Genomic DNA, 121896 nt, shown 5'->3' with positions numbered 1-121896 from the left:
GGCTGAAATCCCTTCTGGTGCATCCCAGCATGTTCTTCCCAATTTGGTTCCACCCACCAGATTAACTCACCCCAGCTGCTCAGCAGCACTTGCCCACTTGCTGTTATTCCCAAATCCATAGAAAGTCAGGGGGGCTGCAAAGAAGCTTGGGAGCTGGGCTGGAAAGGTGGGATGTGAGAAAAGACAGAAGGAGAATCACAGAATTCTCAGGGTTGGAAGGGACCTTTAAGATCATTTAGTTCCAACCCCCCTGCCATGGGCAGGGACACCTCCCACCAGATCAGGTTGCTCAGAGCCCTGTCCAGCCTGGCCTTAAAAACTTCCAGGGATGGAGTTTCCATCACCTCCCTGGGCAACCTGTGCCAGGGTCTCACCACCCTCATGGGATAGAACTTCTTCCTGATGTCTAATCTGAATCTACCTAACTCTGGTTTAAACCCATTCCCCCTAGTCCTACCACTACCCAAGATCCTAAAAAATGCTTCACCAGCTTTCTTGAAGGCCCTTTTAAAATACTGGAAGACCACAATAAAGTCTCTTTGAAGTCTTCTCTTAAAAGGGTTGGAGGGTTGGAGGTGAGTGTGCAGGGGTACAGTCAGGGTGATAAGGGGATGGGGTGAAGGGCTGTAGGTTTTCGGGGGGGTGATGCTGGAGAGGACAAGAAGGGGGTTCTTGGTCTCTGTTGATTGAGGCTGTCATGCCTCTATGGTCTGTGCCAGAAGGATTTATTTGCTTTGATTTCCAAATACACAGGAGATGTAAGCCTTTAAATCCTGCTTGGGATTCAGCATTGCAAAAGGCCAATCCTGGATATAACTGCATTGGGAAGAACGTGTTCATGGGACCAGTGATGGAACATTTCATGTGCTCATCTGGTAAGTCATAAGAATTCTGAAAGTCACTCTTTATCCTCAAGGACACTGACAAAGGCTCCACTCACCTCCTTGGGGATACAGGTTATGTGCTGGCAGGTTGAATACACTGGTGGGAAAGTCCTCAGAGGCCACTGAGGTCAGTATCTGGCTCCTGGCTGCAAACTGCAGATGCCAAACCAAACACAACCCATTTGGTCAAAAGCAACATGTGTCACATGGAGGCATCCAGGGTTTTTATTGAGAAAAATTGCTCATATCTAGCTGTAGCTGATATTTAAAAGTCTCTCTGCTATTTTTAAGGAAGAGCAAAGAAAAATATTTAAATATAAACTTTAAATGCAAATAAGAGCATTTAAGACTCCTCACTAGAATTAACCAGCCCATAGCCATGACACCAATTCCACCAGCTCCTCGTGTGCATTGGGGGGGATGTTTATACACAGTCAAACAGAACTGCAGCCTGACCTAGGGCAGATGTCACCATCTTCATCTCTACCTGAGAGGAGGGTGAATTAAACAAATGAATCTAAGGAAAGCCAAGACTTCAATGCAAAATGATCAGGGGAGTGTTTAAGGATCTAGTTCTTTGCAGGGAAAATAAGTTCTGCATAAACACTTTTGCAATATTAAAAAAGAGAAAACTTGGAATTTGGCTGAAAATGTTTCACTGTTTACATTTTTCATGTAACAACAAAATAAAAGATATCCACAGGTATGTTCCACAATTAGGCAAATCATCCAGCACTTACCACTTGTTTGTTTTGAAGCACATTAGATAGTGTTCAACAGCTGCTCCTCTGGTCTGACAGCTCTCAAACCCCTCAGCTTTGAACACGAGCAAATGTTTATTTCTGTTCCCAGCCTTTGGGTTGCATCTGGTTTGCCCAATGTGCAAATAGAGAAACAGACAATCACTGCATGTTCCTGTTATTTTCTAAAACCACTAAAAATGCCCCAAACTACAAGCTAAGATTTTTTTTTAAGTATTATTTCTGTACTTATCAAGATGTGAAACTGTGAGACGAGGCAGCACCATGGATGATCTTGTTGGACTGCATCATTTCATTAAGGCAAAGTGTGTGTGGATCTCAAGGGGAGAGAGAAAAAAAAAAAAAAGTTTCTTTTTGCTGGTACATTCCAGTTTGCAAGTGTCAAGACAATCCCAGTGGCAACAACAGGGAGAACATTATACATGTAGTAACATTTATTTCTGCATTCGGTATCAAGTACATAAGTGCAAATATTCAGAGTCCATAATTAAGTCCATTAGGAACTACAGAGAATGGAATACAAATTGTAATAAATTTAACATGCTGGAACTTTCCAGTTACCATACATGTAAATCAGCCTGTCAATCCCTTACGACAAAAGTACTGGGTTTTGTTTTCTTTTTTTTCTTTTTTTTTCCTTTTTTGAGTTATACAAAACTGATTACTGTAAGTACCGATTACTGTTTATTTTATTTGTGTTGGAAAACACTAAAACATCAGTCTACAATTCTATATAGTTAATAAAGATGAATCCAACCAGCAACCCAGTGACGTAGAAGCAATTTTAACTATTGCATCAGTGCACTAAGCAGGAAAGCCCCTAGCCACATGTAACATTAAAAGTTATAGAAGCAATGCCAATAGAAGAAGGAAAAACACTAAAAAAATAAAATAAAATTAAAAAAAGGTCAATATTATTTAGGCTCTCACCATCATGCACTTTATAAGCAACACAAAAAACCACATCTAGTACACTTTTCTCTTTACTATACTTTAGTGCTTGACACAAGTGATTGCAAATATTCTAAGTGCAGAAGCAGCAGGGGAAAAGCACTGCTTCTGAGTTTTATGTTTCTAAGATTATGGTGTCAAGAAAAAAAAGAACGATAAATTTGCAGTAAAGTGTAAGAACAGAGCTGTTCCACTCCAGATTTCCCCATCATTCATCACTGTAGTCAATGAGTTCTTGATGTCTGCTTTACTCTGCCTTTCTCTTAGCACCTGGGATTTTAGCTTGAATCCTAGAAATAAAGAAAAAAAAATGTTACCCAGTGAGACAACAATTCCATTCCAGCAGATTCCCACCTGGAGTTTTACCCAGGGCAGTCTCTAGCCTGCATTCAGTGTGTTGTTCTCACAGGTGGATTAGAATCTAATAAGAAAAAGGGGTGATTCCCACCTACAGGCCCCTAGTTGTAAACAATCCTTTTTTTGGTGGTTCTTGTAACCATGGGATATGCTCAGTGTATGCCCTCCCCTGCATTATTCTACCATGGTCTGTTGGAAGACAGAAGTTTAAACATTGAATTTTCAGTGTAGACTTTTAGCCCTGCCCAAGGATAAGGGTTTTCAGAATCACTGAAATATTGACTGGAAAGGACCCCTGGGAGCCTTGGAATCAACTTCCAGTGTGAGGCAGGACAATGGTCAATGATATCTTGGGTTGGCCACAGCTTTGTCTTGCTGCATCTTGAAGGAATTATGGTCACAGCTCTGCCTTAGCCTACACTCAGCTGAGAAGCACCACGTTCCTCCAGGGATCTGCCCTCCTACAGGCTCCTGCACGCCAGGAACAGGGGAGGACATCATTCCTAGGGATTGTCCAGGTTGTCCCTGGCACCACCCAGCTCATTGCCACCTTCAGTGCACTGCAACCTGCCAGCAAGATGCTGGGAGTGCTGCTGCTGAACTCACTTTGCCACCACAGTGTTTATGTGGGTCCTCACAAGTCCCAAGTACTGATCAATTTGTGCCTGCAAAGAGCAAAAGGAGACCCAGTCAGTCAGGCACCAGCAAGGCAGAACCCCCCAAACACCCCAACCACAGCAGAACCACCTCATGCAGCCAGCCTTACCTGGTACTTGTCATATACAACAGGGAGAGTGAACATAGACACCACAGCTGAGGAGAAAAAGAGCACCCTGTTACATTCCTGCCAAGCAGATGCCTTCAGAGAACCTACTTGAGACAGCACCAAACAGGTACCATGCCCCCTGCTCAGCTGATCCACCAGGGATCTTTGTATTCAACATCAACTTTGCTCCAACCCAAATTCCCAAATCTGGAATTTCCCATTGCTCTGGGACCGGTGGCTGCAAAACCATAAAACACAAATGAATTCCAGCAGGAGGGACAACAGAATGGGGGTAATGAATATTTACTGGAAAGGGAAATCAAAGTTGATGGTTTAACTGTGGGGAAGGCACCACAAGGATAGGTTGTTCTGTCTACGTAGGAATCACAAGGGAGTTAAAGATAAAAATAGATTTTAAAAAAAGTGTTGATTTTTACCCATTATCAGAAGAGTCAGGCCATTGAAGAGGGCTCCCACGTAAGTCAGCAGCCACATTAGTACTGCAAACTAAATTCAAAACAGATCATTACAACACCTCCAGTGTCAGCACAGGAAGAAATTAGATCACTTAACATAACAACACAGCAGATTTTTTTCAGTGTCTAAGAGGACTTGTTAAGTCAGGAACATTAGGAACTAGATAGGTTTTCTAGGTGTATAGACCCCATTCTCTATTCTACTCTTCAATGTTTCTCACTCTAGAGCCTTCTCATAATATTGAGGACTTGATACATTTAGGACTCTGCACTGAGCATGGCACAGGCAGATTTCTGCATCCAGTTGTTGATGGCAGGGGCCATGCCATTCAGGTTAATCACAGCCCCACAGGGATAATCCCAGTGATGAAAACTCTTGAGACTGGGAGATGGGAACATTTCTCTAAAAATCTTTAGAAATTTAGGAGCCTAACCCATGTCTGCTCTGTTAATGACCTGAAAAACACCTGCTTGGGTGTGAGGGTGAAAACAAATAATTATCTCAGCAGGGAGGGAAAGAAGACCTTCCCCCAAGGTAGGAAATGCCACCATTGGAGGACATCTAGATTATCAGAGGTATTAGAGGGGAGGACACTAATTTTTTGCAAAATCATAGAAAACCTAACACAAAGATGCTTCTAGAACTGCAGTGGAGCTAAGCTGGTCCTGCAGCTTTTGTAACTCCTGTATTACATAGCAATAAATTCAAATGCAGATTGCCAAGCCTCTAAACTGCTGGGAGGAAGTGGTTTGGCAATCAGAAAGGAGAGCAACTTTTATATTTGAGGCTACCCAAAACTAGGTTTTGTGACGAGCCTGTCAACATGGGAAGCAGCACTTTGAAATGTAGATTGATTCTCTGGAGAGGGGTTAAAAATATTTAAAGCACTCCTACTTTTAAAGAATCCACAAGGTCCTGAACGAGAAAGAGTCTCCTCAGCTCTTTGACTGTGCTGTTGACGTATAGCTGGAGGCAGTCTGTGTACTTCTGAACCTGGTCCTGTGAAAGATTCATTTCCATCTCCAAGTAGGTTCTGCCAGAAACACAGGTCCAGTTAGTGATCCAGGCAGGTCCACCTCCTGTTCACACCTGTGCCCATCTACCCTGTCACTCCCTCCTCCCCAGACCTCATTTCCTTGCAGCTGGAGCAAAGTGATCCCCTCCTGTGAGCACAGAGCCACCACCAGCACACATGGGTTCACCTTCCATGACCATCTCCCTGGGCAAGTGCAGGGGGCACCAGGGCTCTTCATCTCCAACCTTTCCCCATCCCATGCAGAGCCTGGTCTTGATGGGACCTCTCTCTCCAGTGCACTCAAAAGGGGATGCAAATCCTAGCTGGGGGCTTTTCCCACAAACTCCTGTGCAGCCCTATAGGGGAAATCTCCTCAGCTGGCAACCTCTAGAGGAACAAAAGCTGCTGAGTGCTCACATGTCACCTTTGGCAGTGACGCTCCCTTCTTTTCTCCTCTGTTCCTCTGCCTGCCCTGCACCCTGCTCTATGCTATGGCCACATTCTGAGTCACATCTCAGACCTGACCCAAGGAAATAGAAGGAGCAGCACCCAGCAGGACTTGTTTTCAGTGAGTGTGTCTGCAAGCCAGAGTGGCTCCATGACCTGGCTCACTGACTTGCTGTACAGCAGAGGAGAAAGGATCACTGCTCTCCTGGAGTGACTGCTCAGACCCTGCAGAGGGTGGGCAGAGCACCAGCACCAACACCACCACCTTGGATGCCTCCTCCAAGGACTTGGATGCCACATCACATCCTAGCAGTGCTGGAGAAAATATAAAAGTTTCCCTTTGTGCCTAACAAAGTGTTCCCAGAAACAACACTCCTCTTATTTCCAGAGATGTTGTATGATTATTAACTTACAATGAAACTTGTTTTCTCCATTTTATTTTATTTTCTAGAGCCTTTAGTTTCCAGAAAAAAAATAATTGCCATGTCTCAGAGGACGATGGCTTTTGTGTTGGCTTTTTTTCCTTTCCAGGATCACAGCCAACACATCCTTACAGCTCCAGAAAAAAAAAATAAAATTGTTCCCCCTGAATTTTATCCAGTATAAAAGCAACCCAAAGAAATATGAACATGAAAGAAACATGAAGGTCCCTGGGAATGGACCTTTCAGAAGGTTCAGAAGGCCAGGCCATGACTGCACAGCACTCACTTGAAGGGGTGACCCTCATCCGTCTTCTGCACAGCCTGTAGGACAGATTTGTAGATTCTGAAGCTGATGGTGGCTGAGAGGCCAGCCAGGGCCAGGTAAGCCACCACACTGACGACACTGAACTGGGTCAGGGAGAAGAGCAGCAAGAGGAGGCTGCCAAACACAATCCCTGTCTGCTTGATGTCACGCCAGTACAACAGGTCAATAGCTGGGGAGAAAAGAGCAACACGTTAAAGGCAGGAACTGGAACGGCATCCAGGACATCCAGCACGGCCACTGGGATGCTCAGAGTCCTTGCAGGAGGGTGGAGGGAGCAGGGATGCTCCAGCTGACAGCAGGATCAACAGGAGCTCCTCCATGGAAGCAGTGAGGTGGCTTCAGGAATGCTCTGAGGACACGTGAGCTACTTGAAATCCTTGTATTGCATCTGTCTGTCTGGGTGAGGGGAGATGGATGGAGACCTCCAGCCACAGCACGCTGCATCTCTTGCAGCAGCAAGACAAATGCAAGCTGGGGTTTGTGGTGTTGTTGGGGCTGTAAGGCAGTTTTCACCCTAGCTTGCATTTACTTATTCTGGAAACTCTGCTTTGTTATGGGGTTTTTTTATGGTCACAAGTCCAAACGCTTGATCAAACTTTTTCAATTTTGAGTTGTCAATAAATGAACGAGAAAGTTTGGGGCTAGCCACAATAAACCACTTTTCCATTCAAAAGTTTGACATTATGATTTTGTTGTTTCCTGAGTTTTGAGGCAGGAAAAGACTCCAGGTTTTACCCCTGCTTAATACTTACACAGGCAGAGACCCATTTTTCAGATGGGACCTTAATTACCAAATGCTTCTTTCCTGTAACTGCAAATCCAACCATCACAGAAATATAAAAAAGAAGCTTGCTGCTTGTTAGATAACTTGCCTTATGTTAATTAGAACAAAGCAAATGCAGAAACCCTTTTCCAAGCAATTTATTTTTATATTTGCAAAGGAGTTATTTTTGAGTGTTCTTCACTCAGTTTTTATGGTTTATTCCAACCCTCCTAGAAAACAATGTCACCATCAGGAACAGTCATTTTCATTTTATGAAAATATTGCTGGATATCCAACCCACAAAGGTGAATTTAATTTCTGTACACTGATAACCTGTTTCTGAGAGGATTCCTCAACCAAAGAACATGCTCATGACCATCTAAACAAAATAGCTTTAATTTCACACACTGCACAAATCCTCATGAACAGCTTGAACACACCATCAGCCAAGCAGATTTCATAGATGCCACTTGTCAAATCATTCTGAACAAAGAGTAAATTAAGGAAAAAGGCAATCTGTCCAAACCCATTTCCCAAATACAAAAAGAAACAAAATTAATCCAGCCTAGTAGTTCTTATCATCAAATCTCCCAAAACTGAGTCACCACAGCATGTTTGCCTTGAGTCAATGAATTATACTACTCATTACTATTACACATATTAGTATTGCTTTCCAAAGTGATGGGCTTGAATGCAAAACCTGCTCCTGTGTCACTGGGCTCTTTTCTCATCATGCAACATTCACATCCTTCTGTATTCTCTATCAATATGCACACTATAGTAGCTTTCACATTTTTAATATTTTCATATTTATATGTGAAATTATATATCTATTTCATATTTATATATGAATATTATTCATATTTAATTATTTTAATATTTTCATAATCACATGGACCTGTGATCATGAGCAGACATGGATGGATCTATGGACTCTCTGGAAGTCAAGGGACAGGGATCCTGGTGGCACATGCTGGGGTCCTGAGTGTTGATTTTACAGATCAGGCACCAGATTACAGTCTTTCCAGGTAAATGCCCAGGTCTCCTTCCTGCAGAAACCCAGGGGCATGGACTAGGGAATGTTCCAAACTGCAGTTACAACAGAGGCAGAGCATACCCCTGTGTCAAGGAGCTGAGCAGCAGAGCCATCTGGATCGATGCAGGCAGCTGGAGCTCCACCAATTGCCTGCAGTGTGGAGGTGCTGGATGGAGTGCAACTTGCAAACCATCCCTACAAAATGGCCTCCAGCACACAACTGTGCACTTTTTACCACTTTTCACGCCCGTTTTTGCAGTCAAGGTGCTGCAAAATCCTGCAGCACAGCAACCGAGATGCTTTCACCAGTGAGCACTTGGACAGGAGGCATTATTCACAGCCCAATCATTTTTGTGCTTAAAAACCCCTCTGTCAGAGGACACTATGGGAAATTTATGCAAATCTCTCTGAGATACTTCAGCTTTCTGACAGATAAAACTTCCACATTAAATGAAATGAGCACAGGATGCTGCAGGTGGAACATCACTTACTGCATGAAGAAGGCCACAGAGCAGAGGAAACCACTGGGACGTGGGCAAGAGACCAGCAAAGAAATGAGCTGAGCCAAGAAATACAAAAGGCCACCACAGAACACCCTGAGTAAACACCAATTGATTAGAAGATCCCAAATGAGCAGCTAAGCAGCCTCTCATTCTTTTGAGGATCTTCTACCTCGTACTCCTGGTGGAATTGGGCTGTATTCTCACACAGAGAGACACCAAACTGCATTTTCTCATTCTCCTCAGCCAGGAAGATGCTGAAACACTCAAAACAGACCTGACCTGGTGTGTGCATATCCTGAAACTTGCCCCTATCTGCCATGAAATGACTGGGATATTTCTGTCTTAGGTAAGGAAAGGTTTGCCACAGCTCAGAGCGTGATGGACAGAGACCAAAATGACAGAGTCCTGGGGATAAGTGCATGGGCAGGAGAGGATGAGAAGGCAGCTGGCCTCTTTCTGCAGCCAAATGAGACCTGGGAGGCAGGGAGGGAGAGAGGGAAGGAGGGGGAGAGGGATCCTGTGTCTTTTAGACCTGAAGCAAATATTCCCATGTGCCTGGGAAAAATGTGTGCCAACTGCTAGGTGGAAAAGCTCAGCACAGAGGGGGACGATAGAAGCTGAATGATTTTTATGTTGCTCTCCCAGTGCCCAGGTCCAGCCTGGGAACACAACCCCCCCCTCACAGCCTGCAGCAGCTCAGTTGGGATTTTCCAGGGCAGGGAGGAAATCTGCCTTCTCCTCATCTTCCTTGCAGGGAGAAGGAGCTGGGGCACTGCTGCCATGTCCAGGTCTCCAGGTGGAATTTGCTACTCCCACAGCCATTCCTCCTCCTCTCCTCTAGGGATGTTGCCAAACCACCTTGGAAAAGGCACTGCAGGATGAGGGTGGAACCTCATGGCTTCCTGGGCAGGGAAGGGGGAGAAGGAGAAGTCAGAGTTTGAAACCAGTGGAGACTTATGGGGTCCATGGGCTTTCCTGTAGCAAGCACTTTTTTTGCCAACAGGTTTCAGGGATTTGAGCTTCATCAGTTCCCCTGAAACTTAAGTACTTCTGAAAACACCTATGTTCAGAACCATGTTTGTTCCTTCAGTCACATCTACTGTCACCTCCAAGGATTTTTACATTTTTTTTTCCCAACGTTTCCTTCCATAAACAAATCTCCTGTAAAAGCACTCAGAGGTGCACTGGGTGCTGAATTCCCCAGCTGCGATCCTTTTCCTGCCTTCTTCAGGGTGACACTACTGTGACCATTTACACCAGAGCAGAAGTCCCTGTCACACTGGTGTCTGCTGCTGTAACTACACACCAGGGGGCAAAATAATGAGAAATCTGCTCCTTCATCATAAGGTGAACCCAGGGCTGGCTGCATCACCCCCCCTCCACACTCTGCTTTTTATTTTGAACAGGAATAGAATTAAAGATGAGGTTGCCTGTGACATTTATGTCTGCTTTGAGTTTCATCTCATATTAATATAAAACTGATTCAGACAGCAAACAACTTCCTCAAACACCAACTGAACCTCATGGGGTCACTGCCCTTCAACAGGTCCCAAAATACCAATGGTGGCCTGAGCCTGGGATGCAGGGTGGCTGCCTGCCCATGCCTGTGCCTCTTCCTTTGCCCCCTCAGAGCAGCCTCCCAGGCACCTGGGGATCAGTGAGGATGAGGAGGACAGGGCTGGGAGCTGAGCTGGAGCACACATCCTCACACACAACCCCTCAGCAGGCTTGGCCAGGCTGGGACAGGATTTGAGCCCAGCTATCAGGCAGGTACAGAATTCCCCAAATGAATTAAAGGAGAGGAGATCCCTCACAGCACGAGTTAATGACATGGTAATTAAGTGCTTTAGGGAAAGAATAAAAGATTCCAAGTGTGGTGAAGGGTCCTGAGGGTGCTGGGTGTGCTGCAGACCCTGCCCAGACCCGACTACAATGACACCAGTCTGAGCAACACAGGCTGAATATGCATGAAGCAGGAGGCTGGTGCCACGTGAGGTTGGGGAGATGTGATGTGCATGCAAGTGGACAGTGGGACAATCTGCATGGGACAATCTGCCTGGCCAGGAAAGATGCAATTCTGAGAGCCCAAGTGCCTTCAAACCACCTAAGGTTTGCTGCTGGGATTTGCCAACAGGGTTTGGAGAACACACTGAAATCAGCCTCAGCTTCACTGAGGTTTGGGTTCCTTCTGCTGTGAAAATCCCAACTATGAAATCCTGATCATGCCCATTAACATGCAGGTGCTGTTCAGCTGCAGCTTTCCATGATCTCCCTTTAGACTTCTGGAAGGAGAGAGGGAGCATTGGTCACTTTGGGCTCTCCCCAGTACAAGACACCAGAGCTCGGGCTCATTTGTAAAGGTATAAAAGGACTCTGGGTTTTGCCAGAACTGCCAAAGGCTCAGAAGTATTTGTAACCATTGAGAAGGACTTTTCAGTTATCTCTAAGACAGCAGCACTGCAAGGCACTGCCTTTGAAGAATTTTTCTGGAGAAACATGTCTGATGAGTTGTTTATCTCTAAGCATCCCCTGCCAATGCTTTTTAACTGACAGCAGAATTTGTAAAATGCTGAAGTAGCCTCCTATTTACAAGAAAAAGTTTTAAAGGGTGCTATATCAGTGTCTCAGCTCTACTTTATGGTATAACTTCATCTCATTAATGTGCATCCTCCATTTGGGGCCAACCCCCAGATTAATGATGCACAAAGGCAAACTCCATGATCCAAGCAACCACTTGTTAATAGAAGTAGCTGGTAAAAACTCATGTTTGTGAAGCTGCTGAAAATACCCTCACAAATATAAGTAACAGCAGCAGCATGCAGTGCTTGTGCCAGTAAGGAACTGCTCCTGAGTATGGAGCCTGAAAGATCTCCCAGCTCTCATCATGGCTTTTAGCAGAAAATGTTTCTGCTTCTCAATATTTGGCATTAAAAAATAATTAAAAAAAAAAAATAAAAAAAAAAAAAAATAAAAAAAGAGCCAAAAGACAGACCTGGGGCTGGAAAGGGCAGAGTTGGGGGCAAGATTGACTTGACACAGCTGAGTTTGGCCAAGTAGCTAAACAGTGATGTTCCTGAACCCATTCTCCTTGGGACCTGGTGGAAACATGAGGACTGGGGTCCAATGGTTTATGTGGTCCCCAGGAGCACTGTGGTGTGGGGCAGCCACATCCCAAGGCTCCTGAGCACAGATCCCAGAGGGAAAACAGAGGATCCAAACCAATTTGTAGATAAAAAATGTCCTCACACCTTCAGACTCCTGCATGGTTATATTTTTGAAAGAGAAGCAGGGTTCTTTCCATTCCATGTCTCAAATAAAGCATTTCAAAATGAAAATCAAGGGAGATCCATTGAGCACAGACTGGACAATCCATATCTTCCACAGCTTCTCTCTCCCTTCTTCTGAAATCCTCTGCTCTCTCCTTACCACTTTGCAAGTTTTCCTTCTAATGCAACAACTGTATGGAAAATGAAGATGCATCAAGCAGCATTTACATTAAATTAGTACAAAATGTGTGAGCAAAATGCTTGTGTCCAGCCTTCAAATGAGGCCCATGGGCCTTGATGATCAAATCAAAGGTTATATGCTCTTCAGCATGCTAATAACACCCTGGGATGTCATCAAGCTGCTCTCCCCACCATGGAGGTCCCATTGGGCCTCCTTAGAAGGTAAAATGAGGGGGTTGTACAGCTTCATTGGCTATGTAATATTAGTATTAATAAGAACTGAGAAAAAACTGCCCACACAGCCTGTAAAATTCTGTATACAGCATCCTATGATGGCTTCATAAATAAAAATGCCTTCATATGTCATTTCTCAGACCTACTAGAAATGAAAAGATCAGGAAACATAATTTAAGAAGGAAAATCTTGGTTATAGCATTGTCACAATATTGGACAACAACTGAAACAAAGCCCCAAGTCTTTGAATAGATGTAAGGATTGCTCACGCTCAAAGAAATTCCAGTTTGCACCCTTAACCACAGGCTGCAGGACCAGGCTTTCCCTCTTCTCTCCAGTGAAGGATCCAGTGTGGCCATTGCTCCACTACCCTCAACAGAACCAATTTAAATGTAACACAGATGGATACACCATTGAATGAGCAGTCTGGTGCCTTCCCAAAAATGTTGTGATAACAGCAGAGCCAGGACAGAAGATCTGTGCTGTTTCATGAGGCATCTCTCCTTATCCTTTATCTCCAGCCTTGAGGCATCTCTTCATACTTCTTCTACCTCTTATACACACCTTGTCCATTAACTTCCTGACCTTAGTACAGCTTTATATCTTTATCATTCACCTGCCCCAAGACTTAACTTGAAAGTTCAGCCCTTCTTGGTCCCCAAACTCTGATGAGAAGAGACCCAGAGTAGGAGCAGGCTCATGGAAAAGAAAATCCTTGGTTTGGATGCCCTCCACGTTCTATCCTACTCCATCTGCGAGATTCGAGCAAAAGAAAGTATGGATTGATTGTGAGGCATTAGGGTGGGCATGGGTAGACAGAAGAGGACTGGCAATAAAAAATCAGCCCTCCAACCATGCCATGTGCAAGTCCAGTGCAGTATCATTTAGCATTATTATTCTTATTATTAATGTCATTATTGTTATTACACTTCAAGTCCAGTATTTAACACAGTGGCAGAAGAAAGCCTCCTGCTCACCACACCATACCACCACCTGCCTCAACCAGTTTCCATGGAAGATGTTACTGCACTCACTTGAAGTGAGCAGAAACCAAGGAGATCAAGCAGAGTCCTTAAAGGCAGTCACTGAATTCACAGAATGCTATGGAAATGTTAAGATTTTCCTAAGATGCCCCTGGACTAAAATAAAAGACCTGGACCCTTTCCTAACTCTATCCAAACATTTGAAAATCTGCAGATTTTCAAAAGGAATGTATCAGACCTATGTTATTTGCAAGAATTAAATAAGACCTCAGGAGATTATCCCTTCTGATATCAAAAAGGCCTCACCAGCACTCACTTCCCAGAGAACCAATGAAAGCCAAAGCAGCCCCCCAGTGCTGCCTTCAGCTATTGCCCCTCCATCACTCTCTTGCTGGAGTTTAAAATGTTCCTCAGGGAACACCTTAAAATAGTTAGTTTTAGGGAATTTTCTCTTTATTCTAGTAATGAAATAATATTGTCTATCTACTCTTAAAAAAAAAAAAAATCCATTCAGATATGGCACAGCAGGTGTGCAGAGCTGATTTTTGCAGGGTTATTGAAATCTCACTGATTTTGTCACACCTCCTAGGTTAAGGTAATTACTGGGATGGTGGCAGTCAGACATTATGAAGCTCATCTAAGAGAATTTGTCCTGTAACTTTAAGCTCTAGGTCTTGTAGTCACATTGCTATTAAAGGAGGAAGCAGCCATACAATTTCTGCAGCAGTGACAAAAAAAGAAAACAAATCTGAAAGTAGAAAAAAAAAACCTTAACAAATTTCATTTAAGTTTCACAGGAAAACAACCCTGAAACTAGGCAGTCAGTTCTCCATAACTAAGTATATTTTTGTGAAACTATTAGCTGAACTTGGTTCCAAGAATTGAGCTCTACCAAGGCCCAACATAAGAATCAACTGCTGGGCCAGATCTTCAGCTGCTGAAAACAAGAAGAGTTCATTTAAGCAAGAAAAGTGGATCCCAGCTGAGACTTCAGCCCACAATGTTTTCAGGAGACAACTGAAGGTGCCAGCTCAAGTTATCTTCTTGTACCAGCTGTAATTAGACAGAATTTGGAACTGTCAGTAAGATTATAGATTAATAGCAAGCATCCACTTTATTGCCATTGAACTTCTTTATCAGTCTTAAAGTGGGGCAGATTGCCATGATTAAGCAGTGCAGCTTCTCAGCACTCTCTAGAAAGCAATTGAGATATCAATCAAGCGAGGAAGACACTTGTCTGGAAACAGCTGCCAAGAAAATGCTGGTCAATAACTCCAGTCCCCATGGGGTTAAGTCAGCTACATGGATCTGATGAAGTCTGCAGTGCTTTTCCACAGTAAGTTACAATGTAGATACAATTTGGGGTCATTTCTATGAATGGTTCACAGGCCTTTTTCTCTGGATCTTTCAGATTTTCTTTATTAATAAGTCTTGCAGGAGGTTGAAGCTGCAGGAGGAAGCATGTCACTTATGACCACCCAAGAGCTGGCATGTGAAGACATTAGTTCAAGAGGAACCAGTGAACTGACACCAAATAGCTCCACCAACCTGGGATGCCAAGGCCTTCCTAATCCAGAGAAACCTTTCCAGCAAGACATGGGGATGAGTCCCAGAATCATGAGTCCCAGAATGTCTGTGGTTGGAAGAGACCTTCAAGATCATCCAACCCAACCTTTGACAATCACTGTAAGCTCACCACTAAACCATGTCCCTAAGGACCTGGTCCACATGCTGTTTAACTACCTCCAGGGACGGTGACTCCATCACTGCCCTGAGCAGGTTATTCCAATGTTTGGCAACCCTTCCAGTGAAAAAACGTTTCCCAAGATCCATCTTAAACCTCCCTTGGCGAATCTTCCATCCATTTCCTCTGGTCCTGCCAAACCCAGCTGAGGAAGGCACTGAGACCTTCTCCACCACCTGAACCTGGAGGAACAGCTCACCCACAGCTGCATGCTGCCATCCCTCCCACTGCTGTCACCAGCTACAGGTTGTCACCCCACCCAGCACACCCAGTCAGAGGTGTTTCTCTGCACACTCATGCATTGTGCATGGCTCCATCCCAGCCTCCTTCATATTCCCCACCTTCCAGTGCCAAAGATGACTTGGGCATGGAAGTCAGCTGCAGTTCCCCAAAACATCTGGGATAAAGCTTATGCCCAGCAGGGGCAAATGACTGTCCTGTCACCCCCAGAGGCTGTGTCAGGATTTTACCATTGCCATGACCATGCCTGGAGGAAGGGCAGGTAAAACACCTTGCAGCATTTCTCAGCGTTTGCAGCAGCAGCAGCTGCGTCACTGCCAGGAAAATAACAGTGGGAAGATGGAGTGGGGCAAACCCAAAGCTTCACCCAGTCTCCCTGCAGCTGCTCAAGATCTGATTTTACACCAGTTATAAGTACTGAAAGGATAAAGTAAGGATACAGCTAGCTGCATGCTTGGCTGCTTATTAATTAAAATTTATGTTAACCTCAAGGTAGTTTTTCCGTAATAGCAGTAAAAATATGCTCCCTATTTACCACGGGTTGTGTCTGCAACTGTACATTCACAGGCATATTCCAGAGTTTTTTCAGGGAGGAACCATAATTCCATTGAAAATGAAGTTATCAAAATTATGCAGCTCCAGGATAAACTGATATTCTGTCTTGAAATAGAGACAATATGAATAATAGATATTAAAAGGATTGATGAATCAATTCTTTAGTCTCCATTCTTCTGAATTTTGAATTCCTTCTATTTTATCTGGGAATGATCAAAGAATTTTGCTCATGAAAATAATATTCTATAACTATTTTATGTTTTCTGCAGGATCATTTTTGAATCAGAAGGCACCACCCAAGGAAAAAAAAAAAAAAAGAAAAAATATTTTCCAAATATGTGGAAGTGAGGCTAGTCATTTATTTTACCTGCATTGATTTTTTACAGATCTGGTTTGATTTTTTTTGTTTTTCAAATCAGCATTGGACATGCTGTGTCATTTAATTTTCAGCAAATCTGTCCCTTGGTTTCAAAAAGGAAAGCAAAGGAGAGAAATACCACTATTATTGTTATTAATTAAAAAATAGCAGCATGCCCTTTGTAATTCCCCTTTTTGATTTTATGAAAAAATACTAATTTTATACTTTTTCTGGTAAAGAGGGAAAACATTTAGTTTGTCACTAAATACAGGTGGTTCAGCAATCTGACTCAGCAAACCAGTGGTTTTGTAAGGGTCAGCAAAATATGGAGCCTTTTTGGAAACAAACCAACCAAGCAACCAAACAAACAAAACCAAACAAAAAAAGCAAACCCCACCTAAGAAGGAAATTTATCTTCAAAGCTCAGATGAAAAGACCCTCAAGTTTGGTTGTGGGTCTTCCATATGGATCAAGAAATCCTGTAGGAAACCCCAGCCCTTGGTAAAGGTTTGGAAAGCCAGAGCTGATGGATGCTGGCATTTAACAGGTGCATCTGTTTACTTTCCAGCTACTCCTCTTCCCTAAAAGAAAACAAAACCAACCCAGCCCTCAGGCTGTAAATAGGATTAGGTGCTGAATTAAGACTGCAAAAATATCAAGCTCCCTAGAGAAAAGCATCCGTCTGAAATATCTCCTCCTGCTCTCCCCTCCCCAAAAAACATTTTAGGAAGGTCTTCTGGCTTCCCTTACATTGAGCTGCGTTTATGAAGCTGTCTGAAAGCATCCTGGACCCTTTCATGAGATGATGCTACAGAGTAGCATCCTTCCCAGGGAGCCTGTTGTGAGCATCGCCACCATGTAGCGTCCATTCCGCGTAAACATGCACCTTAAAATTAAAAAATAGATTCCAACACAGCCTGCCCAAAGCAGAGAGCAGCCTGCCTGGCAGAATCAGCCGCTAGCTTTTCTCCCTCTAATCTGCCCACCGAGCAGCGTCACAGAGACTCTCTTTTTATCAAAACAAAGGCTGGATGCTGGCTGGGAAGTGTGAAGCCGACTAAAAATGGCTGAAAAGCTGTCCGAGGCGGCCGGGAAGGTACCCAGCCCCACCCAGCGCAGACACCGACCCGTTCCAAATCAGCCCCAAATCAGCCCCAAAGGGAGATGCTATTGTTTCCCTCGCCCACTCGGCAGCGAGACAACATCACCACGAGATGTTGCCCCTGCCTGGCTCAGCGGGCTGCTCAAAAGCACAAGGAAGGGATTTGTAGTTTTTAGGGTTTGTTTGTTTGGGTTGGGTTTTTTTTTATTATTTTATTGTTATTCGTTTGTTTGTTTTTAAAGCAACCCTACAGTAAAGTACGAAGTGGGTGGCGATGCTTGTGGCCGCCCTGGTGCTATCGCACTTCTTGCCGAAGCTGCGTTTTCCTTTGTGTCGACGCCAGGCTAAGCCCTCGCTCTGGGTGTGTCCGTGGGCAGGATGCACCCAGGCACCCAACGCAACCACCTCGAACCCTTGCGAGCCCGAGCAGCCACGAACCACCCCCACCCGGCTTCCCTAAAGCCCGCAGGGTATGAAAACATGCCAGAGGCAGCCCGGCGGAGAGAGGCAAGGGATGAGAAATGATGCTGCTAAACAGCAAGGGTGGATGCTTGAGGAATGAGCTGGGAAGGAAGGTCCCGTCACCTGGATGTTCGCAGGGTGAGACAGCTGGAGATGGGAGAAATACATTCAAAGAACATAATCGAGGGGTTGGGTTGTTTGGGTTTTTTTTTATCTTGATTTCCTTAAATTACCCCCTCCCCAAAGTCCCCCCTTAAAATAAAAGCTTCACGGGGAGGCAGAGAAAACAGCATGCAAAGGCCCACAGGTGAACAATGCAAAAATGGATGGATCCTGCCTTTGCCTCCTCTGCCATGCAGTCCTCCTTAGCATGCAACACCGGAACAGAGATAATACCCTGACATTTCCAGTTGCTCCAAAGACAGTCCATCTTGGTGGAGTCGGCACCGGCTTGCATCTCGGCAGAGCTGCGGGGATTGCTCGCCCGGTCCTTTGCTCGGAGGCACCGCGTTAGCAGTCAGGCATTCCCCAGCATGGGTGGGTTAGCGGGTACCGCTCCCGTCTCCCCGCTCGGCTCCGGACTGATGCTGTAAGCAGCACAGGCGGAGGGGGGAGGGCATATTGTACGCGCTGCGGTCTCCACTGCAGCAAATCAGCAGTGTGATGTGGTTGCCCTAGGGAGCAGGCTCCTTTGAAAAGGGGATGCGGTCCCCTTTCAAATCAAAAGCTTGCGCTCGCCGGCTTAAGCCTCCTAAGCCATGGAAATGGTTAAGGCAACCTGACGGCAAAGAAATATAAAACAAATTGGGTGTGGGTGGAAAAGAGGTGGGGGGGGGTGGGAGGTGAGGGGTTGAGCAGTGTTTCCTATGTGGCTGTATGGTTGTGACTGTTCGTGTTCCAGAAATTTCTTGAGAGTGATGAAATCTGGTGTTTTCTTTTTTTTTTTCTTTCATTTTTTTCTTTTCTCTCTTCTCTCTCGCTTTCTTTTTTTTTTGTGAGAAGGCCAGATTTCCCCCTACCCCTCCAGGTTTTGATGCCCCTCTCTCCTCTACCCAGCCAGGTGAGGTCAGACAGCAGGCAAGAGAAAACCAAAGGCAGGATCTGACCCAAACTCCCATTTTGCTGGTTTTCCTCCCACTATTTCTTCCAGGAACAGAAGCAAAAGCAGAGTACTCACACCACCGAGGATCACCCCTCTGTCCCTGCAGGCACAGGACCCACACAGCCTCCAGCCCCTCATCCAAGCCCTGCTGCTCACAGGGGATGGGTGTGCAGGGATTTGAGAGCTGCCTCCTCCTGCTGCTCAAACTGCTGCATAAACCTGCACCTGAGGTGCAAAGAGTGCAGGTAGATGGGACAATTAAAAAAAAAAAACCAAACATGCTCTCACTAGCAACTGTGAGCCCACTAACAGCTCCCAACACTCCTTCCACAGGTAAAACACTGCCCTTGCCTCAGTTTCTCCATCAATAAATGACTCTAAGTAGCCTTGCAGAGATGTCATAACTAAGCAATGGCCACACAGTACTTGGTAAATACTTGGAAGGAAAATGCTTAATATCCACCCCATCTACATCCATGCCTTTTCAGATTTGGGGAGAGTCACAAACTCCCCCAAAATTCACCCCATTGAAGAATGACCCGAGACTTGGGCCAGTCATCACTGACAGAACAATCCCAAGTGTAGACCTCAGCTCTGAGGCTGTATTTAATCTTTTAGACCCTGGCAATTTATGAAATCATTTTACTTTAGCCCTGCTATACTGTTTAGCTTTTCTATATGGAAACAGACACCAGCATGCACACAGTGGGTCAAACACACATCAGCATGGGGAGCAGAGTTTGAAGCTTTCTGCTCTTTTGGCTCCCGAAACAAAGAGCCTCTAATGCCTCAGTTAACAGAATCTCCAACTGGGAGTAGTAGGTAACTCATCTCATAAACAAAAGCCAAAAATTGAGAAGAGATTCACCAGAGTGTGATCTTAACCTTTACTGAGGAAGCCCTGCTGAGATTACAGAGGCCAACAGATATTGTTAATGTTTCAAAACCATCTTTGATATCCCCCAGAAGACTTGGTCTAGGCTTGAATCCACCATCTTCAGTCCCCTAACAAGAAAATAATTAACTAATTGGTGCAGAACTGGCTTCAATTCTCATTGCATACAGAAAGATTAAATAATCTACCACCAATGTTAAAAGTCTTGATTTCATGTTCTGCCTGGCTTTATTTAAAAAAAATAAAAATAAAATAAAAATAAAATAAAAATAAAAAAATAAAAAAAATTAAAAAATAATAAAAAAAATAAATAAAAAAAAAAAGGAAACAGGTTTGCAAGGGATGATTCCTTAGCATGGATTCATTGGTTTAAACCCTTTGCAAGACCTTTTGCATGCATATTTGAAAATACAAGGCTACATTCATTTTGCCTTGGACACTTCAGCTCTGCAATAGGTTTCCCAGCAGCAATCTCTAATAGAAGGTATTTACAAGCAATGTATATGAAGCAGAGCCATCATTCACATGGAAGTCCTAAATCAGGGAGACCCTGACAAAAAAAGCCAAAGAGACCTCAAACTTAGTCCATCAGTGAAACTCAAGGCTGCTGGGCATGTACCACCTGCAACACAGCAGTGAGACGACACCAAATCTCTGCTTAGTCTCACTGCAACCCATATTTCTCAGTAAGGTATAAAAGACAAATTCCCTTTGGACAGAAAAGTGGCCCATGTGCATTTAGCATTCTAGTGTTTTATGGAACAGTGGTGATTTCTCCTTTCCTTCATTTCTTCATTGTTCATTGTAGGGATTTGTCTTGCCACAAACTTCAGGTCTTCATCTCCTTCCCCAGCCTACCAAAATTAACCATATCACCAATTTTCCATCTTAATTTCCTACTTCCTTTGGAAAACTCTTTCTTCTCAGGCCTGACCCACATGACTAGACTTTCCCACTCAACTTCCAGAGGTATTTTAATTAATGGGCACCAGAACCCATCACTTTCCCACACCGATGTGTGTGAACTGGAACTGTGAGATGAACACACTGAGAAAATGTGAATGGGCTAAGAAGGTCTTCAGCATGCACCCACTTATCCCAGGAGCCATTTCAGGTGAGGGAAAGAGGCAATGCCTGGCATTAGTACTGTATTAGTATCTACATAAATATTCATTAAAATGTTTAACAAAATCCCCATCAGCACTGGGTGCACCCAGAACTAAAATGGCAATTGATAAAAAATGCATTTCTACAATGAGAATTTAAATTATGCATTCAGTAAGTAGTGAGCCAGAATTAGGACTGAGCAGCTGGCCATCAAAAGGCTGAGAGTGAGAACTACTTCTCTGCAACAATACCAAACCAGGACTCCCAGCTCAACATTTCCTGAGCAGACTGGAAGGTAAAAATAAGCATTAGCACTACCTGGATCTTAAACAGGTGAAACGTGCACAGGTCAGAGCTCTTGGCATCAAACACAGTGATGGAGGAGGGTTCTCCTGTGGTCATGAATAGAAGCAGGATTAAAAGCAGTAAATGGAGTTTGCTTCCTTTCCTTTGAGAACACTGTCCATGGGAAGCCTCCTGCTGTAAGATGTTACTTAAATGATTAGAGATCTTCAGATCCTTTGCTGAGGTCACCTGAAGCATGCTGAGGGCACAGCCACAAACTAAGTGGGCTCATCAGTATTTGCCTGTTAAGCAGCTCTGCTAATGGGATAATGATCCATGTAGGGTGGATAAGGACTCAGTGAAATAGTTACCTGGTTGTTTTCAGCCCATCCTAACCTCTCATTAATTTGCCCTCTGGCCCAGTTAAGACATCAGTAGAGTATTACTGGTGTCTGCCTCATTTCTTTCCATCACCCTGACCCTAGCAGGGATTGCTGGATGAGCTTAGCAAAGGACAGGGGCACCCTGACATGGTCTGTGGGCCACTAGGGTTGTGCTGCTTACAGGGACACAACAAGCACATCAGGACCAGCTCTCCAGCCATACCTTGCTCCCCTCTAAAGGTCTTCCCACTTCCACGGTGACCCAGCCTGTCTGATGAGCTCTTACGTGGTCAGAGTTAGAAACTTTTAAGGCTTTTTTAGGCAAATATACTTCAATTGATATAATAGTCCCTAAGAGCTCAGAAGAACCCACTTCAACCACAGGAAAGCTTATATATGGCCCTTAACTTCAGGATTGTCCCCTAACTATCCTTCTGGAGGGCAGGGTGGAAACCAGCACTGGTTTCCAAGACTGATGATAAGAAATTCACAGAGTTGAAACCGTTGCCAGCTCTGCTCCAAGTGCAGTGACTTTGAAGACACTTTGGGCTGATGATGTTTTTCAGAAGAGTGCTCTGCATCACTCCTCATCAAGACACCGTGGGACACATTGAGGGCAGTGCCAGATCTGTAACTTAGTGCTGGAAGCTCCTGACATTTAGCACTTTGGGAGAACAATAGCATTAAGGGAGATCACTGGGTGATTCTTCTAAGCTAATTTGTTCTACCCATTAGCAACAAAAATAGAGGGGATGCTATTTTAAAAGTTGCATTAATACCTCTCAAAGCTCAAAAAAGCAATGGAGAATTTTTGCCTGAGTACTCCAAGCCAAGGGCAGCCAGCAATTACATTTTTGTGAGGAGGCTGTCAACAGCAAAGGGATGGGCCAGATCCTGTCTCTGCCCTCACCCTTCGTGCTGTCTTACTCTCATTCTTTCACAGCATGTTTTTCTGGCTGCAGAACTGCTCAGAGGGAGCTCAAGTGAAAGGGCCATGAGCTGGGAGATGCTGACAGCTCTTCCAGGTTCATCACTATTCACAGCCTAGGTGGTACATAGATAGCTCTGTCCTGGTGTCTTATGTCCTTATTGTGTTTTCTCTTAGGACATCAATTACTATTTTTCTCAGGTCTTTAGACCACAAAAGAAATCAATAAACTGGTAAAAATGACCATATGGTCTTACACTGGTGCAGTTTAAGTCTGAAGCCAAATGCTCTAACAAAAGAAACCCCCATGACTCCACATGCCAAATAATGTTTCAGATTCTCTGAGATTTCCTTTAGAAGTCTTGAAATGCCTGGGTTCTGTGTGGTTTTTAAATGATCAGTCAAAATGTTTGGGTAGTTCACAGGACAAGAAGCCTCTTCTTCAGTGTGCTCTTAAGCTCCTACGCTGCTGCTTCTGTTTCCCTTTCTGCTCAGCAGAACTGTTCTTCATGCCCGTTTTTGCTCAAAGTCAGAGATTATCATAAGGTCTTTGGCAAGAACTGTGGCATCAGTCAGATGAGTGGGTGAAAGAAGCAGGTGAGACATATTTTGTACTTGCTTTCCTCCCTGGGAATGAGGTGGCCTCTCTTTGAATCCTAGTAAATGAGCCTTTTGAAAGAAAACCCTTAGATTTGGCTCTACTGGTAAAAGACAATTTTAGGTTTTTGAACCACTGACGTGTGGTCAGCAAACTGGCTCAGCTCCTCTTCACCAGCCATCCCAGAGATGGCTGACACTTCTGCTGTGCCATTTCAGCTCACTGACTACTGCAGGCACCAGCACGTCTTACACGTAAGAATCAATTTTTATTTACTCCTGGCTCTTCAGCACTGGGATAATTTCTCTTGGTTCTTTAATGTTCTTTTTGAACCGTGAGGATCATAGAAATGAAGGCTCTATTCCTGCCATTGACCTAGAAAAGTCTCTTAATTCTTTCCAGTGGGACTACTTTTTTCAATTACTGGGAACCTTAGAATTGGGTGTTTCTCTCCTTTTTGGGGGAGGTAGTTGGTACATCTTAATTCCTCCCTTAAAATATGATCAGGAAAGCTGACGAGACCCTAAAACTCTGGCTGCCCTACTGCTCTCCCCCATCAGAGCAGCCTCTTACAGAGTTTCCAGCCTACCCCCATTTTCAAGCCTGCTGCTTTCAAGCCTGTGCTGCTAAATTTGCCTCCCTCACAGCATTGCTGGTGCTGCAGCTGGCATTATTAATTCCATTTCATTAACTGATCTTCCTAATGGACTGGAAGACAAAAGAGAAGACAGTTCTGAGACCACAATGTGGCAGGGCCTCAGGAGATCTATGTTCAGTCCTCACGTCTGCTTTCTACGTGACCTTGGGAATCATCTCTCTTGGGTCTCTGGGTCTGCTTGGTCTATTTAAATTTGGGGCATCATATGCTTTTTAAGCTTTATTTCTGTAGCACCCAGCACAACATCTGCTGCAAAGCAGCCTCAAGCATTTTTACAGTGCAAGTTGCAGACAGGTGCTCCTGGGTGTTATCCTTGGAGATCACACAAAATCATAAACATGAAATGGTGAAATCCTGCCTGGTGCTGGGTATGGATGCTGGAGCCAGAGGACCCTTTTCTTTGGCCAAGCATGTCCAGAGGAGATGAAGAAGACATTTTTAGCAAATTCTCAAAGCAAGGTCTGGCAACCAGTGTCTGAGCTGGGAAAACAAGGCTTGGATTTTGCTACATGTGTGTTCCACAAGCCACCAAGGACCTTGTCCTTGCCTGGGCAGGATCCTGTGCTGGGGACAGAGGAGGTGGCTCCAGAGCATTTCACCTTAGAGGTGAGATGAGGTGCCGCTGGCACCCTGCAGAGCAGGCACAGCCCTTCTGAGCTGGGAGGAGGAGGCAGTAAGAGGCAGAAGTAAGAGCATGAGCAGGGACCATGCCAGTACCAGCACCCAGTGATGCACAGAGAGAGCTGTGCCCGAGGCAGGTAGCCCTGCTGTGAGCCCAGGCCAAGTGCCACACCAGCACAGCCTCCAGGCAAGATGTGCCCACAGTCATGCCTTGTGTCCATCTCACAGGGGACATCCCATGCTCCTGTCCTTCTGGGATCAGGCCCAAGTTTTATGAATCTCCAGGTGCTGATTCAGGGGCTGGGATGCTCTGTACAAGTTGCAAAATGCAACTACAAATGGTGCAAACAGGGCTGCAAATTAAACCAACAGCCTGCAGGCAGAGTCTCAGGAGGCTTGAGGTTTCATTTGCAGCAGTGCCACAAGCCCTTAATTCAGGTTAGGGTTCTCACAAGCAACCAGGGGTGCTTGCAATGCAGTGTGGTTTGCAGAGGTTCTGCTGTACCCAGCGCTCCCCCTGACAGGGTGGGATAAGGTGTATAATGACTTACCACAGACCAAGCCCTTTTTCCCAGCCCCTGTTCCCCAAAAATGTCATTTTCTTTGGGGAAGGGAGTCACCCAGCAGGTCCTGAGCTGCACATCCCTCAGCTGGAGGGCTGCTTTGAGCATCCCAGCACCTTGGCATCCCCCACCCCAGTGTGCAGTGGGGCCAGGAGGATGAATGCCTCAGTGGTGGAGGTGTGCAGATGCTGTGGCCACACACACACTGGCTCAACAGACACAGAATTGTCATGGCAACCCCAGCTTCCCCCAGAAAACAGCAACAGATCTCTCACACACAGCTGGATGCAAGAGCCACAACCCCCTGCTCCGTGGGTGTGAGATACCTGGGTACCAAAATGCTCCCTGCAAAGGGAAGGATGGCACTTGCCAAGCCACAGCTCTGGGTCATACACAGGCTGGGAAGTCTGTTGTTAATACAGTAAAATCTTGGCTGAGGTTGCAGGGGAAGGGGAGATAAATCAGGCAGGGGCAGGTAAGAAAGCAGCTGTCCTAAGCAAATGAAGCCCTCCAGAGCCTGCAGAGGTGATGGAGGAGGCAGAGAGAGTGGCTGCATATTGCAGCAATGCCAACAGTGCTGCAAAGGGCTGACAGAGAACAGAGAAGCTGTGCCTTGGTGCTGTCCAATTGAAAAAAAAAAAAAAAAAGAGAAATTAAAAACAAAAGGAGAAATGAAGGACACAAAATACCAGTGTGTAAGAAAGGAATGTCAGTGCAAGGCTGTGGGAGAAGGAAAGTAAAGAGAGAATATGAGCAGGGCTTTGGTGAGAGCCAAAATGAACACTGGCTAGAGAAATGCTTTGGACAGTGAAGGAGTACTCTGATTTTTAAATGTTATTATGGGCCTCTAGGGTAATTAGAATAATTAGATCAGGAAGTGTTGTGCCAGAAGCGTTGACTGGAAAGTGGTCAGAGTTGTGTTTGCTGGGGAAATGAGATGGGGAAATGGTTTTGTGGGGCATTTTAGGACATCATCTGGAAGAAGAGCTACACAGAAAAGATCGTTTGAGTACTGGTGGGCTGGCCCATCCCCTCACATGGGGCAGAGGGAAGAGGAATGGATAGATCATATGTACACACCTTATGAAAGATACCATAAGTAAGGTTAAGCAAGCTCCCAGAATCAAATCAACAAAATATGCAATGAAAATCCACCCCCTGGAGCCAGCTCATTAGGAACTTAACATCAGTCATCCCTAAAGCAAGATAACAGATGCAAAATCAGGAAAAGAGATGAAAAAAATGCAGTACCCAGCTAAACCAACCGAATCTGTGGAAATGGGTTTCTCTCTGAAAACCAGATTCCATCTCTGAGTACTTGAATAATGTGTATCTTTAGTCCCCCTCTCTGCACACAGTGAGAAAGTCCTGATTTGGATGCTGACACTGAGTATCAGTGAAAAGTCAATTTCATTTGCCATTCTTAAGGCCAAAGGGTTAAAGATAGATTAGGAAAACTGTTTCACACTTAGAAAATCAAACTAAAAGGCCTAAGGAATTCAGATTTCCCTGATGATACCATTAAACACCATGAGCCAAAATTTCCTTCTGCAAAGAAATGATGGCCCTCAGATATAGAGTAAATTTGAATGTATATATATATGTGAAATGGAATTATTTTGCACCTTTATCAATTAGTAAGCAGCATGGACAAGGGAAAATGTTTTCCTTAGATCACAGTACATTGAAGCACTCTGCTTCAAAGATGAATAGTAAGTGGATATGGGAGAGGCAGCAGTAATTTCAGCATAACAGTATAGATTTGCAGAGATACAGAAATAGCTATCCCAGAGCACTGCACATGACCAGTGTGAGGTGGCAGGAGAGCATACTGCATTTTCTGCATGAAGAGTGAATTCCCTTGCAACAGGTTTGGTTTCTGCAGAAACCAGGGAATTCCAAACAGAATAGTAAAATAGGTCTGGGTGAGCACTGCAAAAGCTCTGCTGGGCTTTCTGAACTGTTTTTACCAAGTGTTTCACTCCTTGCAAACATTTAAGTACCTGGGGTTTTGATGAAACTCCCTGACTGAAATAGGTACCACCAAATACCCCTTTGTACTGCATCAGATGCCTCTTTCTAAATAAAAACATCCAGGGACCAAAAGCATGGTATCCTTGTGTCCCATCTAAGGCTCTTGCACTTCCCATTCCAGATACTTAAAATTCATTTCTTGCAAATGAATCAGAGCTAAAACATAATGGCATGACATGAATTTTAAATTATGATACATTCCAGAAAATTGTAAAATTTATATATGCAAATAAATCTAACCCAACCCCCCAGAGTCCACCTCTATTTTGTTTTGGATGAATTTCATCTTTCACAGGTATGGTGGACATGGACCAGCTGAATGCCAGGTAGGTCCCTGATTCCTGCTGGTCCTCAGCACCTGTGGGTCTGGGCTTTGGAAACCTCTGTCTCTGAGTACCCCCAGCTTGGAGCTGAGAGTCCAGTCCTCTCTGGATCAGGATGTCTAGTTCTGGGGGCCAGAAAAGAACATACTTCATTTTCAAAAGGAGCAGCTCTTCCCTTCTCCAAAACACTTGCTTTTTAATTGTGCTGTTTTTCCTCTTTTCTTTTTTTTTTTTTTCCCCAGGTGGTCTGACACTTACAGTGATCAAAGTCTCCTGTGAATCACAGCTTCTAGGTTTCAGATAAATATAGTCATGCTGCTCTGTACTTGTTTGTTTTCTTCAGGTTGCAAACCTGCAGTCAAGACCTACTTATTTTGGAGCAGGGAGAGCTGCTGCTTGTCACCACGTGCTTCAGCAGCCAGGGGAGAAGCAGAGCCCTGGGATGCAGGGTGCAGCTCTGCACCACTCACAGCACAGGGTCTAATCCTGCTCTGGCAACTTGGAACAACCTAAGCAGCAGCCTCTGTGCTGGCTCGAGAAGCCAGAGCAACCCTGAAGTGAGCAGGAAGAAAAAGGAGGAGTGATGGATGGAGACAGGCTGCTTACAGGGATGCTAAGAGGTGTCTGAGTGTATGTGACATGTCCAGCCCACACTGACACACAGGGGGACATCCCTGAGCCCTTCAAGACACTGTGAAGCTCTGTGAGCTCCAGGACATGGATGAAACCACACTGAAGGGCAGGAAGGTCCTTGTGTCCCCTCCTTCACCCACCCACCTGCCCACACATCCCTACTCAGCCCAGTACTATTTATTTTGGCCTCCCCATGAGCTGGGAAGTAAATATGGCAATTACTTTGCATATCTGAAGTGTCAGAACTCTTGGGCACATCTCCCTGAAGCTAAATAATTAATGAAGGGCTCTGATTAGCATGAATCTTGTGGAACCAGCAGACAGCATGTAGTGACATTTATTTTACCTCTTGAAACCTGAGGCAGGGCTTTGTTAAGAGGCCAAGGATGGATGGGCTTCCTGGGTGCCACAATGGGAGGCTGTCTTGAAGCTCTAAGGGCTTGGCTTGTGATTTGTGTTGGAAAAGAAGGTTTCTGCCCTGCTTTGTGCTTAGGCTGCCATAGACAGGAGGAGCTTCCAAAATCTGAGCACTTTGCAAGTGATGGAGGATAAATCACACTTTTCCATCCAGGAAAGTCATCCTGCCTAAATACCACCCAGCAACCTGTTAGAGGCACCACATCTAAAAAGCTTTTTTTCCCTCTTGCTAACAAACAAGAGTCAGGTAGGAGATCGTGGCTGTGAGGCTGCCAGGTGTCAGGATCCCACTGCAGCAGGATCAGGCTCCGTGGTACCATGCCTGTAGAATCAGCAGGTTTCCAGCTCAGCCTCCAAGAGCAGAAAACACCAGTTTCCCTGCAGGCTCAGAGCTCTTCCAGTGAGAGACAGCAGCACAAGAGCTCCAGGCAGAAAGGTGGCTGTAACCCAAGGTCCATTTTCTCCAAGAAGCTTTTTCTTTCTGAATGATTCCCCATGCAAAACATGCCAGCCACACAAAAAGCTGTCCTGGGCCCTGCCTGTGCTATGTAGGTTTGTGTGAGCCCCTGCCTTCTCCCCAGCCCTCCCTCAAACTGAAATGATGTGTTTTTTACCATGACCCAGGGAGAAAAGGAGCTGCCCAGCAGGCATGTGGATCAATTCCATGAGCACACTGGGTACCTTTGGGGTCCTAAAGTGTAGAGAAGGATAGGATCTTCACCTCTTCAGGGAGGAGATGAAGGTAAAACAAAGGAATTACATTAAAGCTGAACTCTCCTGACCCCAAATGCCACTGTCTTAACAACACCAGCTCCAAACCCCACTGTTCCTGCCCTGCCTCATGCATTTCAGCAAAGGGATGTGTTCATATGCCCAGGGAGGATGATTTCAACCCCCACAGCAACACGAGTCAGGCACCTCAAAAAAGTTGCCTCTCCCTAAAGCAATGTCCTCTTCATCCAGAGTTTTGTACAAACAGGAGGCAAACGACTCCTTGCAAGGGAAAGCAAATATTTTGGAAATCATGTACTTCAAGTCTCTGCCTGCTTTCACCTCATCCAACACATGTTTCCATGGAAGCAGAGGAGGGAGCGGGCAGCCTGTGGCTGCAAATCACAGCTATCTCACTGCCTGCTCCTGAGTCTGAAGAGACAAATGGATCATTAAAAACTAAACAAAACTGAATTTAAAAAATCCCTTTTGATGGTAGATAGTGAATATTTAGTGCTGCTGTGTTGTTTCTAGGGACCAGGCTCCAAGTGCATCACAGCTGAATGAAACTGAACTTGGGCTCATTCTCAGAGGAAACAGAGTATGCACTGAATAAAATGTTTCTTTTCTTTTGTTGATCACATTGGTGTAGTGATTGTGTGAGTAGAGAATGGCAATGCAGCACACAAAGGGAGTTATATAAACGGATTTAAAAGATGTTCTCAGCATGGTTTGGAAGAGAGTATTGCAGAGAGAGACCAAAACAAGGATGGTTTAGGAATTACAGATTTATCTGTTGATCCAAACCTGGTTCTGATCTCAGATTTGAATCTGCAGATATCAGTCTGTCTGTCAGTTAGTCACTCTTACCAACATGTCCTCTGAGCATGTTGATGACTATAGCCACAAAGTTTTCCTGGCCTTTAACCAGCATCTCAAGGCATCAGCACAGTCAAACAAAACACGCAGCACCACACAGCTTGCAAGCATATTGCCAATACATCTTCCTGCTGCTAAGCCAGGCACATTTCACTGGGAGTAATTACCATATATCCCCAGGTAAGAGCTGCCTCTTATCCAAAATGTGCCTCTGGGTGACTTAAAGGCAGCTGCTCCCCACGGCTCCTCTTGAGCAACTGAGCTGGACCTACCCAGTCGCCCTGCTCCATCTCCCAGCAAGCTAACAGGGCTGATCCATCTGCAGCCATTACAGGAGCAAATGCAGAATGTCCTTCCAGCATTTATCCCCCTCAGAAAAATGTATGTCTGCTTCACAGCAGCCTGCCTGCTCCCAAAGGCAGCAGAATTTCTCACCAATAGATTTATTTTTTCTCTTCTTCCTTGACTACTGGGTAACAAAAATTAGGCACATTAACAAAAACTGCCAATTAGAAAATCTAGTTGCAGATTCCAGAGAGTTAAAAAGTCCTGAGTTTTTAGTGTTTGTCAGATTTCTTTCCCACAGCTCTGTGTAATGGTTTGGAGATGCTCTCTACAGTTGTCTGAATTTCTGAATACTGTGATCAATACTGTATGGAACACCAATACCTATGATCTAATGACAGCTCTGTGTGCATCTGGTACTTAAGTGTAGCAGAGAGCTTTCAGGGGGAGAACAGCAAAAACTGAAAGAATGGGTCAAACCAACAACATATCTGAACAGGGACATGTGTGGCATGAAAACAAATCTGCTGGGGAAAATGAAGACATTTAGCCTGAGCCAGGACTGAGCCTATTTCCAGAATCTGCAAAGGTCCCAGACATTTACATGAGCAAACCCCAAGGAGCAAATGACAATATCACCATGGGTATCACTCTTGCTTTTTACAGCCTATGAAATTCATTCCTAAAAGCCAGCAGACCCAGACAGGGCAGAGCCCTGCAAACACCTTTATACCCAGGCTGGAGGCAAACACTGGGGTGCTACCAGGTACCAGCATCCCAGGAGGACCTGCAGGGAGTAGGGAAGCACTGGTTTGGTTTTCACCTCTGGTTAGTGCTTGGTTTCTTTCATCATCTGTTGTCATGTTTAAAGCACATAAAGATGGTTCTCTATGGTGCTTAGGGACATGGTTAGCACCAGGCTCAGTGGAGACAGGTTAATGATTGGACTTGATGATCTAAAAGGCCTTCTCCAACCAAAATGATTCTGTGATTTACGATTCCATCCCATCAGCAGGAATTGCCTGGTGGAATTGCTTGGTACTCACAAACTGTAATAATCCAGGATTTCTTCCTTTTTAAAAAATATGGACATGGAATCACATTTGTGACTTGTTTCTACCTATGCCATTGATGAGCAAGCCAATGAGCATCCACTTGGCCCAATGGCCTGAAAGTGAAAAGCTCTGATATCCCATTCCAGAGGCACTGCAAGCTTTGCATGTGATTCAGCAAAGGAAGCACAGAGCACCTGAATTCATTGACCAAAATAGGAATGAACTGGAAGTGGAAAGCTAGTGCAGATGAGTCTGTAAAATATCAGAAAAAACATTTACTTCCAGACAGTGCAGGATATTGATCTGCAGAGTCACAGAGCAACACACACTGGACAGGAGGCATCTGAAATGCAACGGAAATTGTCTGAGGGAAAGGGAGAAATCTGTCAATAAAATCAAGCAGTGTGGCAGGGAGAGGAGGAAGGAGGTGGCTAGCAGGGTAGCTGGAGCCATGGGTGTTTACCTCGTGCTGTGTATCAGTGACCTTGAGAGGGATGCCATTATCTAATGGTGCCAAATTGTAGGAAGCAGAGAACAAATTAATTACAAATGGAAGATTAGGCTTATGGTCTGATAAGCAGCTCATGGAGTTCAATGAAGAGAAGTTTTAATGAGATTAAGTGACAAAGCTATCACTTAGAAGAAAGCACTAAACAGACTACAGACAAGGAGGAAGAACTGGGGGCGAAGGCAGAGAACTATTAAAACCATCTGTGTTATTAAAAGAAGAGTAAACAAGGCCTGTGCTTCTCAGGGAGAATGGAGATGATAGTAAAGCACGTTGGCACTGCTGGTGGGAACTCTTCTCTTGAACGTACTGGATGTGGTGTCTGAGTCAGGCTTGGGGGGATATCAATGGAGAGGAGAAAGGGAAACTCAGCACACATTCAGGACCAACATGAGGAGCAAAGCACTGACTGGCTTGGTATGAATTACTGCAAGGAAGAGCCCTGAAAGGAGGTCCAGGAGGCCTGAGTTCCTGGGGGATGGCAATGAGTTGGAGGTGGCTTGGGGGAGAAGACCTTGCTGTGGCTCACTTCAGGAGCTCATACAGCAAGGCAGTGGGTGGTAGCTATCAAGGAAATAAACAGGCTAGCAGTTAATATTTCAGGCTAAGAAGGGCAACTCTTAAATAATAATAGTTACTTCTAATAATGAATAATTGAAGCAGACCATTTGGTCCTCCAGCTCTTATGTAGTTCAGTTACTCAAAAGTACAGTAGAAGCATCATTTATAGTATGTGGCAGGAAGAATCTTGTGCTCACACAGCCTGACTGTGCTTCATCTCCTACCAAACCCACTGCATCCTTCTCCATCAGCTGTATTTAAAGCTTACCTGAAATGTAATGGGAACAGAAGCAGCTTCAAACCAGAGTGATGAGAGACCTGGGATGTAAAGGTGGTTCCATCTGACCATGAAGCAAATGTGTACAATGGTAGAGACTGGAGAAAACATCCCTTGCTCCCATTACCTACAAGTAATGGGCCTGAAGAAGAAGGAGAGATTCATCTCATCCTTCAGAGGTGGACAGACTTCTGTGTGTCTCTTTTACAAATCAAATATCAGATATGTTCCTTTGCCTTCCCTCTTTGTGAAGGGACAAGTGCAGTCAGGGTCTGTGGGGTTGGATGACATTGCTGAGCATGTAATGATTTGCCAGCACAGGACTTTATCAATTCTCACTTCTCAAATTGATCCAATTAGGGAAAAAGTTTAGGAACAAAGCAGAGCAGATGCCAACCTCCTTACTTCTCCCCCATCTCCCTCCTCTTTCCACCCCAAGAGCAACAGCATGGGGAGGGGACTGGGAAACTGAGAAGAGGAACAAGCACCAGGCAAAGCAGGGCTGACCCTCAGCCAGCACAAAATGGTGGAATTCCCTGGTTTCATGCATTAATGGATTCTCACACTGAAATTCATCCTGCAAGCTCTCCAAGGAGAGGACCTTAACTGCATGCTTATACCTTCACTAAGAGAAGATCCTGATCTTGACTGTCTGAAGGCACTAGAACTGAAGTGAAATCTGAAAACAATAATCAGTGCAGAGCCTTCTTTTTCCTTATGAAATTAGGAAGCAATTTGTGGATGTCAAGAAACCTGTCTAGCACTACAGCCTTTCAAAGTCATATGTTATTCTCCTGACGTCTCTTGCAATGCAGATTTTCCAAATGTGGATCCCTGGGTGCTCTCTGATACACAATTCTGGTAAATATTTACATCCCCTCTCTTCCTATTTTGGTTTGCAATATGCTAAAAGGATGCACAGGGAGTGCCTCAGCATTTTGCAAACTCTTCACTTCGGTCAGCAAAAACGAATCCTGAGGGAGAATCAGTCAAAAGCATATTGCATTCTCACCTTTCTGGAAAGAGTAGCTTTAAAGGCAGCTAAATCTTGGGTTTTGGGAAAAAAAAAACAAAAAAACCCAAAAACCATCACAAAACCAAAGCATGCAGCAGAACCTCCTTCAGTGATTTGATTTTCCAAATCTCTTTTACCTTTGGTGGGGACTACCCAAGAGAAGCTACCAGAGATGGACTCTCCCCATTTCCTAGGGTCTGTCTCTGAGGAAGGGAGAACTGATCCTGGGAAAACACAGACCTTGGTAGTTTGGGATGCATATGCTTTGTGCTTGCTTTCTTGTTTGTACCTCGTTTTCCCAAGCCAGTGGGATGATAGGGATGTGATGATAACTTGGCCCACATAGCTGGTCACATCTGGCCTGACCTGGATGTGAGATCCCAAGGAAACCCAAACACTGGCTGGGTATGGACTGGGGGTCCTTCCAATGAGTCCCTGTCCTGAGTGATGACGAGCAGGACCCCAGGGCTCACCACAGCACATTGCAGCTTTAGAGATGGGTCAGCTACAAAATCAAACTGTCAGAACTGGGAGGCATTTGCTGGAAGGGGATGGCACGGGAGGTTGCTTTGCTTTCAGCTCTGGAAAGAGGAGGGAGCATTGTGCTCTGTGGGAGGCCAAAGAAATGGAGGACAGGGCATTTGGATGCAGCTGAGCACAGCTGGGAATGTTGATGGTGGCTTTGCAAAGGCTCAGAAAGTTCCCATGAATGTGTTTCTGCTGCATGACTGTCTCCTCACTTTCTCTGCAAAACTTCTCTTCAGCAGCACTGGGAACTCCCTCTGCTGAGCAAGCACAGAGCAGGCAGGGGAGATGGGAATGCTTAGGTATGGAATTACACTTACAGGTATGATGCAGATCTATGCCTGACTCAAATTCATGACTACAAACTGCAAATCCGATCTCCACCCCTGCCCAGAGGGCAAAAGCAAAGCTTGCATCTGAACAAAGTCTGAAAATCTCAGGGCCAGCATTTGCCAAATCAGAACAACAACAACAGAAGCTGGAGCCAAGTGCTCTCAATATTTTCTTCCAGAATCCCCAAGAGAGTTCAGCTATACCTGGCAGAGCCATTTACACGGTGTTTGAGGCAACGCTGCAAGCAGACAGAGAGGTGCCAGGAAACCATTCTGCTCCCCATACAGGATTCAAACCACAGCCCATGATGATCACATTGATCTTTTCAGCCTTCCCCATGCAGCATGGGGGTGTCAGATGGCTGCTGCTCATCTCAGGGACTGCTCTCAGCTGCTGCTCTGGGTTGTAGAGCAGTGAGTATGCAGTGAGTAACTGCAGTGCCTCTGCTGAGACTGTTCCTGAGAAAAAGGGCAGATCAAGACAAGGTTTCAGTTCCCTACCTTAGAATCATAGAATCATAGAATTGGCTGGGTTGGAAGGGACCTCAGAGATCATCAAGTCCAACCCTTGATCCACTACTGCTGCAGTTCCCAGCCCATGGCACTGAGTGCCACATCCAGTCTCTTTGAATATCTCCAAGGATGGAGAATCCACTACTTCCCTGGGCAGCCCATTCCAATGTCTGATCACCCTCTCCATAAAGAAATTCTTTCTAATGTCCAACCTAAACCTCCCCTGGCACAACTTGAGACCATGCCCTCTTGTCTTGCTTGTCTTTCCTCAGGACACAGTGGTGTGATGCAGAACAGCTGGGTGTGACATTTTTCCCCTGTTTCTCTGGGATCCAAAGTGGAGGGGAGAGAGGAGGGAACCTGCAGACAGCTGCCCAGGCTGCTCTGGGGAAGGAGCTCTCACTTGAAGAAGGAGCTCTGGGGGAAGACACTGCAAAACGTGTGATTGACTTTTACCCAGGGGTGCAGGAACAAAAGAAAGCCAGATGCTTTTAAAGGGGGTAAGAAAAATCTCTTGTCCAGACAGATGTGTCTGACAAGGTTTAATCTTTTAGGCTTTGTAATTCTAACCTGCTGCATCACAGTTCCTCCAGCAATGCCCCAGTGCAATATCTTTCTTCAAACTGAAGGTCTCCCAAAACAAATGGAGCCATTCTGGGACCAAAGGCATCACCAAAGTCACCCCTATGTGAGGGGCCAAAACATTCTCTTTCTTCTTTACAAAAGGTTTCACCTGGCAGCAATTGTCACTTAAAGGGTGGGATCCTCCTTAAGATCTTCTGCAAAATCAGTGACACTTAGGCATGAGGCTGACAGATCACTCAGCGTCTTCCCCCCAGCACCCTCATTTATTTCCCTTTGCAATGTCAGTTTGCCCAGCCAGCTCAATGAATAATTCAGCACCATTAAGCACATGCCAAAGCTGTTTCAGCACTTAGTAGAATCAGTTCCTTGGCCCTTTTCTCCCTTTAAACTTCATTCCAATATAATCTCCCCTCCACTGATGCTGGAGGAGCAAGATCTAACATAGCTATATGGAAATATAGCTATATATATGGAAATCACCCCTTTGATAGAAGTGGAGTGCTGCTAACCATTCTGCTCAGTGCTGCTCCTGTTCACTGCCATTTTGAATGATGGAGAAACCCACAATTTTTTTACAGATATCTATTGGATGGAAGGGTCAATAAGCAGTCAAAAAGGATGATCTCACAAACCAGGATTCAGAAAAACCTGAGGTCATTTCCCAGTCCTGTTGTGTGTTCCTGGTGTTATTGCAGTGAAATCAATTCACCACACTCAACAAATCAATTAATCATATGATAAAATAGTCAAACAGACCCTTTTTCATTAGCTCTGCTAGACAGAGGGGCTTTGGGTGTGGACATGTTTCAGCAGCCCATCTGTAAGATGACAATATCTACTTTCTGGCTTTGCCTGCAGACTTGGACTGTTTCACTGCCCCTTGCTGCCAGCCTGCAGTGCTGAGAAAACTGAGGCTCTCAGCATGGATGAAACCAGTAGGTTTGCTCCTTCTAGAAGTCCTTCACTGTGACTGAACCATCTTCATTTCAGGTCCCCAAAATGGCACTACTGAGACCCTTTCCTACAAGGACTGAGGGCTGCTTCTCTGAACACCAGACATAACTGCACACACAATTTCTAACCCACTTTGCATGTGCAATTACCACGTCTGAGTGCACCTGGCAGCAGGGTTAGCACAAAATATCCATCTGCAATAATTGCCTGTGCAAATAAAGTGTATAGGTGAGTGCACCATTGCTACTATGGCTTTTATTAAATCCCACTCATTTTATGACTCCCTGGTTGGAGCAATAAACCTTTTGCTTTCAGCTCAGAGGATGCTGTATCTTCAGCAGCTCCCATGTAGGCATCTGATGAGGAGCAGTGAAGGCAACCCCGCTCTCTTGCTTTGGGAAGTAACTTCCATTCTTCTAAAAAGCTCTTGCACTTAATCTAAGTAAGTAAGCACAGCTGCTCATGTTTCAATGACACATTAGCCACCAAAGTAACCTTCAGAAATCCTGACTATTCATCTCCACTGCCTTTTTTTTGTGAGCTCTCCTACCCTGCTTCTTGCTGGTTGCCCAGATACAGACCTTGTTTTGAGGATGTTATCAGCATTTCATTAGGATGTATGCAGTAACTACCCCCTGCCTCTGTAAGGAATTGTCTGTATTTCTAGGAGAGCAGAAAAACCTGTTTGTACAATACCTGCCTCTGCTAATAGCATTCATTGAATGAGCACAGATCCTTGATTGCTTTTAAATGAGTCACTATGAAAACTGCATCTCTGGGACTGTCAGAGGATGGGTTTTGATCTTACATCACTGCAGATCCCAAGTAACATCAAGCAGGGAAGAGGGTTTATACCAGACAAGCTGGGGGTGCTACCAGACCTTGGAAATCTACACTTTTTTTCCCTTAAATTTTGCAGTCTCATTGCATCTTCTGTTCAAAAGATAAGAAGCCATTTAAAAAATTGATAAGTGTTTACATCTAGCCAGATGTAAACACCAAGAGCTATTTCCATGGCAAATCAGGATAGAGTTTGAAAGGTTTACTTTCAGATCTTTACTGGGATTCCTACTTTACCTGGCAAGCCATATAGTCTAATGCTAAATCCCTAATGCAAGCTAAATTTGCTCCCTTGGAAGCCCTCTCTCTGTCTCTCCAACATGGCCTTTTGCAAATGTAATACTGATTATCTGTGTTCTTTCTGTGCCTCTCAAGCTACCCCAGCTCTAGAGGCCTCCTGAGGTCACTTCTCACAGTGGTGTGCACTCCCATGAACAGAGTTATGGATTATTTTCATATGAACAAACTGTGAGAAAGCTTCTACATCTTTTCCAGTGATGTCAGAGAATTCCAGGAAAGTACTGGGTGACTTGTAGCACCCACATGGACCTAATCAGTACCCATGTTACAGAAGATCCCTGTGGACAACTGTGATGTGAATCAAACTTCAAAACCAGCTGAAAACTTTGGAATAGATCACCAATTCCACATAAAACCACATGGCATCAGCTGGGAAAGGGTTTCTGTGAGCAAGGGATACCAAAGGGCTTTCAGTGCAGAGACCTGTGAGTCAAGTTGAAGCTGCAATGAAGATACATCCAAAAATCAGGCTTCTAGGAAAGCAAAACCATTTGACCTAAAAGTAACCCAACTGGTAGGTGTTTCCCCATGAAATATTCACTGACACTTAAGGTGGCTTTCAAAACACTCATGCTTTGTGTCTTCTGAGCCCTAAATAGACAGGAAACAAACACAATCCTCTTGAAAGGAGAAATGCCTATTTCAGAAGCACAGAGATCTTTGTATGCCCAATTTTCATAAACAATGGAACCTCCCAGACTCAGAGCACTTGGAAAATCTCTCATCACTACCAAAATGACAAATCTTCATTGCTAGACTTGATTTAATCAACCTTGACATCACCAAATGTCCCCACCAGAGGCAGGATAGGGTCTGGCAGCTCTAGAAGGTAGAAGTTTTTTGTCATCCTAAACAACCTGACCTCTTGCAGTATTAATTTCTTCCACCCTTGTTTGTATTCCTCACACACAAAAGAAATGCTGTGAAAGAAAAACCCTAGAATGAACTCTCACTGTTTCAGTTTCCACATAAACACAGAGCTGTTGTCAGACCCAGAGGGGGAAAAGAGGGTATCTGTGATACCTCTCTGGAAAAAAAAAATAAGAACAAAACAGTGGGCAAAATTGCCCAAGTTGGGTAAAGGCCAAGAAAAATAGGGAATAAAAAATGACTGCAGAGGAATAAGACAAAAGAAAGGGGTAATTAAGATCAGATAAAGAGTTAACACAACAAAAACACCAGACACATTTTCTCCAGGGGGAAATCAAACCCCTGGAATTGTTGGATCACTGCATGCCCCTTATTTTCCATATTGTTCTGAGCTGACATGAACACAGCAGGCTCCCCCCCCCCCCAAAAAAAAAAACCAATCTGCTTTTCTGTAAATACTGCTATTACATTTCCATCAGCAACACATTCTCAGAAGGTAAGGAAAACCAGGAAAATCAATACCCACCTCCAGGTTTTATTCCCATTGGAGATCTCTTATCAAACACCCACCCTTCACTACAGTCAAATACATGAATTCTAACCTCCTGCTATCTACAGGCACAAATAGCAATATTCAGGGAAACCCTTATTCTGCTGAACATCTTAAGAATTTGAGCCACCCTGAAAGAGGCAGACATCTTCAAAAGTTTGTATTTCTCCTCTCCTTGAGAATGAGATGTATTTTGTCTCACCAGACCTTAATCACAAATTTAAATCTGACCTGGAGTCCAAATTCTTCATCTGAATTAATCAATGCAGCTGGTGAAAACCCATGATTCCCAGCTCACAGAGCAGTGCAGAGGTTCAGAGGCAGCATTTCTAGCAGATCAGAAACCAAAATATTCCAGAAGCTCCCTGCAAAACACTACATGTACAAGAAGACTGCATTAAGAGCCAAAGTAGTCTGTGTTTCTAAAAGCAAAATGTTTTGATTTTCCCTTCACTTAATTTGTATTTATGTAGCATTTATTTAGTATTTATTTATTTAGTATTTATGTACTTCATTTGTATCATGGTATATAAACTCCTCTAAGCACCTCCTGAGCTAAAATCTTGAATTGGGAGGGAGCAAGCTCTTTAACATCATTTATAGAAAAGCCTTACAGGTGGCATAACTTTTCCCCTTCATTAAATATTGATTGATTTTTTTTTTTTTGTCTTTATTGTTTCTCTATGCCCAGAATAAATACCTCTCCTTACAATATATTGTTTCAGCCCCATGAAAGTTATCAACAGATGTTGGATTTCTCTGTCAGTAACAAATCTCTCAGATCTGCTGGGAGTATCCAGGAAAATCACAGCATCTGGAAAAACTGGCTGCCATCAGGGTGTCAGTCACTGCCTGAAAGCTGAGTCATTGACTGCTGAAGCCAAGACACCCCAAAAGGGACACCACGTCAAGATTCTGGCTTCTAAAATGTGTTTCCACTGCTATTGCGTCTGCACCTGAGGTTTGTCCACATGAAGAGAAAAATTATTTGTGAGCAGAGCAGTTGTCTCCTTGCAGCCTCCCCCAGGACCAGGACTGAGCTGACCTTGGGTGCTCAGCTTGGAGAGCATGGACATGGATGTGGACATGGATGGAGCAGAGCAAACAGGGGGTATGTGCAGCCTACATCTCAGCAGGTTCCTGTTCATAGACAGATACCCACCAAGTTACTGAGCTTGGCTTGGACTTTCCCATGCATGGATTTGATATTTAAACATTTGACATAACCATCAGGCACCTGTATACAGCTCTGAGGGTTTTTTTGTTTTGTTATTTGTCTGTTTGAATGGTCACAGTGTAATCATGACCTGGCAGAAACACTTTATGAACACCATCTTGTGTCATATCTATCAGAAAGACTGAGTGCTATGACTTATCATAGAAACCTAGAATTGGCTGGGTTGGAAGGGACCTCAGAGATCATCAAGTCCAACCCTTGATCCACCGTTGCAGTTCCCAGCCCATGGCACTCAGTGCCACATCCAGTCTCTTTTGAAATATCTCCAGACACGGAGAATCCACTACTTCCCTGGGCAGCCCATTCCAATGTCTGATCACCCTCTCTGTAAAGAAATTCTTTCTCATCTCCAACCTAAACCTCCCCTAGCACAACTTGAAACCCTGCCCTCTTGTCTTGTTGAAAGTTGTCTGGGAAAAGAGCCCAACCCCCCCCTGGCCCCAACCTCCTTTCAGGGAGTTGTAGAGAGTGATGAGGTCTCCCCTGAGCCTCCTCTTCTCCAGCCTGAACATCCTCAGCTCCCTCAGCCTCTCCTCATAGGATCTGTGCTCAAGTCCCTTCACCAGCCTGGTTGCCTCCTTTGGACCTGCTCCAGCACCTCAATATCCTTCCTAAACTGAGGGGCAATGACAGCTCTTCAGAGGCAGTCCCTTGCTCTTAAAGGGAAGATAGATGAATACAGAAGGATAAGGCCTATGAATTTTTATAGCTTTATAGTTTTTACACTAAACTTACAGTCTTACTAAACTGTGTGTTATGTGGGTAGCAATCCCATAGGAGGACATACGATCCTCCTTCATTAAGCTATGCCCAATTTTAAAAGCCCCTCTGTGAATCCAGTCATTGTGTTTAAAATGTTTTGACACTCATGTGTTAATGTTTGACCTTACCCAACACACAGGGAGTCATTTCCAAAAGCAGAGCCAAAAATCAGGGGAGGAACCAGATGGCAGAGGTGAAATGGGCCAAATGCTCAGGCTGTAGACAACACAGGTGATCTGAAGGGCAGGAGATTTACTGAGACATTTTTGAAGGTCATAACAAGGTCATGCTGTGTTATTAGCACAGTGCTAATCAGGAGAGGGCATCATTGCACTTGCTGGTGACAGTTTGGAGCCATTGCCCAAGGAAATTAACATCTGGGGAGGGGAGGGAAAATCCCCTGATTTTTGCATTGCTCTGATCCTTCCAGGGCTCAGGCATCTCCTCTAAGTGACCATTCCTCATTTAGGAGACCCTGCTATGCTCCCACCAGACCAGGACACCAGGAAGAACCCCAGAGCCAGCTCCTGATCATCCATCAGCTCTCCTTGTCCCCTCTACAGAGAGGACAGGTGACCCTGCAACAACTCCTGAGGTCAGGAGGTGCCAAACTCAATACTCCCTCCCTGAAAAAAAGGGGTCTGGGAGGATTGGAAGAGAAATCATGTACAGTACCAACCTGCCCATGTGCACACTGCTCATTTCCACCACCATGAGCTGCATGTCTCCAGGTTTCTCCAGCTCAGCTCCAGTTGAGTTATCACAGCTTGACACTTAGAACAAGCTGTCATGTGGCAGCTGAATTGCATTCACTGGCCAGAAAGAGGGAGGCAGGCAAAAGCCTGCTGTAGAGGCAGAAACATTTCCATCTGCTTGACCCACAGTAAAAAAGGGAAGCTGTAAAGTGCCCTCTCCTCCTCCATGGTAGAGGAACATGCCCATGAGTTGCTGTTGGGGCAGCTCAGCTGGGATGGGGAAACTCCTCCTGATGGGAGATGGACCCCACTGCCTTGGTTGTGTTAAAGTCTCTGGTCTGAGATCCCATGAAATGAAGGCATCTGAATGTGTTTACAGAGTCCATCACCACAGCTCACTGTGTATGTCCTATAAGATGTTCAGAGCCATACTTCAAAGTCCTTCAATGGGGGTGAAAGCAAAATTGTGAAGCAGCTGGAAGTCAAAACCTCTTGGTCTACCAATCTACTGCTAAACCTCCCAGAATACCAAGAATGTATCATGGAAAGGTGAAACCCTGATGTGAAACAATTCTCAGTAAGAAAATGCCCATCACACTCCTTGCTGCAGCTCTGTGTGCCTCAGGTGCTTTCATATGAAACTACTTTCTTACTCTTTATTGACCATTTTTCATCAATCTAGCCAATAAATAGATCTTTGGCCATTTTGCCATAGCTTGGGTTGCTGGCCACAAAGCCAAGGAAGATGTTGCATCAGAGCAGAGGAAGAAGAGCGAGATGAAGCATGCCTTAGAGGAATTTTCTCCTGCCCACCACACTAGTCTTGAATTCAACCCTGACCTTACCTCAGGGCATTCAAGCAGAGGTATGGAAGGAGAAGACTGGCCTGGAGAATAGACTGGTTGCCAGCACTCCAGGTGTGTTTCTAGAATGGAATTTAGCAATGCAGGTGTAATTTCTTCCTCAAACACCCTCTGTACTTAAGCTATTCCAGTGCTTTGCAACTGAGTGCACATTATCAGTTCCTAAAGAGGGTGGATTGAGGAAGGGCCATGGAGATAGCAGAGTAAGAGGAGATTTGTGAATCAAAGTGGTCTATGGGATCAGATGGCCCAAGAGAATAATGTTGTTGTTGTTGGTTTTTTTAATGTTTAATAAAAAATAGTTTTTTTTAATGTTTATTATTTTTTCTCAGAGGAAGAGTCCAGAAGATTTGTGGAAAGACTGCAAGTTATGCCTGCAGGACCTCTTCAACTCATGGTCCCATGAAAACACCCATTCCCATTCCCTTAGATTCATCTGCTGTGCATTAATGGAGTAAGCCCTGTTCAGCTGGGCTTCCAACTATATGAGGAGTAATTCAAGTTCTCAGTTTTCTCAGAAACAAGCAAGATTATCGTGGTTAACTTAATTTTTTTTCCCACTGGGCTTCTCCAGTCCTTCAAAAATTCCTCCATTCCTGTTACCTTGCAGAAAATTAACAGACTCAAGTGATTCCAAGAAAGGCAAGATGGGTCAGCACAGCCTGCTGCAGAAGTCTGAATAGACATTTTCAAGCAATATGGAAGGGGTCCTTTTTGCACCAATGGAACTCAATGTCATGCTGCTGCATTGGGCTCTAAAAGCCCAGTCCTAGCCTGTAGGGCAGACAAAGAACCCAACATCAACATGGGAAGGTCCTCCACATGAGCACCCTCTCCAGTTTGCTTCAAGAAGGATTCAACCAATGTCAGAAAAGAATGAAGGGAACAAGAAAGCTCCCAAATGTGACCAGAGAGGACAAGCTGAAGAAACTAGAATTGCTTAGCCTAAGGAAAAGAAGGATGGAAGAACAGCAACTGGTTTCAAGAGGTGCCTGGGAGCTGGTAGAAGATCTGTCAACTGAGGTCTTTCCAAATATGACCCAAGCACCTGTCAAGAGTGCTTTACCAGGAATCCTGGCTGTGGGCCAGGGGATGGGTTCTCTGGACCTTGTGAAGTTCCTGCCAGCCCACTCTGTATGAAGCTGCACTGAGTGGTATCTCTCCCTTACCCTGCTCTGCAGTGAGCCTGCAGCTAATGGTGCTGAGGCAGCATCACAGGACTGACCCAGATGAGAAAGCTTCAGATCTCAGATACACCCAAATCTCTGCCTTTGCTGAAAAGATGGACAGATAGGCAAGGCCCTGAGCAACCTGACTAAAATGCTTTGAGGAAGGGGTTGGACCAGAGACCTCCCTCCAGAGGTCCCTTCCCAACTAAATTATTCCACGTTGGGAGGCAAGCACACAGAGGTTCACCAATTTACTCCATGATTTTGTGGCAATGCCAGGCCTACATGTTTACTTTTCCAGGCAGGTTTTACCCAACTCCTCCTCCAGCATCACAAGATGAAGACACTCCACCCCCAGGCAGGACACCCCTCTCCCCTACGCCTTTTCCAAGCAGGGACCTTCCAAAGGATGCAAAGCTACCAGAGCCCCATAAAAAAAGCAAACTGAAGCACACAAAACAGATGGGCTGGAGTGTGGAGGCACTTACAGCAGATGGCACTCAAATATTAAACTAACATTACCGTATGCTTAAGCTGTGGCCTGGCTTGCTGCTGACTGCAGAGCCAAACTGGTGAAAGCATGGCAGATGAGAGAAGAGCCTCAGAGTGCTAAATCACCTGACCAAACATCCCCTTCCCAAGAAAAAATGCCTCACTAGCAACTCCTCCAGCAGCAGGGATGTGCTAACAAGGTGCAGATGATGTTTTCCTGAACAAAAAGCATCACCAACAATTTAAGGCATCTACCAGATTTGTGCTGGAAAGTCATCTCTTGAAAAAAAACATAAAATGAGTTTGTCTGTGGCACCAAAAAGGGATGGAGACAGTGAGAGATTAAAGTGGAAAAGCCCACGCTGCCATGGGATGGCATAAGAGGAGGAGGGGAAATGTCCTTCAGCTCAGGGAATTTATCAGTGTCACTACAAAATCAGACATTATCCTGACTGCAGCTCGTGACACTACCTGAGAGACACTGGGCCACCACACACAGATGGGTGGCCATGAACCTTGGTGGCCCTCATGGCTGCTTTGAGCGGCAGCAGCCACAGAGGTGTGTGGTGAGGGCAGGCTTTTGGAGGGGGACTGACCACTTAATGCTACAGAAGTCTTTCATAAGGCATAAAAATCAGGATGCTTCATATCAGGACACATCCCACCAGATCAGGTTGCTCAGAGCCCTGTCCAGTCTGGCCATAAAGTCTTCCAGGGATGGGGCTTCCACCACCTCTCTGGGCAACCTGTGCCCAGAGGGTCTCACCACCCTCATGGTGAAGAACTTCTTCCTAACTTCCAATCTAAATCTCCCCTCCTCTAGTTTGAATCCATTCCCCCATGTCCTATCACTACCTAACATCCTAAAAAGTCTCTTCCCAGCTTTCTTGTAGCCCCTTTCAGACACTGGAAAGCCACAATAAGGTCTCCTCAGAGCCTTCTCCTCTCCAGCCTGAAAAACCCCAACTCTCTCAGTCTGTCTTCACAGGAGAGGTGCTCCAGCCCTCTAATCATCCTCACGGATCATGGAAAACCAGCTCCAGTAAAATGGAGGCCGGGAGCCACTGCCCATTTTTGTTACTGCCACTGGATGGCAACAGCCGGCAAGCAGAGCTGTGGAGTTCCAACTCTGTAACCACACATGCGCTTTGCTGCGCTCCACCGCCTTCTGCCGGGGATCTCCGTGGTTTCAGCACACCCAGCAGACACCAACACGAGTGATCTGCGGGCTGGCAGCAACACCGACAGCAGGACTGTGCCTGGGGTCGGGTCAGACACTGGGCTTGCACTTTGTACAGCTTCTGCATGTATTTTCTCCAGTTTGCACTCGGAACCAAGTTTTGGCTTTCCAGCCCAGGGCAAACCCTTCTGATCATAGAGTCATAGAATCATAGAATCAGCTGGGTTGGAAGGGACCTCAGAGATCATCAAGTCCAACCCTTGATCCACTCCCACTGCAGTTCCCAGCCCATGGCACTCAGTGCCACATCCAGTCTCTTTTGAAATATCTCCAGGGACGGAGAATCCACTACTTCCCTGGGCAGCCCATTCCAATGCCTGATCACCCTCTCCAGAAAGAAATTCTTTCTAATTTCCAACCTAAACCTCCCCTGGCACAACTTGAGACCCTGCCCTCTTGTCTTGCTGAGAGTTGCCTGGGAAAAGAGCCCAACCCCCCCCGGCTCCAACCTCCTTTCAGGGAGTTGTAGAGAGTGATGAGGTCTCCTCTGAGCCTCCTCTTCTCCAGGCTGAACACCCCCAGCTCCCTCAGCCTCTCCTCATAGGATCTGTGCTCAAGTCCCTTCACCAGCCTGGTTGCCCTCCTTTGGACCTGCTCCAGGACCTCAATATCCTTCCTAAACTGAGGGGCTCAGAACTGGACACAGGACTCAAGGTGTGGCCTCATCTGCACGGAGTTGTTGTGGCCAAAGTGCAGGACCCGGCACTTGGCCGTGTTGAACCTCATCCCGTTGGAATCAGCCCAACTCTCCAGTCTGTCCAGGTCCCTCTGCAGAGCCCTCCTGCCTTCCAGCTGATCCACACTCCCCCCAGCTTAGTGTCATCTGCAAATTTGCTGATGATGGACTCAATCCCCTCATCTAAATCATCAATAAAGATATTGAACAGAACTGGGCCCAACACTGATCCCTGGGGGACACCACTAGTGACCGGCCGCCAACTGGATGCAGCCCCGTTCAACACCACTCTCTGGGCCCATTCCCAGCCAGTTCCTAACCCAGCGCAGAGTGCCCCTTTGATGCCATGGATATGAGTAAAAGACTTCTTAGAGGTGTTACGGTATAGCACTGTGAAATAGTTAACATTTACATATAAAAACCATGGCTGGCTATTTTTAAATGACACATACCTGGCTATGAGCTGGCCAACGGCCACAGAAGGATCTGCCACTCAGTGTCAGAATCAGCCTCATTTATCCATCAGTTTCCTAAGGATCTCGAGAAACTCTGGGCTAGTACTGACCTGAACTCAGATGGGACTTGCTATGGCTATAGGGGAATCAGTCCCCACCTGGATTCTGAAAATCACTACAACCATTCTGTCTTCATAATGATGTGCAGTGGTAGCACAACACTTCTGAGGTGGCTTGCAACAAGGAGGTAACAGGAAAAAAGTAATGTTTTTTCTGTTCTCTATCTTTTAGGAAGTACACAGTCACATCTTGTTACTATTATCTTAATACTAGCTATTATTAAGATAATTCCCTTAATGAATAATAATTCTTTCCTTCCTTTGGGTGACACCATTCTGCTGCACATCCATGGTGTGGCACTGCCACATCTCCTTCTATTCTCATCACTTTGGCAGAGTGTGGTCCATGCCAAATGCCTGCCAGGGGGAATTGAGCTGGCTTAGGACACATCAGTGATGCTGTGCTGTGATGTCAAGTTCTGCAAAGACCTCAAGTTGTTGCCATGAAGGCAGTCCCCCCAGATGAGCTCTGCACATCATTTCCCTGCCCATCAAAGCAGCCCCAGGCTGACGGAGCCTGGGAGGACCCCATGGGGGATGCTCTGTTTCCACTGAGCCAGTTACTGCATCCCCATTTTACCTGATAACTGAAAAAAAGCTGAAGGATTCCATGTGAATTGTCTGAGTGAAGGACAAGCTCTCCTTTCCCAGGCCAAAGGAGAGCCCCATACTCTACCTTCAGCAGAAAAATTTAACCAACACCCAGACACAATAACCTAAGCAGTGAGTACCTGTGATGGGAAGGCAGAATAAACTGGACCCCACTATCATCCATGTTTTCTTATCTTGATCTCACCATGCCTTGAAATAAGCTCTGAATCATTCTACAAGTTTTAGCAATAGTCTTGAGAGGATTTACATTTTTGTCTTCCTTGCCTTAGGAACTGGAGTGTCTTGAGGGAGAAAAGAATGTAGTGAAATAGCCCTGTACACACTGCCAAAGAGTAATTAGCTGTCTCCTGTCTGTCCTGGAGGAAATGTTCCTGCCATTGTATTCCTGTGGGAATACAGATAGGAAACATGGACACACCATGATGCAGAGAAAGTCTGCACATGCACGCAGGGGTTTTCTCTGACCACCATTCAAGAATAAGTCTTTGTTAGCATCAGTTTAGGCAATGGCAGAAATTAAATGAAACACAAAAGTTAGGTAAAAAGAAAAATCTGAATATGATCAAGGGATACTGAAAATTGTAAAGAGACCTGAAATCTCAAAACTGAGGGACAGCTAGCAAGCTGCTCATTTGATATTCCCCAACTACCTTCCCCAAATCCAAGACCAAATTGGTATTTGTCCTCCCAGAACAAGGAACAGAACACAACATGGTTGTAGAGATCCAATGCTGGACACTGCAGGAAGGGTATGTAAGGTAAATTCAATCAGCCCTGCAGATTCATAGGGTTTGGCCAGGACCTGGGCCAGTCCTACCAAAAGGGGAATTTGCAAGGTGAAAAATGCAGTGTAATGCTGCAAGCTCTAAGAATCTTGCAGGGAAACATACTTACAAGCAATAATCATATGCTTCTTATCCAGCTTATTAATGTCATTAATTCATTACCGTTGAGAGCATCACTATTAACATATTTACTGCACTTCAGATCCTGCAGTCCTCAGCACGTCGTGTTTGGGCTGTTTCCTTATTAAACTTGCACACCTGGGTTCACAGGGCTGGATAAATCACTTCTCAAAGTGTCCCATTTCAATGTGTCTGCCACATCTCTGGGCCACCACGTGGCCAAACACCTCCACAAATGTGGACAGAGGAAAAAGATGCTCTCTGAGCAGCAGGGATGTGGTCTGACTCCCCTCTACCTCTATCCAGCTCTCTGCAACCTCTCCATCTGACAGAAAAGCTGCAGGCAGCTACTGCCCCCCAGCCTGACCAGGGGAGATGGCAGTAGGGCAGGCATGGAGCAGACCCAGTGTCTCTCCCTACACATCACCCTATAAAGCCAGAGGCACACGAAGCTCCTGGCTATTCAGAGCTGGCACCTTGCAAAGGATAAGGTGCTTTTTCCTCTTGTGTGCCTTGTGTACTCAGGCAGTTACAGGCTGCAGGGAACCTTGGCAGTGTTGGTGTGCAATGACCATGTGCTATCCCTTGGTCCTTGGGGTTTAGCTCAAGCCAAAAGCTGGTGCTGGCTCTGAGAGGCTCAGGGGGTCCAGTCAGACCTCAGTGCCCGGCACAGCAAGCCTGGCCCTGGCTTTGAGGGGATCCTCAAGCGGCCTTGAGCTCACCTGAATACCAGGTACCGTCCTGCCCTTCCTTCTCCCAGAGCTGTATTAGGGAGGGGGCTTCCAGAGGGGCACAGAGGATGCTCCCCAGGACATGCAGAGCTGAGATGAGCACCTCCAAGCCACCCAACTCTGTGCCAGCCTGGAAGCATACACAAACCCCTCAATACTCAGAATGAAGGGTGTTGGCTGTCATGAGAGAGATTTGGTTAAGCTACACCAGCTTCAGAAACACCCAGGCCCACCAAACCCAACTCCTCTCTTCCTCTAAATCTTTCTCTTATTTTCCTAAATGTATCCTCAAAAACATTATCCTCATTTTCTGGGAAGGGCAGGACCATCTCCCTGCTTGTATCTCTTCCCCAGGACCAGGCAGGTCCTCTTTCAAAGGAAAAATGATAATTTGTTGTTCTTTGTCCCCCAGATGCCCTGATGTACAAATCAGCCTTGTGTTACTGGGGTTCAGTTGCCTTGATTCAGTATCTAGATGCTTAAGCCTAAAAAATACTGTTGCTGGTTTGTCTGGGTTTTTTGTTTTTGTTTCCTTTAGGCAAAGTAGAAAAAGAAGAAGGTGGTAAGGTCAGAGATGATGGGTGCCCAGGTTCAGGCTGAGGTTATCCAATGCCAGCAGCTTCCCCTGCCATGCACTGTCATCTCCCCTGCAAGGAACAGGCATTTCTCCCTCCTCCCCCTTCTCAGCAGCACTGCAAACCCCAACATAAACATCAGCATTTACCTTTCTGCTTATTTAAAAAGGGCAGTAAGGACGAAGCCAAGGAACTTCTTTTGCCAGAGTCCTTGGAAGCCACGTTACTTTGGTTAACAACAGTTTCTTCGATGGGTTTCTTCAGGATTACTCTTTCCTTCAGCTCTTCGGTGCAGATGGCAGAAGTTGGGGGCTCAGCACCTCCTTTTGGTGCAACAAAGGAGCATTTCAGGTAGGATGCAGAATCTGCCAGGTTCTCCCTGTTCATCCTGCTCTCTGTCATTTTACTTGCTTCGTAGTCTGAGGCATCGGTGCGTGAGCCATTCTCTTCCTTGATAATGTCCAAGGGCTTCATCAGAGGGGAGTCCTGCTCCCTCTTTGGGCTCTCTTCAGAGGCTGATGAGGCATCACAGGACTCGATGATGAGCTCGCTGTCCAGCTCTGCCTCCCGCTCCTCCCGCAGGATGCTGTACTGGATGGAGGGGGAGGCAGGTGATGGGGGGGGCCCTCCAATGTGGCTGAAGGTCATGTAGTTGGAGTGCAGCACCTCCTCAGCAGCCAGGGGGTCCTCTGAGACCAGCTCAATCTCCGAGTCCCCTGACTCAGCGCTGCTGGCTTCATGATCCAGGGCTGAGGAGACAGCGTGGCGTCCGGGTTTGACCCTCTGGTCCCTCTTCTCCGTGGAAAGGGCCGGTGACTGCTGCACCTCCGGGGGCTCAAAGGAGAAGCTTTTGGCTTCCTTGATGGCACTGATGAGTTCATCCTCTGACAAGCTGCCTTTGCCCTGCGACTCTGAGCCAGATGGTTCTGCCACCCCGAAAGAAAGGGAAAACAAACAAACAAACAAAGAGGAAAAAATATTAAAAATGAGATTTTTCTGGCTGCTCAGGCAACAAACACAATAGATTTCATGCCAGCACGGATCCCTCTAGCATGGCTGGTCACACGAGCAGAAAGTTTCCTCATCTGGAATGACTAACAGTAATAACAGCTTGTCCTTACAGAGTGCTTCCCATGCACATAATCATTATAAACAAGTATCATCAACATATTTTGCTGGAGAAAAACCTGAGGCACAAGGCACTGCTGGTCAGTGCTTGGGCAGTGGCTGAGCAATAGAGTTTTCACCAGGAAAATCACCAGTGCTGATGAACTTGGGATCAGGCCACACACGACAGTGTCTGACTGTCACCAGTGGGTCTGGGGACAAACCAGCATGTTGGGCTGCTGTGTTCCTGACACCACTGATCATAACAACCCACGTGTAGTTACTTGTGATTTTTTCTATCAGGTGTGAAAATTCCCAGGTCAGAAACTTTTCTCAGAGTTTTGGTTTTTGGGTTTTTTTGTGGGGGGGCAAGGGGAAGGGGCAAGTGGTTAACTCCCTGTTTGCTTTTATCTCAGTTGGGTCCAGGAAAAAACTCCTTTTTTTTTAATTTTTGTTTTTAGAATTGCAGAATGGTTTTCATAGGGGAAGACCTTCAAGATCACCAAGTCCCAACATGATGGACTTGGTTGGACTTGTTGCTCAACCAAGTTTGTTACGAACAACATCAACCAAAAGAAGGAATCACCAACTTGTCACCCAAAATTTGAAACAAAAAAAAAATTTTCTGCATTTTCTGGCTCATGCTGGAGGAAGATAGAGTGAAAATGAGTAGCTGAAAAGGTTGGCTGGTCACCCAGGGTTAGCAAGGAGCCCACATCCCACACTAGAAGGGGGCCCAGCACTAGATTTGTTCTGCCTCCCTCTATACCCGTTTACCATGTGGGAATTCGTAAAGAAATAACAAAGAAAGTAATATTACATGGGAAGTGTTCACTGTAAGAGGCAATGGAGGCAGCATGAGGTGCATCAGCACCTGTCTTGAGTTACTGCCCAAGGAACAGGCTTCACCTGATCATTTACAGAGGGCCAGACTCAGGCTGCATCTGGTGCATCACCAGCAAGGCCACCCACTCCTGTGCCAATGGGGAAACGTGGGGACTTTGCACCCAGTCCCCTCCTGGCACCTCTCCGCTGCCACCTTCTGATCACCAGTTTCCACCTTGCACTTCCCTGACATGGAGACTGCTGCCATCAACATGCAGAACCCACCCTTTTGGGGAAAAAAAAAGGCTGAAATGCCCAGTCACATTGGAACAGCCATCAAGCATGGATGGAAGTTGGTCCTCTGGACTCTGGAGTGCTCATTCACTGGTTTTGTGTCATTACTGATCTGACAGGGGTCACGAAGTGGCATTGCAGGTGGTGAGGGTTCAAGAAAGCCATCAGGAGAAGAGATTCCCAAGTTTTCTCTTGCTGATGCTGGTGAAGAGGCCCATGGCAGGACACTGCCTGTGCCCACACATCTGGAGACCACAGAGTGGGGTGTGGGCTTGCAGCCCCTGGGTTGCAGATGTGGGGAGCCCTGAACTGCCCTGCCCCCATTCCCAGGGGGTATTTGCCTTCAGCCCAGCCCTGCAGGTGCAGACACCTGCATCAGCCACCCAAGCCCACCCAGCTGCATTGAGCACCTCTGGAAGCTCATCTACAGCAGAGGGTAGGAGAGATGTACCAGATGTCACCTGGGACAAAAAAATCACTATTTCTGGCTATTGCCTGTCAGTTTCTCAAGGCTATAGAGCAGCTGATTTCCTCCTAATCATATGCCTTGCCCAAGATGAATCAGGTAAAGGGGGAGATTTTAATGGCAGCACCCAAGCCATGGCCTTCTTCTAAGAGATGGGCAAGAAAAACCAGCTCCCCACAGCCCTCTAAGCCTTTTTGAGTTGTGTGTCTGCCAACACACATCATCAGCATCACCTGAAAGGAGGTTGGAGGCAGGGGGAGGTCGAGCTCTTCTCCCAGGCAGATATTAGTAAGACAAGAGGGCAGGGTCTCAAGTTGTGCCAGGGGAGGTTTAATTTGGATATTAGGAAGAAATTCTTTACAGAGAGGGTGATCAGACATTGGAATGGGCTGCCCAGGGAGGTGGTGGATTCTCCATCCCTGGAGGTTTATAAGAAGAGACTGGATGTGGCACTGAGTGCCATGGGCTGGAAACCACAGTGGTAGTGGATCAAGGGTTGGACTTGATGATCCCAGAGGTCCTTTCCAACCCAGCTGATTCTGTGATTCTGTGATCAGCATTGTCCTGAGCACATATTGCTGGAACATCTGCAGCTTCTCCAACAGAACATCTCTTCTAACACACCCTTCCTGCATGAGGAAGTCCTTCTACAAACCCGAGTATGGCCACGAAGAGGATTCGTGTGTTTGGGACCGTCCCGACTCGCTCCTGTCCCGATGTTGGGAAGTTTCTCCTGTATCAGCAGTGCTGCACAGCAGCCTCTGCCTCCTCTCCCTCCGGCTGCAGGCAGCCCTTGTGAGCTGCTCCGTTCTCCCGCATGACCCCACGCAAGCATCTTCTCCCCGAGCCGTGACTGAATCCGGCACAAAGCCAAACCCAGCGTCTGACCACCCGCCCGCCCTCGTAGCGCAGCAACGCGCCCTCCCTCGGCTTCACCCCGCTCCTGCGCGACCTGCCAGGACGGAACTCTCAGGCGTTTACCTTGCGAAGAAAAAAGGAAAAAGAAGAAAAAAAAAGAAAAAAAAAGAAAAAAAGAAAAAAAAAAAAAAAAGAAAGAAAAGAAGAAAAAAGGAAAAAGAAAAAAAAGAAAAAAGGAGAAAAAAAAGGAAAAAAAGAAGAAAAAGAAAAAAGAAGAAAAAGAAAAAGAACAAAAAAAGAAGAAAAAGAAAAAAGAAGATAAAGAAAAAAGAGAAAAAGAAAAAAGAAAGGAAAAGAAAAAGAAAGAAAAAAAGAAAAAGAAGAAAAAAAGAAAAGAAAAAAGAAAAAAAAAAGAGGAAAAAGAAAAAGAAAAATGAAAGGAGAAAGAAAAAAGAAGAAAAAAGAAAAGAAAAAGAATAAAAGAAGAAAAAAGAAAGAAGATAAAAAGAAAGCAAAAAGAAAGAAGAAAAAGAAAAAATAAGGGAAAAAAAGAAAAAAAGAAAAAAGAAAGGAAAAAGAAAAAGAAAGAAAATAAAAGGGGAAAAAAAAAAAGAAGAAAAAAAAGAAAAAAGAAAGAAAAAAAATAATAAGAAAAAGAAAGTCCTTTGAGGCCAGCAGCAGTGTCAGATTTCCTGCGGGCAGGAAGAAGCTCGTCCCCACCTCCTCCCACTGCCAAGGGACCTCGTCTCCCTTCCCAGGATAGATGATGGCCAGTGGTGAAAAGCAAATTGTTTGCAATAGTCCTGATCCAAGCAGGGGGGGTCTGGGGGCTTTGCCAGGATGTTTGAGGGGTATCTAGGAGCGACGACTTTGCTGGGTCACTGGGTAGAAACAGCGAGGGCGGGTTTTGCATTTCTTCCTGGCTTAAGAACACGGAGCCTGGGCACAGCATGTCCCAGCTGCAGGAAAGGGGGAAAATCCAGAAGAAAAACACCCCGTGGGAGCCAGCCCCTAGAGCCAGATGCCTGCTTCTCTCCTTAACACGATAGGTAAGCAGTGCCTCTGGTTTTCTAACACCCTGATAGAAGGTGGTGGAACCTCTCAGGGCTGTTGCAGTAGTGCTGGCAATCAGCTTTGCCTATGGAGATAACCATTTCCATGTTGGCAATCAGACCAGTTACACCGGTGCCTCCCAGTAAGACAGGCTATGAGGCTCAGCCAAGCATTCTTCAGCTCCTATGATCCTCCATCAAGTGTCATGGAGCCAGACTTGAACAGTTGCCAAGGACTGAACAGGTAACAGTGCCTGAAGTTTTAAATTACCTGGTAGTGCAAAAACTGCAAAGTGATAAAACCCAGCATGCCTCAGAAGCAGTGTGTGATGTCAGGATGCCTAATGAAAGAAGAAAAATGGGACCCCAAAGGCTATTTATTACCTAAATGCCTGGCTGATGCAGGCAGGATAAGCTCCCAGCTTCAGTGGGCTCTGTCTATCTCTTTTGTGTGTGTGCAAGTGTACAGATTTGCACAGTTTTGGATGGGAACTGGGTGGGTATTACTGTGGCTGGAAATCCCAGAATGCCATTATAAGGATATTAAATTTTAAATTTTTAAAATGCTCGTAGGTGCCAGCAAAGCTTGGGGATGCTCACTGCCAAATGCCAAATCTTCATTTCCAAAGGTTTTTGAACTAGGATGTTGAAATTTAATTTCAAGTCTGAAAATCCTTCTCCTGTCACAGAACTTTATTCCTTTTAAAAACACTATACCACTTTTATATCCTAGCAGTGTATAAATAGGGGAAGTTAGGAATAGATATAATGTAGTACTGCAGTAAGCAGACAAGAAAATGTATAACTGTGGGGTTTTGGTGCTTCCCCAACAGAAATTAGGAGCCTCTAAAGAGCCCTTTGTCCCTCCAGTACCCTTTGTGAATGAGGTGAAAGTGTTCTCTCCCCCTCCAGCACCTTGTAAAACCAGCACTTTCACTTGAAAACCATACTTATTTTTAACAATTTAACCTTATTCTCAGCAAGAGCAGCGAGGTGTTAATACAGCCATTAATATTTTTTTTAAATGAACCCAACTATTTGCAGCACCCTGGTCCCATCCACCTCATTTTCTCTGGAGAGTGTGACCAGCCATGGTGACCAGGAGACACCAAATCTCCAGTATCCCAAATCATGCCTGGCTGATGAGACCTCCAATGTCACTTACCAGCTCAAAATTCCTCCTAAGACAAAATCCCCATGGGAATGGGGCTTAGCAAGCCTGGATCTGACCTCAGCCATGCAGCTCTCAGCAACTTATTTCTGTGGATCCCCAGCCCTGCTTTCCTCTCTTTTCCCATGGGAAGGCAGCCTGTCCTGAGCAGCATCTTACAGATGGGCAGCATGGTTCAGAAATGCCAGGGGGTGCCCAAGCAAAGCAGAAACACCTCCAGCCATGGAGTCCTGTTAGAATTTTCTCACACCTCCTTAGACTTACCCTGCAAACCCATAGTAATTCCCCAATCTGTAGGGATACAACTTCAACCACTCTCAGAATACCAAAAAAAACCCCAAAACAGTGCCATGCACCAGCATTACCTGTGCCAGAGGACGGTGGTGTGACAGACCCTGGGCTGTCATCTTCTGGTTCCGACACCATCACTGTTGGTACCACCTCATGGCTTGGCTTCAGGCCGGTCTCTGGCTGAGTCGGGCTCGACTCTTTGCTGGCAGCTCCCCCAGCACTTTCTGTCTCAGTGAGGGTGATCTTGACAGGGGCTGTAACCATGGAGGCACTGTGCTGATCTCCAGACCTTGTGTCTTGAAGCAGGTCCTGCTCTTTGACTGCTTTTATGCTCTCCGAAGCCGTCCGCTGAGGTTCAGCAGTGTGGCTGGACCTGGTGGATATTCCCTGGTACTGATCAAAAAGGCCTGGGCTCTCATCTTCTGAGTCAGAGTCATGTTTTCCTTGGTATTTTATTTCTTCTGATCTACTTATGTCCATGTATTTATAAGCTTCTACTTTCATGGGATCTGCTAAGGTTTTATTGACTTCAGTAGACTCTGCAGGAGTCATCTCTATTCCTGAATCTGAGCTAAACAAGCCACGGGACTCAAACCCACTCACATCTTGAACAGGATGTCCCAGCGTGTTGAACCCCTCTGTGCTGCCTGAACAGGGAATGGGGCTGTTCTCCTGCTGATAAATGCCCGTGAAATAGGTGGAGTCCCGTGGGGTTGTGTAGTGGACATCTGAAATCAGAGAGGTGTAGAAGGAGCTGTCACCCCCATTGGCAGTGGAGCCGTAGTCGAAGAGGTGTGAGGAGGCTGTGACACCTGAAACAGAGACACAAAAAGGATGCACAGTGAAGAGACAAGTGCCCAAGTGCATCAATCTTTCTGCAAAGTCATACTTACTCGCCACTGGTTTTAGATTCAGTTTGTGCACCAGGCTTGGATTAGTTTGCAAGCTCTTTGGGACTGTCACTTTCTATACCTTTGGGTAAAATAGTGGAATATCTGTCAGGTGAGGCTTCAGCTGCTGTTTTATCTTAAAATAGCTGTAACAATCCCAATAGCTGCTGAGAGTTCCCAGACAACATTTGCCCAGCCTGTGCATTAATATCCAGTGATGGCAATCCCACAAACCCCTTAAGAATTTCAGGGGCTCACCATCCAATATTCTTTAAAAAAACCAAAAACTAATGTTCAACAAAAAACCAATCCTGAGGGAAAAAAACTATTTTTATTTTTTTAACACAGAAAATGGAGGAGTTTCACCCTAAGGAAACTTGCCATTGAGAAAAACAATCTGCTGGACAGAAACTGAGATGGAAAGTTGGTAGGGAGCTTTAGATTTATTTTTCTCTTTTACAAGTAGCCACCCTAAATCTGTGAAACCTCAGGGCAGAGAGTAAGCACCCTCCTGTAGTGATTTCTACTTCCTAGGAAGCTGTATCCTGTGTGCATCACCTACAGAGCATGCCAGTATGGAAGTGGTTAAGCCTCTACCCATGCCCATGCAACACTTTCATACACTGCCTCTAATTCCTGGTTATGCTTTAAGTTCCTGGGGATGATGCTAATTAAATTATAATCAATGGCCACTCTCTATTTGCAGCATTAACATAAAGCACAGCTGGGAACAGTGAGATCCCCCATGAGGGAAGCAAGAGGTGGGAAAAGAAATGTTTCCAGGGGCTGAGGGAACAGGGATGTAGAGGATCAAAGGTGATGTCTGTCAGAGCTGGTGCCTACAGGAGGGCACTGATGTGCAGAGGCTGCCAGGTTCTCCCTGACCTCTGCTCATCACCCTGCAAGGGACATGGGGCTCCTGCCCTGCTCCACATGTGCCACTGTCCTGGGCTACCAAGCACAAAGCAAACTTAACAGGATTAAAAGGATGTTGCTGCAGCTGCAAAGCCAGAAGCTGGGACAAGTCAGTGTGAAATCTCCTGAGCCACTTGCATTTGATTATTTTCTTTCTCTTTCCACATACACAATGATAGCATCTCTAAATACCATTGCAACTATTTTTTCCCCCACAGCCCTCCGTGCATTAGGCACAAGCAGCTCATTTAATGAGCCCTGAAGCAATATTTTTCCCCTCACCACTATTCACTGTGTAGCTGCAGGCTTCATTTTACAGCACTACCTTGCACAATCCAAGCCTTGCAAAGAGACAGAACGACCATTTCCCTCAACTGCATTTTTGCTATGGTGATTTGCAAGCAACTTCTCTTCCCTGAGCTCCCTTTTAGGGTGGGAATGGCATGTTCCTCCTTTTAGAAGGGGTCACCTGGTAGCAGAGGGGAAAAGCAACTCTTAGTGCTTTTTTTTTTGTGCATTTTGCTTTTCAGCCTAACTGCACTACCTGCTCCTTGGTGTCCATCCTCAGTGAGTCTGAGTCCTTCTGGTCCCCTGCCAGCCCTCACTGCTCATCTGCTTCTGCACACAGGGTGCTGACAGCAGCTCCATCCCCACAGCCCCCAGAACCCACGGCCTGGGTGTCCTGGCAGCTGCTGTTGCCATACAGGAGCACAGAGCAAGGGGTGCTCTGTGCCAGAAGGTGAAAAATTATCATTACTGCTCCCAGTCATTCAGTTTGCTGCTCTCACCACTACAGAGCACAGGGTGGAACTTTTCATAGAAATATTTATGACCAATCCAGGATCTTATTTCAGAGTGGTGAGGGTCACTGCGGAGATTTTTCCTACACATCTGCATTTGGGATTTTTTCTCTCTCTCTCTATGTAATTTTACATTTACCTACTCCAAATTTCACCTTCTGTTTTCCTGCCAGCTGACTCAGGGCTGCAAGATCCTTTTGTAACTCTGCAGGCAGCTCTCATCCTCACTGCTCCAAATGACTCAGTTTCATCAGCAAAGCTGTGTGAGAACAGAGCCTGAGCTTAAAACCACAATGAAACCAAAGCAGAATATGGGCTATTCTGGGGTGCTCAGCACCCACATCAGGTCCTACCTGAGGTCATCCAGTGCCTCACCAGGACAGCTCATACCCAAAAAATATTTCTAAATCATCAGTAAGCAAAAATAGATCTAGGGTTGTTTTTGGGTTTTGGGTTTTTTTTTTGCACATACTTGTCTTGCTGAACTTGCATTTTTAAAAATTATCCATAAACAGGCTTGGATTTTCTCAAATGTGTTGGTTAGCTGGAATTATCTGATGCATTGTTTATGCCAACATATTTCAGGCTGTGCATTGCTGACTACAGACTATTCATGCCTGTTGCTGCCAGTATCTGCTGTTTGTAATTTACTATTTGTGCTGGGTGAGTGGCTGTCTAAATCATAGGGTTTCAGGGCTGCTCTTTCATTAGACAGTTCCTCAGTGCACGCTGGGCCTGATCCAAAGCCCACCGAATTCACTGGAAAAGTCTCATTGATTCTGAGTGGCTTTGGACCAGCTCAAGATGGCTGTGAAATAGTTTCTACTCCATGTGCTTACCAAAAATACATCACCACAACACCACCAGTGAGCAAAAATCCATTTCTACAAAGATCCCATGATTGCTAGGAAAAAGGGAGCACAAATATTGTCAGAGGAGATGGAAGTCACTGTCAAACCAGTAGTCACTGATGCTGTTTGCAGCTTTCATTTCTGCTTTGGCCACAGTATTTGTGAGCCAGGATGTACAGGAATTTGCAGCACTTAGAAATGCTGATCAATAGGGCAGTGAAAGGGTTTCTAATGCATTAGTGTCAGGTGCCTCATAGCAGGAGTTATGGAAAGCCAGGAGGGCTTGCAGGAAAGCCACTGGGATAAAGAGAGCCTGGTTAAATATCATCCTATTCTTTATATTATTCATCAGCAGAAAGAAAAAATAACCCTGAAATAGTCAGCAATGGAAACATCACAGTTGCAAGTAGTACAAAACCAGGGCTGTAGCAGATGTTAACACAAGAGCTGATTTAAAATGGATTCACTGTAGATCATAAGCCCTTGTGTGGTTTTTTTCTGCAGTGCAAATAGCAACAAAACCTGATAATGTATTTCTGACTGAGATTCAGGAGGAAGATGAAGTGGTAAAGGGTGTTTGAGCATGTCCATGCACATGTGTGAGCAGAGAGAAGGTTCCTGTTAGCAGGACACAGAAGGATCCCAATTCTCAAGTCAAAAGCACTAAAACCAGCTGAAATTGCCTAACTATTAGGATTTAATGCAACTCCCTATTCCCATAGGGAATGATTTAAAGCCATGGGTAAAACTGCCTCTTATTTGGGAGGTGGGAATCTATCAGCTGTTAGGCTGGCCAGTAAAGACATGGAAAACTGTAACAGCTGAGCAGATATTTGCTGAAGAATGGAGTGTTGAGAGGCTGGTGATTAAGCAATGCCCTCTCTGACTTTAAATTTATTCAGTTCAATATCCGTGGGAAGGAGAAGTCTTGAATAGCACTGGTAATGGATGGCAGTATCAGGTCTGATTTTACCCTGGTTACAAAGGGATCATTTTTTTTAGCCTGGATTTCCCTCAAATGTGCCCCAAAACTTGCCCGCCAACTCAGGTAAAGCAAAGCTATTCAGTGCCTGAGAGCAGCAGTGATGCTTTCTTGTAATATGAGCCCTCGGGAAATAATTTTACTTCCTGAGACCAGCTAAGAATTAATGGCTCTGATTCAATCATTTTGAGCACAGCTGAGAAGCTCAGCAAGTTACATGTGTTTTCATCAACTGTAAAGGGGAAAAAAAAAATTGAAAATGACTGGTTTGTTTCCTCAGAATAAGTAAGTGCATGCTCCAGAAAACCTCTCTTACTATACTGGATTTAGAGCTGTTTAGCAATTGACACAGGAAATAATTTAGAAATCACTGGTTCCATGCAGAATAACTCTTAATTTAAGAAAGGCAGCTGAAGCCCAATTTGGATCAGTGCAAGCTGAGCTGCTGCATCACACTGGAAGGGGAAACAAAAAGGTAGCTGAGGATAATAGACAAGAAAACAAAATCATTAAATAAAAATTATTCTTTTTTCCCTGCTAGAATATGCTTAGTCCTCTTAAAACTGATCAGGATATTGTGTTTAATTTTTAATAAATTAAGTTCTTTACATGTTAACCTGCCTTTCTTTGTAGATCTAACATGTTTTAGTGGTGGATTTGGCACTGCTAGGTTAGCAATTGGACTTCATGGTTGTACAGGTCTTTTCCAACCAAAATGATTCTATGATTCTTAATCTGCACATGCAACTTTGGTGTCTTTCGATGGCACAGACTGACACAGAAGGTCATGAAATTTCAGTTCTACCCCACAACATGAGGTTTGGTGTTTGTTGTGTGTCAGTGCTTTGGTCAGAATTATTAATTTTTCAGAAGAGGGGAAACTAATCTTTCATTAGATTATGCTGGTTTTACAGCCTGAAACTCCACTGAAAAGAGAAAGGTTCTTTGGTTGCAACTGAAGGACTCAAGGTTTCAGTGACCTTTTGGGACAAAAGCAGGGTAATGTGAGGAAGCTGCTTCCAGCAAATTCCTGTAAGTCTTTTCACAGGCTGGCTCTGACTTTTGCTTTGGCTTTTGAGCCTCAGGAGTCATTACCAGCTACCCCAGTACTGCAGGGCTGCAGCTCCCAGGAGCTCCTCATTCTCTCCCATGTCCACACAGATCACAGCCTCCTGCTGACAAGGTCTATCTAGTCCTGTTTGGACAGTCCCTGACCTTCAGTAATTCATGGACTAAAGATAAGAATGAGCAAAGTCCCATGAATGAGGGGAGCCAAAATAATTATGTTAGCACCAAATATTGCTAGAGGGTCTCTCTGGTCAGATGTAACTCCCAGGTCTCAGTACCCCTTAGGTGTCATCCAGAGTTTCCAGATAACCAAGAGGCCAAAAATTAGTGGCAAGCATTTTCCAGCTCAGTGACTTTGCTCTGATCCAGGACCCTTGAAGGCACAACAGAGCTCAGGGATACGCAGTGACTTATCTTCAGCACTCACTAAAGCCTGGCTCTTAAAAATATACCTGATATTGTCTTAAAGGCCCAAGGAGGTGTCTGATTCCCAGCAGTAGTGAGGGCAGCTCCCGTGAGAGACAGAGGCACCTCTCAGCCCCATGGCAATTCACACAATGCTCCAAAGAAGGCTGGGTACCTCCAGGGATACTGAGTGTACCACTTTGGGTGCCATCCTCCCAATTTTACAATACCTTTCTCCATGAACTTTATAACCCAAGACACAAGCATCTCAGCAAACTTCAAAAGTACTTGAGCCCTAGCATATCAGCTCAAGTGAAACTTGAAATCCAAACTTCTGAGATCCCTCATGCCAGATGGAGGCATCATCTTGCTGTGGGTAACATCATGAAAACAGCTCCCAGTCTCCCCTGGATGAGCCTTTCTCAATAGCCAGAGCCAGCCCTCAGCCCTGAGCTACCCCACCTCCAGATGCTGCACGTTAAGACACAAAGAGTCACAAGCTGCTTGCAAGAGCATCATGGAAGCAGTGGCCATGCATCCCTGGCAGCTATTCCCAAGTGCCAGGAGATGGTGCTCTTTGTTTTAGCTCAGCATTTGCAAATGCACTTAAGCAACTTTTTTTCCTACTAGAACTCTCCTGATCCTGACTGCGGGCAAGACACAACCCCACAAGACACAGCAGTCGCTAGCAGGAATGCCCATACTCCAAATGTCATTTGGGAATTAATTTGCACAATAGATGCTGTATGAAAGTTGAATGTCCCAGAAGAATACACGGTCTATTCTATTATTATTTCCCTCTGGTTCTCTGCAGGGTTCCTTAACGTGTTGGGGAAACTCAGAGCAGCAAGAAGGCTGCATCCTGCTGCCTCACAGCTGGCAGCTCTGCACCTTAACTCCTGGGGACAGGAGTGAGTCAGAGCATCAGCTCAGCAAGTCAGTCATCCCTCCCCCTGGGATCCCACAGCAGGCAGAGGAAACGCTGCTGTGCAGAGGAAGCTGCTGCCTCCTGCATAGGTAGGAGGGCAAAAACAAAGGGTGGAAAAAACAGGCTTAATTCACTTCACACACTGGTTACTCCGTTGACTTAATTGGAGTGACTTCTGATTCATACCAAGAAGGAAAGCAAGTCCTAATAAAGCATGTCTCAAATAAATTAAAGACATGTTTTGATGCATGTAAAACCTCTCCTCCAGGTCAATTTGCAGAGGCTATGAGTTACTACAGCCTCCTGCCCCATCACTTCAGCTGTCTGGCACAAGCAGCCATTGTAACTTCCAGCTCCAGGGCTCCTCCATTTCAGTCTTCCATGTTCTAAATATATGTGGAGGTCAGCTGGGATTCCAGATCCCAAAAAAACCCTGGCTGCTGAGGATGAGCATCCTTTAGCAACTCATCACCTCCTAGTAATCATAGAGATGGGTGGGAAGAACAAATTGCTTTCAGGTTCCAATTCCTGGAGGTCCTAATGCTTTTTGGAGCTTCAGTTTGGGGGCTGCCTATTAAATACTTCCCCCAGCAGCTGGTGTCAGGTCACCATCATGTTACTCCAAAGCATGGTTCTGTGTGGCATCCCAAGACCCTACCTGAGGGTTTCTCTGCCACCAATTTCTGGTTTCTTCCAAAAACTGAGCAGGTGCAGATCAGGTCCTGGCTCAGCTGCCAAGTGCTACAGCCCCATTTGTGGCAGGGATGTATAGGAAACACTGATGAGCTTTTAATAAGATTAAGACAGATCCACTCTGGGGAATGCAGGACACACTGTGCTGCCAGCACCAACATCCTGGCAGGCTATTAACAGCATCTTTTTCTTTTGTCATGGACTCTGCACCACAACAGCTTTCTGACATCTCTCTAACAGCACCAATCCAAAATGACACCAGGGTCCACCTTGCTATTGCTGCTGAAGAGGCAGTGTGGGCATCAAGGGGCACCCCAGACTAAACCAAGCCAAAGAGAGGAGTGGAGCTTGGTTTGGTGATGCTGAATGTCCTCAGCTCCCATGGATATCCACAGGGCTCATGGCATCTGTCAGGAGATGCTCAGCAGGTCCACCAGAACCAACCAGTTGGTGTGCCAAGTGAACCCATAGGAAATGATTAAGCAGTTCCCACCCCCAAATGCCCCCCAGACTTTCTGCTTCAATAAATGCTCTCAAAGAGCTCAAATTTGACAAGACAGCAAACCCCTGGTATAAGGTCCGTGGCAGCCCCTCCTCAGTACTCAAGGTAGCAGAAAGATCAGAAACACTGAAAAAAAAAGAGCCTTGAGAGGATGCAAGAATGTTTGCAAACATACATAAACCTGCAAATTCTGCTAGAAATGAAGCTGCAGCAGAACTTCATAATTAACAGAAAATGATACAATGACCATTTATAAGTTTATTAGTTCAGGAAACAAGCAGGTTTTCACTCCTGTCACAGAAGTAACATGAGTGGTCAGTATGGTTCAGTGACCCTAAGATACTGCCTGAAATGTTATCAAATGCACTTTGCCAAGGATAAGTACACATCCTTTATGAGAATAATTCATTCTTATTTCGCTCCAGATACCTTTCCCTTGGAATGATGAAACTCCACCAAGTCTCACACAGAAATACTCCAAGCACTAAGTGAATAACTAGCACTTAAATCATGTTTTTCAAATTACTTGAAATGGAGCCCAACTCCCTTTAAAGCAATAGACACCAAAGCACCTCACAAAATCTGGATGTGTTTGGCTAAGTCTCATTTGCCTTTAAATTCTAAAATACCTAAGTCTCATTTCAGACATGGTTTAGCAACTTCTGCTATTCACTGTTTTTTTCCCCCAGACAAAGCAGTCGCTCACTCCCCAAACTCAGACCAGGTTGTCTTTCAATACCCCCTGCAGAAACACCCTGTTCTCCCTCCCAGCCACAGTTCTAGGGCTCTGCCATAGGCAGATGGGTCTGGATGACCCATCTTTTCCAGTTATTTATAAATTCAGCTTTGTACAAGTCTTGTAAGGCAGTCCAGAGCTGTGTTGCTGCAGTATCAAAGTCAGCCTGGAAAAGAGAGAAACGCCAATGCCACCTGCCGCAAACCCAGGACAAAAATCACTGCCCTACATCTTCAGGCTCAGCCAGGGAGAGAAGGCTCAGCACCAAGGAGCTAAAAGCTGGCATTGGAGAAGTGCTTCTGCTGGTCTCTGAGTAAGAGTCTGATATACATTTAGAGGGGTTGCTGAGTTTTCTCAGTGCCACTCATACCTGACTAAAACATCTCATGAACATACAGATATGAAAAAATGAGATAAAAGAAATAAAACGTGTCTTGCACTTGGGCTTGACTCCTCATCCCTCAAGGTCAAAGCTACCCCGGTATCATGAATCTTTCAGGGAGACAGAGCAACAATTGCAACAGAGTTCATCTGAAATCACTGAGGGCTCTTGAGAGGAAGATGAATTTTATAACAAAGCCTAACACCTACAGTGATGTGCCAGGCACAGCAAGTCAGGGAGAAAACTAGATCTCAGGTACTGAGGGCTGGGGGTAAATCAGGAGCCACTTCACCAAGGGCACTGGAGTTCTACCTGCATAAAACTGTCAGTGGGGAAGGAAGTACAAGGCCCTGGGTGCCAACAAATAAGAATCTGAAGACAAGACATTGCCAGCCACAAATCAGGATCAAATCTAATGCCCAAGAGACAGCAAGGAAATCTAGGTCAGAGAGGACAGAGCGGTGCAAGGCTGATGCATGCAAAGAGACAGAGATCAAAAATCACCATCCAACTCTCTATCCACCCAAGGTTTCCCCATGACAGGATGGCCTGGGACAGGAAGACCAGACTCGTGTGTGCTGGCTCCAGCTAATCAGTAATAGAAAGAAACATTAGGAGAAAAGAATCTGTATAGCATCAAGTATTACCCAGAACATGTAACAGCAAAGAGGAGTCAGGAAATATGAACAGCGTCAGAAAGGATTTTTTAAAAAAATGAAAAAAAAAAAGAAAAGAAAAAAGAGGAAGGAGAAAGAAAAAAAGAGAAAGAAAAAAGAAAAAGGAAAAGAGAAAAAGGAAAAGAGAAAAAAAAGAAAAAAGATTAAAAATAAAAAATAAAATAAAAACTAAAAAAAAAAAAAAAAAAAAAAAAAAAAAAAAAAAAAAAGAGAGAGAAAAGAAAAACGAAAAAAGAAAACCAGGGGTTCTGCTGAGGCAGGTGAGGCTGCAGTCTCTGACCCAAGCACTAACATTAAGTCTCTGACTCAAGCTACTTGCATGTTAAGTGATTTCCCTCTATTTCCAGGAGGCAGGGGCACCAAGGGTGCATCTGAAAGTCAATGAAAGTTCTCAAAAGTATATTAAAAGTCAAAGCACTCAAAGTAGTGCAAAATGTGGGGCAGAGCCACTGCAGTCATAAATCAGCATCAACCTCCTGTCTCCAGATTCAGCTTAAGGAGGATTGGGCACTATGTGCTATAACTAATGCTATAAATGTCCTTGCCTTCAAGGTCTCTCCTTTATTTACCTGCCACTATCTCTCTTTGTCAGTAAAAAATGAATTTACTCCAAGCAGAGACAGGAAAATCCCCCCCAGCCATCTCGTTTCCCCGAAGGACATTTACTGAAACCTATCCCATCCTTCCCTCTGCTTCAGTGAAGAACCAAGACAGTCACCAACCCCTCCATCTCCTGACTGAGACTGTGGGACACCAAGAACATTCATTCAACTGGGCGACCAGCCAGATCTGTACTTTGAGCAGAGGCATAATTAAGATTTCAAGGAACACAGGTCACTGGGACTGTCTCCCTCCCTGGAAGCCCAGGTCCTGCTACTTCCTTATTAAGCAGCTCTCCATCTTTTTGGGTTTGTTTTTTTTTTATTTACAAATCCTGAAGACTTGCAAGGGTTATGTGGGACCTCTGGAGTGCACTGGGGCCTGGTGAACAGGCTGCTTGGTCTTTGGGCACTGTCCTAGTTTGGGCCAGGATAAAGGTGATTTTTTGTCTTGAACTTTTGCTTTTAGCTAAGTCTCTTGTAAGTAGCTGCACTTGCTGAAATTAACAGCAAGTTTCTCAGACAGTGTCTGCTTCTAGGACTGATAACACTTGATGTTCATAGTTACTGCCAGAGACTGGTGTGCAGAGCCAAGGACACTGCTCAGCTCTGAGGAAAACTTTTACCCTCCAGAAGGAAGAAAGAGGTCCCACCTGCAGCCCTGCTTTGGGGAGGAATGGACAAGATAGATGCCAGAATTGACCAAACAGAGTATTCCATCCCATACACCTCATACTCAGGATAAATTTGAGGCACAAGGGCCAAGCATTGCTTCCAGCTTCCAGCTGCCTGCCCTTCCTGCTTCCCTTCCTTCACCCAGCATCCTGGAAGGATTCCATCCCTTCCTCTGCCTGTGGTCCTGATCCATCTCAGCCCATATCTGTGTGTTCCTGCCTCCAGCTCCCAACTGCTGCTGACTCCAGGATTCCAGCCTGGACTTTCCCAGGGCTGCCCTGCAGCCTCGGTGGTGACGTGAGAGTTACTGGGGGGGTAGGGGGGAGGAATGTGGTTTCCATTTCCCTGTATATTTGTATATATTTAGTAATTTTTCCTATTTATCATTACTGTTTCATTAAAGTTGTGTAGTTTAGTTTCCAACCAGCTTCTCTCCCTTATTCTCTCTCCTTTCTTTATCAGGGAGGAGAGAGAGATTAATAGAGGGCATCTGTCACTCGGTTTAACTACCAGGCCAGTGTTAAACCCTGACAAGCACCTTTCACAGACACCTTGGGTTTCATCCAGGGGCTCCTCACCCCTCAGGCTGGGGGCACAAGGAGCAGCTCCTCTTCCTTCTGTACATGGACACCCACAGGCAGCACTGCAGGGTGTCAGATAAGGAAACCCAGGACATGGGGATCTTTGGCTCTGTCCCTCTCCTCTCCTGCTGCAGCCAGCAGGGCAGGGATGGGGCAATTACTCTGCTGTAGGGCAGACAGCTGCTGATCACTGTTTTTTGGGGAGAGCAGAGGAAAGCCAAGGAGTTATTCCTCTGCCATTTGCAAGGGGACCTGGCTCCCTGCTGCTGGAGTTGGTGGCTAAATCACAGCCTTCTGCGGGAGTAAAGACAGCGGAGGCTGCAATCCAGAAAGCTTTTGAGGTTGTGGCAGAGCAACCTTGACTCAACCCAACCATTTGCTGGAATTCCTGTGTGTGATTAAAGCAGGAGGGGGGCAGCAGCTTTACAGCAGCGCCAGGACCAACCCCTCTGACGGGCACTTCCCTCTGCATTCAGCCTCACAGCCTTGTGTTTGGCTTCACAAGTGACAAGCTGGTGATAATCACCCAGATCATGATGCCTCCTGCAGCTTCCCCTGAGTCTCTGCCTCACAGGAAGGGTCAGCTGCCAGGTAGCTCTGGAAGCTGTGTAGAATCTGCTCCTCCTCTGTCTGACCTCCCCATCCCTTCTTGTGGAGCAGTTACTGCCTCACCCACACCTGTTGGAAGATTTCTATTAAAAGCTGCAGTGAAAACCTAGCTTTTCCATCACTGGGAGCTCTCTTTTCCTCCAAAGTGTGTCCCTTCCCCCAGTGAAACATCCAAGGCTCTAAAACTGAAATCTTTCGACTTTTCCATCATCCTGACCTTAGAAGAGGCAGAAAGCAGTAAAAGCTTCTTCTTCAGCCCAGGGAACTTTCAGATGAAACTCCTGAAGCCACTGAAGGTTTTTAGGAGTAGCTACAAAAAGTACTTCTCAAATGCCATCAGGTGCTGCTGCCTGGGGAAACAGGATAAATACATCTGCCACAGAAGCTCTCCTGCTTCAGGCTATAGCATGAGCCTCTTCCAAGACAGGTACCTGATAATCAGATTTGCAGCTATAATCACAAACAAGAACCTTTCCATCCCAGCAGAGACATCACCTAGAGTGCTTCATTTGTAAAGAAAGCAGCTTCTGGATCAGGGTATAGACAGGACATCTCTGCAGATATTGCTGATTCACCTACAGGTCTGTGACAAAATTATAAGCATGGTTAAGGAAATAAAATAAAATAAAAATGCAGGAGTAGTTTTTTCTGGCTGTGTTTTCAAAGAGATAGAAGGAACTATCCAGAAAATTCCAGGGCAAGTGAAGCAATATTCCTTTTGGGAAAAGCCCATTTTGAGATTCTGCCACAGTGAGTGAGCCAGAGGGCATCTGGAAGAGCATGACTACTACCTGAGATTCTGCATTAGGTTGTGCTAAAAAAATATTTAAAAATATCTCTTAGCCTTCTTGGTGGAAAGGAAAGGAAAGGAAAGGAAAGGAAAGGAAAGGAAAGGAAAGGAAAGGAAAGGAAAGGAAAGGAAAGGAAAGGAAAGGAAAGGAAGGAAAGGAAAGGAAAGGAAAGGAAAGGAAAGGAAAGGAAAGGAAAGGAAAGGAAAGGAAAGGAAAGGAAAGGAAAGGAAAGGAAAGGAAAGGAAAGGAAAGGAAAGGAAAGGAAAGGAAAGGAAAGGAAAGGAAAGGAAGAGTAGTGGGAAATATCACTTTTTCTTGTATTTTTAGCATTCAGTCCTCCCTGATAATCAACTCATAGCATACATACAGGAAATCAGTCAAATGGGCAAAGTGATAACAAGGGAACTAAGACTCCAAGATGTCCTGGAGTGAGCTCTTCCCATTGCACTGAAAAACCTCAGCCAGGGCAGTGTAAATGCATCAGCAAATGATGCTGTGCTCAGGGATGTGCATATTTCCCTGGGACAGAGTGCAAGTGTGAATGAGCATGACTAAGTACTCAGGTAGGACATGAAAGGAGGCAAGAGACCCATGAACAGACAGCAAAAACATAAAGAGCTCATGGACTAATTCTGCAATGTAAAACAAAAAAGGTCCCACACAATGATGGGTGGGGCAGGACAAAGATTCCCACTATTTGTCTGTAGCTTGTCCTCTGAGGCAAATTTTTTAATTTTTGTAATTTGTTTTCTTCATTAAGGAAAAGCACAGAAAGATGTGGAGAAGCTACAGAAGATGCTGGTGGCATAAGTGCTGGAGGGTCTGGAGGAAATAATAACAGAGATAAATCTGTATTGTACAGAAGGGGGAAGGTAGCAGGAGGGCAGGATCACAGTCTATAAATACTCTCAAGGTACTAGAAGAAGTAAAAGGAAGAAATTAGTCACAGTCTTAGAGGATGGGAGGAAAAAAAGCCACGTCTTGAAGTTAAGATATAAAATTAGCCCACATGTCAAGGTGTATTTCTTGATGGAAAAGGGTAAAGAAGTGAAATAGAGAGCACAGGGTGTGCCCACATCCCACCTCCTCATGACAGCACATCTGGATGGGCCTTAGCAGGGAATGAACTCCAGCTCTGCCCTGGGAGGGCGTTCCAGGCTTTTATCTGGCACCACTGGCAGTAGCCCAATTTTGCCTCTTGTCCATTTGCACTTTAGGTGAAATCTGGGCAAATCAGTTTGGCAAGTGAGAAAATGAAAGGTTGCAATTGAGCTGTAACAGATTTAAACAAACAAAAAAAATTAATATTTTTTAAGTGAAACACAAAACCAAACTGATGAAAATCATTCTAGGACAAATCAATTTAATGTCACCTGAAGCTAAATGTCAGATCTGGTTTGCAGCAAACTGAGTATCAAAGGAAAATCCTGTACATGAGGGTCCCTCTTGGAAGCACACACAATGAGGACTTGTGCCAGGGTAAGTTTAGGTTAGATATTAGAAAGAATTTCTTTACCGAGAGGGTGATCAGGCATTGGAATGGGCTGCCCAGGGAAGTAGTGGATTCTCCGTGTCTGGAGATATTTCAAAAGAGACTGGATGAGGCACTCAGTGCCATGGGCTGGGAACTGCAGTGGGAGTGGATCAAGGGTTGGACTTGATGATCTCTGAGGTCCCTTCCAACCCAGCCAATTCTGTGATTCTGTGACTCTGCAGGGAGGGCTTCAGTTTCCCCAACTCTCCCTAGCTGATCCTAGGAGGCTGCAGCTCCCTTCAGCCTCAGAGAAGCATCTTTTATCTTTTTCCCAAGTCAAATCCCTTCAGCACAGCACCCACACGACCAAAGTTTGCAGGCAGTCCTGGATCATGCTCAGACCCATCTTAGCTCCCAGCCTTCTGGATTTAAGCCAACGAAATTATTCACCACATCATATAGTTGCTATAGCAACAGCCTATTGAGTATTATTAGAAATCACTGTCCCAAAATCCTGTATAGTGGAAGGAGCTGTGCAGCAGGGGTAAGAGCCCTCTCTGCATTCCTGTCTTTCCATCCCCCAGAGCTTCCAACAATATGATCTGAGTGATGGATTAACCAGGTCCTATCTTTCCCCAACACAATCAGCTGCAGCACTGAGTTGTGGGGTGTGAAAAGCAACAAGCACCCTGCTTCCAACTGGCCCAGGTTGTTCAAAGCAGCTGCTGTTTAAAGCTGCTGCTTCACAGAGCCTTGCTTACACATCTTCCAGAAGTGAATTAAAAAAAAAATGTGCTCTATCTTAAATGCAGACCAAGGGTATTTTTGTCAGCCCAAGCAAACAAGGAAAATCTGAGCCCCCCGTGCCTCCACTGGTTACATGAATTTAGAAGATGGCCCTGCAGAGGTTAAATTTTGCAGCAGACCTTCCTGAACTTTTCCCTTTTAGTAAAAAGAACCATCAGCATTTTTCCCCTGATGTTAAATTTTAGGCCAATGCACATTGGTTTGGAAACACAGAATTAAGTGAGTACAGGGCTGAGGTTGGACAGAGAGGACTGAACAAAAGAAGAACCAGGGCTGCGCCTTGCTCTAAAACACAAGTCACTACATTCTTCCACTAAACTCCTCTTCCAGGAGGAAAACAGTATTTCAGCAGTTAAATTTATTAGGTGGTGTCTCTCCACAATAACTTATTATTATCAGGCATTTTAAAATAGCATTTGATGTCTTCTTATCCAAATGCTGCATCTCTTACTGCCCAGGAGGCCAGCAGATGTCTGCATGAGCCCTGGGGTTATAACACTAAAAGGGCTCTTGAGGTCCACACAGCTCCCAGCCCAATCTGAAACAGCCTGAACACAGTCACCAATGTTTTCCTTCCTGAAAACTGGAAACAGGAGAGAAAATGAGAGAAGATGAAGCTTACAGACTGCATAGAGTACTTCCAACAAGCTGTTTTTATACCCTTACTGTCTGAACATCCACTTACCCTGAGGCCATTTAACACTGTTTGGCAGTGTGAAAGGGCCTTCATGTGGATAAATATTCAGGTCTGTCACTGTAAGGCACTCACAACATATGGGCAGACTCTTCAATTTTTGTGTTTTCATCCACTTAAATACATCAGATAAAGGCATAAGGATTTTATGCCATCCTCTGGCTGAGATGACAAGTGCAAACAGCCATTCCAGTGAGATATTTCTGTCTCCACACCCAAGATGCAAAGAAACATCTCCCTGGGCTATCATCTCAGTTCCCCAGACAAAGGCAGTTCTGGCAACCCAGGTCAAGCCCCTTTGAGGACTGAGAGCCCCCACCCCTTCTCTGGATCTGTCTCAGGGTATCTCCAGGTGGGTCTCACTCAAGCTGCAGACAGATTGGTCTCCAAATGGGAGAGCAGAAATGGCTTTTCCACCCTAACCACAAGGTTTCACCCCCACAGCCTCTCAAGTCAGCTTTTAACCTCCCACAGAGGTTTTGGTTATCTCTGTGAGCACCAAAGATCCGTGTAACCTTCCTGTCCCAGGGGCTATGTGGGCAGAGTAACCCCAGAATATTTTGGCTTGTGATGCTGAGAATGGAAAAGCTGAGGAAGGAAGTGAAAAGGGTGCAGAGATATAAGGGAAAAGAGCTCAGTGCTAAGAACAGGGAGAGGTATTGGGAGAGAGGGAAAAGATGAAGTGTATGGGAGCACGGTGAAAAGGCACTGATGTAGGGAGTGAGATAGGCAGAGCAGGGCATGAATTGAGTAAGAATGATGCAGAAGAATTAAAATAAAGTGACTGGAACAAGGAAGAAAAGATGTAAAGAAGAAAGCAGAGTCTAAAGTATGAAAGGGGTGAGAAGTAATACAAGACATTTTAGAGGTGCTAGCACAGACACACCTGTGTGTGTGACAGTCTGAAGGTTACTACAGCCGACCTACACCTCCCTCATTCATGTTTATCCATCTGCATTTCTGGGACACTATTTTTAACCATGTACAAAATCACATCAAGAGCATTTTTTTCTCTTTCATTTTAGAGGAAGGGCCAAGCATGAGGCGAATCTCTTTTTAGTAAAAAAGCAGAAAGACTATTAGAGCAAACCCAATGCCTATGAATAAATAACTGTTCCTGTGGAGGAGGCTGTGGCAAGGAGCAGTTCTCAGATGCACACTCAGCCCCAAGGAAGAGGATGTTTGGGAGTGAACGAGGAGGTGGTGGCCGTGAGCCCTGCATGGCTCAGGCATTTTATGCAGGGAAGGAGCTTTTCCAGTCTGGAGCAGCAAAGGGCAGAAGGAACAGTATGAATACAAAAGGCAGAGGAACATGGTTTATCTATGAGGTGTTGTCCTGCTGCCTGGACCAAGATATGTCCTTCTTGCACCACTGCCATCCTGTGCCCCGTGCACCCCGTGGCTGACAGCCTGTGACAGGTTCAGCAGCACCAGCCTGATGCTATTTTTTTTTATTTCTACAACAGTTGTGAGGACCCTGGGTGGAGCAGACCCACTGCTGGAAAGAGGAGCCAGGCAGGAGGCTGTGTTCTGCTGTTGTGCTGCCATCCCCAGCAGCAGGGCTGGGCTACTGCTGGTTAACAGGGCTGCAGTGGGAAAGAGAGGTCAGGGAGGGGATTAGCTTAAGGCAGAAATGTGCTGATTTAAAGCTAAACCTTCACCCCAGTGTCATCTCTGTGCTTAAATCAGTCAAATAAGCTGTTATGTCCTGTTGCCTGCACATTACAGCTGCTCTGCCCCTCCCTACAAGCATCAGCAGAGGTCATTTTATTCAGTATAGAAGGAAGGTTTGTATAAACCACTGATCCCTTCTTGGGTAGGACAACAAGGAAGACAGAGATTAAGCTTGATCAAAGGTCAGCTCCAGTTTGTTCCCCTTAGGGCTTCTTGAGGCTGACATGATTTAGCCCTCCTCAAGGCTGCTTTAACTCCACGTTGGGATAGTGACTCTGCATGGAGCAGCAGCACATGGAGATGCACAGAACCATTTCTACCTGCCCACCCCCAGCACCCTTTCCAGGCCACATGCAGTTTCACCAAACTAATCTATCCATGCAGCTTGCTTTGAAAAGCATCTGTCCCCCTCTCTGGGAAGTGGCTGTGCACAACCATGAGCTGAGATACAGAGGCTAAAGCAAGGTTTTGCAGTACTCACACCACCATCTTTTGATTGTATTTACCCACATATTGGCCCCATCCCTTTGGCTGCTTTATTTTATTGATTACCTAAATTATGCAGCCTCATTCACCTGGAAGTGTCTGAAGTAGGACACCGAGATCTCTTGTAAGATGGCTCTGGTGATTTCACTTTTACAAGAAGTAAAAGCAAAGTAAAACTTTTGCCCATTTGCAATCTAACTTCACTCAACTGCCTCCTATAGGCAGTCATGCACAATTTAAAGCAGCTGGGCTGACAGAGATGTATCTTCCTGAGAGTCCAGACACTAAAAATATCAGTAATGTGCATCAGTCTGAGTGACTGCACAGCTGATACTCATTAAATTGATGTGTGAGGCTTCCAAATCTCCTCACTGCTCGTTCAGAAGATGGACTCTTGCTTTAAAAATTGATAGGTTTCCCAATTCTGGTCCACTCCCAAAGTCTCTGGGATTGGAGCCTCAGAGGTCCTGACTGCAGCAGAGATGGCTTTAATGAAGTTAGCAGGTTGGGCTGTGTCCCATGGCCAGAGGCAAGTGCCAATGATGCAAGGAGATGTCAGGAGGGTGAAGCTGGGTGGAAACAGTGGCAGCAGCAGTGCTAAACATCAGGCAGGGCTATGGCTCAGCAGCAACTGCTGTGAAGATGCAGAAGTGGTGCCCAAGGGCTGGAAGAACGTGCTCTTGGTGAATTCAATGGACCATGCATATGCAGAAAGTGGAGAACACACAAGTGTCCAGATGGGAGTTGGTCTCTCCTGTGGTGTTTCTCTGTCATCTTTCCCATGGAAGCCATACAGAGCATGGAAACACAGAAAAAAAACCCTTATGGGTTTGAGATGTGGGTGAGATCTCTGTGGCAGACTTTCAAACCTAGTCTGCTTTGATGCCACACCTCAAGAATGAGTCTGGATATCACAGATCTGAGCCTTGCTGACAGCCTTGGAAAAGTCTGAGGGTCCCTTCTGCTCACCAGTGCTGCATCCATAAAAAAATAAATCTATTCCCCATCTTGGACCACTCAGCAGGAGTCCATTTACCCACCTTGCTGGAAGGGAATGGTATCCAGGGCTAATGGAAGAGGGATAAATGCCTCCCAGATGTGCAGGGGGTGTTTGCACACCACAGGGTGACACACTGTTCAGCTCCTGCCCTCTCCAGTCCTACTGTGACTGACTTCTCAGCTGCACTTTTTGGGGTCACCAGGTGAGACAAGGCCATCCTATTTATCTCCAGCTATAACACCTTTAAACCAAGCATAACACCTTCTGGGGCCAAGCTTCTCAGTCACACAGCAGCCTCCTTCTTCCAATGCTTTTTAAGGACATTTCATGGGCAAAGGAGCAACTTTTCAACAAAATGTAAAGCTGTAAGTGGGGAGTGTTTGGATCATTAAGTAGAGCCATCCCTTTCCCTCACAGTGAACAGGATATCAACCTCTGTCTTATAAAGCAATTTGACACCTTACACCCATTAGAAAACTATTCCATGACAAAACTTCTCTGGTGTTTAGGAGTCTCCTAAATTTCCAGCCTAAATTTATTCATCACCAACCTACACCCATCAGTCCTTCTGCCAGCATCAGCTTTTGCCCCTTGAAAATATTTATAGGAAGCAATCATTTCCTGGCAGCTCTCATTCTGCTAGACTGAACAAATTATTGTCTCTGGTCTCCTAAGGAAAGCTCTCCATACGCTGACACTAAATCTCTTGGAGAGTCTGGGATGCCTGGTACCATGCTCTGGGAAGATTCTTCTATTTTCTTCTTTAATGCTGTGTGCTTTAGGCCACTACCTAATGATGTTTCTACACAGAGATGTGTTTTAGCACAGTGCAGGCAGCTCATGCCATTATTTCATTTGACTGGAGTGGCATGAAAACACACTGATAGCAGTAGGTCTGGTTGGGAGGCATTATTCTGCCTGGTTCAATCATCATAATTTCTGCTCTGGTATCACGAGAGGAAGAAAAATACTGATGAGAGTCAGAAATGATGCAGAAATTGGAAACATACAGCACTGTCAGGGTCTGCAAGCAGTTATCAGTTTCCCTCACAAGCACAGTAAATACCATCTGAAAAAAATCAAACCCAAACCATACTGCAAAGCAGATCCATGCAGCTCCCAAGCTGAAATTATTAACACTCAGCCTCTGAAATTTCTGGGGTGACATTTCTGAGTGACCATCACACTCAGTGCCCTGGCTGAGTCCCTGCATCACCATCCTTAAAATGGAAAGCTCTGTGCAAGTCAGAGTGCTCACACAGAATTTTAGCCAGAGCATCCTGGCCCATCTGTTTAAGATTAAGACCACAATGGAGCAGAGCATTAATAAATTATCAGCAACTCCTACTCTCCTCCACTTTGCAACACTGGGAAGAAAAAAATATTCCCAATGCCCAAATGCACTATTCAGCAACAAATAATGGTTTGGTTCAGCATTAAGCATGGAAGAAAAAAGTTTAATGCAGAATCTCAGCACCATCCTACTTCACATGGCTATTGTTCCAGCATGAAGAAATATATACAGCTGAGTTTTTATATTAGATTAATTCAATTCTTCAGCTGCTTAAACTGTCTCCTGTATACCCTTTCTAAATTAAATTTGGCTCTCTATACCTGCAGCTATGGTTATCCTGGGCATTTTCCTGACTATTCTACTGTGAAAATCATAATTAAGTTCATTTGTCATAAAACAAACATGATGCCATGAATGATAAATAAACAAAGCCCACTGCAGAGACTGGCAATGCAGCTTTCCCAGTGCTCAGGGGGTGGGGAAGGTTTCTGTGTCGTTCATGTCTGAGATTAGAAAGCTTCCTAATGAAGAAATCTGCCTAACAAATGATGTCACTTCTGGCAAACCCACAAGCCTGGTTTGCAGGGAAGAGCCCAGCAACCCCAGCATCACCTCCCCAGCCCTGTGGAGAAGTCACTTTTGCAGCTCTCAGGCAAGGAGAACAGAGATGGGAGGCAGCAGTAGAGGCTGCCTGACTGGCCCTGCCCTTCAGACTGAGCTTCCTGCCCCCCCACACTCTGCAGGAGTTAGAGGGGGAGATTCACCCCAAGAGGACATCATCTGCTGTCACCTTCACCAGCTGCCTGGAGATCCAGAGAGCCAACTCACTGCTGCACTGAGGTTGTGGACAGTGCCCGACCTCCTGCTTCCTCCTGTCCCCCTTCCACCAGAGGGAAAAAGGGATCAGTGTAACATTTATAGCCTGATTTTGTAAAATACACCTCTGGATAAACTACCATACTGGGCAGTATTTTACCAGCAAGATCCCCAGCCCACATCCATCTCCAAGCCAACAGCAGCTGGCTGGGGTCTCCCCCCACCCAGCATGGTACCATAACCAGCAAGCTGTGAGCTGCATTTCTTGCCAGCTTTCACATCCCAGACTTCAGGATTGCTAAAGCACCTCCAGGAAAGTCACCTCAGCACCCTGATGAGATCCAGGGCACTGGTAATTGGAAACTGGGCCCTCAGCTCTGGGTTTACCAGCAAGCTCCCTGTCCCACTACCCTCATCTTCTGGGTGCTGCCTATTTTATCACCAGCCCTGGCTTTCAGCACTTCAGACCATAGGATTGAAGCAAAATTTCCTCATCGAGGTTATTTAATTCAGGACAGGTGAAATGCTAAGCTCAGACCCCAGAAAGATTTCAGTGTTTTGTGGCACCCCTGGATGATGGATCAGGTGAACATCAACTGCAGTCCTCAGTCTGTGCTGCCCTGCTCTTGCTTCCACCCTTCATGCTGGAGTTTCCCAACTCTGTAGACTTGATTTGCACCAACTTGCTTACTTCTGCAGAGCCCACAGGTTCTTACTCAGACCTCTTAATTGCATGTTTAACATAAAACACAGGAGTAGCCAGAATCCAAGCCCAAGCTTTGCTAAGCCATAGCAAACAAAAAAAGCTGTGACTCACAGGCTAAGCTGAGGTCTTTATTGCCTATAAATAAGTCCTTCTCAGGCTCTTCCTTCTTCAGTTTCCAACCTTCCCAAATAACTTGCCTGCACTCAGGTTATCCCAGCCCTCTGGCTGTATCTTCACCTAGCAGGCTTCCACAAAAACTTTTAATTTTTTTTTCCCCATTTTCACTGTTCTCTGTTTACAGAGATCACCAGGCCCATTCCTAAATGTTTTCCACTAACCTCACACTCCAAGGCATCCATGGGTCTCTGTGTTTAACACCACCTCTGGTGCTGACAAGTCCTGAACAAAAAGCCTGCAAAGCCATCCAGCCAAACACAGGACTGCTAAATGCAATAGCTGCAAACTGGGTAAGCACAGGAACAGAGCCAGCAGGAGGGGAACCCCTGAGAACTGCCTCCAGACCAGAGCCTGCTCTTCTTTCCCTTTAAAATTAAGGATCAGACTGAGACAGGGATTGCCTGCAAAAAATCAGGTAAATTTGTGACCTCCCCTGTGGGTTGCCAGAGCCCTCCCTTTGTTCAACTGGAGGTTAATCCAGCTTCATTTACCTTATTTACAAGTACCACCAGCACATTTGCTTTATTCCCCTGTCCTTTCTGTCCTCTGCTTTCCAGAGGGGGTTTGGATTCAGCACTACCCGGTCCCCAAAATTCCTTTGGCCCATTCTATTCCTAAACTGAAGCTTAAAAAGCTTCAGTTAGTGGCTGTTCAACACCTTCCCATTAATGCAGCATTTTCTCTTCCATCAATAATGAAAGCAAGAGACAAACACATCCTGCTTCCCTCTCTGAAAGCATCACCTCCTCTCTCTAGAGCCCATCAGACAGGTGCTTCCTTGCCTTTCTCACACACTGATGGACAAGGTTGTTCTCTTTATCATCAGAGCCAATTGCTCTAATTACATGCTATCTGCTGTGCTCCAAGAACCTGTAAATAAAGCACAGTGTCAGCTCCTCTGTATTGTCTTTCCAAAGCAGCAGCTCCTCCCATGGTCTCTGCTTGCAGGGCAGACAGGCTGGGGGCACAGATCATGCAGAGCTACCTAACCAGCAGGTCTCTCCCATAAAAAGGCTGATGCTATAGGATTGGGTGTCTCAGTAAGGGCCCAGATCAGCACAGTATTTAGCTGATCATGGACCATTCCCACACACCAAACCTGCTCTCCACACCCAGCTGCATGACTGCAGCAAACTGAGAGCCAAGATCTGGGAGGAACTGTGTTTTTACCTATAGTGATTTTGAGGCAGGAGATCCCAGTTTTGCAGCTTTGCACACGTTTGAGACTTAACTGAAAATCCAGGGAAGGCAGCCTGAATTGTTTCTACTTAGGGAAAGCTTTCAGTCAGGTCACCTCCATCCCTTACAGGAACAAGACCGGAGGAATTAATAAGTTTCTACAGGAATTATCCCAGAAATGGCACATTCTAGCAATGAGATCCCCAGGAGGATCTGAATGGCACAGAAGCAGACACGAAGCCTGTGCTCAGTGCTGGGAATTTTCCCCCAGACATTATTAAATGAGGAATTTCTACTTGAGAGCAGGGGCACGGGGCTCTTTTAATTCAGCCTCAGGAAGACCCACATCATATTTTTGGAGCACGCCTGCTCCAAAAATCAGTGCTCTGCGTCTGCTAAATGCAGAATGGGAGCTCCCCATTAATTGTCTGTCAGAACAATGAAATTGAAAACCAAACACGTTTCTACCTGTCATCAAGTCACTGCCAACACGACCAAGAAGTCAGTTAAGAAAAACTAACAGCCTGTTGTTTAGTGAAGAAAATCCTGACAGCAACAGGAGGTGTGAGGCTGCACACAGACAGCTCAAGCACTGCACAAAACAGAACTGGACGGAGCTCTGTGGAAAGGCAGTGCAATAGGTTTAAATCCCCCTTTTTCTACACCATGGAGCAGTCCAGGCATGCCAGGACAGGGACAGTCTCCAAGACTGCTGCTTCCTAACCAGCAATCTGGTGCTGCACTCACTGGGCAGAGCATCCTTGATGGAGAGAGAGCACCCTTGCACAGGGGCAGACCAGGAAAGGACTTACACTTCCCATTTTACAGGTGGCAAACCATGAGATTGAGAATTGAAATGGCACGCCCAGAACCACCCTGGGAGATGGAGAAAGTGGCCATCTGAAGTCACTGCTCAGCCCAGAAAACAGAGTGCAAAGGTGGCTGGACCCAGCAGGACTCCTCCGTGCAGCCCAAGAGCAAATGCACAGATCTATTGCAGCACCATGTCCAAGGTCTTCAAAAAAGCAAATTTTAAAATTTAAAAACCTCTTTTAGGACATTGCTCTTGCATTCAGACAAAGCAGCTGCAACAGAGAAGGGTTTACTGAGCTTGGTCAAGGAGTGATTACAATAGGGGTTTTTTTCCTCCCAAAAAGGAAGCTCCATCACCATGGCTTTAAAGTGGAGGGTGAATGGGTTCATGCAGACACACAAGGCAGGAAGCTCCTCATTTTAGCACAGACTTTGTAACCCACTAACCTGACATAGGAGGGCAGAATAATAATATCTAGCTCTTAGAAAGTCCTTTTCATCAGTAGATCTAAGAAAACTTCCTAACTGCTGATTGTGTCAGTGTTGGTAACTGCCAGGAGAATAGGAAGAGAGCAGTGAGAGAGGTTTTTGAAGAGAGCTTTGGAGCTTCAGGTTTTGATCAGTACCATCCTACAAGGGGAAACCCAATTCAAAGCTCCTAAAATTCAATGGAGCCTTTATCCAGACTCCAAGGGGCTTTGGAGAAGGAACACCAGGGATTACCATAACTTACACTACAATTGCTTTTACAACAATAAAACTACATGCTGGTGAGATGCTTTATTTGCATCGTGCAACCTCATATATCTAAGAGCTTAAAAATACCTATTGTTGGCTGTTCCCCAATGACAGATCTGTAGCACTTCTCTAGATGCCATGAGTCCAACTGGAAATTATGCTAAGGATCATGCAGCAGACTGAAAAATCTTTAAAAGACTTTAAAATTTTCAAAATGCTTTTTCTAAAGTTTGGGGGTTATCAGGTTTTTATGCAGTGCATTCTTCAAGCCTCTAAAACACCAGCTTTTGTCACAATGCTGTATTTCTTGAAATAACATCTAGAAGGAGATGAGAGTTGGATGGGACCATCAGTACAACACAAATGTCACACCTCAACATCTGTGCAGCAAGAGACCTCAGCAAGTAACTCAAAAGAATCATGATGTCCATGAAGTGGGTTTTGTTGGTATTTTTTTAAAGGCAGCTTTGCAACAATATCACACATTTGTGTAAATTACATTCCTACCAGAGAAAAGGAAGTGCACTCTTCAGAAGCAGCCAGTCCTGTTTATATTTTCATTTTAACTGCGTTTCAAACCAATGAAAAAGAAACTCGGAAGGCCACAAGCAAGCAGACTGTAAGCAGCAAAATTATTTTAAAGGGAAGAAATATGCATCTACTGTTGAAATTGCTGCTCTTTTGCATGGAAGAGTTGAACTGAAAGTGCCCTTAAAAGAATGAGTGCCACCTGCCCACAAAGGCAGCAAGAGGATCTTGAGCCACCTCAGTGTGAATACAAACATGAGCAATTCTGGTGGGAAGTGTCAAGGTAAATACCCTGCACAGAGTGGCCATTTACCAGTATACATTTCTTTGCAGTTTAAAAGAACCCAACTCTATGTTGTGTTTCTCATCACCTTAGCTAAGCCATACCCTTAAAAAAAAGGTTTAATTTTTTATGTAAGTGCAATTACAGTGCCCAACATGGATCTGACACACAAAAAACCCACAGAGGAAAGCAAGCAGCAGCCTGTAACCAGTCTGCCAGACCATGCACTTGGAAGCAGAGAGACACAGGCTCCACTGCCTGCTCCAAAAATCACTTTATACATCTTTAATAGTTTATAAATAAACCAGCATATGAACAGAAAGTGAAATTGAGGTCCTTTGCCTTGGAGACCTGCCTGAAGCATTACCACTTTGCATCTCCAATTGGCAGCACACAGGCTTATCCCTAACAGGATGCAAGCTGTATCCAGCCCTCCTGAAAAAGAGGGTAAAGCACTGATAGCCCAGCCCAGGGGAAATTCCCACCCCATCCCTTTTCTGCAACCCCAGTCAGTTGCTTTACCATCTCTTTGTGTTTCTCAGCCTCTGTGCCAGTGGCCTGGGTGCCAAAATGAGACCTGCAGCTTCCAGACTGCAAGTCAAGCATCTCCAGACTCACACTGTTGATCTGATCCAGATGGAGATGTAAGTGATGCCCTTCCCCCCAAGAAAGGTGTTTGAAGAACACAAAGGTGGGACCACAGCTCTGTTCAGAAATGGCTTTTCTGCCCATCACAACTTGTCCAACTTCAAGGACAGGGCAATGAGTTAAGTGCTTTTACTAGAAGGACACAGTCAGTGACCTCTTGAGCTGCTTGGACCCCCACAAGTCTATGGGACCAGATGGGATCCACCCAAGAGTGATGAGGGAGCTGGCAGAAGAGCTCGCCAAGCCTCTCTCTATCATCTACCAACAGTCCTGGCTCACGGGGGACATCCCAGATGACTGGAAGTTGGCGAATGTCACACCAATCCACAAGAAGGGCTGGAAGGAAGACCCGGGAAACTACAGGCCCGTCAGCCTGACCTCAGTGCCTGGCAGGGTTATGGAGCAGATCATCCTCAGTGCAATCACACAGCACCTGCAGGATGGGCAAGGGATCAGACCCAGCCAGCACGGGTTTAGGAAGGGCAGGTCCTGCTTGACCAACCTGATCTCCTTTTATGATCAGGTGACCCGTTTGGTGGATGAGGGGAAGGCGGTGGATGTGGTCTACCTGGATTTCAGCAAAGCCTTTGACACCGTCCCCCATAGCATTCTCCTGAAAAAGCTGTCAGCCCGCAGCTTGGACAGGGGCACCCTGTGCTGGGTTAGGAACTGGCTGGAGGGCCGGGCCCAGAGAGTGGTGGTGAACGGGGCTGCATCCAGTTGGCGGCCGGTCACTAGTGGTGTCCCCCAGGGATCAGTATTGGGCCCAGTTCTGTTCAATATCTTTATCGATGACCTAGACGAAGGGATTGAGTCCATCATCAGCAAATTCGCAGATGACACCAAGCTGGAAGGAAGTGTGGACCAACTCGAAGGCAGGAGGGCTCTGCAGAGGGACCTGGACAGACTAGAGAGCTGGGCCGATTCCAACGGGATGAGGTTCAACAAGGCCAAGTGCCGGGTCCTGCACTTTGGCCACAACAACCCCATGCAGCGTTACAGGCTGGGCACAGAGTGGCTGGAGAGCAGCCAGGCAGAAAGGGACCTGGGAGTCTGCATCGACAAGAAACTGAACATGAGCCAGCAGTGTGCCCAGGTGGCCAAGAAGGCCAATGGCATCCTGGCCTGTATCAAAAACAGCGTCACCAGCAGGTCCAGGGAGGTGATTCTTCCCCTGTACTCAGCGCTGGTTAGGCCTCACCTCGAGTACTGTGTCCAGTTCTGGGCCCCTCAGTTTAAGAAGGATGTAGAGGTCCTGGAACAGGTCCAAAGGAGGGCAACCAGGCTGGTGAAGGGACTCGAGCACAGGCCCTATGAGGAGAGGCTGAGAGAGCTGGGGCTGTTCAGCCTGAAGAAGAGGAGGCTCAGGGGAGACCTCATTGCTGTCTACAACTACCTGAAAGGAGGCTGTAGCGAGGTGGGAACTGGACTCTTTTCACAGACGACCTTCAACAAGACAAGAGGACACAGTCTTAAGTTGTGCCAGGGGAGGTTTAGGTTAGATACTAGAAAGAATTTCTTCACGGAGAGGGTGATTAGGCTATGGAATGGACTGCCCGGTGAGGTGGTAGATTCTCCGTCCCTGGAGACATTTAAAAAAAGACTGGATGTGGCACTCAGTGCCATGGTCTAGCAACTGCTCCAGTGGGTCAAGGGTTGGACTAGATGATCTCTGAGGTCCCTTCCAACCCGGCTAATTCTATGATTCTATGATTCTATGTATATTGAGCATTCTTACCAAAGCTCAGAACATTCTGTCATGTAAAAAATAGTAAGCTAAAAATGAATAATTTTTAAATCAATACAAAATTCACTCTGCAGCACTACTGCATAAACTTTACCTTCTATGCTGCTCCTTAAACATTAAATGAAATGTAATGAACATCAGTCAGATGAAAACGGACTGACAACACTTCAGAAAGTTTTCCTCCTCTTCAGTCTCAGCTGAGCTTCAGGTTTGCAAGTGGGTTTGGATGTTGCCAGAGAATTAAAACAGAAGAATCACCAAACCTGGTGACAAACCACTCAGAGCACCAAGTGTTACCTGGGGACACATGAACAGCACCCTCTGGACAGACATGGGGGTGATTCTTCAGCTCACAACCAGCTCCATGCAGCACAGGGCAACACCAACACAAATACTGGGGGGCTCCTCTCCAATCACCTTGCCTGGTCAAAAACTTGTTGCAGCTTTCCACTCCAGCCTCTACCCTCTATTCACCAGGACAAGCTCACTAAAATCCATCTGATTCTTCCCCACTATTTGCAGTGTGTTGGCTTAAATCCAGGCAGACAGGACTGTCCATCACTGCAGGCAGAGGAACAGCTGGGGACACCAGCAATGAATAGGAAGGAGGAGCAAGGGAAGAAGGAACATTTTTGACCTTCAGACTTGGCACTAGGGCAGCAATCTTACACTGCAGTTGCTCACAATCAGGTCTGACCCACTGCCCACCCAGCTCTTACAAAGAAAAGAGCTGTTTAACCAAAAGAGAAGCACTCAGAGAAAATCCACCTTAAACCATGGAGCTATTTATACCTATGCCAGGCTTACCACATAGTTCTCATCTCTGAGCTAAAGGGTCACATTTATCTACTTTTTCCCCTCTTTTCACCCAGGTCACAAACATCACCTAAGACTGGGTACCCAGCGTGGTAGCAGGAGAACACCTCAGGGGATCTGGGGGCATAAAACCTTCTGGGATGGGTTCTGACCCAAATTCCTTCTTTAACAGGGATTTAGCTAAATCCACGCTCATCAGCTCACTCACCTGGGAACACAACTAAGCAGTCAGGATGATAATGATGCAGTGTTTTAGCTGGATGCCTGGGGGCTGAGACCCTCACAGGCACAAGCACAAGATGCACAATGTTAAGGGAGGCATCTGCAAATATTCCTGCTCCCAAATCTTCTTTCCTTCCACCCATTTGAATTTCATCTTCATGCTTTTTTTGACGAAGAGCAGTTCTGTCTGGCTGTGATAATTTTGGGGAAAATGCATGTAATCCTCAGCTACTTCAATGGGGACAGACCACTGTAATCAATACATTTCCATCAGCAAATTACACTGGGTCCTGTGAGCTCTTTGTTAGTAAGAGCAGAGCTGATTTGTTCTGCACGAGTTCTTACTCACAGCAACATTTACTCAGCGCACACCTGACCACCATTAAACAACTTCCTTTGGTCACCTCAAGGGAGGACTGGAGAAGTACAAACCCCACACAGACCTTTCTAACATGATAAAGGTTGCTGTGACTGCCCTGCAGGTATTCATCCCCTGCTGCAATGAGCTGGGACTTCACTGCAGTCTTCTCTTTACAACACATTGGGAGAAAAAAACCTGTGCAGATACACTTTGGTTTGAAACAACCATATCTGCTACCTACAAACATAAACATCCAGCAACATCCAGACATTGCAGCTCTGTTGGGCTTCTGCAGAGAGGCAGAGACATGAAAAGTGCATAAACCACCTAGAGAGGTAAATACTAATTCCTTTTCACTGTTCTGCATTAGGGCAAACACAGATTTTTTTTTTTCTTATCATTAAGATAACATAATGTCTACATCCCAGCCTGAAATAAATCTGAGCAGAACTAACACAAAGAGAATATTCTTAATACAAATATAGGAAACAAAATAATTCACTTTTCTGGGTGTGCCTCATTGTCTGCAAACAGACCTTACTCAGTTAAGTAATACCAGAGTTCCAACTTCTCAGATACTAAAATCAGGTGAGCTAAGTCCCCAGGAGCATAATATTTTGGGATATAAACATATATAGGATATCACAGTTATGGGCTCCCTAGAAATATCCAGTGTTTCCTCTTATAACATGAGACCAGTGCTCCTTCTAGCCATGTCCCCAGCTGGCAGCAGGCAACAGAGCAGAGTCTTAAAATAGATATGGATGTAGGACACACTCTATTTCCCAAGGCAAACTGCAGGCAAAATACCATGACCATTATTTAAAAATAAAAAAAGAAGAAGATACACACAGAGTAAGCTCACAGCAAAGGAAAAGGTTAGATGACCCAGTGACAATTTCGCACAGGTATTGTCCACCTTCTGTACTAATCAACAGAGTCACAGGTCTGCAAGGACACATTCACACATCTTTCCAGTACACAGAGTTGAGGACACACTACCCAAACCCCAGGGAAAAACTCACACCTGCTCGTCCCCATGAATCCTTAGCTCTAGGCTCTTTGCAAGCTCAGAGGGAGGCACTCCCATCTGGGTGCTAATTAGATAGAACCAAGTTAATTATCAAAAGGTGGGGTTCAAGCCAAAAGAGAGCCCAAAGGGTTGCAGAAAAGGAAATGCTTGGATATGTGTAGGTAGATGAACACTTGTCTGCTGGACAGTTACACCCATTCTGTGTATTTCAGTCAGATCAGCCCACTGGAACAGCTCTTTCTGCAGTAAATGGAGGTGGAAGTAGGAAGGATGAGGGACTGAGGGATTCCCTGTGGCTATGGCTTCTGCAGCAGCAGTCACTCAGCTGCACAGACACTGCCACCAGCCCACACACCCAGCTCTGTCTCCGTGCTCTGCAAAGCCAAGGAGGAAGCCAAGCTGGAGATGTCCCTGCTGCTGCAGGGGGAGGACCAGGGAACCACCTCCAGGCAAAGACATCTCTGTGTGCAGCATCCTGAACACAAACCAGAGCCTCTGCCTTTGCTGCTTACAAAACTGCTCAGGAAAAGCTTCTGCCCACCCACAGTCTCCCTGCATTAAAGCAAGGCAACTAAAGCTTCCAGGGTGGTTTTGTGCACACCAGCTCTTGCTGAGCTTTCTTCATTATGTTATCCTGTGCAACAAACAATGCATTTTCCAGGGTGGCTTCACCATCACACCCAACTGACTGTGCCAGCAGAGCTGTCAAGAAGCAGCCAGCCATGCCACCTGCATCAGGGAGATATCACAGTCATACCAAACAATGTGCTGAAAAGTTGGGTGGTCTGAGTAAATAATCAGTCACAGCATTTCTCATGCCAGTGAAATTAATCATATGCATGATGAACAGTGTCCTGGGAGAGGCATCTTATTAAAGAAACAAAACAAAACAAAACACCCCAAAACAAAACACCAAGAAATTGTATATCTAAATTACTGAAGTCCAAAGATGGGGCATTTTGCTGAAGCAGCATGTGGGAAACCCCTGGCAGAAATGCCTTGCAAACCCTGCAGGCTGGGCAGGAGTTGTAGAAGTCCTTCTGTATATATTGAGATCATTTTGTTCAAGCATTACACTGCCAGTCTGCATTCATTCCAGGATATTAATACCTAGGGAAGCCAATCTGACTAAATACCATGCTGCTCTAATGAGCAATTTTCTCTGTATTCACCAGCAGTAAGGCTCTGTTGTTGAAATGTAGTTCTCCATAATTAGCACCCACTCATCACACTGCTGTGAGCTGCTGTCAGAAAGAAAAAATAAGCAGGGAAGACTGTAAAGTTGGGAGTGCTCCTTCAGTGATATGTGTATTAGGGATAAAGATGATCTGTGGCCCTTTTCGTATAGGGAAAGGAGAGGGATGGAGAAAGAAGTGAAGATACTTTTTAAAGGATCTGGTACATCTCAACAAAGTATTTACTGAGCTGAAAAAATGCAGCCGTACTTTGAAAGATGAATCTGTGGATAGTTATAACATCAGGACACACCCTCTCTTTTCAGCTCACAGTTGGGTGTGTCCCCTAAGCCAGGAATCCAAGTGATTTTCCTTCTCCTTTCAGTAAGAGTTTTGGTGGAAGACATCAGTAAATAAACAAGCCTCTATATTGCAGGCTTCACCTGCAGATGCTGAAGCAGCCAAAGGTTTTACAAAGTTTTTTTGAAGCAGCAGTATTAAAAGGCTCTGGTTGACCCAGCAGGAGCAGGTTCTTCCACGGCTCAGAGGGATGGTATAAACAACCTGGATGCTGTCTAGGCCTCCATGAAGACAGTGAGGCTAAGGAAGACAGAGTTTATACACACCTCTCCTAGAAGGACCAGGAAAAGCCTTTGCTAAAACCCCCCTCTCCTTTACTCCAGCAAAATGGGGAGGCTGCTTGTGCATCTGCTCCCAATGGCCATCTGAACCTGATTGGGGTTCTGATTTGAGGAACCATGGGAAAAAAATAAAGGGTTCTCTCCAGGAATGCAACGGAATTGCCCACTTACAATGATCACTCTACTTTGGCTGACCTTGTGTCCTGGTCAGCAAGAACTGTGCCCTGAAGATGCTTGTTCTGAATGCCCAGGATGCTGAGGACAGGTCCCTGGCAAGCAGGAAGAAGGAAGCACCTGTGCCTGGGAGCCTCTTTGTTTTCCTTACCAATATTAGCTGTATCAGCTGGTCCATTAGAGGTCCTTACATCTCCTTCTCAGTTCTGTCTCACATATCCTCAGGCTGCCACAGCTGTAAGACTTATGACTCTGGCAAACAGCTCTGAGTTTGAGGTGTTAACATTGAGGTAAAGATTGGGCTGAAGGGAAAGGAAGAGTAAAGGCATTTACTGATCCATGCACACTTTTCCAGATCTCACTGAAATTCACAGGATGACATCCTAATCATTGCACTCACTGGAAACTCCACCAGTCTTCAGTATGATATGGATTCACACATCATTTATTTCCCAGCAACGAGAATCTGACCCCATCCTTTATCCAGTGTTCCTTCCTTTGCTAAAAAAATAAGCTGAAAATCTTTTTTTTTTTTTTTTCAGCTACCAAACAAAAACCTTTTCTTCTTCAGCTTTGACAGGAAGCTGAACATGAGCCAGCAGTGTGCCCAGGTGGCCAAGAAGGCCAATGGCATCCTGGCCTGGATCCAGAACAGCGTGGCCAGCAGGTCCAGGGAAGGGATTCTGCCCCTGTACTCAGCCCTGGTGAGGCCACAGCTTGAGTCCTGTGTCCAGTTCTGGGCCCCTCAGCTCAGGAAGGAGATTGAGGTCCTGGAGCAGGTCCAAAGGAGGGCAACCAGGCTGGTGAAAGGAATCGAGCACAGACCCTATGAGGAGAGGCTGAGGAAGCTGGGGCTGTTCAGCCTGAAGAAGAGGAGGCTCAGGGGAGACCTCATCACTCTCTACAACTCCCTGAAAGGAGGTTGGAGCCAGGGGGGGGGTTGGTCTCTTCCCAGATGACTTTCAACAGGACAAGAGGGCATGGTCTTAAGTTGTGCCAGGGGAAGTTCAGGTTAGATATTAGAAAGAATTTCTTCACCGAGAGGGTGCTCAGCCATTGGAATGGGCTGCCCAGGGAAGTAGTGGATTCTCCATCCCTGGAGGTATTTAAAAAGAGACTGGATGTGACACTCAGTGCCATGGTCTAGCAACCGCAACGGTGGTTCAAGGGTTGGACTCGATGATCTCTGAGGTCCCTTCCAACCCAGCCAATTCTATGATTCTATGATTCTATGATTCTTTGACTTCCCAAAGGCCAGGAAAGCAGCAAACATCTGCACATACCATGTGCAATCAGAGAGCACATGGCTGACAGAGGCAGAGTTAGCTGTATGGGAAAAGTGCTCACAGCATGGACCTGTCTAATGGAATCAGAAGAATTAAAATAAAACTTGTTTTTTGGAAGGCAAATATCTTCCACTCCCCATCACACTCCTTAGCCATGAATGCAATGCCTGTCATGAGGACCAAGGGATATATGCAAAAGAGAAGAACATGCAGTGTATGCAGAAACAGGCAAAAAAAATCTTTCCTGAGAAAGACATCTGGATCCCCTTAGGAAAGAGGCATGAGCAGTGTTTACTGCAAAGCAGTAGTGGTGCTTGCATATGCAAATATGTGTGTGTGTGAATCTAAAAAGCAACAGACTGCAGGAGCAACACAAGTACGTGGGATGTGACACAGCATTAGCTATGTCTGCTTGGGGTTTTTTTTAAGAATAGGGAAACAAAAAGTGAGATAGTAATGCCAATTTAGCACACTAAACCTTGTCACTATAAGGACTGCTTCTGGCTTGAGTGTATAAAAGAAAGAAACCAATCACCCAGCTAATACATTTATTCTTCTACTTTAATGAACAGCTATCATTGCCATCAAGTTTTTTGATCTCTGTGTTGAGGGGTCAATGAAACCCACCCCTAATAATCTAGATTTAATCATAGAATCATAGAATTGGCTGGGTTGGAAGGGACCTCAGAGATCATCAAGTCCAACCCTTGATCCACTACCACTGCAGCTCTCAGCCCATGGCACTGAGTGCCACATCCAGTCTCTTTTGAAATATCTCCAGGGATGGAGAATCCACTACTTCCCTGGGCAGCCCATTCCAATGCTTGATGAATAGACAATTACAATGAGATACCCTTTAAACAGTAAGCCTGGAAAGATTTGCCTGTCACCTAAAAAGCAAGGTGGACATATCAAGAGATCTTCCAAACCTCTGTTGTGGTCCCGAAAAGGAGAGGTGAAAGAACCTCCTGATCCAGGTGAGATATAACACTCTGTCCCCACTTGGGCTCAGCCACATGGACTGCAGCTGGGTTTATTCTGTCATGCAGTGAGATAGGACATAAGATCTTTACCTCTTTCCACACATTGCCTTAGGATACCTAAGTGTAGGGTGCTCTGAATAGGTTCAAAAAAGTTTTTCTCAAACGGACAAACCTGTATTCCAAGCTATAACATCCAAAGAGAAACACTCATAAAGCTGCCATCTGCTGCTCCAGTGCACATGGGGTGCAGTTGGTTCTATAAAAACACACAGAGGCACATGAGCCATTAACTGCCACACACATGGTATTATTATTAATTGTTTGTGTTTCAGTCAATCCTTGGTGTTTCAACAGTGACATCCTCCTATATGCTGAGTGCAGAGCAAAGAAGATCTTGCCCCAAATGGCTACTACAGTCTGAAAGAAAAACCAGAGACAGAAACAGAAAGAAAAATGGGGATCACAAAGAAGCTGTGTGGGTGCAAGTGGGAACACTTATTTTTTTGGCTGTTTCCACCTTAGAGGAAGCATCTCTCTTACAAGTCTGTAGAGTACCAGTCTAAATAGTGCCCTGACCTTGATTGATGCTATAAGTTAGATTTGATAATAATAAGGCAAACATCTTCTGGCTGTGCTCACCTGAGATCTGTGTTTTTCTGAGAGCAGGATGTAAGAATCAAGCACTGCCTTGCTGAAAACATGTTAGCAAGAAATTTGCTTAGGAGGGAACTGTATCACCAGTGCCAAACAAAAAAGACTGAAAAACTTTCAACCCAGCACTGAACAGCCACATCTGATCTTTCACACTGTTTTCAAAAGGACCTGCAAAAGGCTTGAACTTTGGAAAAGCTGGGAATTTCACAAGTCCCAGATGTACATTTTTAATCTGGATCTCCTTTACCATCAGATTGTTAGTTCTGACTTAATTATCCAGACATTCGGGGCTTTTTATTGCCCATCAGTGCTGCTCTCTATAAATATGCTCATTATTTGCATGTTGTCACTCAATACAGTCTCTCCTGTAGAGCTATGACAAACTGTTAGTTTCAAATGCATACACCACTCATTAGCTGCTGGGGAATTAAACAATTAACTCTTATAATGGTGTTTCCTTCAGCTGATGATGAGAGTAACCAGCTGCAGCTTGTGAATAACACCACGACTGCTGCTTTAGCCCAGCATCTCAACCACTTTATTTTTAAACACAGAAATTGTCAAAGAAGATTAAAAGAAGCACTGTGAAATAGTTCTCATCTTTGAGCCACAAAGCAGAAAAGGACTCAACAAAGAAGTGAAGTCTCTGTTTTCACTCTCCTGCACGGTACAGAAGGGAGGGGTGGGGTGAGGCAGCCTACAGAAAACTGCAAATTCTCATCCTATGCCTGCCTGTGGGAGAGCTGTGTGGCTTTGGGCTCCCACTTAATTTCTCTGTCATCTGTTTATTCAGTTGACCCTGATACTTCCACACCCACTAGAGGAAAAGGCAGCATGTGTGAATTACAATCCATATGAAGCTGCTGAAGAACTATACAGAATAGAGGGAGCTGTACCAATTGCTAGGAAGAAACCAAAAGGCTTCTTCTATTTCTCATCCCTTTCAACTATGGACATGCATGGAAAGACAAACTTATTTCCAAGGTAAACTTGCAGAGTGAGTCTGACCTTGCCATAGCACCCTATGATGAAACCTTTAAGCATGAGTTCTGCAGGATATCAGACTCAATGATTTAACATTCTCTTCTGATTTAAATCCACAAGGAGCATTTCCTTCTACTTCTAATCCTACATACACAAAACACAACTGATCTTTAGCTATGCTTTCTCTTTTTTTCTCTCTTCACATTAAGCTGTTGCAGTGAGTGCAGGAGGCCAGGTACTCATCTGCCTGCACCTCCATCTCATCTCTGTGCTATCCCGAGTGCTCACAGCCACACAGAACAATTCCCAGTGTATTTGCAGCCATCCTGGATACTGTCACTCATCAGGGAGGTAAGTAGGAGTTTGAGTTGTATAAACCACTGAGCCAAGAAGCAATGCACTAATGCATCAGGGTGTCTCTGCAGGAGGCCCACTGGAGCACACTGCTTACTGCCTTTTCAAGAATAGATGGACTGAAATCTGTTCAATTGCTTCTTATGAAAGACCATTTTTTTTTTACTTTGATATTTTACTTTGTCATAACATCAGCAGCCATCAAGACTACAGATTTGGGCATGTCACCAGCCATCTGTAGCACAGCACAGGGTGTCTGATCTTCAGCAGTTTATTCCCACTTATGGTGGCAGTGCCAGCCTAAGAGCCTCAGGTAAATGGCATCCCTGGGGACATCACCTTTGTGTCTTGCAGATCTGTGGCCCCCAGATCAGTCCCTGGCTCCCAGTAGATGTGGCAATCACAAAGCAGTGGTAGGAGTGCCCCAAGAAGAAGCTTTAAAAGTTCAGTGGGAAGCTGCAGAGAACTGATGGAACGTGTGACTCATGGCTCATGTCAACAGAGCCACATGCTAAAGATGCAGCAAAAGTTGCAGGCATCAAATGGCTATTTTTAATTTTCATCTTGAGCTTTAAGAGAAGTTACAGACATTTATAGCTTACAGGATTTGCCCATGGTCCTTTAAACCCACAGGAGGGACAGGCCACTACTGCACTTCATGCTGAGGGCAGAATTTTGATGTCAAATCACAGGAAGATGGACAGAAGGCACAGTACTAATTCCAATGGATTTAGCAAAGGACAGAGCTGCTCTGGGCAGGGCAGCCAGGCATGTTCTAATGATAACATAAAGGAAAATTCCACCCAGGTATCCTATGAAAACTCCCTTCTTAGGTCTGACCCAGCCACATGCAGTGGAGATTTACACAGAGTCTCAAAGTTGGCCCCTACTTGATTCTGTTTTTAAGACCCTGACAGAGGAGTCTTTGGATACCCAGTGCACTAACAGCAGATATTTATCTGAATCTGCACTGTAGACACATCTGATATTTCTCAATATTTAGGGGCAGTGACAGAGCTGTTGCTATAACCTGCTGGAATATACCAGGCCAGTACAAGTGTATCAAATCCCCTTATTCCCTTCTGACAAAATTTCCAGGTGGAAAAGGAGGCTCAGCTCAATATATAGATTGAGCTCTGCCCTCTGTGCAAACCCTGCTCCAGCAGCCTCTGTCCCAAGGGATCTTGCCCTAATTCTGCCCTAATTACTGAAAGCCAAATGGTGTCTGGGGTCAGGTAGAAAGGATGGCCAGAGGGACCCAGCTGGATTGCACTGCCCTACATGGCAGACAGCTCCTGGGAATAAGGAACCCTGGTTTCTATTCCTGGCTCTAGAAAGCAGAATAGCCTTGGTGACTTGGTGAAAAACAAAAGAACCCACAGCAGTGATGGGCAGATGTTGCCAGCTCACTTCACTGGCCAGCTCCCGTGTGATTTTATTCTTTACTGGTTTTTAAACCAATTAATCTGCTGGAAGGACAACTTAAGCCAGAATTTTCTCATTCTTTCTCGGCCACAAATCTTATACTTAAAATAATGAGTTCATCTTTTAAAGAGCTACAGTAGGAGGCTTTAAAATGACTCAATACTGTATTCTGAAAAGAACTCGTGGATCACTTGTGCCTCAGAGCTATTTATACACTACCTGCCAGGGAAATTCACAGATGAACAAACTAGAAAGAAACATACATTCTTTTTTAGGGTCTGGAGTAAAAAAAACCCACATAATTACACAATGGTTCTGGTTCAGAGGGTTCTGCTCACTGGAGAGAAACTCTTCATCATTTCTCCATATGCTGCTGACGAGGGGCTATTCCCTCTGCCAAAGAAAGTCACTACCAAGCAGGTTTGGAATCAAATATGTTCCAACAATTTGTTATTGCAGCAACTTTATCAGCACTATAGTTGTTGTGTGAAACCAGGCTACAAAAAATGGCAAAATGCAGATGCCTGTAGCTGGGTTGTGGCCTGGAGCTGCTCATTTCCATGGGTAAAAATCCAGCATGGATCCTTGCATTCCCCTTCAGAGTGCACCACTAAAGACACCATTAGGAGGACTATGGGATTTTTGTGTCACTGTACTTGCTACCAAATATCCTCTGGAGTTTCTCTTCCACTGGAGAAACTTTCCAGCCTGAAAGATGCTGCAGTGGCACAGAGAGAAACCTTGGAAGAGGTGAAGAACCACACAGAGACACTCAGCTCTAAGATTAAGATGCAGCAGGTGCCTTGTGTTAGAATTAATGCAAGGCATGGCTCCAAATCTCCTGTCAGGGTGGCCCTGACAGCCTCAGCTTGGGCTCCTAATTAGCAGCTCAGTCCCTGCCCAGGAGTGAAGGCCAGGGACCTCCTACACATCCACATTTGGAAAGGGACAGGGATTAATTCCCTGCTGCTGCTGACACAGAAAGCAGCCTGGGATGGAGCATTAGCTTGTAACTGAGGCTGCAGTGCAGCACACCAAAGGGGCAAGGGGCAGGAGGGAACCTTTCAGGGACATCCCCTGAGAGAAGGGTTTCCCCACACCTCCCACTGCACTGTAGGGAAGACTTTGGAGATTTCTTCCTCCTCCTCCCTGTTGAGCAGAAAGGACAGAGTGTGGCTGTAGTGGTCTGGGCTCCTAAGGGACACCTCAGCCCTGAGCCCACCCTGGGCTGCTGCAGATCATGGGTGGGTGGCAAAAGCCTCAGGCTTTGTCCTCCTTGCCTCTCTTAGGTATTTCCTCAGCCATGGGAAGGATGTAGTTCTTCCTCATGGATCCCTTCTACCTTGGTGGTCAAAGAGAATCCCTGCACAGTTTCAGCTAACACTTGGATTTCTTTGACCCCACAGGTCTTCCCAAGCTGCAACATTGCTAACCTGTGTGTTACCAAACCAGCACTTACTTGTGTGGGAGCTCTCCACAACCTACTTCACATGCACAGGGGGGTAAAAATGATGCTTCTTAACCTGTCTTTGGCCAAACACAGAGCTCTCTGGAGGGACTGGAATGGGACAACTGAGGGAGTAAGTGGCACACATCCACCTAACAAGGAGTAAAAACCATGCCAGGTCATCTACATACATATTGTACCAGCTGCAGACACAGAGGTCATCCCTGCATCTTGCTGAGGAAGGGGAGCCTGGGGGCTGATCTCCCCTGGCAGATAAATGGAGGCTTCACTGAACTGTTGCTCATGGATGCTCTACTGACAGCAGTAAGTGCTCTGTGTGGCCCAAACAGCCCCAAAACCTTTTCTGCTCCTGCCTGCCACTGCCCAGCCACTGGCTCTGATCCATTCAGGAAATTTTCTGTCCTCTCAGACCTGGGTTGGGGTGGTGGGGCATCACGTTTGACCAGCTAAGCCTTCACTTCTGGTCCCCCAGGAAAGTAGTGGAGGGTGTTTGCCACTAGGGAAGGGAGCAAGGTTCCTGGAATGCTCATTTTCTAGTTAAACATCTTGGGCATTTCTTGAAACACCCAGCCTGACACCAAATCAGCAGCTGGGGTCTGGTACCTGCAAAAAGTGAATGCAGTGAAGTGGGTGGAGGTGGAAAGCAGTGTCAGGACTATAGAGCTCTGCAGTCCCTTGAATTGCAATGAAACTCCCACCTCACCAAACATGTTCTCTTGGGTTTCTTTTACAGCTGTTCAGCTCCTTGCAATTTGCAGAGTATCTTGAAGAATTGCTGCTGGAGAATATACTTTTTCAGTTTAAAAGAGTGGAAAAAAACCTCTTGCCTTTGTTTCATGAGCTGCTGTTCTGATTTTGTGTTTGATGGAATACTTGTCTCATACAACTGCCTCCTCACCACCAAGCAAACTTTGCAATGGAAGTATTTTAAAGTCAGCAGGATTATAGCCCCACAGGGACAAGTCCCTTCCTATCTACACCCCTTTACACTGAATGCCAGGAAACCAGCCCAAAAGACAATGAAAAATGCTTAATCCAACATAGTTTTCCATTTAAATGATATTTTAACAATTCATTATGAACAGCTTCCCAAAACTTACTACTTCCATGGGTAGTAAATCTTAAGTGGACAACTGCAGGCTCATCCTATGCCCGTATCAGTGGACTGGATCCATTTGCACAGGGAGCAGCAGTCCTGGGCCACATTCTTGCAAGATTTTAATGATCAACACCAGGCACTGGCTCCCAAGGATGGCCAAGAGTCAGCCTCATCTCAAGTTCGTCAGCAATTTTGTCCCTTAAAAGTTGAACCACAAAGCAAATGCTTTGAAACCAAAGGACTGCAAAAACAGCAGCATCCCAGCAGGGTTCCCTGTCTGCCTTAAGGTCTCTGGCTATTTATGAGGAGACACAAAAGAGAGAGTTGGGGGGAGGGTTCTATAGGTTGTAATGTGCCTTTGGCTCCAGAGCAGGTTGGGGCAATAAAGGTTGAACCTTCAAGACCTTCAAGGTCTGTTCATTGCAGTATCCTACTTGGGCACCCCAGTTGTATGTGTCAGGGGCTCCTATCACAGGCTAACAGGGATGGGGTTAAGCACCTCACAACACACAAAACAAAGGAAGCCATTTTAAGGGGAAGGTTTTTTTGAGACAAAACCTTTTGGGTTTCCTTCTAAACATGAAAAAGTTGCAATCTGATGACATGGGAATTGTTCTGGGAGACCGTCCCCATTCCCAACAGGGGATTCCAGCTCCCTTTCTTTGCTCTGTTCCACACTGTGTCTCTGTGTGGTTTCAGCAGCCCTAGTTTCCATTTTCTGAGCAACATGGACCTGGAGATTTGGTCTTCTGTAAGCAAACAACATGAAAAATATTGTGGAAAATGTGAACACAAAGTTCTGCCATACATAATGTGTTTTTCAAACACCTCCAGGAGCTTTCCCCATTATGGACAAGAAAACATTCCTTTGCTAAAATAACAGGGATGTTTTCTGCTGCCTGTGGATACTGCTGAGGCAGTGACCCTGTGCATGCCATGAGGTACTGCCATGTACTAACCTGGGATTCTCCTTGGCTTCACATAAAAGCAGTGACAAACAAGAGCATAAAAAAAAAACCCTTATGCTGCCCAGGAGTGCAGCTCTGCCTGCTGGACAGGGGTTTTGCTCTCAATTTCAGTATCCCAGAGCGAGGCCCCCCCTTGCAAAGTTCAACATCTGAAACAGGCACCTTAGAATCACAGAATTTTCAGATTTGGAGGGGACCTTTAAGGTCCAATTCCCCTGCATGGGAAGAGACACCTCCCACTAGATCAGGTTGCTCAGAGCCTTGTTCAGCCTGGCCTTGAACATTTCCAGGGATGAAGCATCCACAGCCTCCCTGAGGAACCCGTGTCAGCATCTCACACTAAAGAATTTCTTCTTAAAATCTTCCTGTCCACTCTCAGTTTGTCCCATCTGCTTTCCAGGAGGATCTTAGCCCTGCCTGTCACAGCAGATAATGATGATCTTGGTGCTTTTTCCCAGGAGACAGATGGAAAGGAGGAAAGAGGGAGGCATCTCAGACAGGCTGTGGAGGTGTCAGAAGGGGCTGGCTGTGACAGGCTGGTGGAGGAGAGGACTGTCTGACACTGGGGCTTTGCCAGCCAGCGGGAAGGCACCAACAGGGACCCTGTGACTTGTTTCCTATGCAGGGAGCAGAACAGCAGGAGGAGTGCACATTGCTCATGGCAACTAAACAAGAAAATAAACAACAGCCAGAGAGAAGCCCTGAAGACTTGCCCTCCTCCCTTTGCTTTGGTCCAAACCAGCAGGGCCCCACCACTGTGCAACTGGAGCAACACCCAGAGAGGGAAGATTCATGGCTGAACACCTTTTCCTCTGGAGAAATCAAGATTTCTCAAGTGTTAATGGAGTTTTTCACCCATAAGCTGATAGCACAGCGTGTGAGCAAACATCAGCACTTTTGTCACTATCCTGCCCTGATTCTGTTATTACCACCTATCTGCACAGAACCCTGCCAGCAAAGAGTGCCAGCTCCAAGGGGCAACTGTGATCCAGCTCTGAGGACAAGGAAATGAGGGAAAAAGACAGGGAGAAACTACATGCACACAGGTCTTGAACACATTAGCACTTGGGACAATGGGAAGCTGTCCCCATTTCAGTTCCCCAGCCAAATTGCCTCAGGGAAAACTCAACCCTGCACTTTCACCTTTCTTCAAGCTCATTTTTCACTCCTATAAAACAAGAAAAAGATTTTGATTCCAGCTTATTGCTTCTGTAAACCAGCAGCAGCTTCACCAGTGCAAATCTTTGCTTTTGCTGAAAAAATGGGATTTTGTAGAACAAACACAGGACAGAGGATTTCCCTGCTCCCCTGTCAGAATTGTGAGATTTGGAGGTTTGATAGCTCATCTGGTGAAAAGCTCAGATTTTATTGATTCTGATGTTTGGAATTTTCTGCCAAATTCAGCCAATAATTTTAGCTAAGATAAAAGGTTTTGTTGAAAGGGCTTGTATTTACTGCACAGTTGTTGTGGCAAACTGCACAGCAATTTGTTTGTGTTTAAACAGTGCCTTTTGCCAAAGCTGACTTCTCATAAAACTACTAAGCAGTTTCCAAAATGAAGTGAAAGGAATTGGCAGGGAGAGAATTGAACACCTGGGATTTAATAAAAACAACATTTTGTTTGTTTTTGTCATGAGGAAACTGAAAATTCCTTGTGGCAGCCTGACCTGCAGAAATACATATATTTTTAATCCATTCATTCAGTCTGTGAACCAGAAAGAGAGAAGGGACTTACTCAGCAGAGCAACAAGACACCCAGCTGAGCTTGAGAAGCAACCCAAGCCCTTTTGTTGGTGCAGAAGTGCCTCAAGGGCTGGCAGCCAACTTTTAAAACAGCCCTAATTACCTTTATATTTATACTGGGAAAACAGGTGGAAGTGATCAGGAACAGCAGGCACAAGTACAGGAGAAAAAAAAGTGATGTATCAGAGTCTTAAAAGTCACAGTATCACAGAAAAAATCATGGGGATTGGACTTCTGGAGTTCCCCAGTCCAACCCCTGATCAGAGATCTGGTATTACTCAGATTATGCCAGCAACATTCTCATGAATTTTAAATTAATAAAGCCCAGCAAAATACTAAGAAAGATGGTAACAAATTCTATTAGTGTTCACTCTTAGATTAAGAAGTGTTTTGCTTTCAGGGCCTCATAATATAGATTTTTGGCCTTCTTTCAGTGATTCACATTGCACCATGGACAGAGCAGGACCAAGGCAGTAGAGCCTGGAGCTCTCCCAGGCATCATGCACCCCCCATCCTGACACATCCTCTCTCCAGCTCACCAAAAATATGAGGATTTCAGCAGGTGGTGGTGTATGTGAGGCTCTCTGAAATGTGGTTTCATCCTCTGTTGTAAAGGCAACATCCAGCTCTATGGGAGCATCACTTGGTAATGCTCAGCAGGAGCAGCCTCAAGATATCCTCCAGAGATCCACAGGGAAAGGACAAAGGTAAAAAATGGCAGAATCCCATATTCCCCAGAAATAATGGTTTTGCCCCATGAGAGAATGAAAAAAAGGAAGAAAAAAAAAAAAGGAGAGGAAGGGGAAAAAGAAAGCATTTTAATTTCAAACTGGATAGAACTTCTTCACAATCTTGAGTACAATGAAATGAAAAACTATGCACAGTTTAACACGACTCCAATGGTAAGTCTTACAAACATAAGACCATTAACTTTTGAAAGTAAACCAAACATTTGGTAGAAAACATATTAATTGCTTATTGTAGCTATTCAAGGTTATATAAATTGGATGTGTTCCATTACAAATGTGGAAAACAATGTTACCCCAAAGCCATATAATAAAAATCTAGGGAGCTATTTGAAAAATTGATTTTGTCTTTGGCTTATCACAGTGGTTGATGGGGGAGAGTGTACGTTTGCAGTTGAAAACATTCCATAATAAAATATTCAGTGGAGGCCAATTTCTTTCTCTTCTTTGCCCCCTTTTATTTCCTTGAGCTTCTCTGCAATATCAGACAGAGTCCCAAATCTCTCAAGAAGGAACTGCCCCACTGGCAACCAGCAGAACCTAGAGAAACTTGATTCAAGTCAATGTCACCCTACTTCCAGCTCCACAAGAAGTTCCTGTGGTGAGAACATAAGCTAAAATTTTCTATTCATGGGTTCCTGGGGTTTGCTCCTCTAAATAAAATCCTTTCTGTAACATTCTCAGATGCCAGGAACTGGAAAAGGAGTAAGGAGTTCCCACTGCTTCAGAGTCTGAGGCTACTGAGGTTGAGTCAGCAAAGCACAGAATATCAGCCTTATTTTAAGCATTGACAGAGACTTCCTATTTGAAACCTTATTTTTCTCCTTACATACAGACTGAGATTTGTAAATATTGACAAACATGAAAATTGGGTCATCATATTTTACAAGAAAAATACTGGTCCTATCAAAAAGGAAACAACCATCTGGCTCTGCTCCTTCCAGATGTTTCCCTAAGCATTCTCCATTTTTCTTCCCAAATGGGTGCTTTCTGCATACTCAAAGGACTGCCATGATCTCTGCTTGTTTGTCCATGCCCAGCTTCAGATTTCCAAGTCTGTTATTTCTTTTCCTCTCTTCTTACTTAATCTGTCATCCCTCTGGCCAGTGAGTAGAATCTATTCAACAAACAGTATTGTGTTTTTGGAAACAATTTGCCTTCTATTATGCTTGTGGTTCAAGAGATTGTGGCTGGCTTGGCAGTGGTGTTTGAAAGGACTGCTTGTTAATAATTTAAACTGATTTATAGACCACGGAATCTTGGAAATATCCATGGCACCACGATGAATTTACAAAACTCACTTGAATAAAGAAATCATCTTCAGTGTTTGGTGGAATATCTGCTGAGATAAAAAATGAGTGTGTTTTACTTGTGGAATCACTTCCCAAGCAGGTAAAGTCCATGAAAAATGGGGATAACTTTTCAATCTAGGCAGCTCACTGACTGTCTTACAGCAGCATCCTCCTTTGCTGCTGAGCAGAAGGAAGGTCACATATGTCATGTTTTATGTTCATGAAACAGAGCTTTAAATCCAATGAAAAGGCACTTCAGAGAAATCTCTTCTGAGCTCTGCCATAGCTGAGTGCTTTAATGAGATCTTCAGGAAAGATAAAGTCTTTCCTCCCTCCCAGACTTAATAAACAAACTTTTATCAAAAATTGTTGCAACTCCCAGTAAAATTACCAATGTCCTTGTGTGGTGAGCTGTTGGTGGCTTTGTGATTCCCCAGTAATGCTGTGTGCAGGATGAGACCCAGAGGCTGGCAGAATGTGACACTGCCGCAGCTTCTGAAGCTGCAACACCCATTTTTGTTCTGAGGTGAGAATTACAGTCACCCTCTTGCCCAGGAGAAACCTAAATGCACAAGTAATGCAAAAAAAGCCTCCAATTTACAGCAGAGCTGAGAAAGCAATCCACTTGTCCTATCCTGAAATGGGTTCTGACTTCACCTGGTAACATTTCCACAGCTGGACTCATAAAATGCTGCCACCCAAATGTATCTCACAAGTGAACCTTGGTGCTGTTGCCTTGATTTTAATACAGAGAGGATGAGACATATTTTCATTGGCTATTACATGTCTAAATGGTTTTATATTAGCTAAATCCATATATCATTTTCTGTCAGTGCTTGAGAATTTTTTTTTTTTTCAAAGAAATATTTGCCAAGGCCAACAACAAACACGTATTTGAGCATCAGGAGGAAATAAGCACCAAAACTGGCACAATCAAGTATGTATAAAAGATGTGTTTGCTCATTCCTCCAATCAAAAATCCTTGTTAAATAACCATGTGGCTCACATAAGAGGTTACAAAGCAGCACAGCTCACATTTCAATAGTCATGATCAGTCCATACAGCCCAAATATAAAGGGAAAAAATTTGACTCACGAGTCAGTCTGAGGATATGCTATTTGCTCACTGATATTAACACAGCTTAGAAGAGATGCTAGGTTTCTCAAAACTACTTTCATTGCTATAATTATTTCTTCATCCTTAGTTAAATGAATTGTCTGGGAAAAAAGTCATTACAATTAACACTTGATTTTATTTTATTTTTTTTGTCTAATTAAAACTTTTTCCAAGCAAATGTATGCTTTGTTTTGGAAAACATCAAAACGAAGTTTCAAGTGTTTAAAATCTTGATTTTTTTTTTACTCTGACATCATTCTTACTGCATTCACCATCTTATCTGAGGGCAGCAGTGACACTGTACATAACCAGTGCAGAGTTACCTGTGGCACTGAGTACCAGTGCTGATCCCAAGATCAAAGCAGAAGCTGATCCAGCACTTGTGCAAAGACTCTGGAGAGGACACACCTCAACAAACAGAGCTCTTTTCACCCTCACCAGGGGCTGGGGTGTATTCCTACAGCTCCTGACTGCCCAACTCAGCCAGCACCCCCTGTGAGGAGCTCCAGCCACCTCTCACCCCATTTCCCAGCACACTGCCATAGCCTGCTCTGCCTTTTGGTGACAATCATTGTGTTTATTAAGATGGCCCCAAGACAGAGAAGCCCCACCAGCAGCTCCCATGCTACCCAAGCATTTTTCTTTCAGCTAAGGTGTCTGCTCGTCATGCCTTGGCTGTATTACCCCCACCACCTTCTCCATGTAATACCAGGTTTAAGTCTGCACTGAAACCCAGTCAGAAAACAACCAGTATCTGACTGAAGTGAACTATGAGGTTTGTCTTCACAGTCCACATTTATAAATCAATTATGCATTTTTCCCCATTTTCCTTTTACCTTAATGTTCTTAACAATACAAATTATATCAAATTATTAAGCCTGTACTTGCTGTACCTCTTTTGCTTTTCTACTTCCTTGAATCCAGACACTATGCTGGTTATCTCCAACAATCACTGCACAGTTCATCTTCTGTAATTTCTCCCTGCCAAGCCTGCAGTCATTAAAAATCCTTGTTATTACTATTTTATGCTGAAGATTGCTCTGTTCATCCAACTTAAACCATCAAATGCTATGATTAGGTATTTCTGCAGGAGTCAATTCGCCCTCCAAGTGAAGCAGGACTTTCCTGTCAGACAAATAAAAAAGGTTTGTTGTTTTTTTAAAATATAATTAAATAATTACCATCAAAAGGCACTGAAGCACAAAAATACCAGCCCTTCCTAGTTTTCTGTGACTCATGGTTGGTGTGCACTTTTAAAGGGCTGCAGAAGAAGCTGCTTGTTTGAACAGGACAGGGATCAAGTAAAATGAGAAAAGGAGAAATTACTTATTTCCCCCTGAGATTGATCACCCCATCTCCAAGACTCCTCCAAAATATGGGCCAGAAAGACATCACCCAGCTCTATTGCTGGCCTCAGGCAGCAGTCCCACTTCCCATATCATCTGGGGATGTCCCTCTGCACTGCCCATACAGCCCCTCCAGCAAGCTGTCTTTATCCTACGTCTCTGCATCCTCTGAAAGCTTTTTCCAAGTGACTAAACTGAATCTCTTCTATTCCAACTGAAGCCACCTCCATTCATGCCCACCTTGCACCTGGAGATCAGGTAAATTCAGGTTCTTTGCTTGAGCTTTCACAGACTTAAAAGACTGCTCTTGTTTTGTCCCCTGGCTGTTCTCTCTTTTAGCTCAAACAAACTTAGTCCTTTCATTTTTCCTTCCTAGATCACGTTTCCCAGGCATCTGATAACCCTGGTTGTTCTCCTCTGGACTTTCTGCCTTGCTTCTGAATTGTTGTGCTCCAGACTGGACACCAGGCTCCTCCCCAGGCCATACACTGCAGATTGTACATAAAACCCACAGTGTCATTTTCCATTTCTGTGGCATCTGCTGTTAAGGAGCAGCAAACAGCAGAAGCTTTGCAGTTTCTGGTGGCTTGCACTTGGCTCCTGATCCTCACCACCCCAATCCTCCTCAGGGGGACTTCTGTTTATGAAGCTGACTGTCCCTGCTGAACACTGCTCTGTTTATTCAGAACATTTCTATGGATGGTCAAGATAATTCTGAGTTTTCAAGGCCTTCCTTGTAGTTTCAAGGTGCAAGACCATCCAGTCTCCAAGGGTCTGGAGAGTGAGGCCAGGGCAGCAGGTCCTGCTGTGGCACAGCACTTCTCCAGGTACTTCTCACATGGTGAAATGTTGAGCAGATTTGTCTCTGCCTTGAAGAATGGGGATGTTCTGCCCTTCCAGTTGGAAAAGAAATAATTGAAGTAAAAGAACTAGCTGAAAAAGTAAAAGGCATTTAGTTCTTTTTAAGAGAAATTCTGTTAATATCTCCAACAAAAGGTGTGAGAAGGGGGTTTTGCAAGCAAAGCTCATGAATGGAGAAGGAAAGCACCTGCTGAGTTTCTAAGCTTAACCCCCTCCCACTACAAGCATCACATTACCCAATTCCCTCCATGAAGTGACCGGGCTCCTCTTGAGACTAGTTTGGATTTCTTTTCTTTCTATTCATTTTTCTCTGCATCCTGAGTTCCTCTCCTCCCCAGCCTGAATGCTTCAGTCCAATTTATACAGTTTTATCCTTGTGCCTACACTGACTTCTAGTGTAGCTTGTTTGTCCTGGGGTTTTGCTGCAAGTACCAGGAGTGAACCCCCCATTCCCTCTCAACTTTCTGTTGGATGAGGTTAGAAATCAGCTCCTCTAACCAATCTTCTTAGAAACTGACTTCTACCTGGCACAGCAGAGCAGCTGTGACCACAAACCTGAGCAAGAAACATTGCAGGGAAGGTGATGGTTTGCTCACATCGAGCTGTTTCATTTCTAAAAGCCACAAAAGGCCTGGGCACCTGGTGCTGGGTCCAGAAGCAGGAGCAGAGGACTCCTGAGAAACCTTGAATCTTAACCTGCTCTGCAAGTTACTGACACCCAGCTAAATGGGTCTGAAATCGATTGAAAACTTCTGGAACACCCCATATTTTTCTGGGATACTGCTTACGAGTCTGGTGAAGGGACTCGAGCACAGGCCCTATGAGGAGAGGCTGAGAGAGCTGGGGCTGTTCAGCCTGAAGAAGAGGAGGCTCAGGGGAGACCTCATTGCTGTCTACAACTCCCTGAAAGGAGGCTGTAGCGAGGTGGGAACTGGACTCTTTTCACAGACGACCTTCAACAAGACAAGAGGACACAGTCTTAAGTTGTGCCAGGGGAGGTTTAGGTTAGATACTAGAAAGAATTTCTTCACGGAGAGGGTGATTAGGCTATGGAATGGACTGCCCGGTGAGGTGGTAGATTCTCCGTCCCTGGAAACATTTAAAAAAAGACTGGATGTGGCACTCAGTGCCATGGTCTAGCAACTGCTCCGGTGGGTCAAGGGTTGGACTAGATGATCTCTGAGGTCCCTTCCAACCCGGCTAATTCTATGATTCTATGAAAACACACAGCACAACAAGGCTGAAGAAGTGGTTGTTGTAACAGGTCCAAGTGCAGGGTCAGGAAAGGGAACCTGATGTCTTCTCCAGCCTTCACTTCTGCTCACAGAGGAGCCTGCATTGCTTTGCTGCTCACACCAAATGAGATGGGGAGGCTTTTAAAAAAAGTTGTTTTGCATGGAGTCTAAGACAATTTTGTTCTCTTCACTGGTTTTCATTCCCTTGCTCAGTACCACCAGGCAAGTTGTATTTGCAAGGGAGTAAGGGAGTGAGAAATAAGTAATCATTTGAGTCCAAGGATGCTGGGCAGCTGCTGGGGTGGGGAACAGGGATGGCTTCATGCCTGTTTCACCACAGTGGTGGCCAAGTCATCTGCCATAAAGAGAGAAGAACCTCCTTGGTGTTGTATCTCAGCAGCAATCAGATGGGCTGGACTAGAAGACCACATGAACCAGTGACAGAGAATCAAGGTCATACTCCTCCTGAGTGCATTAAATACGTGCTTACAAATCCAACTTGCTTGTGCACTAGCTCTCAGATTTAATGGGTATTTTCAAGCTAAGAGTAAAGCATGTTGATGTTATTGCTCTGCAGAGCAGCAATGGCAACGAATAAGTCATAAATGCAGGGTTGAAATTAAGTATACTGACTGTAGTTATGTGTGTTTTTCTTGACATTAGCTGGAAGTGGGGCTATTGCAGCAGAAATTCTGTCCTGTGGGAAAACCTGTTATTAGTTTCAATTTTCTTTTCATCTCAAATCAAGGAGAAACACAAAAATTGTATGGAAAGCAAAGCTCCACAGGAAAAATGTCTGGAAATGCTGAAACACTTTGCTTCAGCGAATTTAGCAGTGCCAATAGAAATGGCAAATAACACATGGTAACCCTTATAGCTGCCCAGCTGGAAGGGTGAATGCCTTTGCAAAACATAACTAAGGATCCTTAACAAAGTGAAAAACAGGCAGAATAAAACCCAAAACCCTATCTTCACGTACCTCAGTAAAAATAGATGCCCTACATTTCTCAGGAGAGAGGAATGGCTTTTTGGTGTCTTAGCCTGAAAGGCCCCACAAGCTGAGTCACTGATGATGAAGCTGAGAACCCTTTGGAGCAGCAGATCCAGACCAAATTTAAGTGCAGCTGCCAGGGACCATTTGTAAAATCCTTCACTCCACTGTGCATCAGTTGTCTCATCAGCAAAATAGAAATAAAGGTAGCTGCTTGCTTCTGCCTCCCCAAAATGCAACCAGAGGAGCACCAGCTTAGCCTTGCTTTCTGAACTTTTAACCATCTCTTGGAAAGCAAAGGATGATGTTGGCAGAGAGCTGGCCAAGAGGAAACAGAGACTTCACAAAGCAAGGCTCCAAGTACTAAAGCCTCTTAGTTCTAGTAAAAACCAAAGGCCCAAGTGGGGTATAGGGAGGGGAATGGGAAAACTGACTCCTAAGAAAGTGTTGGAGGATGTGGAATTTCCATTTCCAAGATGCTGCTGATATGCTGAAAAATCCCTTTTCTGCTCATTTACACAGCTGGAACTTTACTCAAATGAAACTCTCCCTGTGAAATATTTTTCTGCAAATCAGCACATTTTGAAGCACATTTTTCTTCCCTTGCTGGGGAGGGAGGTGTTAGGAGTTACGACCCAGCTGTGATGATACCTCCTAGGAACAGTAAGAAGAAATTCCTGAAATCCTTACTGCTGAAGCTCTGGCTTTGCCCAGTACAGCAGAGGGATCACATCCACTTGCTGCTAACATCTGCAGGAACTGATCTGCAGGCTGAGATGGGAAAATACGTAACATATTTTATGCAATGTCAGACTAAGAGAACAAGTACCAGAAAAGAGAGTGACTGAAGCTGCACTTCTGGGACCAGTTCACAGAACTGTGTAGAAACAGTTCAAGATTCATCCTGTGCAGATCATATAATCTTGATGACAAAGGAAAAGGAAGTGAAGCTATTCTGTGCATCTTGCTACTCCTTAGGGTGCAAACAGAGCACATCTTCAGCATTGCTATTAGCATTCCCCCACCAAAGCCATCTCAGCAAAGCATTGAGCTCACATTTTCAAAGATGATGCTGGAAGGCTTCCCAGGTTATAAATTTTCCTCTTTAATTTATACCTCTGAGGATATTGCTAATCAAGGAGGCAGTGAGAGTGGTGAAACGTACTGAGACCCAGGTTGATTTATTAACAGTGGTTGCATTATTCTCCATTGGAAAGCCATGACAGTACCCCAAGCTTCCAGAGGAGAAAAAAAAACTTGTTAGCTGATAGGTTATCAAATATAAGCTGACAATGTACTTGCACAACAGATATGTATAAGTGCATTGCACAGTGTGATTCATCTACTAAACATGTAGCATGCTGGATGCTCATATTAAAGTAGGATAGAAGAACTATTCATTAAAAACCAAAAGCAGAGGGGGAGGAAAAAAAGAAGCCAAACCTCTGAAATCTCTCCTAGGAATGATATATTTTCTTCTCACTCCTTGTTCAGCCCTATTTCCTTGGGTTGCTTTTGAATAGAGTTTGGATGGCATAGGGATGGACAACCATGTCAAAATACATGCAGCTAGACAAATATTACAAATGCTGTCTTCATGGCCTGGCAGATCTACCAAATATTCCAGGGATTAGACATGGTCTGTTTACCATGTTCAAAGTGAGAGCAGATTGCATATATTTTAAACAGCACAAATCCCCAAGCTTGTCTCTTTAGCTCTGACCTGAACTTTTACTACACAGCAATTGAATTATAAAGGCTAATGTCAGAAAGACTGTGAGGAAAAAAAAATGTCCCAAAATGGCAACTGGCTTTTACTGTGATAGATGCTCAGATGATCCCCCATAATCTCCAGTGCTATTTTTTAGGGTAGAAATAAGTAAATTAATTAAATGTGCATGACATGACAATTCTAAAATAACAGAGAACTTTGCAGACCACAATTAATGCCTTTAAAATGTATTTGGAATAAATGTCCTACTGTAAAACTAAATGTAGACAAGGGAAATTTTACACTGCAGCCAGGCAAAGCAATTGAAACATACAGATATGAAGTATATGCACTGCTTTATATGTATATACACTGGTCACTAGTTCTTAAAATATTATTGTAATCTATGTACTCTCACGGAAAGGTTTTTTTGTCTGATGAGCATTTTCTCAAAATTTACATTTCAGGTCCTTCTTTTCCTGGTATCAGCAGGCCAGGTATGCAATTTCAAAGGCAGAGCTCCTGTTCCACCCATGTAGAAGTAACCCTGTTCTTACTCAGTGACTCCACATCTGTGCATGCAACCAATGATTTTCTTGCTTGACTGTTCAATCCTGTGTGCAACATCCCCTTGTTAAACACATGTGAAATGTTAAAGAATCAGACATCACCTACCAAATATCTACTTCAAATTGTTCGGCAATGTAAAAATCCCATCTTGCCTGTAACCAAAGTGCCACTTACCAGCCATTTTGAGATGAGGATTTCTGCTTATTGGAAGTGATAAAAAGGTCTCCTGCACAGAGGGTGGAAAACCCTGTTTTCTTTCATAAACAATGTGTTCAGAGGAGGTTGACTCCTCTGGGACTTCTTCTGACTTTCACACATCATCTCGAAGCTTTGCCTTTGGGCCCAACACCTTTCTTACAAACTAATGACAGTCTGAGACTTTCAGGATAACCAGGAGATTTTGAGAAATCAATTCTATATTCAACCACAGTGATACTTTTGCTAGAGCAGTAGAGAAAAGAGCAATAACATGAATGACTTTATGAAAGAATGGTAAAAGTTTCATAAGAGGAATCATCTTTAGGTCAGCCCCACATCAAAGGCAACTGTCTTAATTAAAGTTTAGTGCTCAGCAATACTGGAGTTTAGAACATCTATTTGGTCAATTATGTTTACAAAAGATACAAAAAACCTTTGTAATAAAAAGGGAAAAAAACCAAAACAGCAAACTCACAAACATGGTACACCCTGAGACAGAAGGAAGCACTAAGAAGATGAAAAAATGGTGAGCAAAATTGGAATATACATTTTTATAACTTTTGTAAGGGGTGGGAGAAGGCATTTCCCTTTTTACTACAATCAGTCTGCAGGTAGCATGTGATTACTGTTCATACCATCCAGCTACACCTGCACCCAGAGCAGTCAAGCCTCCTGTTCTGCTGAAGTGCACATTTAATTTCCAGTGTGTTACATTGCATTTCATTGCTGAAGTCAACAGGAATGAAAATATCCTGAAATGCAAAACATTTCCTACGCACATGAGCACCAAGTGCATCTCTTCTGCCTCTAAATTAAGGACATCAAGGGAAAGACCTAATTAAGACTTATTTGGAATTCAGACATCAGTACTCAGGGGAGAGATGGTACCTGTGCAACCTCATTGCACCCTCCCACAGAGCACATGGGGATGTGGCTCAGGGATGAGACACTGTGCTGCTCCCCAGCTCTGCCTGCTCCAGGTTTCCAGCTCCTGTCCTGTCCTTGGTGCCTGTTACTTGTGCAAGGATGGGGGGCACAGCTGACCCAAATAAAGGTGAACATCTGTACAGAACATAGCAGAATTAAAGCCAGGTTTTGGCTTTGCTCAGGATCTAGCCCTTTGGCTTGCTGATGTGTTTGGAATTAAAAGCATTTCCAAGCTGATTTGCTCTTCTGGCTACGTGTGTGTCAGGACCTACACGGGGTGAGGGACTCCCCACCTCCCTGGGATGCAAAATGCTGCTTTTGATGGGTGTAGGCATCCTCCCTGCATCAGCCTTGCTAACTCCAAGGTGGGGGATGGGATTAGGCCTTGTACATGGCAAAACTCCCTTGCTGATTGGAAGCCATAAATGCAGCCTGTCTCTGCAGCAATTTCTGTACAAGTGTCCCCGGGTGCTTTTGGGAGCAGTGTGTAAGGGGCCAGGCTCAGCAGATGGAAATCACTGCAAAGTCTGAGGGCTGTGCTCTGCACTGCTGTGCTGCAGAGCCTGCCCAGGATGAGGATTTTGAGGCTGCTCAGTCGTGCAGCCAGTGACTAACACAGCAGAGGCTGGGAAAGGCTGGGGATGGCACTCAGATCTGTGCCTTCTGCATCTGAGGCTTTGCAATGTGCAAATGAAGGCTGCTTCGAAGGGATGAGAGAGGGCCACCCCAGGCTGTGTTTGGGAGACAAAGTGCTGCCAACACTGCTGTCCCCAGGCAGTGAGAGGCTCCTGCCCAGTCCCATGGCCCAAGGTGTGCTCTGGTGCCTTGGTTCCTCTTCCTCAGCCCCAGGGCTCACCCAGGGATGCCCACACGTGAACATGGACTGACATTTGCACAGAAAAAAAACAAACCTCAAAGACAAGAGAAGCACAAGTTCCCCAGGGACTGGAAGCAGGAAGGCTTCCTGCCTGACAAGGCTGCCCCATCCATTATTTTTTTACAGGTGGCAGTTAGCAAGCCCTTCAATGTCTTTAAATCTACCAACAATAAATCAGCTGCAGTTAATAAATTCAGCACTGCTGAAAAAAATAACATGTAATCCATGTCCTGAACAGCACAGCAGAGCCTCAAGCTGACAGAACTCTGCAGGTCTGCAGTCACCCTGGCACAGGAAGCATCCTTTCAGCAAGCATCCTCCTGCACTTCACCCCCCACGGGTACCCAGGCGAACACCCAGCTGCATAACCCAACCAGGACAGGAGTCACTGCTCCGGGAAGGGGGTTTTGGGAATGCTGCAGCTGTTAATGGCAACTGTCTGGAAAGCCTCTCCTGAAGAATCACTGCCTTTTCTGATGCAAGTTCTCATGGTAATTGGAGGCTGCATCAAGGGCAGGCATCTCCTTACAGCAGTGAAAGAGACAGACAACTCTTTAAGCAGCTGTTACTTAAATGAAGATGGAAATGCCTGCTTTAAAGAAATATTAAAGTATAAAATCAATGCTTATGAGAAAACACCTTAATATTTGAAAGGGACAAGCTTATGAAGGCTGTAGTCATTTCCAGCAGTTATTAGACTCACCTGGGCACACACAGTAGATCAAAATAAATGACAAAATGATAATGATTTTCATTTGAAGTTTTCAGTGTCTTTAAGTGTTAATTTTTACACTGCTGTAATAAGATAGGAAAATACTGGTGCCTCCACTTTACATACAAGTGACCTGAAGCAGTCCAGTCTAATGGGTAATAAAGCAAACTTATGCATCATATATCTTCTACTTCATTTCCCCCTGGATTCAGCAAAACACATGCTCACCTTTATGCATATGCTTAAAGACATCCTAAATCTTTTAATCAATTAAGATGTTCTTATGTTCCCTTTAATTAGGACCTTAAATACTTTATTGAAAAAAACTGAAATATATTGAAATAGGTGATTAAGGTCCTCTCTATTTTGAGTCTTGTCATGCAGGTGAGTGCCAAAAATTTATTCTCACTGTTGAAGGTATGAGGGTTCTTAAAGGAATAGGCTGACCATAAATCAGAAATGTCTTAAAAAAAAAAATAATCCTAAATGTGAGGAATGTTCTGGAGTGCTGAATCATGCCAAGTCTGCAGCAGCACCTATATTTACTTTCTTTACATTAGAAAAATAATTAGAAATAAAGCTTTGTTACTTGAAACATGGTTTGCTATGCAAAGCCCTTTTCTTTTCAAAAAATCACAACAAGCATCCTGAGAAAAACAAAAACCCCCAGAGCTTTGTAAGCAGGCTCTGATCTGGTACTGAAAGAATACATGAAAAGCAGACAAAAGGAAATCTATCAGAAACTAAAAAGGCTTAGTGCCTAATTGGCCCATTTTAGAGGTACCCACTACTCAGGAGGGAAAGCAAGGCAAATTCCTAAGAAGTCACCCATTTACAAAGCTCCATTCCCTGCACAACTCCTGGGCTATTTCAGGAACTTTGAGCTAAAATAATTCAGTCTTGGGGCCAAATCAGACCCCTAAAGCAGAGCATTGCGGGTCAATCCATTATCCTTTTGTGGGACAGCCTGTGGAGACGCAATAAACAGACCTGTGGCACCTGCCTACACTTTTCCAGGAGGACTGCTCCATAGGCAGCACCCTGGCATTTGCTGGAATTGCCACCCTGAGGTAGAGTGAGAGCACAAACTGAACGTGCACGTACTGCACTACTTCTGGGGGGCAAAAATGTAGTGTAGGACACGTAACTGAATAGCATTTTCCAGCACTGCAGAAGAAAGGAGGTGGATGTGCCTCCCAGGAGCTTTCCACCAGCCCAGGAAATACTGCAACACAAAGAACTCAGTGCTGGCTGCTCCTGGAACATCCAAAGTCTCTCCCCCTTCATGTCATTCTCCTCCTCCCCAAACTCTCCTCCTCAGTTCCTTGCCTATAAATAAAACATTTCATTACTGAGTGATGAAGATTAAAAAGAAGCAGGTGAATCACCCTCTCTGGTACTACTCTGCTCTTTCATCTGCTTCATCTTCTTCCTCAAACTCAAAATGCAGGAATGGAATTACCTGCATGCCAGTGGGGAAGAGGGCAAAGAAATGAATTTTGATCTGGATGGAGATGAGAATTTCACTGCTGCACAGATTTTAAACCAGGAGATTATATGCATCTCCAATAGCCCTTGTCATCACCAGATGCAAAGCACTTGCTGGAGAAGCCCAACAGGAGCCATTGCTTCACCCAAGCGGGAATGAAGTATTTTAACAGGAACTTTATTTAGTTGACTCGTTATTGGCTGTTACAAAATGGCCACTTTGTCAAGCTTCAAGAGAATTACTGGAAGAGAATGATCTGAAAGAAATCCACTATGTTTCTGTTCCTGTCTGCAAAATCTGCTTGCATTCAGAACCCTAGGGGATGGGGAGAGCCTCCACCACCTCCATCACCCTCACTCCCATCAGTATGTCAGAGGCTTGAAGGACTAATCCAGGCAGCAGAGAAAACAGAAATTCAGTTCTCTAAATCAGGAAGGACAAAATTTTCACTAATAGAATTGGCATGAACATATATACTCTTCCAAAGTGAGACTAAATTGGCCTCAATTGGTTAAATCTGAGCAAAATTGCCCAGCAGCTGAGGACATATTTCCAAACAGCTGTGTAGAGTCCCCTGTGGCCTATGCTTAGGTCAGTGAATCCTGCCTGTCAAGACTCTTTTTACAGCAACTTCAAAAATCAGTTTTTTAATCTTAGTCTTTACAGAATATATGGCCTTCAACTTTGGTGTGGATATTATCAAAGTGTATCCTCTTTGCTGTGGATACTTAGGGGGTGGGGGGAGCTCATGCTAAAGCAATACCTGGAAAGAGGTGGGAAGGCCCCAGAGAGCAGCTGTGCCAGCGGCCTTGGGGAACCTGCAGCATTTGGGTTTTCTCCAACATCCCCCAAAAGTGTCAGTGCCAAACACAAGCAGTGCAGATGCTCAGGTTCACACCCGCTTCTCTCCCCCCAGGTGAACCCCAGGGCCCTCAAACTGCTTAAAAACCACCAAAAACCTCTTTAATGTCAAGGTGCAAAGCTTCCAATAACTCACCCTCTCCACTAGCTGGAGAGAAACAACAAACTGAGATTTACAGATGAAGAGCTACCAGGACAAACACAGCCTTATGCCACAAGAAGCTCACTGCAGTAGCCTGGTGGCAGAGGGCTGGAGGGTCAGCTTATGGTGGGTACATAGCACAGGTTTTCAAAGCTGACCTCTAAAAATCCTGGGAATTGGAAAGAACTGCCAGGATTGTCCTGACTGCTGTGGCAAAGAGCACCCAAGTGTCAGTACCAGCAGGCAGAGCTCACTGACAGGTCTCCCACACTCCACTACATAGAGGCAAGGGGGGTCACCACTGCTGCCTGGAAACCACTCCACAGATACAATGCACAAGGCTGGCACAGAAATCATAATTTCTATGAGTTCCTGCCCTTTTCCTCCCTCTTTTTCCCCCTGTGCACACCTGCACCATGGAGATACAGATCATTCTTACATTCTGCCATTTCTCTGAAGGAAACCATATGTATTTATCCTGGGGAATGCCTGTGGAATAGTTTTTTAAAATCATTCTTTGAGGAATTTTAATCACTGTTGATGTATAAAAATAAATAACAGAATCTGTGACCAGATGGTGTGTTGGGTGACATAGGGCTCTCTTCACCAACATGCAACTGCTCACCAGCCTTTCAGGACTCTTTCAGTCTCCAGTCCTTGCAAGAGCTGCCTGCAAGCTCCTCTCATCCTGAACCAAATTCATCTTCGGAAGGAGAGAAACTCTCCATCTGGGGGGGAAACATTTTCAACAAAATCCAGGGGCCAAATTTAAAAGTAAGAAAATCTCCTCTGTCCCTGCCCAGAAGCTACTGGAGTTGATCTTCATTGTAGCTCTGCAGGAAGAGAAGCAGATGTAGGATCTGCTGCTCCTTATTGCCCTGACTTTGCTTGTGAAATTTCCAAGCTTTCCACTCCTCATGGGAAATTTTTTCTGCAGTCCCAATCACTGCTGATTTTGGTTGATCTGAAGAACAGGGAGCGAAATCCATTGCTTTTCATCATTCAGAAACCACTCACAAGGGTTTGACACAAAGCCAGTTTGGCTCAAAGCCAGGCCCACAGCCAGCCTGAAAATATTCCTGAACCTTTCAACAATCCCTGGCTGGATTTCAAGCTTAGAACAAAAGCTGAGATCAGGGAAAGTTTGCAGATTTTGGGGTTGTATAAGAAAACTTCTGTACAGCTTGTGATAAATTCCCACCATTCATTTGCAGTTATGCTGCAAGAATGTCTCAATCTCCAAACCCTGATCTTGCCTCAAAGTGGCACATGGCCACATTTTTCATAAAAAAGACTGGTCTGAGAAGAGTGAAGGAATCCCAGAATCACAGAGTGGTGTGAGTTGGAAAAAGACCTTAAAGATCATCTAGTCACAAATCCCCTGTCACGGACAGGGACACCTCCCACTAGACCAAGTTACTCCAAGCCCCATCCAACCTGGCCTTGAGCACTTCCAGGGAAAGATATCCACAACTTCTCTGAGCAACCTGGGCCAGCATCTCAACACCCTCACAGTAAAGAATTTCTTCCTAATATCCAACCTAAATGTCCCTTCTTTGATCTTAAAACCATTCCCCCTTGTCCTATCACTACATGCCTTTATAAAAAGTCCCTCTCCACCTTTCCTGTGTCTCCTTCAGGCACTGGAATGTTCTCTAAGGTCTCCCCGGAGTCTTCTCTTCTCCAGGCTGAACAACCCCAACTCTCTCAGTCTGTCTGCATAAAAAAGGTGCTTCAACCCTCTGATCATCTTCATGGAAGATAGGGGATGTTTTGGGAAGCTACCTGGAAAATATACCATCCACTTCACTCTTGTTTGGATAAATTTTCCTTTGTCTAAATTGTCCTCAGATGCTCCAGGGTGTAAGTGCTGTAAGTTTATGGCATCTTTATGGCAGTGTTGCAAGCTGCTGGATCTAAGTATCTCCTGCTGGACTCATTCCTACAGCTTAGGAACACAAAGGAATACTGCTCTGAGCAGGACACTTAAAGTTACCTGAAATGCTTCACAGTTTTAGATATTTAGCAATCTATCAGACTTCTTATTCAGCAATTTAAGAATATTTAGTCACACAGAACAGGGAAATTATTTACTTCCTCTAGTAAAGGGAGTGGGAGCTGTAGCTGTCTAAGCCATGTGGAACAGATACAGGTGCAAACAGAAAAGGAAACTACGTGTGCAGGACTGACTTTGTGAAACAGGGAGAACAAAATGGGAAATGTTTAATACACATTACTATTCTTATGGTACTAGTAATTTCACACAGATAGCAAACACCAAAAAATGTCCGTATTGCTCACTTTATCTCCACCTTGCCACAGTCTGACACATGCAATGTCTAAAGCATGTCTAAAGCCCCTTTGCAGAAGACTCCAAAAGCCAAAAAAAATTTTCTTTCCTTCTCTTTTCTTTCTTTTTTATTTTTTTTTTCTTTCCTTCTGCCTATTCTGCATTCTGTAAGCCTGAATCTACTGATAAGGTTAAGCTTGAAGAAGCCTTCTCTAAATGCAAGCACTATCACAGTCATTCAACTTAATGAGGATTTACACAACTTGGGACCACCCCTCTTTGTTCTGTACAGTAAGATTCAGCATGGCCATGTTTTTAATCCATTACTGAACAACAAAAGCTCACAGGATTCTTTCTTCTTCCTTCTTGCCATGTTGAGGCAACCCTACTGGAGACTGCAGTCTTGCCCCTCTCCATACACACCCCCCCAGCACCCAGGACAGACTTAAGAGTGCAATCCATTTGCTTCCCTCTCAAGTAAAAAGTCATATTTCACAACCTACCCCTCAGATCAGTGGATGAGCAGCACAGCAGCAGATTAGCTGCCTGCCCAACACTCCAAAAGAGCAAAACATTCCCCACATCATCCGATGTGCTTTAGGTCTCATTTTACAACTGAACTCTGTAGCATCAAGCAGACAGAAAAGGACCAGGGGAAGATCCATGCTGAGAGCACACACATGCACAGAAGCACACTCAGACCCTGAAAAAGCCATGCAGATGGGTCTCAGGGGAATAATACATGTAGTCACGCAGACTGTGTTGTTTCTGGCCAGCTACTCTTTGTGCTGATTGACTGGAGGGGATTAGAAAGGACTCAGCCCAAAAACGCAGTTCCTAATGTTCCTGCAGCTATTGCATAACAGAGACTGACTCCTGTCCCAAGCCCTGACCCTCAACTTACTCAAGACAAGTTTAATGCTGCCAGGCAGCCTAATGGAAACATCTCCTTTGCTGTGAAGGGGACTCTGGATTCCACCAGCTTCCCAGGGCTGAGTTATTTGGCTATTTGAGCGCTCTGATGGGAGGCAATGGGAAAGAAAGTAGAGAAGTGCCACCAAGAAAGAAATAGGGTCCTTTTTCCCAAACCATTTCTACCAGGAGCTCTTGGAAGCTGAAGCCTTCTGGGGTTCATTAATGGATATACACCTGCTACCAAAACATCCACTAAAGAAATGAACTCTAAACCAAAGGAAATCAAGTATATCCCAAAAGCAATTTGAAAAGCAATGAACCTGTAGACCTCAGCTAAACTAAGCACATGTGAAGTCAAATACACCTAAAAAGGCAAAAGGGGGAAAACATGGCAACCAGAAAGTCCACAAATAAATGGAGGTATCCGAAAAGCATGCAGAAAATAAACACTTCAGAACAGTCACTCCGTGAAAAGCTACATGCTGAAATAACAGAAGGGGCCATGCAGGAATTCCAGGTGCACAGGGAATGGCTGAAGTAACTCCTTTGAGATCAGTCACTCCAGATGTGTACAGGTGTATGACAAATGAGGACAGAGCCTCATCAAGGCAGCTGAAATTAAATGCCTTCCAACATCTGACTGAAATGCGGGTGTCCTGTGCCTAGCAAACTGCAAAGAGCTTTAGGGAACTTGGCTGGGTCCTGCATCATCCCTCCCCCACATCAGCAAAAAAGGCTGCAATTGCTCGTTATTTTTTGTTTTCCTGTATGCGCTCACTAAGTAACTCATTGGTGATGTTTGAAAGCAGCCAGGGTGGAAGAAGAACAGGAGAAGGGACAGCAGTGAGACAAGCAGGAGATGCTGCTGCCAGGGCCCCTTTGTTGAGCATCCCTGGGTACCCCTCGCCTTTTACCTGGGGATGTAGTCTCCATGGCAACGGACGGGTGTTCCCTGGCGGTGCCGAAAACCAGCTGTTCCCGCTGCTGAGCCCCATCTCCATCCCGCGCCGGAGCTCCAGCTCCATACTGGTCCGCCCCGTCCGCAGCCCAGTGCGCCCCAGTGCCCTCCAGCAGCAGGTCCTGGGGGTCCGGCGGGGCTGACATGCTGCCTGCGAGGCGGCCTCTGGTCTCCGGCTCTCGGGCTGCAAGAGGGAACCACCGAAAAAGCTGCGGTGACCGCCAAGGGCTGGATGGTGCTGCGGCCGCGCTGGAGCCTGGCCGGCTGCGGGGACTCGGAGCCTCTCCTGCTGCTGCTGCTGCTGCTGCTGTTGCTGTATCTCCACTAGCGCTTGTTACGCAGGTGAAAATGGCTTGTTTAGTTGGAGCCTTCCAGCCCTTGCGTCACCCTGTGGCTGGCATATCACAGGGCAGGAATCTGCCAGCCTGGCTGCTGCTCTACCCCGTTTAACTGCTTCAGCAGAGTAGGCATCGGCTTGTGTGCACAGAGGAAGCGATGCCTCCCGGCAGGCAGGCACACACACACCTCCCCCTCCTCTCCCGCGGGCCCCCACGCAGCGCGCATCCCCCTCCTCCGCATCCCCTCCTCTCCGGAGCATCCCACCCAGCGCCGCAGCCGCGCACAGCTCCGCGCTCGCCGGGGGAACGCCGCTGGTTCCTCCTGCACCTCCAGGCTTGGCGGAGGGGGGTGGTGGAAAGGCAGCCCACGGCAAAGCGCATCCTAAAAGCCCCTCTCTCCCTCCCCGCCAGAGCCCCATTCTGCGGAAGAAGCCGCACTCTGCTCCCGAGCACCTGGGTTTGTTTACCCAGTTGGTTCCTTTCTGTTTGCAGCCACACCAGAGCCATGATCATAGCTCATCGGAGAGAAATGACACTGTCAAAATAAACTCACAGCAGGTGTCTGTGTGCCTTTTTCTTTTTTTCCACCTTTTTTGTTTTGGTTTTGGTTTTGGTTTTGGGTTTTTTGTTTTGATTTTCTTGTTTGGTTTTGGGGGGTTTGGTTTGGTTTGGGGTGGGTTTTTTTGGTGTATTTGCTTGTTTACAGAGGCAGCGGGAACTCCCTTCAGGGATCCTTCTGTTAGCAACAGAGTTGTGAGAATACAGCAGAGGTGAAAGTCCAGGGCAGGATCTGTGGCGCCTCCCAGCTGCCCTGGGTATCCTTGTTGTCCTTTCACAGATGAGGAAGCAGAGTCGGGTCATGGTGTGGGACCATTCCTGCCTTGCATGGAGCTCTGGCACAAAGAGGTCAAAGTAGGAATTTACTGTATTGCACAAGGAACTCTCGTGATGTGACAAGTCAAGGTATGAAGTGGAGTAACTGCCCCAGCTCCATCTGCCTCTTTGCCCCTTGCAGCACCAGATCTCCAGCTGTGATTTTGTCACAGCATCCCCAGGCATGCTCAGATCCTCCCCAGATCCCACATGTTTACACCTGGGCTTGTAAACCTGGTATGTTTCTACTCTCTCCATGTAAGGATGGAGGAAGTCCATGGTAAGACCTTGGGGGCTTGCAAAATGAAGAGCCTCAGAAGTAGCCTCCAGTATTTTCAGTTTTGTTGTCTTCTCAGGGACTGCCCATCTTCATCTTAACTCCAGTCCAGGATCTATTGCTGGGAGCCATCCTGCTGCTGCCTGAATCCATGTTGTTCAGCCTTTCACAGATGGGCTCTTCAGGATAGTTGGGTGGACCAGCAACAAGGGTGTCCATCTGGGGGTCTGCATCCAAAGGTGCCAGTGTGAGCAACATTCTCAATATGAGCCAAATCACACTGAAATGTGAATTCAGATGAACTCAGCTGTCTCAAGCTTTAAGTAGTAAGAGTGATTTTAAGGAATAAGATGGGGGCTCAATGGCACAATGCTACTGTGCAGTTACTGTAGGCTAAGACCAGTAAGATACAGCTTTAAGAAGGGGAACTACATGACTGTTTCTATATTGTCATGAAAAAAATCTTCAGAAGTAGTGATAAGCCAAGTGTACTGTCTTCTATCTGCCCTGTAAACTCTGGTGTCTTGTGGGACACTTCTGCAAATATGATTCATGACACCAACTGCACTTGTATCTACAAGGTCCCACAGACTACTGAAGCTCTGCCTGCCCTGGCAGCCACACTGAAAACTCATAGTATAGGCTGGTGAATTGATACTTGAGGCAGATCTCACCAGACAGTATGGACCTCACCACCAATAATTTTTTTCTTGTTTTGAACTTCCAAGTATGAAAAAGAACAACATCAAGCTCTCTTCTATATGCCCTGTTTTGAGATCAGCATTATTAGATAGGTATCAGATAGGTAATTTTACTTTCAGGACAACATATACTTTAACACAGCACATAAGACCATTTGGGCTAGAACAAAAAAATTACTCCAAACCACTTGGCTGAAATATGGCCATCCAGAGGGTAAAGACTGCCAGGGAATCTTCTGTTGATCCAGTGCTTTGTTAAAACAATTACAGGTAAGTCTCACACAACATAGTCTATCATACTCAGCTTTACTTGTGAGTCCTAGTGTCCAAAGACACCTGAGATAGATGGAAAACATATCTTTGATACCAGCTTCAAGTTTTTTGATTGATGCCACTAAGAAAAAAGCTGCTTGAACCATGCAGCCCTGCTGAGCTCCTCATTGTGAACACTGCTTCCTGCATCTCACACATAAAACATTTATTAATCAAGCATTATTTAATGTCTTTGTGGAACAATGGTGAAAAGATGCCCTCCAGTGTGCTAAAGCTGCCTTGTATGTTCAGGTGTGCTACATTTTCTTTATGTCAAGATAGGAAAGTGTTTGCTGCAGTCCAGTAGCATATGATTAGGGTCATGATGTTTGTATTGCCAAATCCCACACCTAAAGCTCACCTCAACAGAGATAAATTTACCAAATTTGTGGTTTCCCCTTTGACATATTCTGCATCATGCACAGCACATTGTGTGATTATGATTCTGGCAAGATTCTGGTGACTTCAAATTTACTGCTAGCAATATTAATGATATAAAGCTTGTTTTCAATAAAATGTCTTCCCTTAGAGCTTAATCTACGGCCTTATTCAGACTCTCTGGTTTTCTTTTGTATGCATAACTCTCTGAGGTGGCCCTGTGATACTACTTGTGTGGGCTGGCAATGGACAGGAGGGCTCAAGAGAAGGCCTGTAAGAGCACCAAGCCTCTGACAGCTCTGCTATGTGAGCAGTTTGCAATCACAAAGGTCTTCTGATAATGCAGCAGCATCAGAATGTGTGCACACACACTACGAAAGATTAATTTCCACAGTCCAAAAGGTTATCATGATCTAAGGGTTGCTGGCATGGACACAGACAGGGTTACTGTAGCAAAAGACTCGGAGGAAAGAGTGTAGTGTGCTCTTCTTATTGAAGAGAAATGGAGACAAG

At 45.2% G+C, this 121896-nt stretch overlaps 1 protein-coding gene across 2 annotated transcripts; it reads right to left on the bottom strand.

Moving 5' to 3' along the window:
- Nucleotides 1-2057: 2057 nt before the first annotated feature.
- Nucleotides 2058-119055, bottom strand: RTN1 (reticulon 1). Of its 2 annotated transcripts, XM_030451636.1 has the most exons (9): nt 118461-119055; nt 55808-56545; nt 49819-50595; nt 6367-6574; nt 5091-5229; nt 4157-4226; nt 3720-3766; nt 3560-3618; nt 2058-2886 (listed from the first exon to the last, which is right to left on the bottom strand). In XM_030451636.1, exons 1-9 carry the CDS (start codon nt 118648-118650, stop codon nt 2844-2846), a joined length of 2271 nt encoding a protein of 756 aa, XP_030307496.1. In that variant the 5' UTR covers nt 118651-119055; the 3' UTR covers nt 2058-2843. The 2 variants fall into 2 exon arrangements, with proteins under 2 accessions (XP_030307496.1, XP_030307497.1); XM_030451637.1 differs by lacking the exon at nt 49819-50595 and having other exon boundaries at nt 118461-118783.
- Nucleotides 119056-121896: the final 2841 nt, after the last annotated feature.

This window comes from Calypte anna, chromosome 5A (genome assembly GCF_003957555.1).
Source record: "Calypte anna isolate BGI_N300 chromosome 5A, bCalAnn1_v1.p, whole genome shotgun sequence".
NCBI classification, from domain to species: domain Eukaryota; kingdom Metazoa; phylum Chordata; class Aves; order Apodiformes; family Trochilidae; genus Calypte; species Calypte anna.
The sequence above is the reverse complement of the archived record's forward strand: the minus strand, read 5'-3'. Positions and strand labels throughout refer to the sequence as shown.

Coding starts and splice junctions, on each gene's coding strand:
- RTN1 (XM_030451636.1), bottom strand. CDS start 118,650: ATGTCAGCCCCGCCGGACCCCCAGGACCTGCTGCTGGAGGGCACTGGG. Junction 6,575..49,818: donor CTTTTTAAATAAGCAGAAAG/GTAAATGCTGAT, acceptor TTTTCTCCCCAG/CTATTGACCTGTTGTACTGG. Junction 3,619..3,719: donor TTGTATATGACAAGTACCAG/GTAAGGCTGGCT, acceptor TGCTCTTTGCAG/GCACAAATTGATCAGTACTT.